The sequence below is a fragment of the Colias eurytheme genome, chromosome 15 (assembly GCF_061535395.1).
Source record: "Colias eurytheme isolate Ceu_HAF_F1 chromosome 15, ilColEury1 Martin Lab GWU primary, whole genome shotgun sequence".
Lineage (NCBI taxonomy): Eukaryota > Metazoa > Arthropoda > Insecta > Lepidoptera > Pieridae > Colias > Colias eurytheme.
The window spans coordinates 3,828,839-3,950,941 of record NC_142994.1 but is presented as its reverse complement, the minus strand read 5'-3'; the positions used below and the strand labels follow the sequence as shown (position 1 = coordinate 3,950,941).

Sequence of the window (122,103 nt, the reverse complement as noted above, 5' to 3'; positions counted from 1 at the left end):
CCAATATCCTACACAGAGGAGCTGATTTTTTTATATTTTAACTTTTGTCTTTTGTGACAAATGATATTCATGGAAAGAGCAGTTTATTTGATTGTTTTTATGGTGATACATAAAGGTGACAGTTTTGTAAAATTATATTGAAAATAAAGTGATGTCCAAAAGATAAATGGTTTTACTTTATCATATTTAACATAAGTAATTTACTTTTACTTTAATATTACTAATTCTAATAATGAAAGATTTGCTTTTAAAGTTTTTTGTATTGTTAATGTATATGAATTTACTCGTTTAGAATTTACAGGGGAGTTGAATTAGTGTCAATTGTTGGTGTAGGTTTTATATGAATAAACATACCAATATTGTTCCGAGGAATACTGTCAGGAGTAGTAATAAAATTAATTTTATTACAAACTAGCAAACCGGGCGAACTCCGTTTCGCCACCAAAGACACCTTTTCTTTGCTATAAACCTCACGGAGCCCGAGACCTTTCCAACAAATGCAAAACCGTGGAAATCAGTTCGTGCGTTGGGGAGTTATAGCGTCAGGAAGGAAAACCCGACTTATTTTTATATAGTAGAGAAGATTAGAAAAATACATAAGGTCTACTTATATCTATAAATGTTTGGACAAAAATGATACAAATGCATAAATGAAACTGTATATTCATTTTTAAAATTACCACACAAATTCATACACATCTAACACTCATTCTTTGTGAATCACACTCTGGCTTGTGTGTATTCCTTCGGGAATCTGAAGGAATGTTGGCCAATTGCTTGAATGTTAGGCAGGAGACCAGCGTTGGGGATGATGTTCCAAGAGAGTGTTAGTGTGACATTATTGTGACCCCTGGAAAATAAGGATAAATGTTATTTTAATTTTACATTTACACATCATAGTGGGATGTAACAGAAACAATAAAATATAAATGATAAAATTTTAAAGTATAGAAAATTTTTTTTATCACTAAGCTGGATTCAAACTCGTGTCTTATTGCCCAGCATCAATAACTTTACAAATACATATAACTTTACCATTTGAAAATATCAAAATTGTTTAGTTACTGTATTTACACTCAATAATAAGATGGAACTAATAAATTATTTAAATTCTACTTGTACATTATTTATGTTCAATCATAACCATAATTCTATATAATCTCAGTAAGTCAAATGTCTTATTCAAGAATAAATGTTCATAGAGATATTAATGGAATCATTTTTCTAATCATGACACTACTTACTTTAAACCATTTCCATCATCCCAGAAATAGTATTTAATGTTCATATTCTTAAAATCTAGTAGAGCGTTCTCTCCCCTTAGAATGATTTTATCCCACAGAACAACTTGATTTAGCTCATTTGATGGTGTTATGTACTCTGCAGTGAGATATAGAAACAACTGTTTAACATTCCAGTTAAATAAATTAGAGAGATCAGTCTTCAGATCAAATGTTAAATATCCCAAGTCATTCTTTTCTCTTGAGGCACCATAGTCTGGAACATTCTTTCTGCAACATTAAAAATAGATAAGATTTAACCATTAATATGATATGAGGCATAAGTTGTAGAGGAAAAATATCTAGTTAAAGAAAATGTGTATGTTGAAAAATTTGTGCCAAGTTTTTGGTTATAAAGAAATTGTAATCGTGAGTAGATTTCCAATATACTTGAACATAATACTTACACGACTACTTTAACTGTATTCATTTGAGCAGCGGTTCTATAATCCACTGTTAATGTGGATAGAAAACATAAGAAAGTTAAACATGCTAGCACGCTTAATGTATACGTTAAAATAGCGTTTCCCCTCGTCAACACAGAGTACATCTTAAGTGATAATTCGGCCCTTTTTTCACTAATTCACAAGGCTTACTTTATTTATAAAATTGAAAACAATTTCCTATTTTGTATTAGACCACGGCTTAGTAGCTGACGTATTGACATTGACAGTCCAACAATGACATTAAAGACACGTCATTGCTAAATTATATCCAAAGATTATATCAATGTCACACAGAGTATATAATAAAATAATTGCATCAATATTATTATTGTTTTATATCTTACTAGCAAACCCGGCGAACTCCGTTTCGCCACCAGAGACACCTTTTCTTTTCGTATAGGAGCTACCAACGTTGACAAGTGAGCATTTTAGTATAGTTGGTTCTTTGATATACTGTTCCTCTTGCTATTTCGGTTAGAGTCCGGGCTGTCTGGCTGGTCGCAGTGGTTGCGTTTTTTAGTGCGCATCTCATCTGCACAGGATAATTTCCTTAATTTAAAGTCATTTTTTAACGCGTAATTTTTAATATTTTACCTTTAGATAGATCCATTAGACATATTTTTTTTATTGCAAGACGTTTTTTTCGTTGTTAAATAGGTGCCAGACGCAATTTTTTATTTCGTTTTTATAAAAAATTAAAATTATTTTAGAATGTCTGTAAATTACATATTATGTTCTTCAAACATAATATAATCTAAAATTAATTAGCCAGACGCTAATTCGATTGTTAAGTATTAAATAATGTGTATAAATAAAAAAAAGTAATGAAGCATGCAGCTCATCAGCTAGTGTATTTTAACTATGCGACAGGAAATAATTGCAAGAATACAATATTATTTACACTTGTTCTTATAAATAAAAGCTAAAATGAAAAAAAATAAACATAAAAGTGAAAAATAAATTAAAGTTACCATACATTGAAAAGAATGGAATAAAAACTTTATCAATGAAGGTTAAACAATTACATTGTTAAATTTAAAAAGCCATCTTCATAATCATCATCATCATCATCTTTCCTCACACTGTCAGAATTATTTATGTTATCGTCTAAGGAATTGTTATTGTTTTCCAATATTCCATCATCTGTAAACAACTAGAAAGTTTGTTTCAATATTGATGTACACACATACACACACACCACACCACACACGACACACACACATGAACACACACACACTCGCATGTTTAAGTTTGTATTGAATTTAACTAAAGTAGTTAGCATGAATTTATATAGGTATACTAGCGGTCCGCCCCGGCTTCGCCCGTATGGTACCTACATGTATAAACTATCCTATCTCTCAAGTTGGATCGAACTGCACATGGTGTGCGAATTTTATTATAATCGGTTAAGTGGTTTAGGAGTCCATTGAGGACAAACATTATGACACGAGATTTATGTATATATATATTAAGAATTAAGATTAATGAATTAATATTGTTATCATCATCACTACATAGTATAAAACAAAGTCGCTTTCTCTGTCCCTATGTCTCTTTAAATCTTTGAAACTACGCAACGGATTTTGATGTGGTTTTTTTAAATAGATAGAGTGATTCAAGTGGGGGGTTTATATGTATAATAACATCCATTAAATAGTGGAGAAGTACTGTTATTTTTGAGGTTTCTAATGTGATTTCGTAAATAATTACATTTTTTCCACTTACAGTGCAAACGCAGGCACCCTACGAGTTTTATCAAAATAATGTACTAACTATAGTACACATTGAAAAGGTCTACAGAAAAGTCCGTGATGGTATATGTCTATCTCTTATGGATAACCCACAATAACTTTTTTGTCATTTACTTTTTACGACAAATAATGGCTAATTTTCGAAGCGATTTTAACCAATACAGATGAATCCTTAACCAATTAAAGACCTTGAATACATTGTTCATTTAATATAGATCTATATGGCCTTTTACACCGTATGATTTAAGTGAATATTTTCGAAGATATTACAGATTTAAAAATTGCGGGACGTAGCGTTTGCGGCGGTACCAGCCGGCCGCCCGGCTATATATTTTATACCCGTGCGAAGCCGGAGCGGGCCGCTATGTTTTTATATTCAACGTTCACAGTTTTTCTGTAGTGTATTTAGCGATTATTGCACCCGTGCGAAGCCAGGGCCGGGCGGGTCGCTAGTTAATATTAGATATATATTAGAAAATTTAACTTGTATTGGCAACACTGTATTTTGTTTGTGGTTCTTTTTCTTCTTGTACGCGGTGTGTAATGTGTGGTATTAGGCAATGTGCTATTGGGAACAATATACATAAGTTTATGTAATCGCTGTTTTCATTTAAACCCATAACTTAATAGATAAGTAATAAAAAAATTGTTTTGTATAGAAGATTGTTGATGTACCCTAATAGTTTATTTTTTAGCCTAAGGAATAAAATGTACCAATGGAAGGTACTTGTTCCCACAACACAGGGAATCCTAGAGCTGTAGGAACAATTCAATTTCTATGCATCTTAGGTATATTTTCGAAAAAAAGAAGTTATTTTTTATTGTTATTTAATTTTCGCGGCCGACCCTTTCTATCTCTCTTGCACTTTAAACTATCTCTCCATATACACAATCATCAAATTGTTATACTTACCTACTTTCACTACGTTTTTATTTGTACATATTTAATACTTAACAATCGAATTAGCGTCTGGCTAATTAATTTTAGATTATATTATGTTTGAAGAACATAATATGAAATTTACAGACATTCTAAAATAATTTGAATTTTTTATAAAAACGAAATTAAAAATTGCGTCTGGCACCTATTTAACAACGAAAAAAACGTCTTGCAATAAAAAAATTATGATTGATGGATCTATCTAAAGGCAAAAGTTTAAAAATTACGCGTTAAAAAATGACTTTAAATTAAGGGCTTGGTCTAGTAGTGCAAACAAATGCATCCTGTCATCCTATATGTAAATAATACAAATGTACTAAGGGAAAGTTGCTCCACTTAATTTTTAAAAATTAAATCATTCGTATAATTTAATATTCGTAATAAGTACCAAAAATGACAATTTGAAACAATTTTCGTGAAAATTACACCGGGTGATTTTTTCTATCAGTACACAAAATTTGCGAATACTTTCTATTGATATCTTCAACTTCATGTTTATATAACTGATCAACTTTTACAAAGAAATTTGGACGAAATATAAAAAAAATAAGCTTTCCATACAAAATGCATAACTCTATACATTTTTTTCGACCTAAGTTTCTTAGTGAAAGTTGTTCAGTTTAACTAATAAAGCGGATAAACAAATTTTGTATATAATAAAAAAAATGTAATGTTTGTGTTAAAAAATTATAAAATAGAAAAATACGCAAATGAAAACAAAAGATATTTATTTCTGACTAGCTTCCGCCCGCGACTCCGTCCGCGCGGATGTCAGTCTTCGCGTCTTCTACAGATTTATTATATTATGTATAATATATAGATTTATATTGATAAACCTAATAAATCTTTTGCTAGCATTCTGATGCTTTATCGGTTGCACTGGATTTATCTCTTTTTTTTCAATCGCTTGAATGATATAGGATGGGTCCTTGATGGGCATCGAATGCTGAAGTCTCGAATCAATCAATTCTGACAGTAGGTAATTTATGTAAAATCTTGATAATGGTCCATCATTTTATTTTGCCTAAACGTTACATACTTTTTTATATATTCTATTTTTAACGAATGATTCACTCCAGTCCAAACAGCAAATGAGCAGACTTCTGCTTCTGCAACGTTTAGTTGTCCCTGAATTTGGAAAAAATAGTCTTGATTCTTATCTATGACAAAAGTGTTATTTTTTTTCATTGTATTTCAAATATTAATTTTTTTTAACCGCATCTTCCGCATTGATGTCTTTTGCCGGAATTAGACATTTAACTTCTACTAGTCCCATTTTCCCTTTTTGATATGGGAGTGTATAAAGTAAATTTTTTAGATATTTCTCGTTATACTTTTAAAAAGTTATTATTGTCATTTTGCTCATTAGGTAAAGTAATTTCGATATCAGTTTTAAGTTTTTTGATACCTGCAATAAAAACGTCATAATCGCCTGCACATACTTATCGATTACACCCTGTATACAATCCACCATCCACATTCATAATGTTTTCCTGTCCTCCTCTCCTTTACGCTGTTCACCGATACATTTTAAATGAGTAAATCTGCTACTACTGAAGGATGTTTCATTGTGATCAGCAAATTTTCACCACTGTTGTCGATTATTTGTTTTTCATTTTTAATCAGCAATTGGGAATCATCAGTTTTGTTTTTTGCAGATTGGTGATGTACCCTAACAATACGTCGAAAAGGGAAAGCATCAACGAATTATCGTTTTCGTCCTCTTTTTTTATTCTTCGCGTCTCTGTTACTTCTGTTTGTTTAGTTCTCAACACCCACTGAATTTTCTATGTTATTGTGATCTTCCATTACATCTGAGTTTTGATGATGTGATGATAATCCATTCGTTTTAATATTGGTACTTAGAGTTGGTAGACTAAACTAGAAATGGCGGACTAAATTTGTCAGCGCGTCTGTAAGATCAGAATATAAAACCAACATCCTGTATTTAAGTTACAAAATTAATAATCAAACAACATGCCGCTACGTTGAAAATGACTAGAAGAAAAAATTAAAAAACCTCGGATCAATTTTGGAGTAAACAAATCATTTTCCCCGTATGGGGATTTCCTCGCATGAACTTGGGAAGTTCAAGTTCTCAATACAAGTTTATATTATATTTCGTATTTCTCAAACGAAAAATAAACATTTTTGGAACTTCAAAAAAATTATATTATAAGAAAATTTATGAGCTTACTTTAGTTTTAAAGAAATATACATCCCTTTACTGACACCCCGTAAAATAAAGAAATTGTTGCCAAAAAATTGTTACCTTTGCAATCTATTTGGTTTCATTAACTTTATGTTCGAAGATAATTTTTTTTCTAGTATGTAGTTACACGCGTATTTGTTTCGTTTATTTTCCATATCGAAATCAAATGTTTAAAAATACGAATATTTGCACAAAACTAAGATAAAAATAATCAATTAGCAAAAATATTAAATTTAATGAAGTAGAGCAACTTTCACTTCGGTATGAAGGAAAATCGAGCGTAGAGCACACGTCAGAACGCTCCGGCCCAAGGAGCGCGACTAAAGAAATTCGCTAGGATTTTTCCTAATTATTTTAAATATTTTTTTAATATTTAAAGAATTATCAAAATTCAAAAAAAAATTTTTTTAAAGGATTAATACTCATTGCTCTTCAACCAACTCGAATAAATTAATGGAAAAAATAAGTTTTAGCAGTATTTATCAATAGATTTTGTAAGGCAAAAAATGGGAAATTTAATGAATTTATAACGTTCTAATTAAGAAAATCATAAGTTTTTCGGCAATTGTATTCAGCAGTTTTTAATAACGACTATATAAGGATAATAATGTGCTGATCAGATTGTGTAAATTGTAATCGGTTGCAACGTAGTGAGTGCACAAACTTAGCTCGAAATGTCTTTGGGGGAAAGAGACTTATCTTGAAGGCCTGATTAAGGTAACATAAAGTAACTTTACAAATGTGAAAAAATTCACGCGCATTGCGTATATAACACTAATTGATAAACAAGAAAAAAAAATTCAGTTTATCATTTCATTAGCCGGGAAAAAATTGTCAAATAACTTGTTGAAAACGCAATTTTGCTAGACTGCAGCCTTAAGGATAATTTCCTGTGCAGATAAGATGCGCACTACTGAACGCAACCACTCCGGCCAGCCAGACTGCGCGGACTCTAACCGAAATAGCTAGAGGAACAATATATAAAAAAACCAGCTATACTAAAATGACTTCTTTTTCAACGTTAATAGCTCCCGTACCATTTGCTATAAACCTCACGGAGCCCGAGATCTTTCCAACGAATGCAAAACCGTGGAAATCGGTTCGTGCGTTCTGGAGTTATAGCGTCAGGACTCAGGAAGGAAAACCCGACTTATTTTTATATAGTAGATAAATCAATTAAAGCGTAACATCACGTAACATAGACTTAAAAAATAAGATATTGTTTAAACATTATATGTATATTCGGATTCTTTCCGAATCTTACCTTTAAAATTATGTTTCCAAGTTCCATAATCGCATATTATTTTTTTTGCCAATTGCTCTGCAAAGACGATATAAAAAGGAATAAGTAATGAATATTTTAATCGCACAACATATATTTTATTTCTCACACAAAATAAATAACAATAATATTATCTTTTGTAAATTGGAATAATAATGGTATCCGAAACATTTCGATTACGACAGTAGTTGCTGAATAAGGCAATAAAGTTAGTTTCATTTTATACTAGCGGCCCGCCCCGGCTTCGCCCATGGTACATATTTCGCAATAAAAGGTAGCCTATGTTCTTTCTCGGGGTCTAAAGATTATCTGTGCCAAATTTCATCAAAATCGGTCCAGTAGTTTATGCGTGAAAACCATACCTACATACATACATACATATAAACCTTTCCTCTTTATAATATTAGTATAGATATTCCTGTGGTGCGACATTATTCATAGTAAAATTTATGTTTCTACCTACTTTTTACCAGTTATCAGAACAAATAAAAGTATAAGTACCTATTGAAAAGATTTGTCCTACTTAGGTCCTACTTTTCATAAAACATTGTTAGGTATCACTCAGGTATCCTTCCTGTGACAAACTTTTCCATTTTCAGTGAAAACAAGTCTTGTTTATATGATAACTATAGAATGATGCCTAAATTATGAAACTTTAAATTATAAGTTTTACACTGGCATGACCATAATTAATAATTAGTACCTAACTCTCGTAAAAATAAACCTATTAAGTAAATAAAAAATTGAGAAATGAAAGGAAAAGTAATTATTTTTACACTTTTATTTACAGCAAAGTACTAAACCTAGATGAAATAAATGTAAATACAATAAAAATAAACGTAAAACTTGTTAACAAGTTAGTTTGTGTAATCGGAGCTTTGTTACACGGGACTCCTCCAGGGACAGACCGGCAGAAACACACGCGTGTGCTATAACTTCCAGATGTTTGTTCGAAACAACCGCTCGTGATTGCCGTGTCCATTGTATCCACTGCTCTGGTACACATATAGGTTGCGTTTTCAGCTGTAAAGGTTGCAGAGAAAATTTATTTTCTTGCTATGCACTTGTAACTTGTAAGAAATACTCTACATTCAGATTCTCTAGGTACTCTGTTTAGCTGTTCATTCTAATGTAACTTAAATTAAAATATAAAAGTGTCATCGACTTTTGTGCCCTCGTTGGTCTGTTTATACTTTATAACATCACAGCGATACTGCCGATTGAATCTAGAGTTACAAGTGTTTATGGACGGTGGTGACCACTTAATATCAGGTGGCCCACCTGCCCCTTGGCCCTTTGCTTGCTCTGACATAAAAAAAATATATTTTGTCACTATGAAAGATCGGAAATTAATATAGCTTTGAAAAGGAGAACTGGAAGGACTACCCAACATTAAAATATTTCTAGCAGTAGTGAGTTAGGATCGTTAAGATGTAACTTTCAGTAAGAGGAAGCAAATGTTTATTTGCTATTTATTTACCACTAAATTAAATTTGTAAAAGTCAATACATAAGCAAAGGAATTCAAAAATAATAGGTTTAAATAACACTTACGATGGCCATTAAAATAGAATGTATATTTGGCACAAACATCGTTTTGTGAAAGAGTGCATGTTGTATCTGCAAAGTGGTGGGTCCAAATGTAATCAATATCGGGCCACGTTCCGTCCTCTGAAAATAATTTTATATGGCGTTGATTACGAAAATACTATTTAAACCTCATAGGGGAATATTTAACTGCTATTTAAGGGTAGTTGCGTAATGCACATGCGTAGTGAAACGATTTTAATAAACTCTTAAAAACATGATGACGCTTACAGTCCAGACATTCAATTAGTGCCAATCTCGACATATTTGCATTTTTTTAAATATTTAACATTAACTTGGCTATTTTAAATATGGTAGCCATCAGACCGTAATGCTCCTTCATATTAATTTCTAGTAGGAATTTTAATTTTGAAATATGTATATCTTAGTTAAGTTACATAAGGTATTTTAATAAATCATCTTTGTTTTGTTATAATTGGCAAATTTACCTGATGTATCATGTATCCAACAACTTTTGATCTATAATCATAGATGCTAAGACGCGACATATATTTAACCGGATTTTCTTCTGCGGTTTCCTTAACACTTACCTGATACTACCAAGGGGTGGTGGCACGGTACACCATCAGCTAATTGCGTCGCATCGCTGCATGTTGCGTTCATAAAAACACTCTGGTTGTCATACCGGGGACCGAGCCAAGTGAATTGAAAACATCGAGTGTCGTTATGCGTTGTCTGTGCTATAACAGCAGCATCTGCCATTATCAATTTAATGAGTTGATTGTAAACTACTTTTTCTTTTCTTAATTAATGACTCTACCCAGATTGAAGACTATATTATAACATGCAAACCCCTACTTCTCTGCTAACATTATAAATGCGAAGAGACAGACTGACATACCGTGAATCTGTCTGTCTCTTCTTCATGGCTAAACCCCTGCACCGATTTTGAGGAAAATTTGGCACAACGATATTTACCTGAGAAGGAAGGTAGAGGCTAAAAATAATTATAAGTCTTTACCAACAGATTGCTTCTAATTCATAGCAAATTACTTTTCAGATACAAAAGATGTACTAAAGTCTACACCATTACCTATCGTACATTTATATGCTACAGGGGAATACCCATTCGTTAGTTGCATGCAAATGCTGCATCGGAACTAGCGGATTCAAAGTAAAATCGTTTATCCATAAATACTCTTTAGTAGTCTCCTGTGTCTTGAATACTAAGGGTAAGATTGGTGCAGCTACCGAAAAGTATTAATGTGGTCATTACGTTTGCACAGTGAAAAACGTTTTGTTGCGTTGTTTATAAGGGGAATTGAACTGCGGTATGTATAACAAACAAGAATATAATTGTTAACAAGTTTTATGAACAAAGGTACCTACTAATACTTTAAAAGAACAATTTATAAGAAGCGGTGATTATCGATATGAACATTATATCACATTTAAGTTTTAAGTTTTAAAATAAAGCTTGTTGGTACTTACAGAATATTGAACTTATAACAAATATCCACTTATATTTCCACATTGCACATTTATTTTTAAATTTATTTCATACGTACATTGTTTATTTTACATTTGAAATCAATTCTGATGATAATAATTTTATCATTAGCACATACGTAGTTAATCGAAATTATTCACTTCGTTTGAAGTTTTACTTATCTTTTACTTGTCGATATATTGAGTTCTGATTGCAGGGATTATGATAAGAAGATAAAATAATATGCATGTATCGTGAGTAATTATCCTTAAATAGAGCGTCATTCCTGTATGGGAAGACACAGTGTTGGTGTAGGCCACACTTGTTTCTAGTGAAACATTATGTCTCTACTTACTTTATAAATATAATATATGCTTATACCGTAAAACAGTAGAAAAAAAATTGTAGGTATCTAAATAATACCTAAGACATGGTATGGTTGTTGTTGTTGTTCATAGAACGAGGCTTTTCATTAACTGACTCACGGAAAAGAGGATTTGGGCATATAAGGGATTTTATAATATACATATTAGGAAATCTTCTATATGCAATACCAATTTTTGTAGACACGAATGAAAAACATTACTGCTTACTTTTCATACTTCACAAAAGCTCTCAAATATCCTACGTGCGTAAAAGCTTACGTGAAAATATGAAGTACGCCGAAAGAAGGGTTAGCAAAAAGTACATAGAGAATTTGCATGGCAGTGTATCGAGGGGCAAAGCTATATCGTAATGACATTGCTCCCCCCTCGGCATCGGCGGACGATAAGCCGATTTCGTCTAACCTCGTTCCATCAGTGAGTAGAGCACTCCCACTGCTCAGATTTATGACGTAGAGATATGTCGCTGTTTTAATACATACAGAATTTGTGGCGTAGGAGCTTACATTTTTACTGGTTCTCTCACTAGTGTATTTGCCTTCGATTATGTTACCCCATACACAGCAGATACATAGATTAACGTACTTTTGAATTAAAAACAATAATAATTGCTTCTGCAAGTTCAATTAGTTAAAAAGTGAAACGTCAAATCAAAAATCAAAAGAGATTATTTATTGTAAACTAGCTTTCCACCCGCGGCTTCGCCCGCGTTTTCAAGGAAAAACCCGTTCCCGTAGGATTTCCGGGATAAAACCTATCCTATGTCCTTTCTCGAGTATCAAAATATCTCTATACCAAATTTCATGCAAATTGGTTCAGTAGTTAAGGCGTGAAAGAGAAACAGACAGACAGACAGAGTTACTTTCGCATTTATAATATTAGTATGGATATGTAATTTGTAAAAGTGAACTCTCTTTCCTTTGGTATATTATGAAAGTATTATTCTTTTATGTAAATACTAGCGGTCCGCCCCGGCTTCGCCCGTGGTACATATGAAAAATAGATGTTGGCCGATTCTCAGACTTACCCGATATGCACAGAAAATTTCATGAGAATCGGTCCACCCGTTTCGGAGGAGTATGCAGACTAACATTGTGACACGAGAATTTTATATATAAGATAACTCGGCAAATATGTATTTTAAAAATATGAGAGTCTATAGTATCTTGTCTGTGTGAACTCTACTAACAACAGTGTTATTTTATTTATATAAGGATTGCAATGAAATATGTATTAAAAATTTAAATAAAACTGTGTTGTTGTTTATAATGATGCAGCTATAATTATTATTCTTCAGTCCATTGTTGGTTTAAATGAATTTTATTATAATTAATTAATAATTTACATGTAAATCTTGGAAAATAATTTTCTCTTGAATTGCATGAAACAATCGGGAATTTCACAATTCCGGTGTATGTATTGCATCTGTTTTACGTAAATAGTGAAGGAATATCCTGCAATTTGGTTGTAAATAGATTGTTTGACTGAAATATTGTTCATGAAGGTTCATTGTTTCGTATATTACCATTCTATATATGTACTAGCGGTCCGCCCCGGCTTCGCCCGTGGTACATATGAAAAATAGATGTTGGCCGATTCTCAGACTTACCCGATATGCACGGAAAATTTCATGAGAATCGGTCCACCCGTTTCGGAGGAGTATGCAGACTAACATTGTGACACGAGAATTTTATGTATAAGATGTATATATAATAAAATAAATAGTTATATATATCAATGTATATATATATATATATATATATATATATACATATATTGATATATATAACTATTTAGTAACGACTGTGACTTATATTATTCCTTCCATGTATTCAGTGAGGGGGTAAAACAAACTTCAATTCTTAATTAAATATTTATTTAATGCGATTGGCTTAGAACATGTATAAACAGTTACAAAGTAAATATTCAATATTGATTAAGTCTTAATTAAAAATTTTCTATATACAAAACATATAAAAGTATAAATAAAATATTTACAAAAAATTACAAAGGTACTAGGTATTTTAACGAGTATATTTTATATATACATAGCATGTACCTAAATAAAGCTCGATGTCAAAATTTTAAGCCCTTACATTTCATTTAAAAATCTTATTAAGTCGTAGCACACTTTAAATTATTGTTCGATTTTTACCTAAAATGCACGTAAACTTTTAACTTTTCTCACATCGCTTCACTTTATAATTGTTTTAAGAGTCATGTACTTAAACACTGATTTATCACAATAACTAATTTAAGGCACTGTTTCCTAATTAATTTACTAATTACTATTATCCCACGTATGGGAAAGGAGCAAATGGAGGTGGGAAGTACCCAGGAAAACCAGCAGCGCTAGCTTGAATTGGTACCGATGATGTCACATAAGATGTCAACACAGTTGGCACGACTGCCGTAGAGAACAAAGTGGTATATACTGTCTTAGCACCGAAAGTGAGTTTCAGAACTTGACTATTCGTAGCGGTGACTTCTGTGTTCAATACGACGGGTGTAGACGTGACCGTGAATTGTTGTTGAGGGAATAAGGGATTGAGAGGCAGTGCTGGGAGACTGCTAGTACCCACTTCGTACTCTGTCTTAGTTACTGTAGCAACTGGTCGCGAAATGGTACTGTGCACCGTGCTCTTACCATCAAATACGGGGATAACGTGAGATTCATAAATAGTCTCATATTTAAGTATGGGTTTCGATGTAGTCACTACGTTAGGAATTTGTGCTGCAGCTGCTGGGTTTAATAATCTCAATAAAGCAAGCTGTTGAGCCTGTTCGGGAGACAAAGCTGGTGTAGGTGGGTTGGGTGCTTCTGTTACATGATTGTTTTTATTTTGCCCGTGAGCTTTCTTTAGTCTCAAGTGATTATCCCTGTATTTATCAATTTCTGTTAGATCAAAATCTGATCCAATATTTGCAAGATCTAAGTCCGGAGGGAATACACGTCTAGGAACCCCATCTTCATCTTCGTTGCTATCACCAAAGTCTAATTCTAAATGTAATTCGGATCCTGCTTCATCAAGGCGGCTGTTGAATTCTTTGAGTGTTTTACTTGGGATGAACTGGAAGAAGTCCATGGGTGGTAATGTTTTTGTTGCAGTGACAAAGCGTGTCACTTCGTATGTTTGAATAAAAGTGAGGCTACTTGTTACGTTGACATCTCTTACTATCGGGAGTATATGTGTTTTTAGCAAGTGTTGAGTAGTACTGAACGTTTCAGTTACAGTTTCTAGAGGAGGCGTCTCCACATCAGAGGACAGTGTTATAGCTGGTAATGTAGCAATACTGGAATCTAAGAGATAATGATCTTTTCCGTAGGGCGAAGCTGTTGCTAATATATTTTCTGTCAACGGTTCGTTGAGAGAACTTTGCAAATTGTATGATGACGTTGGTTCTATTCGCTTTTCTATAGTCGTTGTAACTGTAATGATTCGAGTATTCTTGACCCGTCCAACCTGCACATAAAAAATAAATTATATTTGTTCTCAATACAAATAAGTATTGAAATTTCGAATTAAAAAGTATATCAAATATATATCGGAGCCTTGCTGGGCAAAACATGTTATGATTGATTCTAATTTAGAAGATTTTATTAAAAAAGTAACACTTCATCTAATGCATTCACTTCACTTTGCATTTATGATGAAAATAACGAAAAGGAGCTTGGATTGGAATGCATTAGACTAAATTACTCATGAAATGTATTAATAACAACTATACTGTCTTTGTAGAATGGGGTGGCGATAACCATCATGATGGTTCACAAACTGCTTAATCCCAATGAAGATAATAAGCGTTAATTAATATTATATTTATTTAAAATGATACCTGGAATGTATACGGAGATTTCAGTGTTGCAATTTCGTAATAGACATCTTGGAAATTGGCCGGTGTTGAAATTTCAACTTTTAAGGTTTCTACCGGCGGCGGCTTTTCAATGGAGTTATCTTCTGTGTCATTATCCAAGAGTGTGCCAGGACCAGTCTGTGATCCTGACAACTCAAGGTCGTTGTCGGATCGAGCTTGTGGCGTAACATCATTCGACTGGAAGTCGTCAAACAAAGGGTTTGTGTTCGGAGTGGTTTGAGGTTCGTCATCACCACTCATTTTTCGTATTGTTACCTTGGGTTTAGGGCTTGTTTTATATTGCCAGCGTCCTGACCCAGGCGCGCGGTTTAGTTTAAATTTATATACGCTGGTAGACGCAGAAGGCGTCACTTGTTCGACTGCTGTTGGCTGAATGCGTGGTTTAAATCCACGTCGTGATTGACTGTCATTATTGCTTTGAGGTGTTACAGTCGTTTTGTGCCCAGAATTTCGATTGCTCTTTCTCCTGTTAGAAAATGATGGAGCCGACGACTCACTGAAAACAGAGACGGTTGCCAGTTGAGGAGTATTTGTGGGACGGCCAAAGCGTGTACTGAAAATAGAGACAATAGTTGTGTGTAACAAACAGTGCAACAGTGATTTTATTTTAAAGCAGAAATTATATATTATTAAAAAAAAAGATACATAGAGACGGTGCCACTCTAAGTGCAAAGATATTAAAATGAAATATAAATAAATATATACAGTTTTATTGATACGATACCTTAAGGTTCGCTGGCTATTTGACGAATTTCTATTTTTAAACTTTTTAGATTGGTTAGTTGGTTCAATGCTGTCATTGTCATTATTTTGAGATCTATGTCTATTTTTAAAAGAGGTACCGCTATTTGCTTGCCTTCTTGTAGTTTTTGTGTTTATTTCTTCATCTCCACTGATTGAGGGTGTTGGTTCCAAGTTATGTCTATGATTTTTTGAAATAGCAGGAGCAGCAGTTTTTAAAATTCTATGTGTAGGACTTGGTGCAATTTTTCCTTTATGACCTGATGGTAAAACTTTGGAATTACTATTTAATACTTGAGCATATTTTCCAGATATATAGGTGCCTATGACACTAGTTTCGTGCACTGTCGTAAGACCATCTTTAACAATTGTTCCTCCAAGTGTAGTTACAAGTCCAAGTGGGTGTTCTTCGTCCTCTGGAGGTGGAGTTGGTGCATGAACGCGGTTTTTGTGATTTTTCGGTTTCTGAGCGTGGGCTTTGGATGGGCGTAGATTAATCACTCTATAAGTCTCCTCTACGAATTCAGATGGCTGTCTAGAGAGATAGTCATACTCAGGTTCTCCGATGTTATTATTTCTTACTAAGATTGCGGGTTCCTCGTCACTTTGGCTAGATTGTAATTCCACAACTTTGTTAACTTTGGAGTTAACGATTGATGCTGGTGCATTTTGTTTAACTTCCACTTTACTACTCACTATATTTGTAACTTTCGAAGAAGGATTTTTTGGTTTTTTATTAGATTGTGATGGTTGTTTATTTGACTTTGACGACGATGGCTTTGCTGATTTATTTTCAACAATTTTCGATGGGCCCGCAAAGACTTCTACTTTAGTAATAATTTGTTTTTGTTCTTTAATAATAGGTTTCGGAGGTTTGTTTTCTGATTTAGGAGTTGAACTTATTACAGAGACTGCACTGGAAGTTATAGCTGGAGGTGGTGCTTTGTTGGTTTTGTCTTTATCTGAGATCTTGCTTGGTTTTATGGTTTCTGGTTTGATACTGCTAATCGGAGGAGGCTTCGTTTCAATAACATTTTCTTGGACCGATTTTTCAGTTTTAGGTGGTTCTAAAATTTAAGAATAAAATTGTATGAAATATCCTTTAATGGAAAACAAATAATTATACTAAATACAATTCAAAATAAAGGCTCATAACGTTGTGACCTCCTTTCTACATACTGAAAATAGTATATTTTTTATTTATACTGTACAAAAAATTTTTTTGTATATTTTTTGTATAAAAAAATTTACATTTTTGTATACATTATATATTATTCAGTTACCTGGAGGTGGCGCAGATTGAGGTGAAAATACCATAACAGTGTTTCCGATCGTCGTTGTAAAATCTAAAAATCCGTAAACAGTTTGGGTCAGAAAGTTCGCTGGATTTGCTGTCACGCTGCCTGTAATTATAAAAACAATTCATTTATTACAAGTGATTAACAAGATTCAGCAACGGTTTGAATATTCGTTAAAAGAAAGTGAAACGATAAAAAGTCATTGAAAGTGTTACTTCAATATCATTGAATGGTTAATGGTCCGTATTAGTGCCATCGTGGGGCTTAAAAAAAGGGAATAGATACAAACAAAGTCATTCAAGACATGCGTATCGTTGAATTAATGATGTGTAATGTCGTTAGGCTGAAATATTTGTATTAAAAGGGAATTTATCTGTTTTTTTTACTTATATTGCTAAAATACATTGTTTACGTATGAGATATACTAATTCAAATATATATTTATATCCTGTAAAATACTTGATACCGATTGATACCATAATAGATGTTGCTTACATTCAATTCGAAAGTTCAGCATGAAATCATAAAATTGCTGCTTTATCGTGCATCGGTGCCAAAATCAAATTTATATTGCATTCTCGCATTGGAAAGTAGGTAACAAAATTCAGGCAGAGTCGTTTCTCTATATTCTTGTTACTTCCGCACAGTTTGCCAGCAAGTGAGCTGAGATAGTCCACCTTTGATAAGGATCCGGGCCGCCTTACAGTAATCTATGCTTTCAATTACACTTATACTTTTCTCGAAGCGTATTATACTGATAAATTACAAAAAGAGCAGTTCGCGTTTCAACTATTATGTTGTAACGAGATGGAAGATATACGATGAGGACAACAATATCTTTTTGTGCTTTTATATTAGCGTATATTTCTGAATTTCGTAAGATAACAGTAGGTTTATTGTGAAATATTTGAGCTTTTGTAAAACATAATAAGGCTCCTGATTTAAGGTTAGATCGTATGGATATTGTTTGCAGATTTTAATGAATGTTCAACCTTTTGATTTTCGAGTCACGGACAAGTAAACGTATTGCGCTGATAGCAGTATCATGATGCCTAAAATACTGCAGTAGAACTATGCGCAAATGTATTATTGAAATAATTTATTATTAACAAAGTAACAAACAGAATCATTATTAATTTTATATGTACAAGTACAGCTACAAGAAGTGTTTCATATTAAATTTAAATTTTTATAATAGAAGCGTAAGTGTAAGAGTTCATGCAATTTGTGTCTAAAAAATGTTTTTGTGTTTTTATTTTAAAGTGTAGGTATTTAAATAAATACGTACATAGTGAAGTAGAGACAGCTAATATGAGGAATATCCGTAAATCCATGATGCGCATTTTGGCAGTCTTTGATTTCTTAAATTAATAATAATGATCAGCTCTGGTTTTGATGTAATCTCATTTTGATAAACTGTGCAATTCGGCAAACGGGAATCTGGAACCAAAGAAAAGTAAACATTAGTTAAAATAATTAAACATAAATGTACCTATTTACTATTTGGACGTGGATATTAACTAACGTACTACATATTATACGAACGAAGGTGTACGTCTGATTAAATGTAAACTGAACGAATAAACTGTTATAAAACAAATGATTCCGTACAATACACGCATCGGTGGACAAAATAATCACTCAACATGCAAATGGTTCGAGCGGACTCGCCCTCTCATTTCATTGGTATACCAATTCATTGCACAAAACCAATATAGCTTTTAGCATAAACATGTTTGTTTGCTACACTTATTTACGCAACAATCGCTGTGTTTTGAGGTTTGGGGTGTCCTTTCGTTATGCCTTTTTAACTTAATGAACTGATGCAGAGGATGTCGTGATTGACTGATATTAATTACGAATAGTTTTCTGTGGACCGTGACATCTATAAGTTTCTTTCTCTATGTTTACATTAATTAGTATTAATTTTTCCAAATCTCTTTCAAATAAATATTTTCTTCAAACTTCAATAATTAGTGTACAAATGGAATTACGAGCTAATCCTTGTTACTTATGACGATCGGTGACCGATTACACTTGGTAATTCACGATCGGCATCCATTGTGGGGTTGCGGCATTTGAAGGCACGACTGAAGGATGTAAGGTCGGTGAGGTTAGCTCCGGTATTCGCAGTGCACTACGAAATGTCTTAAATAGGATCGATAGAGATACTCGTATTCGTATACCGAGATAATTAAATTCCGCTGGGACATGAACGAGCTGCTTGGAATATTTTAAGCATTTTCGGCAACTTTGTTTCCAAGTATTGAAGGCTGTTGGATAGTGTATTCGTATTACACACAACGGAATGACTGACTAAGAGATTGTTATTAGGATAACTTGAATACGTCACACAACATACGCATACCAGCAATTTCAACCATCCTTATTATTAGGTATTTTATATGCTGTATGAGAAAAATAAATAAATGATTGAACTAATAACATGTTTTATTTAGATCAATTATATACATGCAAGTTGTCTTAAACATGATGGTATCTACATTTATATACACATGTATATTAAAGTCCTATTGTAATATTTCTCCCAATAAACAGACCGTAAAGATAATTGGATGAGCAGTTCCGAAATATGCCAGCATGCTTACAGTGTCAGCATGGAGGCATCTGAACTGAATTCCTGTGTAAATTGGCATCTATTGTGCTCCACAGTCGGTCCAGCGGAGTCGACGGCGTTGAAGGCATTTGAATGCTTACTGAGTTCCAATCGTAAGCACCCGTTCGAACTGAATATAGCAATAGGGGCAAATGCTCGAACGTTTTGCCTTTCTATCATTTTAACATAAATGGTATCGGTTCAACGTAATGTCTCGTAAAATATAAATATTTTTGAATAATTTGTAATTTTAGCAAGAATTGCCATTTGGAGTGCTCTCGTTTTCTGGAATATTACAAGATTTCTAAACATCTCTATTTTTCTTGCATAATTTGAATACCACTGCAACGCGATATCGTTTGAAAACAACTATTTAAAGGCGAGATTTAATATTAAAAAGTACTTTAAAAGCGCAAAGAGACACTCGAAATATGTATGGCGTCAGGACGGCATCAAAGGTCTAAGGGTGGAGTGTTTGCTCGCAAGATGAGCGGTGGTGTTTGTGGCTCTTCCTGTCTCGAACTATTCATGCACTAGATGACGCGACTTTATGGTACGGATAGCAAAAAATGTAGTTAATTTATTAATAAGATTAAATTAAAAAAAATATATTTTTAATACTTTCATATTGAATAATTATCAAAAGCAATCGTCTTTCTTTGGTACGTTCATTACTTTGGTATTTGTTATATTTTATTTGATAGTCAGGTTCTTAAGACTTCTTTATGCTGATTATACCTTAAATTGTTCAGTAATAATATTGATTGCTGGATTTTTCAGATGAACCAGCTAGATATTAAAACTTACAAAGCTAAACGAGCGTTACACAATACACAGTCTGTAGAAACGCAATCTCTTGCAATACCCTCAAAATAAAATATTCAGTGCCCAAACAGTTTTCACTCAAAATATTATTAGTTTCAACACATTTATCTTAAAACATGTTCCTTTAGAAATTTAATCGCTTGTTTATTATTTAATACTGCAATTAAATATTATTTAACCAAATAATTGGTTCTCAAATCCGTTTACGTCTATTACGTGTTATTATTGTAATCGATAACAATTATATTCGTGAGTTATTACAGGAATATGAATACATTTTCGTAAGGAGAAGTCTTTATTATTAAACTAGGACGTTATTTGTTTGCAGTTAGTACATTTCATAGATGTGCATACATATTCTGACCGGTTATGTGATGTAGGGTTTATCCTCTATATAAACAAAATATAATGAGGCGTCCCTTTATGTGAACCTTTGCGTAGGGAATATCACCATGCGGTGAGCTATTGTACTTGAATATCATTTGAATGAAAAAAGTTGAGAAAATATGAGTTCTATATTCATCGTGGATGCATATAGAATCCGGATGATATAGTTTAGAGAATAAAAAATTTAAAATAGTTGGAATTATAATTACAGATATATTCAGTGTAATAACTATTAAATGTTTTTATATATTAAAAAAATACTATAAGACTCACAAACCTTCCCCCGTCGTCGATTTCAAGAGCCTGAATTATTATTCTGACAATATTTTCTATGAAAAGTGAAAACTCAGATGATAAAAACGAGCGTGTCAAAATTAAACGCCCTATAAATTAAGTCGAAACAAATTAAAATAGATAATCTTCGGCAATAATTTGAACCAAAAATTATTTATATATATACTATTAGAACGTTCTATCTATTTAAGCATTAAAAATATTGGTAGCGATGCAAAACTAGCGTTCAAGAATATTTTATGACATCGATTTCAATGGCTTAAGAGTAAGCTTTCATGAAGCGCCTCATAAGATCCTAATCCACGGCCTTCACGTATATTGAAGAATCATATTCCACTAGATATAGAGTTATGAGATAGTATCATATATTTTGATGACAAATTTTCTAGAAGCTTTTTTATGCTCCCTTGTTATGCCCCCTGTATCGGTAACATTTTACATGTAAACAAGAGTGTGTATCTTTAATATAGCATACCTATATTAAAGATACACACACACACACACAGATACATATTATATTATGTATTATAATAATAAAAGAAACATCAAAAGGTAATAAAAGACGCGCTAAAAGTTTTATGTTGACTGTTATTTCGAAGTAAATATTTGCCGATCGATTTGTGTAAATTCGAGACGACTGTTGTCCGATAATTTATGTTGGCAACCCTGTCTATTGTTGGACAAACAACTAAGCGGCTACTGGTCAAATTTATATTCTAAGTTTTGGGGCTCGAGGGATACCCATGCTCTAAATATATTTTATTTTTTGAAAGTGCTCAGTCTGTGTATGATGCTCTTCGATGTATTTTTCTTTTTATTGTAAGGTGCATTTGACTTAAGACAAGATAAGGTAATATTTTAAGTAAGTAACGTATAGATATTTTATTTTGTATAGGTACCATAAAATGCGAAAATAGGTTTTTATATTACAAAGTTTAAGGTTATTGCTTAGGTTCATTGCTAATTATAAACCTGTAGAGTAATCGTGATATACTCTGCGATTTTAATAATCTGATCTCGAATAATATTTGATATTTTCATTTATTAACGTTTGTATTTAAATGTGCTATATGTAAAATGTCATCTGATTAAGAGCGCCAAGGTGCGCGAAGACGGCTTGGCTGCAGCCCAAGCACGTTTTGCATTTTATTCAAAACGTTGACGTGAAGGATAAAGTTATATTATTTTACTACTTTGACGTGATCTGAATCTACTAGAATAAACTTAGTGCCAGTTGTGGAAATTGCCCAATTACAGAATTGTAAATGAAATTTTAATGTACTAATCTACAATTTAAACAATAGTTTATGTATCGTCTTAAATCCACAATTAATATAAGTAAAGAAAGGCAGAGAAAACATACATGGTGTGTTTAAATTAATAATTTCCACAACGAACAAAGTTAAACAATTGTGATCCAACTTATCCTAACATCCTAACATCCTGCGATACAAGTTGGGAACAAGAAATGATAAATAAGTTAACGTAAACTTAGTTTAATTTCATCAACAACCGCAAGTTAAGCTTTATAAATTAATACTTACGAAATGACGTCAATGTTAACGGATCAGATAGTGGAAGTTAGTTGATGAAGACATAATCCCTTTCAAACATTGTTTAAGTAGGTATGAGCTTGCTCAACAAACCCTCAGGTACTTCCTCGCTACGAATTTGCTGAAAGTGCTTACGTAATCTTCAAATGTTTCGCCCACACAATACTAAATATTCACACAACATAATACAGCTAAAAATATTTGGGTAATTTCATATGCCGTATGTGACCTATTTTAATCGGTACACGGAATGTTGAGTTGTTTACTTAGTCACGTAGAGTCGATCTACGAATACATAAGACGAAGGAATTAATATTTAAGACAAGTAAAATAACATCTTTGTATATCTAATAAGATCATGGATATAATTCCATTTGTATTTGATGTAGCTATAACTGAATTTTTGAACATTTCATTTAAATGAATTTAATCAATACCTATTACTACCACGATACGTTATTAATACATAATGCAACAATGGAAATAGATTTCATGTACACAGCTAAGTAAGGTTATAAGTTATAAGCTTTGATCAGCATCGCTATGAGTCAGTGGGGCGAAGCACGAAGCACAGATAATATAATACTTTACGAAGGGCGCACCAAATGAGCTTACCAACGATAACAAGCGATGGTAAATGCGATTCTCGTTCACGCCTACGTTAAATATTTGAATTTTGATTTGAATGGATTAATTGCGCACATCATAGCGCGTTTTGCGTCATAACAATTGTTATAGCCGTTTCGGGTATATTTTAGTAAGGTATATTTTAAGGCGTAGAGAAACATAAGTACGATATTGAATGTTCTTTTATTTATTCTGAGAGCAAAGTTTATCTTTTCATTCAATGAAACAAACAAAAATACTTTATTGTGCACAACAGAGAAAAGTACAAATAAAATATGAAAATATGTAACGACGGCCTTTGATTGTTCTCTTTTCTTGTTTTGAAACTATTTTAGGACATGTTTTCAAAATAAATTAATACCTTATTTTACGAAGCAAAGCGAGGGCGGGCCGCTTGTATATTTGAATAATATTATTCGCTAAATTTTCTCCATGACGCTTCGAAAGCTTTCTACTTGTATTGGCACGAAAGATTTTAATTTGAGATAGTTTGAGATTTACTTTCGTAATAATCCAGTATATTTTGGGGTACAATTTGTACGTAAAACCGGCTAAACCCGCAACATTTTGATGGAGATATTCTGAATTTAGATTATTATAACATTATTAAAGGATTTTCTGGCTTGTTGTTTAAGTTTTATATAGCCTGAAAGTTCAGATAACGTAATTAGCTTTTGTTATTTTTATTTAAGCTAAATTTCACTACATAGGTACATATGACACGAAATAGTGCTACCGATATAAACTTAAACTCATTGAATATATATAGGTATATTATAGCGAAATATGTCGTCAGCATTCTATGACTATTTGTTGAAAAGGAGATACAAGTAGCTCAGCATCAGTATTGTTGTGTCGGATCGATTCTCGGAGGTCAGACAAAGGCAAGGGAATATTGTTTGTCACAAAATTTATTATGGCGACAGAGTACGGTGCGGGCTTTCAACCAACATATCCAATATATCAGCTTAGATAACACTCTTACAAAGCGCAAACATATTTTTGTCTTGACATCTTTGCAGTGGCAAATGTTTATCGCGTTATCGTATTCGTTTGGTGCATGTAATATTCGTCCTGTCAGAATAACAACTAGGACGCAGAAAATTGTCTTTCTTTGATATGTGCGGCTGGAAATTGCCACTGACGAATGACGATGGATTTCAAAATTCAAAACTCATCAACCACTTTTACGAATTTGTTTCGAGACTGAAATAAAGTCAGAATATTCACCAGATAATTTGGAAAATCCAAAAGTGCACGCCTCATAATTTTTTTTTAATAAATATTTATTAATTATTATTTTTGTTTATTTAATAACAATTAAACCACATCGAATCAGACCCTGAAAAATGAAAGGGTTCTATTCCTGAGCATACTCAAGCGTAAGAGAAAAAAAAAGACTCGATTAGTAAAGTATTTCGGTCGCTATCGTGTTAACAAGAAAAAGGATCCGCACATACAGACACACGGACGTCCAAGACAGAACTTTTTTAAACTGTTTTTTAACTAGTTTAAATAACAAAAATGACATCAAAAATATCATGAACGTTAAAAGTAGTGTTTTTTCTTAATATGTGTGTGTATGTATTATCTTACAAGTGCAATGTATGATACATAAATGCATTTTAAGTTTGAAAAATCAGATGTTTTGCGCGAAGTGACAGTAGTACCCACCTCAACGCTTCGCTTATGAGGCGTGCAAAAAGATATTTCGATTGCCACTTCCACTTTTAAACCATTTTTAATATTCAAATAATTATAAACAAAATGTGTAAAAATTTCATTACTGAAATGAATATCTGTGTCGTACGTAAGAATACGTTTTTCTTTAAGATTCAGTATCCGAGAAAATAAAAAGAATCGCAAAAGCGTAGTCAGGAGCTAAGAATCTAATTGTATTGCGTCTCATCCGGCGCGCTAGACTACCGAGGCCTAATTCCTTTACTTCATCATTTCCCCGTTCTACTCTTATTTATTTTCAGCATCAATAACGCCTGCCATCAGATGACCTCATTCACTTCGTATCTTACAAAAAATATCGTATATTTTGTTGGGCATTGAAGCAAAACAAACAAAGGAGCAGAGGACAAGCCATTAATTTGCGTGGGTTACGGTCAAAGGCTTATGAGATTAGGATATTTTTTATCAAACTGTCACTCTTAAATCTTTAACCCAATTTAGTGAATATCTCTCTGAATTATATTTATTGATTTTACGGTAGCGATGTTACTTATTGAATAATTGTTTAGTGATTAAATAAAGAATGGGCGAATGATTTATAACCTCTTTGTTGTTGAATATTTTTAAGGGTAAATTAAATTATGAATTTTTAGATACAGAATATTACCTATATAGCGTATACAATATATATAATCATATAATCCCTGTTATATGTATAAAATTAAAAAATAATTGGTATAACTTTTTATTAGTATTCCAAATAAAATTAAAAGATTAAAGAATATGATTACATTAAAAGTAAAAAAAATCCAATCGTGCTCAAATCTCAACAGAAAAGTAAACAATGACTTTTTGGCTATCATTTAAATTTAGCTTAATCTGAACATTCAATAAGTTTCGGACTTAAAAAACTGGGAAGATAATCCGATCATTCACCTAAAGGGTTAAAAGTTTGTCGATAAATGCCGGTGGATTTGAATATCAATATAATAAATTACCTTTTATTAAATGAATTCTGAATAAAGTTTTTACTTTATAAGTGAACAATACTATATATATATATATATTACAGGTTATGAATTATTAAATATTATAACATGTTATTAGCACTTTATTATTTCCGCCGCAAATGTACAAGAATAGTTCGGCGCGCTTCTAGGAATGCGTAGCCAATTAAAGATTATGGACAAAGAAAAAAGTTGCTTTAACGACTATCACTTGGCAAGGATAATTTATTTATACGAACAACCAGTCAAACAGCTCTTTGTTCCTGTATCTTTGATTTCTAACGCAATGGAATCAATCTTAGTTTATCACTAAAAAGTAATTAATTATACGCTCCGAGATCTTTAAGGCTACGACGGTCGACGGAGGTTGGAATTCTTTCTACGTTAGCATTCTTTTACTGAATAATTCATGTGCATTTAATTGAATAACATTTAAATTCATTAGTACTGCTATTCTTTTCTGTATTTCATTTTCATTGGCAAGGAAAAGGAATACTCGATGTGGAGTGCGAAAATGTCAATGGTTTATAAGGGGCGATTATCATAAAATTTCATTTTAATGGGGTGCGGCAAAATATCATTCGCCATCGACTTTTAATGAGGATATTCTTTCCACTTATCTGTTTCAACAGGATTTTGAATTTCAGATTGGAAATTCTCATGTCCTGGTCGCTCCGAGCGAGGGCCGAGCCGGTAATGGACGTATAACAGCTGTAATGGAATCTTTGATGTCATACTCTACTTCCAACTCGGTTTCTATTTAAATATTTTAAACGTATTCTGCGTTTTTTTTGCAATGATTTTAAGATCGTATAATTAAAATTTAGTTATTTAAAAATTAATTTATATTCATTATTGGGATAACATTTTATAACACTATATTAATTAAGCTTATATTTCAACAGCATGTAGGGTATAACTAAGAATAATTCCGACTAAAATACAAGGGAAAAACCCTCTTCATGCGGGATTAAGTTACAGCGAGACGTATTCTCCTGGCAATGTCTGCAAACTAATATACGTGTATTAGTGCTCAATTTCGAAGGCCGGTGGAGGCTGCCCACTTTGTTCCTTGTCTGAATGTTAAATGTCCTGTTCTCGCTGTATTTGTTTACAGGAAATCCGAGGTAAGGAATAAGTCTCTTTGTGCGGAGGACTCGTGTACTGAATAAATTGTTTTCAATATCTTTCGCCACTTTCCCATATTTGTATCCGCACTATTTTATTGGTTGTCAACCGTGCAAAATGGAAATACACTTATTTATATTGTATTTTATAAAGAATATTCGAATTTAAGCATTTGTATTAATATTCACAATAACAACAGTGTGCGTTTATGAAATTCAGATAGAGAAGCCCAGAATAGTAGAAACAAAGACGTAATATCTTTGCTAGTAGGTACTGGGTTTTACGATAATGAGTTAACAACGCGTCATTTGTAATGATGTAGGGGGCATTTTGCGTATATTAAACTTTACGCATTAGCCTGGAGATTATAATAGTTGTACGCTAATGTGCATTAACCCTGGCGACCTTACATTGTTAGCCGCGGTACCTAATTGTTGTTAATAAACATAATTTTATGGCTACAACTTTAAATTGGTTGAACTTGATGTTAATCGCCCATTTATTACTGTTAATTCTTAGGTAGAAACATTTTCAGGGGTAAGTTTTAGCTAAGGGCTATTTGAGCTTTTGTTTGGGACTGGAACGTTTGTCTTAATAATTATTCTTAGTAATTAAGTTGCCAGAAGAGAAGTTAGTTTTAATTAGTATAGAATAGATATTTAAAATTCCTTATCCATCCTTGGAGGATATTTTTCTTTACTTATTCGTTCATCAAATACACTTAGCGTGATTTACGTATCTATAAATGTATTGACTCAATGAATTTACACTTATTATAACCTTAATAATATTTTATTGCATTCACTGATACTTCATGAGTAAATAAAGAAATATTAGGTAAGTGCTAAAATCAAAATGGAATTTAACGCCTACATTATTGTTGTTATACGAATATTTTTATGAACTCAACTATTATTAAGCCTAAAAAATTCACAGATAATAAAAATACATTTATACTTTACGCCCTCACTTATATTATTAAAGTTTCTTAAATACTGATATAATACTATGACTCAGTGGTAGTTTTTATTGTTTCCGATATATTTGCAGTCGGATGAACATAAACTAATTTTATTTTAGTTTACTTGACCTATAGCAATATACGATTTGTTAAATTACGTTTTACTTTTTTATTTGTTAACATACCAATAATCATTCAATAGGATAAAAATTGAGATTCGGTGAAAATTAAAAAAGAAAAAATTACGATGATATCACTGATACTTTACGCCCCCACACTTGAATTCAAAAGGATAGAACGATCCCAATGTAATTTCATTTATCTATTCAATTCAGATATTCCCTGTAGTATTTGCGGGCGTCGATAATGCACTCGTATCATTCCAATTGTATGTTTTTGCGTTCCAATAAAAGGGTAGATCGCAAACAGTATAAATGGTCGGTCCGTGAATTGATATCGGTAGCAGCATAAGCAGCCGCTTGTTATGGAGATTGCCTCAAGATTATAATAGAATGGAAACGTAAACAAACTTTTGGCGCCACGTGACGGGAATACAGAATGTTGGACGATTCTAATTTCACGGCGTGACGAAGAGGCCTTGTCATTTTCTTGACTGTTGCGGATATTTTCAATTTTCCCCGCGGCGCCTCCTTTTTATTAGTTGTTGTTTTGTCAGGAATACTAATTGGCATCTAATCGGTGAGAATTAAAATTCACGCAACAACTCTCCCTGCTAATCCGAAGCGATTCAATCGAACAATTACGAAACGCTATTCTTGCTCCTAATTTTAACAAAGAGTTTTTTATTTGGTTATGATATTATTTTTGCAAAGGCTCTACATGATATTACAAAATATTAATGCTATTATTATCTAGGTAATGTGCTGAAAAGGCATTGAAATGACCTTCCCGCGTTATGTCTTAAAATATTATGTAAGATATTTAGTATAATTACCACTCGAATTAAGTTTTTAATTAAGTACCCAAACTAAATGATAAAGACCTAAATAATTACAAGAATCACGTATGAATGAGAGAGTAAATCGTACAAATAAGGTATGTGAGCATAGTTATATATTGCACAGATGCAAAACATAAACGCTTATCTATAGTGAACTGTTTATTAATCCGTCGTCCGGATTTTAATTACGTCGGAAGTTATTAAGGGGAACGTCACAGGCTGTAATATCATTTCGCTATACCTATAGGACGATAGTGATTGCGCTTCGAGCTAACTTGTTTACACCTAATGAAAACGTTATCTCAAATTGAATTAACTTGTAATTATAAATACACATTTTACGTCTAATATTACGTCTTATAAGGTATGTTGAACTTGTATTTCATGAGCAAAAACATGTTTTCTTTTTATCATAGAGTTGGATTATACAAAGCTTTAAGCTTTGTATAATATACAGTGATGTAAGGTTCTTCTTATGTAATCGATTAGTTTAATTATTTGAGATTTAATTTTACTAGTATATTGACTAAGAGTCAAAAAGGATATTCACAGTATCGACATGCTTACTGTCGGAAAACATTTTAAGCTGTCATTTTCTTTATACTGTTGGAAGTACATTCAGGTGTTCAAAGTAATTTTAATTATGATGTTGATTAATATTTTAGTTTCAGTTTTCCGCTGATTCTTAAGAAAGGGAAATAAATTATTTAAATATTTTTTTGATTCGATATCATAGAGAAAAGAGGGTCTTTTTCGCCGTATAAAGCGCATCACACACGGTGAAGATACTATAATCCATCATCCGCCATCCTGTTACAAATGACCCGAAATTTTGGTGGAAATTTCGGGTCATTTGTAACAGGATGGCGGTTCTACAGGGGTGTTAGTACGCAATGACAAAAAGAAAAATGATGGTCAGAACGCTGATACCGGATACCTTAAGATACTGTAATACTTTATATTAGAGAATCTTAACATAATAATTATAGTATCTTCCCGTGTGTGATGCGCTTTATACGTATAACATGAACGTGAGCTTAAATATAAAGTTTATTGTTTGGACAAAATCAACACAGAATATTGTATATTTTACTAAATTTTGTCATTTAAAGTATAATATAGTCAGTCTCGCTTTAATGTTGATAAAGGAATATTGTCACTTGTGAAATTATTAAATTTTATATAACGGCATAAGCCAAAGAGAAAAGATGTAATGGTTAATGCCACAAGGATCTAAGGCTAAATATTGTAGCAAAATAGTAAGCCGAGTGGAACAGGGGCGGCGGCATAATTAAGCCAGAACTTAATCTCCTGTTACCGGGTCTCGGCTTAAGTCTTGCACGAGCTATGTTAATTGGATTTTTGATGCATTTAAGGAATTTTGTTAATGATTGCAAAATAGACTATTTGAAATTACCAATCAATTTATAATATTCTAAGAATAGATAGCGGTTTTGGTACATTTTACTTGGCCTTCAACCTTTATGTTCTGTGTTTGACAGCCACTAACTACTGCATGTTATTCTCTAATTAAAATTAATGCTGGCCAAATAATATTAATGTAATCTATTATGTATATACAAAAGCAAACATTCACAACATATGAATTGATCAATTGAATGTACAGATGTATATACCATAATGTTTACAATGGCCGTCAGTTAACGTGATGAATGGAATGAAATCAATAGTGTCGGTTGAGCGTTAAGCAAGTATTCACAGATCCTGAATTCAATATTAAATCGGCCGTGACTTCAATGGTATTCGTGTACAAAATAAGAATTTAATTTTTCACATCAGCAAGTAGGAGAGAAACACAATAGTTTAGGTCAATCGGTTGGAGCATCTCGTATAACCTTTAACCTAATATTTTCATTGAATCGATTTAATACAAGGCCGTTGTCATTGTTAAGCTTTTGTTATATTTAACCGGAGGTTGGAGGGCTCTTTCCGACACGAGAATATTATAATTGAAAATTGAAATGGTCGATTCAGTTTCAGCCATGAATTTAATTGCATACATTTCATTTCATTTCATTTATTTATTTCATTTCATTTCATTTATTTATTTCACCTTACCACCACCAATATAATATTACAATGTAACAATTTTAGTCTTTGAAATCACAGTATTAACAACATAGATTCGTAGATATAAAAGGCACGAGGTAAACTTTGTGACATACAAAATATGCTTGTTCTTAGAGTATAAATACTGAAGTTACATACAAAAAAATGCCATAAATTAATTAAATGCATAACTCATACATAATTAACTAAATACACTCTACTATAAAATTCTAAAAACTATCCACAACAATTTATTATTTAGTATATTTAGTATATTTATATTTATATATTTACCTCCAAACAATTTACATCAAACATCAATTAATCTATTTCAGTAAGACATAGTAATTATTACAAATAAACATAAATTACTTCCCTCCGTGCTAGTCGCTGACGCCACTGTGTTACAGTAGGGAAGTTTATTTTTATTTTATTTTTATTTATTTATTTTTTGCAAAGTTTACACTACGGCTTAAAGATATAAAACTTATGAGGATAAACAATAATTAAGTAACTTTAAGTAATAGGTACTAAAAGGCACTAGCCACAAACAGTTTTTCTGTCTCGTTGTAGTCGAGGCGAAGCAGGAATTTATCCAAAGATTTACTGCAAAGGTATCTACTCATTTCTTTTATTTTAATTTTATTGTTAATATAATTATACAAATAGGGAGCAATATAATATGCAAAATTTTTCGCAAAACGCGTTTTACAACCCGGCACACAGTAAATCTCTTCAATGCGGGTTTTTCTTTTTGTAACAACGGAAGAAGATGGAGGAACTGTGTGCTGCTCCAGGACTATTACTTTGATAAATAATTGCCTCAAAGTCAGAACGCGGCATTCGTTGTACAAGAGATTTGTTGGATATCTAAACGGCTTAAATTGCAGTACTTTTAAGATACATCTCTGTGTGCGTTCGAGCTTAAGAAGTGTTGTTTTGTTTGCGCCACCCCAAGCCGAGATACCATAAGTAATGAGCGATTGGCACAAAGACTGATAAACGATTTTGTTCGTGGTTTCATCCTTAAGGCGTCTTATTTTTTTAAAAATTGGTATAAGTTTACGTATTCTACTTTTTAAATCATCCATTTGCGGCTTCCAGTTTAAGTTTTTATCTATTGTTATCCCTAAGTATTTTATAGTATCGACAGGACAAAGAGTATAGCAATCGCAGTTTCCTACATTTAAGCACGTATGCGCCTTTATGGTAAAATTTTGGGGAGGTCTATTATTATTTTTAAGAGAAAAATTTATATATTTAGTTTTTGTAAAATTTAAAGTTAAAAGATTATGATTTAGCCAATTTATTACCAATCGCATGCCTGATTCAGCTGCCAAACGAGCAGATTCCCATGTCTCCCCTTGAAAAACAATAACAGTATCATCAGCAAAACTTATTAACTTCGCGTCAGGTATGTGTAGATTACATAGGTCATTTAGGTATATTAAAAAGAGCGTAGGGCCGAGTACCGATCCCTGAGGAACGCCAAAATTTATGGACCGCTTTTGACTCTGTACATCACCAATTTTAACAAATTGAGTCCTATTTGATAAATAATCTCTAAACAATTCTAGAGGGGTACCACGAATTCCCATTGATTCAAGCTTTGCCAGGAGCAGGGGGACAGAGACAGTATCGAACGCTTTCGCCAGATCCAAAAAAACACCCAAACATTTTATCTTCCTGTCTAAATTGTTAGCAATAAGGGACACAAGAGTATTGATAGCATCACTAGTCGATTTTTTTGCACGAAAGCCAAATTGATTAGTTGAAAGTATGCAATTCTTTTCCAAATAATTAACGAGACGCTTATTAATAAGCTTCTCCAGAACCTTTGATATGGTTGGCAAAAGTGAGATAGGGCGATAGTTGGTTATACTGTCTCTGTCTCCCGACTTGTAAATCGGCACAACTTGAGATTGCTTTAAACGATCAGGAAACACACCCGATGATAAGCATATATTGCATAATTGCGTGATCGGTGGGCCAAATATAGCAAGATTTTTCTTTAAGAAAATAGATGATATGCCATCATATCCTGAAGCATAAGTGTTTTTTAAAGCCAAAATTGTACTATTAACCTCCACTATATCTGTTTCCAATAAAACAAATGAATTTAGTGAAATGGTGCCTTGATTATTTTTAGATTTGAGCTGAATTTCTGATAAATTTAGTTGATTTAAAATATTTGATGCTAATTCATTACCTATATTAATAAAGAAATCATTTATAAATTCAATAGAATGAACTGGAGTGTTCTTAAGTTTTAATAAATTTAAAGCATTATCAGGGCTTTTTACTGAGTTACTGTTTATATGGCAAATGCGTTTAATAGTTTTCCATGACTTTTTAATATCTTTTCTGTTATTATTAAGCTCAATTTTATCATAGTTGTTTTTAGAAGTATGTAAAATATTACTGCAATGATTCCTATACCGTTTATATATTAGTTCAAGTTCCTTATTATTTGGATCGTTTTTGTTTCGGCGGTGTAAAATATCTCTGAAACGTATACATCGCAGCAAACCTGGTGTAATCCAGGGTTGTAAAATAGAATTTCTATTAGTTTTTTTAAATAGTCGGGAGCTATCGCTTATAATATTGCCAACGGTATCAAGTAATGAATTAGTTAGACTATTAGGATCATTTGTAGATAGTAGATTATGCCAATCTACCAATGACAGTAGTTTGGAAGCTTTTGAGTAATTTATATTGGTTGTAAAACATGTTGTCTTAGCTATACTAGATTTTTGTTTGTTAGAAAAAGTAAGAAATATTGCAGAATGATCCGTTATTGCAGACTCACATACAAAAGTAGCCACTTTTATATTAGATTTTACGAAACAGTGGTCAAGACAGCTTTTACCACGTGTAGGTAAAGAGTGACTTGGTAAGAATCCGTGACATGCAAGAAAATCTAGATATTCGTCAGATCTTTGATCAGTGTTCTCATTACTGATGTCAATATTTAAGTCGCCAATTATGTAGATATTAGGAATAAACCTTAAGTTACACAATATTAAGTCAAAAGAATGCAGGAATTTATCTATTGTCGCAAAAGAGGGAGATCGATAAATACAAACAAAAGCATATTGTTTTGCAATAGTTATAATTAGACCATCAGCATCATCCAAATTTGGTTCAACAACTTCGAAATCAGTAATATTATTACGTATGTACGCAGTAACCCCGCTGTTTTGGTTTATATGTCTTGTAGTGTTGCAACTATGATAGTTCTCTAGGGGTGGAACAAAGTCATAATTTTTTAGCCAGCATTCAGTAAGTATTATTAAATCGCACTCGAACGCACAACGTGACAGAAAAACCTTAAATTCCAAGAAGTTTTTATTAATACTACGAATATTTTGAGTAACAATTTTAAAAGAGGAATAAGAAGAAAAGCTGTTGTCGTTAAGAAGTTCCGGATTAGCAATTAAACAAGAATTACCCACTCCAATCTCACTATCAACTTGGTTCCCAAGTGTTTCCACATCGTTTCTATCCATTTTCCAATTTAAGAATGTATGGAAAGTATTTTTGACAGTTATTTCTGGGGATGAGTGAGTAATATTTAGTTTTTTTGGGTCTTCTTGATAATTTTAGGTACTCCATTGAAGTATTTTATACATAGTTCTTGTTCACCTTCTTCAATGCGACGATTCATCTCTTCTCTTACTGATAATAAATGGGATTTTTGCGCGGGCGTTTGGTCATAATACATAAAAATATTTTTAGGGAGTTTAGTTCTATTTCGCAGCAGAACTCGGGGAGTGTCATTCGAATTAAATATCACTTTTATCGGTCGACTTTTATTGGGAATGAATTTCCCCAACCGTATGCACTTTATTGGCTTCGGGCAATTATCGTATATAGTCGAGATAATTTGGAAAACTTTTTCATAGTCATATATGGTTCTAGAATTAAAATTTGTATCAATTTTTTCCGAAATACCGACCAAAATTACATTTTTTTCACGCTCATTACGCTCCTTCAATTCCGAAATTAAGGTTTCATCAATAACGCTTGTTATTTTTATTTTGTCGTGATCAGGTAATAATTTTATTTTTTGAAAGTTGTTTTCTAGGGTTGAAATTCTGTTTTCTGACGAGATTAGACTAGAACGAATTTTTTGAGAATCACATTTCAAGTCATTTATTTCTTGGGTAAGCGATTGCGTTACCGAGTATATGGCAGTTATATCTTCTTTAATGCATGATATCTGTTGGCTTAATTTAGTTAAATTTTCATTTTGATCTTTGGCGAATTCTTGGAAAAAATTCATGATTTCAATACGAAAATCCGCTAGGTCTTTTTTAAAATCTTGTTCATACGTGCGCTCCTTTCTTTTCCTTATGTTAATATTTGAATTCTGTGTTTCCTCCATGCCGTATCCACGCAGATTCGGTGTTGATCCGCCTCCGCTACCGCTGCCGCTTATAAATGTAATACTCGGCGGCGTGTGTTGCAAACTCATAGCGAAAACCTGTTTGTTATCGTAAATACTGCACGGGCGTTTAGTAATAACACTTCACTCTGTATCTATGAATGTACTTTTGTATAACGTAGAGCAGGCTCCAAGGAGATGTTCGTTTGCAAAAATCGCGGACCTAAATCTGACTTCTGATATATATTGTATAGATCCCAGACATCCTATAGACAGATGTTGCCAACCAGTTTTGTGGTCCCCCTGCCCGCACCCCGGTAATTAAATATGGCATACAAAGAAAAAAATAAAAATTTCCAAAACATGCCGTGTGGGGTATCAAATGAAAGAGCTAATTGAGTAGATCACGAATATATAGCATACTATATACATTTCTTACACTTTCTCTAAGATTTTTTAGAAAATTTATGAAAATGGTCCATTTTTGAGTTAACTTTAAACCACTATAGATTGAAAACTCATGAATATATTTTTTAAATTATTATTTTAAATAATTAACAATAGTCCATTGTTTATGATTCAATAGTTCGTAATATTATATAAGTGAGCTATGTGGTAGATTTGATGAAAATAACTATATACTATATGAACTTGAAAATATACTCGCCATCTTTGAATGCTCCCCCCACTCCCCCATGCAACTATTTCACTGTACGAAATATTGAATCGTAAACAATGGAATATTGTTAATTATTTAAAATAATAATTTAAAAAATATATTCATGAGTTTTCAATCTATAGTGGTTTAAAGTTAACTCAAAAATGGACCATTTTCGTAAATTTTCTAAAAAATCTTAGAGAAAGTGTAAGAAATGTATATAGTATGCTATATATTCGTGATCTACTCAATAAGTTCTTTCATTTGATACCCCACACGGCATGTTTTGGAAATTTTTATTTTTTTCTTTGTATGCCATATTTAATTACCGGGGTGCGGGCAGGGGGACCACAAAACTGGTTGGCAACATCTGTCTATAGGATGTCTGGGATCTATACAATATATATCAGAAGTCAGATTTAGGTCCGCGATTTTTGCAAACGAAACTCCACTGAGAGTCCGGTCTAACGTCAATGGCAGGTTCGATGTAGACTACGTATATGTTCATATAACGTTTTATTAATTAATATAGCTCAACACACGTTATTTCAATGTAGATAATATCCGTAGTTAATAGTATCGACGAGTTTATAGCGAGTCAGACCGTGTACAGGCGCCGATAACACGAGTGCATCGCGCTGCGGCCGTGCGTTAACTGAGACTGACATATGAATATAATGTTATGTAGCTCATTCTAAAACAGTCGTTCTAAAGGTTTTGAACATCAAATACCTTTAATTTTATATCAGGCCAAAACAAAGAGCAACACAATATATTATTTACAAGCTATACAATACATAAGCGGTTTAAATTCTTGGCCAAGCTTTTCACTCGAAACATCATAAAGTGCTTCATAAATTATTATTATACACCCCGATAAGAGATATTTCTTTCGTAAAATTGAATGTAGCATGCCTCGGGGAGTAGTCACGAAAGTCTTATCACAGTCGGAATTACAATGTCAAGAATGCTAAATAAATTATTTATGAAATTCTAAATTGTTACCTTCATTAAAATGTACATTAATTTTCGACCATTCTTGTTGTTTGGTAACTGAAGTTCCAAATATATTATTACCTTGTGTACGTGACCTATCGTGTAATAGCGACTTAGTGATTAATTTTTATTTAATCTAGATTGTAGCAAAAGTCTTATTAATTTTGTTTATGTTTTAGTAATTATGAAAATTACGTATTAAAGTTGAACAAGTTTAAATGATTGTTGTGCTCACACAAGCAGACCCTGGGTAAATACGATATCCAAGTTTTCATATTCCATTCTATATTATTGAGACAGTGTCGTGATATCCCCGACGCACAGATAGACAGAAAGGTCATCCTTGTTCAATTACATGGAACATAGAATAACAATGCCGTTCACTCACGTCTTAAAATTTAACGTGTCAAAATAGTATTAGATTTTGACGGGTGATCTCCTTATATGGCCGTCAAGTATTAAATGACTGATGATTAGTTGTTCATGATCCTCGAAACCTAGCGAAAATTGTACCTAGTATTCTAGATCTATATTTACAAAATAAGAACAAAGATAACACTTTTGATCAAAAAATAGTTGTATATTTCTCAAACTTGTTAAGCGTGAACGTGTTTATTCTATTCAATTATATTAATTCAATTTAAAACGCCTCTTAAGGCTTTATAATGTTTTGTTTACATGAAATATAATAGTTTGACTCACCATCGTAAACCTTGGCAATTTTTATCAATAAGTCAAGGCGTTATTCTATTGTCTTTTATAAAGTGTTAAGATGTTTATAAATAAACCGTCTTCATTTACGCGTAGCCGTGATCGATCATTTTGGTTTAATTGGTATATGAATGCCATAACAAAGCGTAGGTTAGTGTGGGCTTGCACGTTCATTATTCTATGAGGTCAAAAGTCAGCTATGATACGTGACGAATGTTTATTTGTTGCTAGCTTTACGCTGTCGGCTTTGCTTGCGTTGCGTTATAGTTCAAATTTCTTTTTTGTGGTTGATTGAAATAGTTTTAGCCCTTAATTTGAGAAGATCTTAAAATATAGAATGTAAGCAATCAGATATAGATAGTATTAATAACCTAATATTAAAATTATTAGTCTTGGGTTATCAATAAAGATTTTCCTGTAAATATTATTATAAGAAATTTCAGTATTATGTAACTTAGTTAAAATGATAGTGATAATGTCACTAACATAGTTAATTAACATTTTCTCTATTAATAAATATCTATTCTATTTCTCAATGAATTGTCTATCCAAATTAATATAAGAATAGTATCTTTTGATGAGGTTATTGAAGGATGAAAAGACAAAAGAATGTCTGGACTTTGCTATTTAATCAGTAGGGAAGCTTAATAGATTTTTTCAGTCGTAGAAATAATGGCTTAAAGAAATGATTTTTTGCTTGGTAATAATATGTACTAGAGTCAAAGGCAATGAATAAGTCTTTGAGTTTAAAATTAAGAACAAGTTGGAGAATTGCATTTTAATTAATGTTTTAATACTGATTTATTGAGCAGGTGTTAACGTTAAAGTTAATCAATTTCAATGAATAATTTAACATTATATTACAAAGTAGGTACAAGCATAATGAAAAGTTGTTAGATACATAGTGTATGTAATGCTATTACAGCTGTTTAGTAAGTCATTTTTCTAAGAAAATGGTAGAAGTTTCTAGTATATTAGTAACATAAAATATATGAGCGTGTTTCTCATACTAAGAGAGCTCGTTTCGTCACAGGTACCGACAAATATCCACTAGAACTAGTTTCATTATACTTTTTCTTTTTATTGCTTTGTTTACTCTGTATTACTTCGGGAGATTAGATGCTTGTGATTTATTGCAATTTATTTGTTTCCATTGAACTGTGAATACGATACTAAGACAAATACCAAAGTTTGTTCTTGTAAGATTCTCCTTCAGTAAATACATTCTGGCTGCGAATATATTTCAGCAATGTTATTTTTCGCATACTATGAACTTTGTGTGGAACTTGACAATAAATAGCAATAATTTTTTTAATGGAAACATTACTTATTTTTATTTTTGTAAAAATTTATTAAAGTTCATACCTCGCACCACCATTCTGTTGCAATGTTGCAAATTACATTTGGCACGTGAATTGCAATTAGAATTAATTATATTATAGAGAAAATAATCTCATTTTCAATGGAAGTTTCGTGATGAATCGATAATAAAAGCTTTTTTCACCGGCTTCACCACAATATTCCTTTTCTTATCGGGATAAATTGAATTCTTAGTCAATATTGACTTAAAAACTAATCTGAGGTAATAACTTCGTGAATATGTATATGACATAATTAGAAATGCATTATAATTATAAAAAATAATCACTAGGCGAATTTTAAAAGATCAAAAGATAAATTATTCAGTCACTGCAAAGTTTATTGTAAATTTTATTAGCTACGCAAGAATGAACAAATTGATGGACCGAATATTATGTATTTATCACACCAAAATAAGCTCTAACGCGATGTGCATTTAATTAGATATAGAATAGAATATAAGATAATATTAACAAGTTAGTTTTTCCTTGTTTCAACAGATTTTCACAGCAATATTAAATTACAAACCGATACTAATCCGATCCGAAAAATTGGTTTAGATTCGCCTCGACAACAATTTAGATACGGAAATTATTAGATAGTGGAATAAAATGTTTTCAATTTTAAAACAATGTTTCAACTCCAATTAATTCAAAATATATTAAATGTGCTCATATGTTTATTTCTCTCTAGGCATGTCACGAATGTTAGTTATTCTATACATTACAATTTCAAATACATTTACAATTTACAAAATCATTGTTATTAGGTATCTAATGTTTATGTAACTTCATTACTTTTAAATATATTTTTTAAGAACAAAATACAGTACAAACAGTACTAAGTAAAAACTAAGTTACTTCCCGTCGTATGTCTGTCTTACGTAGTAAAACTATGAAATTGAGTTTAGTCATTGAGTTGAGTTTAGTATAGTAAAACTATGCCAGTTTAGTCATAGATAAAACAAAAAATACATATCACAGAAATAAGCCAAAAATTACGTTTTCACATTTCTTCTGCATCGAATTTTATGACGATGCAATGTAGGAAGCAAAAAGTAACACGTAACAGTATCGACGGATGTTATTCCGAGATGCAGGAAGAGTTATTGCATGCGACCCTCTTCACCTGCTCGCTTTTCTCTGTTGGAATTTATAAGACACTATGTTTTTTGGGACCGAATCCAATATTTGTGTTATAAAATGTGTACCTATGGATTTTGGAAGTGAAGATTAATTTGTAGTTAAACTGAACCTTCCCTATTTATGCATCGACAATTTAATTGTTGGATATCTAAAACACAAACAAGATGCGCGGTAGCTACATATTATGACATAATAAGTAAATGTTAATATTCGCAATTTAGTCGCATTACAATACAAGATAACATTCTGAATTATATGGATTTTAACGCCATTTATATTTGACACGAGTTAAAAGTTACAAAATTCATAAAATATAATAATCGAGCCATACACTATAATAGGTATATACGAAGCGGAAAGCGGCTCATATGAATAGATTCTACGATCGTTACAATAATGTTGTCATCCTTTCAAGAATAATTTATTCCAATATAATTATTTTCGAGCTGTCGAAGTGTAATTGCAGTACTGCGGTCTGCGAAGGGATTTTCTTATAGGTACGGAAAACATGTAAATGGAGGGATCAATATAACGTCGGTTCTGAGACGACTTGCGACAATTGCGTTATTGTATTGTATATTTCACAACTATACAGATTTGTTTACACTTTACATGTTCATTTTGTATTACAATAATTAATATAAATATATTGTTGTTTTAATTGATGAAAAAGAATAATAACATAGTCGTAGCATAATTTTCATTGTATTCAATATATTTACTAGTTCATATATTGCTGATATTTAATGCCATACGGCATACGCCCTAAGGATTATAATTATAATATTTACTTACCCTCCGACCTTTATTTGATGTTGCTCTTACCTTCTGCCTTATGACTTATTAAATTGAAAAATTTATTATTGATTTTCAGAATGATTCTCAATATTAATGTTTAATTTATAAACATTAATATTGAGAATCATTCTGAAGACTTGTTGTTTGACTTAAATAAGTCAGCCATTTATTATATTTATTCAAGTCACCTTTTTAATGTTCTACTCGCGTGATGTAATATTTTATAAGGCTATTAAGACATTTGTAATTGTAAATAAATGAGTATAATCCAACTATTAATAGAGCTGCCTGAAATTTGGATTAACCTACTATTAAACATTCAAATAAAATTCAAAATTCAAGACAAATAAATATACAGTAGGCGCTTGCTAATCCGGCACCGGCAATTTTTCCTCTATGCCGGATTGTCGGAAATGCCGGATTAAAAATAAGTAAGCCATATTTAAAATAAGTAAGTACAGTTCAGTTTAAAATACGTAAGTTGAATTTATTATAAAAAAAATACATAAATTAATTAAAATATTAATTAAATAAGTATTAAAATTACATATTAGGTTCATCATTTGTGACGTTTTCGTTCAGTAATCCGGCGTTCAGCTATGTAAAATGCCGGATTATAGAGCGGGCTCTCTGAGTCCCGAAGTGCCGGACTACTGAGCGTGCCGGATTGGCGAGCGCCGGATTATCGCGCGCCTACTGTACATTGTAACTTTAACGACAGCGCTAGCATGTTACGCGCAAGTTAAAAGTTGAAATAAGAGCGCCCAGTAACAATATTTCGAGGCTCGTTTGCATCTAAATTGTTCCTTCTAAAATGCGAGGTGAAACTAAAACATACGTTTAGTGTGGTGCCTTAATTCATCGTCACGTGTGCTTCAGACGCGCCATCATTATTCGCAGACATGAAGCTTTGAAGAGCCCGTGTGTACATAATATACGTCCAATTTAAAGTTCAAAACGAAATAGTTTGAGGGATAAAATAACTAGCAATCTAGCAAAAACTAGCAAATCCATTGACTGGATTGCCAAAGTTTCAGATAAACGATGTTAAATCAAAATATTTTAATGGAATTTAATTTTATAACATTAGTAGGTACCTGCTCAGCAGTAATTATATAATACGAATATGAGTGGATATTGTACATTGAGACGAGGGCACTGTTGGAATATATATATATATTATATAACTAAATTAGTATTAATTCTATAAATCACAGGCTAAAGTGATCCCATTTTTGGGATTAATGGTTGCGCTCACACCTTGAAGGCCGTATCCCAGCTTCCGCTCTATTTGTGCTTAATTGATGTTCGATGATGTTTAAATACAGAGGTATAAGAGCGGATTATGGGATCTATTTCCAATGATTAATTGCCTAAATAGGTATATCAGTTACATATGTGGCATTATTTTCATTGATCTTTCCACTGTGAGAGAGTCTCCAATATTTTTTTGTTTGCAATATTTCGATTTTCGACCATAACAATATTTTGAATGAAACGTGTTAAATTTTTTAACGTTCACTCCTTTATCTATTTATACATATAATAAAATTGTAGAAATATTAACCATATCATTGAAAATATATATGTAAGGGGAAACGAAGCAAAAAGATTTTGCAAAATTCGATTACTAAAATTTTCACTTACTTTTCTGATAACAGCAACTTGACTACCTGAAAAACAATTGACATTTTTTTATTAATAAAAGCTTGTACAATTAACATATAATTTACTGATATATTTGAATTGAATTGTTGAAACCAGTTTGTTATTTTATTAAGCTCTGATTTATTTTTTCACAACGACTAATTTTGATGAACCTTAAGGCACTTAAGGTTAGGCCTCAGCCATAAATCAAACACCCATTATTTATGCAGCAGCCAACCAGTTCTTTAATGCAATTGCGTCACGCATTTGAATCCCGTGTCTAGTTCATTTTGCCGTCATTATTCTGCAGCACGTCGCCCGCGTCACTCCGCGTGACAGCGTGACTTGCTACGCATATATAGCACATTCCCTAAACATCCATTGCGTTTACAATTCGATGCCTAGGCAAATTGCACACCACGGTCTTTTAGAATTTGGCAAAAAAGTTCTTATATTGGACAGTTATTTTTTCTGCCTTTTTTGTTTCGTTTCTGTTTACTTGTACATTTTTAATGATATAAGTATAGATACAGGAGTAAACGATGAAATATTTAACAAATAAAAAAAATGCAAATATTATTTATTACTCAATATATCAAACCTAAAGCTAGGATTTATAAATCCCTAATATTTTAAATACACGTTATAATTATTATCTGAAAATAAAATACGGTAGCCGTGAAAGGTAGCCAAGTTTTCAAAAGCCTTCACTTAGAGCTCCATTAGGAAGCTTGAATAGTTTATAAGTTAGTGATAGCTTTTGTTTTTAATGAAAACTTTGCTGTTTTAAAATAAGGGTGTTATATTGAGTAAAGTGTTCTTCGATTTTTACTTAAAATTCTGAACATACTGGGCTAAATTCAGTTTGTGTAAATTGCATACATAATTTGTCATTTAAACTTCGCATTCCTCAGTGAATGCTTTGGAAGTGTTCTTCAATGGACTTATGATTATATTTTCCAACAGTATGCGTTATCGTTACACATTCGACACGCGTTGTTACTGTAAAGTTCTATTCACAAGGATTGTATAATAACTGTCTTCGCCGACTTTGATGACAAATGTTTTACTACATTTCACAATTTACATAATCTATATATTTAGAAGTACATAAAACTCCTAATTTTTACAGTAGAGATAATAACAGTTTGTTATAATATGTATATGTCTATTTTGATTTGAAAAAAAGTATAGTGTCAGTGTAGATATTTATAGCTCTGTGTTCTATCTATTTAGAAAATCTAAAAATGAACAGCTGGTATACTTCAGCATCAATCTTGATTAGATCTGTCCGAGGGTTATGAGCATCGGACTAAATTCTTTCTTAAATGGACTCCCATTTCAGTTTTAAATAAAATAAAATTCTCATTTCAGTAATTTGACATACGTAATTGGACATTTCAGACTGAATATTTTTACTATGGCTGGCTATTTTCGAATGAAAATATAAGACTGGGAGATTAAATCTTTTGTCTAATGCGGCGACTCGTTTCATACATTTATATAACCATAGTAAGTTTATACAGTATTACACAAGAATAGGTGGTTATTTCGTTACAAACAAAAATGTAATAAACCTGTTAGGTGACAAAGGATAGAGTAACATAAAGTTTTATTAGTCTGTTTACTCGAGTTACTTGAATAAGTTGAATATAAATGGCAAAAACTAACCCTAGCCGGTTGAATAGTGGAATCATCAAAATAATGTATATTCCTCACGGCCGTCGGTTTTCAAGCATCAAATTTATTTTTATGTATATTTTTATTGTTTGCGGTGAGGATTGTCGCCTCCTTAGGGGCTGTTTGTATGCCGACTGGAAAGAATTACGTGCGCGTTGGTGGAACCTTTTCAGGAATAGCGATAAAACAATTTGTTGTCTCAACGGTAGGTGAAGTACGATTATTGCCAAATCTACTTATGCTTCTATTCTATTTATAAGCTTGAATATATTATCCATGGATTATGGAGTGCACTATTCGACATTCAAAGACATTTCTTTGCTTGAAATAACATAATGTTAATGATGCGCATTTGAGTGTAGTTTTCCATTCTCAGTGTAAATCCTACTCTTTATAAACTCTGCATGTAAATAAATAAAAAATCTTATAATTTATACGTCATTATGAGGAGTATATCATTATATAGCATATTCAGTAGCGCTAGTGAACCTATGAAAGCTCTTGATTGTGCAATTTAATTAAGTTAATCCGATCCATAATTACACGGAGCCAATTTTCGATATCCCTCCTGTTAACTATGATCATTGGTTTAACAGAAATTTGTAATTTACGCATAGCGTTAGTCATATATACGTAACTATCGCTCATGATTCATGAATTATCCCTGATTAATAAGAATATCTATTCTAGTATTATAAATCTAAAACTTACTATTCGCCTACCGGTTATTTTGGTAGGTACAGTTCAGAGAAAATATAGACTTTTACTACATTTACTTATTTTGTATAAATATTTAGATATCTATCGTATAAATACAAACTTAAATATTAATTATGTATTAGTAGTAATGAGTTCGTCTTATGAAGGATCATTATCGACGGGTTAGACGTTAGCATGAAATATAACATGTTTATATTGTTTTCAGTATGAAATGAAGATATAGCGGAACATCGGTAGAACGTGAACGTCAACATTCAAATATAGTTACCGAATACGACGCAAACAGCACCAAATGTTATGAAAATGAAAACCGGGGACACTTGTATCGAAACTTCAATAACAAATTGCATTGTGCCGACGCAGCCGATATTCCTATGAAATTGGATTGCGCTATCTAATCATTCCGATCGTGATTCCATTGATGATGTTCGTGACGGGTTTGCCGCGTTGATGATCATTTTGTCAACTTTTCTCGTTGAGAAAACAGATCTATTGTTGATCATCGATTGATTGAATTGTTAGATGCAATGTGTAGAAATATACAGTGTTGTCATTGTAGTGTTGAAATGAATGCGCTTTGCAAATTGCTCAATGAATTATTACCTACATATATGAGATGTATGTAGAAAACAATAGTTGAATCTAACCTAAGTACTATAGAATAGCTGACGGGTCTGCGGACGCGGTTCTATCGAATACCCGCGGCCCCGTCAATACAGCGGCACGGCGGAACACAGTGGAGTTTAGTCGGTAGGTCCTATTTATCGGAGTCACCCTGCACTCTGCAGGGTGACTCCGATATAACCCAGGGCCCTTTCCCCGAGCGCTCTGGGTATGCCTAAATGCATTCTCCACTATAAAAAAAAAGTACTATAGAATATGAACGTATGTTTCTTTATACTATATGTATAAAATAAATATAGTTATAGTAACAATAGGTCTAATATTTTAGTCCAGATCTATTGTTACTGAACGGTAAATATACGAATAAAAAGATTCGTATCAATAGATTCTCTAATATTCGAACCCATCAAATAAAATATATCATCTAAATCGCCATTCATATATGTATTTACTAAAACGTGGATGATATCGCTTAGATTTTTTTTTATAAAATCGCTATATCGAATAAAATGTTCAGATAGATTTTATTTCTACTTTATTGAAACGTTCAATTTACATTAGCAGCTGAAGCTATCACATATTTCATAAATTATATTTGGTCTAAGTAGTTATATTGACTATCACACTCAAATGGTGAATGAAAAAATTGTTAGTTGAAATATATAGGTACTTACACTATACTGTACTGTACTAACTTCCACAACATAGCTTATATCAGTTATTATAATTCTTATTAATTTTACTTTTGCGATGTTTTATCTATAAATAGCGGGCAGATGCGTATTTTGATACGAATTGAGTCACGCGCTCTGCAGAATAATTACTGAGTAAATAAAATGCCAGTTTAATTGTTATAGGTATATTATTATAGCATTACGAAGAATGAGTCAGTGCGTAGAAACCCACATGCTTACTTTACTATACTCACATTGAGATACGAAATCCTCCGTAATATTAACGACACTTTTCATTTAAAATTAAATGCAATTATGAAAACTATCGTTAAATTTTCATTTATTTTATTATCCCATTCTCATTTACTTTTTATTTTCTCTAACATGATATAATTTTCTACACAAGAACTGTATGAAAACAACTGTTACGTAACTAATTACAACGTTATTTAAAGAAGCATTGTTTGGAAGATACATATTCATAAGGATTTATTTAAAAGCGTCCCAAATGCACGCCACCTCCAACCATGAATAAAATTAGCGTTCGTTAGAGACCGCAATGAGTTATTACGGATATTATAACTACGTGTGTACTTTTTTGGCATATATTTAATGTTAGTTGAATTATGGATATACAATTATCTTTTATAGCTAAATTACTGGTTAATACAGAAGGTGAAAGCCAAGTTTATTAAACGCTAGCTGTGCCCCGCGGTTTTACTCACATTGCTCTACTCAAAATAGTTTTTCTTTTGAGATTAGCGCATTCAAGCAAGCAAACAAACTCTTCAGCTATCTAATATTAGTATATATTAAATATATTCATTGTCAGAGTAGAATAAGCATATCTTAAAGTTTAAAGGATTGTATAAAATATTCTCCCCTACGGAACAAGGTCAAGATCTTTTAAATATAATGATCTTGACAAACAATAATTTTTAATAAAATTGTTATTACCGGTTATACAATACAATTACAAAACTAGCTTAAAATTTTTAATGTTATTTGTGTCTCTGATTTAGCAAGTACATGTGACTGACCTTGATTATTTTAGTATCTTGCGAGAATTTTAAATCCTGTGTTTATATTATTATGTTGTAAGAATAAATAAAAATATACATATTTATTGCGGAAATGACTAATATTGTCCTTTTAAAATAAGCAAAACGTTGACTAAGAATATTCAAAAGGGTTAGATGAGTAATTAAACATTGATACGACTGTTTCGGATGCATTAAGAGCAATATATTATTGCTCTATTATTTATAAATTAAGCCTAAATTAAATTTTTAGATTTTCCTCAATTTGAGCATACCTATCTTTCTAGTCATTTTCATTGGAACATAGATTTAAATTCACTTAAAAATAATTATAATTTCGGTAGTTGTCGTGATTCGTGAATATATAATATATGATTATATAAATTTATAAAAATAAAATAATGTTTTACATTAAAAAAAATACATTGATCGATGCAGTCATGTGCAGTGTGCAGTCATTATAAATGTATTTGTGTTGATATGACAACAATTGACAAATATAATTTTTCAGCCGTCACGGGAAATTGCTGTTAGCAATTTTAGTAACTATAGGAATTAGTATATTGTACCGAGTTTTGATATCAGTATGGGTATCGCATATTAATTTGTTTTGTTTGATACGAACCGAGTAATTTGATTGTGATACAAATGATGATTCAAAATAGAGCTATCTGCAGTTTTACCAAAATAAATTGTATGCATTATTTAGTAAAAAGATGAGAACAATACAAGGTTCAAAGGACAAAATGCTACATTTCTATAGTCTTTAATCTTTATAGTTTATTCTTTTATTAGAAATCTCGAGGAACTGTGTTAATGAAACCATAATGGTTGACCATTATCGTTCTAAAACAAAGGTTATTTACATTTTCACTTTTAAGTGAAATGCTATGAAAGTAGAATAGCAAATAATAAAATTAGATAGTGAAAAAACGTATTGTGTGTCAGATTAAAAAGACAAAACCAACATTATTAAAAAAGTAAAATAGTATTTATCTTTTACTTTAAGAAGAACAATTGAAAATACTAACTTTTCAATTGTTATTCTTAAAGTTAAACTTAATAAAGTCGTAGTTTTAATATCATTAGTATAATCGGATTATAAAAGAACTATACACAAAATCTAAGTCAATAGCAGTGACAATTCAAAGTGGCTAAAGCTTGGTTAGCTAATTATTATTGTCACGTGGGAAGCTCCCACGGCAAATGGCCTAGTGTGGCCCAATCAAGTGTACTTCATAGCGATAAGGCACTCGTGGTTGCGTATTGCAAATAAGTGCAATAAACAGCATTGTTTCTTTTCAAGCTAATCCATTTTATATCTGTATAATGTATACTGTGGTAAGCGTCACAAAGGATATAGTTTAGAGTTTATCTCATGGAGAATTATAATTATAGTGTATTGTGGTAGTGGGAATATAGAAGTGTTTTGTATCGAGCAAATTCTGTCTTTAATATAATTCTAACTAGTAAGTTACGAAATGGGTCGATTTACCTAATTCATTTTAGAATGTTAGTAAACTCAACTTAACGGAAGTGAATTTCCTGAACCTCGAAATACTAGGTTATATTTAAAACTGTAATGAAAAAATATTTAAACATTAACCCACCTCAAACATACGCATAAAATTGTATTCTCATGACGGAGCTAGTGTACGCAATGGCGCAAAGAATTACGGAACACAAAGTATGAGATAAGCACTCTGATGATACGCAGCCACGCTCTCTTTGATTTATCGAAACGCACAATCTCATTACAAATTATAAGGTCCTCTTTACATCATGTAATTGGCTCAGCTAGGCTGTGGAAAAATAGAAATCCGTTCTCAAGGCGTGCTCACTTTTACACCTGGTGCGCACAGATTTACGCACGATTATCACTAATTAATTCGTTTAGGAGGCTAATTTACTCAAACATTGTTTAGTAATTACGAACGGAGTGGAATTACAGCGCATGAATCTTGTATAAGTGGCATATAATAAGCTGGCTTTTTAATTAATAATTATACAGAGGAATTCCGTTGTAGTGATATATATTGGCAAAAATAGATAATGCTTTTGCTATGCGGCAAATTGTAGTTTTCATGTAAATAATATACTTTTTGAAAGTATGAAAACTGGTAACAATGCCGTAGTTACACTGGCTATTAAATTAATGTTAATGAACACACCTTCACGTCAAAATTAAATAAAAATTATTTAAATTTTTGTCACATTGACGCGTACTTACGTAATTATGTATAACCAAGACAATCAAGAACAACAATGTTATTGTGAAACTAGAGAATTTATTTTAAAACATAGTGTGTCAATGCTTACTAGCGGAATACGCTCATGTAGTTAACTTGTTTACCTCGTTATGTAATATACTGCATCTGTGTTGTAAACATAAACAAACAAGATAGTAAAATGTATGACCAATCTATTATACAAGTTCAAGACGAATAGCCTCTTTACGGTCATAACTAGAGACTAGTAATTATTTATAACACAGATCAAGGCAACGATAAACCAAGGTTACAAAAAGCTTAGAGATGATTATTCAACGCAAAAGCTAGATGGTTTATATAAATAAAATAACGATTAATTTTCTAAAGGAAGCGTTTTGTAGGGTAAGGATATTTTTTATGAGGTAACCTGCTACGTAGCTAGTTAGTACTAACTTATATGGGAGTACAGTACAATATGGGGGTCTTCAAGCGTAGAGTGAACTAGAGAACCTTCTAGGGAAGCGCAGACCACATCTCAGCTTAACATCAGGCGAGATTGTGGTCAAGCGCTTCCCTATTCCCAATAAAAAAAAACTTACATTTTCAAAATATTTAAAATAGGCTGGGCATATAAATTAGTTTATTAATTGGCAGACAAATTATTCGATACTTAACATAAGATAGTAATCAGTGTACAGACAAAACGTGGGTAGGATAAATATAAGGTATTTTGCTTCTATTATGTTAATTTGGAAGCAAAGCAAGTCTTCAGATTGAATAATTGGTGGTGGTTTCACAATGCTCGTAGACGACTGTACAAAATGTCCTTCGAAGTGTTATGATACAACTGATTATTTGGATCCATTCAAGGATAATATTAGTGTACAATGATAATTTGGGGTAGTTCATTAGGTTCAGTGCAATATTGTGTTGCTCAATACATTATTATTTAAAACTAGCGGTCCGCCCCGGCTTCGCCCGTGGTACATATTTACGTTTTCTCTACATAAAAACCATCCTCGTACTTCAAGGAATACAATAAAAAAAGAATTATCGAAATCGGGTCAGCCGTTCTCGAGTTATGCGCTTACCAACACATTTTGCGATTCATTTTTATATATAAGAAGATACATATAAAAAACGGGATGCGTTATTTCTTTTAGAATTTTCGTTAAAATTCGTAAATGGTGAAACATAATAATCGATATAATATTGCTATTTCGAAGTTTATCTAGAATAAGTCAAATTATTCAATTCGATATTGAATTTTAGCTTGCGCCTAATTTATTATTTCAAAATAGAACGTCATTAATCGTTTACTATCTAAATTATTATCTTCAAATTACATAGTACAGTCTCAATACATATTATTATTTCCTGTCGAAACTTAGCAAATACAGTGCGATACAATAACTTTGTAATTTACGTGCCTCGAATACTTTACATGACACTTGCAGATAACGAGCAGCTTGAATCTCTAACTTTGAACTGCGCCGCTCTGGGAAATCTTCTGAATCATGAGTTATATGCATCTGCTGGAACGAGTGTTATCAACATTATTAGTTCTGTAGTGGGACTGAGAGCCAATCTAATCTATCTTTCTATAGTCAAAAGGACTTTTTAAAAACAATTTATTGTAAATTTTAAATCTGAATTTTGAAAATGGCTAGAATGATTTTCATGAAATATAGAAAGATTATCCTGTTCATATAATTATATATGATTATATTTTAATTTGAAAATATTTAAGCTTCAGAATATTAGGCACGCGCATTGATGAGTCACTACGTCACAGCGATAACGTATACACACAGCGTATACACACAGTGTGCGTATACAAATACCACAGATTATATATACGTCATACAAAATAGCGTCCGCAGCTGTTTTGACTCTGTGATCCTTGATTAGATGACTTAGAGCCGACCCAAACATTTGTTAGAGTTGCGGTGTCGCATCTTGTGCAGCATTTCACAACTTTGTTGGCTTTTACTTCGTTGTTTCTACGATCGTCTATACAATCTTGGTGTATTTTAGTACGAATTGCCATGAACATTTCAGCGTTTATGATGCGTCAGTCAGAATTACAGCGTAATAAGACGACAATTTTTTATTATTTTTGCGTCTTTTGTACTATTTATAGATACTGCCACTGTTGTTTTAGATTTAATAATTAAATATATTGCAAAATAATTATCTTTCCATTACGAGAAACTTTTATTAAATTAACAAAATTCTAATCGCATAAGCATCAAACTTTCTATCTGAATGAATATTAATTACTCGGATATACCAAACAACAAAATGAACATTAAACATTTTAATTACAGCACCGTGTCCTCACCCTGTTATAATAATAATTAAATATTTATTAAATTAATTCCCGCCATAAAGTTCGGTTGAGCATCTTCGACAGCCGTTACAAATATAATTAATGGAATGCTGTAAAACGTCTTTTACATGTGACGACGATATTAATTGCTTGTGATGTTTGAAGAGCGGCTTCATAATGATGTTTGTAGATATTTCAATGAGTTTTCATCTTGAAAAACGAAAAATCTAGAAACCTGAGAAGAAAATTGCGAGGTAAATGAATGGGGTCATTTATACATTACTTGATTATACAATTGTTGAAATATTAAACAAGCTACCTTCAAATTTTATAAGAAGGGATACACTTACAATTGTACTATATTAATTATTATCAAACATTATAATAATAATAATAATAAGGGCGTAGGGATGTGACGACCCCATCGCCCACGGTTGGAATATCTATTGTCTACGTGACAATAGATATTCCACCCGTGCAATCAGTCAACCCGCAGGACACCTTGTGGCGGGGTGTCGGGGAGTAGCGACCCCGCGGGAACCGAGTGCTCCCGGGGGAGGCCCCTGTCTTCATCTCCGGCTCGCCTTCACCGGCCGGTCGGAGTGAAGCCTGACGAGGACAGGACCCCCACCTCTGGCTTGCCTTAACCGGCCGGCCAGAGTGGAGTCGCGAGAGCTTTTAGCTCGAAGGGTGGATGCGAAGCGTAAGTGGCGAGTGGGCACGTGATGCTGGACCCTCAGGGAGCGCGTGATCGTAGTTTAAAGCCCAGGGACGCCTCTCCACCCTTAGCTGCTCACAATATGTTGCCCCCTTGTCGCACTATTGCAGCGACTTATTTCGGGGGCCCATACAGTGAGAGGGCGAGTCACCACCTGCCAACATATTTTTACTTTCTTTTAGTAGAAAGGCAGGTGCCATAGTTTCCCATAGTCCTCAGTACCAGTCCATTTAGCATCCCATTCCATAGCTCAGTTTATTTTATTCCCTTATCTTGCAATAGTCCTACATCGGCCGCGGACTGCCCAGGGCTGTATCTCTATAGTGCAGTCATGGGCAGGCTGCGGCTGGTGTCCCACAACACAGTAAAGTTCTCTAAAGGGCCTCTGCGTGTTGGATCCGTGTCCCCACGTAAGCCTTCCAAAGGACCGGGTACCTTCCTTATGATGGTACCCGAGTATTATGGAATTGAGATACATAATAATAATAATAATCATTTATTTCAGATTCATCCTAAGATTACATCCATATAGTGTTAGTACAATTGCGAGCTTACATACTAGTGTTAGTAATAAAGAATGTTTTTTTTTTTTTTTTTTTAACCTAAAATAAACATAAAGTGGCAGGTCCGGGTGGACTTCCCGATGATGGCGGTAAATCACTAAACGACTGCGTGCAGCCGTATCCAGCGCGCCAGCATCGGAGAGTCCCACCGGTCCGCCAGCGCGCGCAGGATGGTGTTGGGACTGTCGCGCGTGCGGCGCATGATAGATGCGCACCGTTTACGCATGATGGCCGCAAAGCCGTCTGTGTCAGCCGCCGCGAACATCGCGGAGGCGCTGCAGTGGCGCGGCAGCCCCATCAGCACCCGGAACGCGTTATTGTATTGAACGCGCAGATCGCTGTATGTCCGCTGTGTATAGTTAACCCACAGGCTGCAGGTGTAAAAGGACTGACAGTACGCTTTAAAAAGTGCAACTTTGACAGTCCCCGTGCACCGTGAAAACCTGCGGGCCAACATGTTGCATCGGACAGACAGCGCTCTGCGCTCCCTTTCAATGTCCACACTATCCTTAAGGTCTTCGGTGACCCAGTGGCCCAAATACTTAAATTGCTCGACTTTGTTTAGAGCTGTACCACTCAGAGTGAAATTCGGAACAAATGTGTATCGCTTGTTGTCCGGCCTGAAAATCATTATTTCACTCTTTTTCGCGTTGTATTTGAGCCCATGAGCCACTGCGTAGGATTCACAAATTTTTAAGAGCTTTCGTAAGGCACCAATCGACGGGCTCAGCAGCACCATATCGTCTGCGTAGCTGATGTTATTCATGCAGACTCCATCTATATGACACCCTATGCCGGTGCTGCTGAGCTCATCGATCAGTCGGTTGACGTACAGGCTGAAAAGCATGGGGGAGGTCAACCCCCCCTGCCTCACCCCGCATTCCAGCCCATACTCCCCCGAAAGAGAGCCTGCCCATCTTACAAAATTCTTTTGATTGTTATACCAATGCATAAACAATTTCACAATTTCCCTAGGTAGACAAGTTTCATTCCTTAATTTACCCCATAGAATATCGTACGATACAAGATCGAATGCTTTGGATAAATCGAGGTAACATGCATAGACTGGAGTCTTTCTACTCGTGTAATACTGTACAGTCTGCTTGAGACACAGGATAGCACTCTCGGTGGAAAGCCCGGGCCTGAAACCAAACTGAGCGTCGTTTAACGAGACGTGTTTATCCAGGTGCTGACCAAGCAGACTGTCCAGTACTTTGGCGACCACTGTAGCTAGTGAGATCGGTCTATAGTTGTTTACATCCGATGTATCACCAGTTTTATTTTTGATGATTGGTACAACTATAGTACGCATTAGATTATCGGGCAGATGGGAGTGGCCTAAACACAGGGTAAAAAACATAGCAAGCACTCTGGGTAGGTGTACACCTGCGTGCTGCAGGTGCTCGATGCTAAGGCTGTCGTGACCCGGGGATTTACCCCTCACCATGCCTTTGATCACCGCACGCACTTCCTTCGTAGTAAAATAAACACTACGCTCACCACCTTCCTCAGCATCGGGCCCCTGCCGCGCTGGCCCCAGAGGCGAGTCCACCCTGAAATGGTGGGAGAACAAGGTGGCAATCTCACTTGGCTCGTGCACTCCCGCCACGCTGACGGGGAGGCCCGGCTTATGATTCATTTTATTGGTGTTTTTCCAGAACTGACCAAATTTCTTGTTTGAGTGAAGTTCAGCAATAATATCCATTTTTATTTGTTGTTGGTTATTCTGACACCACTTTAATTTTGATTTAAAAGTGCGCCTTGTTTCACACATATCATCATAAAGACGGCCGGCCCCGGGCTTACCCCCATACAACCAAGCCTGAAAACATAGCCGAGCCTTCTCGTGAGCGCCGCGGACGTGCCTATTCCACCCGGTAATGTATTTACATCTACGCTTTTCGGTAACATTATAACTACTAATAGCGGCCTCCGACAGAATAGAAATAACCTCGTCATACATGTTATCTAATAGGATTTTATGATTTTGGTTACGACACATATCATCTGAGCAGCTTCTTAATTCTGAAGGAAAATTAATCTCACGAAGTCTAGAGTGACATAATAATAATACATGGAACATAAATAATATAACATAGTCTTGGTAAATATTTCTCAATTTTTTATAAAAATCTCTAACCGTTACATTTATTATCTAAAAAACAAAGACCTGAAAATCCTTTAAAGAAAATTTTCCCCTTACAACACTCCTGGCTACCGCAAACTTTTACCCCATTCCTTTGCGCTATCTGATACCGTTCTGTAACAGCTGTAAGCAAAAATGTCGAACTTTAAAAAGTACAGAAAGGCACAAATACGTTGATTAATTAAGCTGACAAAATCGAAGTTCATAAACTTATTATCAAGAGCGGTAACAGTCAGCCGCTGGGTGTCACGACAGAGCTGAATAATGACGCCGGGTGACATTTAATTTCGGATACAAAAGGCTCTTTATGCTGTTTACCCTAATCCATTTATCCTCGAACTCCGGATAATATTGACGGGGGCCTTTAAACTTTCCGATACTTAATTAGATATTAACATAACTCTTCAGCTATTGTTTGGAAATTGTACAAACGTTCGATGGCCCTTGATATATTGAAATTGGAAATGAAATAGTTCTGAATTTCGCGTGATGTTATTGCCTTTAACTTTAGTTTAATTTTGTTCTATTTTAGACGCTGGAAATAAAGTTATTTATATCGTATATAGCCCAATAAACGAAGAAAATTCATGACATATTTTATTCAAGGTAAACTAACGTACAGTTAGTGCTGTAATCCTTTTTCATAAATGTACCAGGATAAATATAGAGAAATACAAATATGAACAATTGTGAAAGGCTTTTTTCATGCACGTGTCAAAGAAATTCACGTATTAAATAAAACATTACAATGCAGTGCTATTTGCTTTAAAATGTACATAACTTTTTATTCTTTCTACGTATATGAAATCTACTGAAAGTGTTGAATTTTACTAAATTTGTTTGCAGAAAACGTTACAAGTTTAATAAATAGTAAAAACAAAAAGTCCTCAACAAAAATAGATTCAGTCAATACATTTTATTAGACGCCAAGTCCTTCACGAACACCTGAGTCATGACAGTACAATCCAATTATACAATTAATAAGCGCGAAGGCGTTAATATTATCTGTATCTAGCATCTAGAAATTGTATTCGATTTATTAAATTATATTTTCAATCTCTCTATGTTATTCTTAGACAATAGTAATCTCGAAGTCAAAAGTCAAAGTTGAAGAAGAAAAATACTGTTATACTACTTAAATGTTATCAATTATATATATAATAATTAATCAATTATGTATATTATAATAATTGTTATAATACTTAAATGTTATCAATTTACGGACAAATTACTGAAATTTATTTTTAATTATAAAGCGATACTGTGTCGCTATTTTAATAAAATGATACATAAAACCCATAATCCGTATAATCCGATTGGGACTAATAAACATTAACATACTTATTACAACGCCTCATTAAGTAATAAGTTAAACCGTGGATGCATTTTTAATCAATATTAAGCGTTTAATTAAAGTTGGTCGGTGGGCTTTTACATTGAAAGAGATTATAGTTGCCGGTGTATTCAGTAATTGCTTTTATATACCTATCACAACCGTAACGAAGTTAAATATTTGTACAGCAATAAAGGAACTGTGTTGTGTTTGAGTATGATTGTAAATGATTTTTATGATCAAAAGTTTTTGTATTTATAATATTGAACATATGAATTATTTTTGTATTCAAATACGGAACATGATTTTTATAAATCGTGAATGGATCTGTAGTTTTGTTGCAGTGGCAGTTTTAGATGTATATAATATTATGTAGGTACTTACTTATTTTTTTGTAGAGAGCGTACTTAAATAAAATTAGAGTTTTAGTTTCGATCAAAGTTTGAGTTAAAAATTAAAAAATTCATAATAGCAAAGTAAGTTTATTAACTCCTTCATACTTTTATATCATTAAAATTGTATATTTAAGAAAGCAGCATTCCTAAGTACTATTCTGAACTAAAATAAAAAAGCATAACTTACGTTTCTGAGTGGCACTTTTGCTCTTGAAGACGGCTCTCACGAACTTAGACGGTCTGTAAAAACAAAAAATTCGTTTGAGTAAAATTGCTGATAGAAAAATTATTTATTCACTAAGCAAATGTACTTTTCTAAATTAATGTTTTGATTTATGACGTTACATTTGAACGGGCCAAGAAATTTTAATGGATTTTTTATGACTATGTATTTTTCGCTAAAGGGTCTATGTATTTTTCGCTGAATAAGTCCAAGGACGGAAGTTTTTTTTACTAAGAAACTTTACCCTTTCATCGGAAGTCGCTCCAACGTCAACTTGTTTCTGGTATATTTACAAAAAAAGTAAAGGGCTTTATGCGAAATTTGAGATGAAGAAATTAGAGACAAATTCTGTAAAATTTTCCTTTGCCATATTTTATTACACTCAACAAATCCACAGAGAACTGAAAAACAGAACGCGAAAGTTCCCTATCCTACAAACATTAAAATGCATTTCTCTGTTTTGTTGTATTCGATTACATTCATTGACATTACACTCGGCAGATCCGGCGGTCCACCGGGGCTGAATCGATGTTGTCACAACTCACAACGACGAATAATTCATGAGACGCGAGAGGGCGGCTGCGAGGTGTTCGATGTTTTGTAATAGCTACAAGCTTGTACGAATCGATCCATTGTACTATTATTATGCAAAACTCGCTGACGCGCAAAATGCTCGCGCTCTAAAGGTTGGCGGAATGTAGGACAGTGCAAGTGTTCAAGGTTGGATCGCGAAATTGTTTATGGGGAAAATTATGTTAACCGTTCCAAATTTTACGCTCACTGAGAGCAGAGTGCTAAGAAATTAACAGACCCAGCTTGATTTCATTTTTGTACTGAATTTATACAAAACATATCCTATGTAATGATTGATGTTAGAAGCTAACACGAAGAATAAAAACAAAAAATAAATGACTATATGCATGCTAGTATTTATATTTTTGTTCTAATATCACTTTAATAAAGTTGTTAATTAGGCTTTAAGTTGTCTTTATTATGGACTACCACTTTATTTTGACTGACAGATGAAGCCAAATTATTGCTGCTAAGAAGATCTGCCAATCATCTTCATCTACTACTGCATAGACTATGATTAGATCGATTGGACTTAATATTTAAACATACTATATAGAAAGTGTCTTCTTTAGCAGCATTTGAAATATGTGATTATATTTAACTATATTACAGTTTCACAAGTTACGCATGTTACATTTCGAAATAGGTCACGCTCGCATCTGTGTTGTTACCGCACTCTCTAAGAAAATCATTATGGTTAGTACATAGCATATACTATATGTATTCACAAGGCTTAAGATAGTTTCTGGTTTTGATTCTGCACATCGACGAAATTTTTGTAAACTAATTTTACCATCCATTCGCAAAAAGGCAGAACATCCTTTGGAGATTTCCCATTTCCTACCTAAGTGCTTTTAAAATATCCTTATATAACTTGAATTACTATTCAAGTTCAAGCGTCTCATCCAGATTCTATATGCCTTTGTATATAAATAAAATTTGAAGATTTCCGTGAAGCAGCAATACAGATTGGTTTATTTTATTACAGCCTTTTTTCTCCCCTTCTTTTCCTATTGTAAACTGTGTCATTTCCAACGGACGATACTCAATCAATCAATCAATCAACGTTTTTATTGCATTGATATAATAAAATTTACTTTTAAGTTGGATTTACTTTTTCTATGTTTTTTACTTTTATTTATGTTTACACTGAGAGAAAGTCCTTAATGAACTTTATTGTTACCAACGGTTTGGCAATATTTTATGTAAAATGGAAGACAGCGAATGTTGGTCATACAAATTATTAAAGTACCTACTCTTAATTATACTGTAACATAAAATAAAAAGTTATGTAACAAAACACCATATTAATTACTTTGTTTCTAGTTCAAATAAATTTTTATCTGTCTGCTTTATATCCCATGACATCATTTCGTAATGAAAAAGGCTCATCTGCAATAAGCGATACTATCTTATCACTCAAAACCCATGACCCAAATCACTAATTACTCAAATCTCTAGTTTACTTGACATTGAAGAGAAGTCCATTAAGAATTTCCTAACGAATGAGTCCAAAACGGATGTCTCGTAACTCTTTCAATTGTTTTATGTTAATAGTATTGTCTTTTATTTAATTACTAGCGACCCGCCCCGGCTTCGCACGGGTGCAATGCTGATACTAAATACACTACAGAAAAATTGTGAACGTTGTATAGGTACATATAAAAATATAGCGGCCCGCTCCGGCCTCCGGCATCGCACGGGTATAAAATACATAGCCGGGCGGCCGCACGCTACGTCCTGCAATTTTTAAATCTGTAATATCTTCGAAAATATTCACTTAAATCATACGGTGTAAAGGGCCATATAGATCTATATTAAATGAACAATGTATCCATGGTATTTAATTGGTTAAGGATTAATGCTGTATTGGTTAAAATCGCTTCGAAAATTAGCCATTATTTGTCGTAAAAAGTAAATGACAAAAAAAAGTTATTGTGGGTTATCCATAAGAGATAGACATATACCATCGCGGACTTTTCTGTAGACCTTTTCAATGTATATAATACTTAGTACATTATTTTTATAAAACTCTTAGGGTTCAGCCTGCGTTTGCAATGTAAGCGGAATAAATGTAATTTTTTACGACATCACATTAGAAACCTCAAAAATAACAGTACTTCTCCACTACTTAATGGATCTTATTATACATATAAACCTTCCTCTTGAATCACTCTATCTATTAAAAAAAACCGCATCAAAATCCGTTGCGTAGTTTCAAAGATTTAAGCGTACAAAGGGACATAGGGACATAGGGACATAGGGACAGGGAAAGCGACTTTGTTTTATACTATGTAGTGATTCTGTAAATATTCTCACCTTAGCGTTCCCAAAGTCATTAATTACATGTCAGGTTAATCGGTTAATCAAATTTGAGATGGATTGAAACAAACAAAATTCATTATATATTAATTTATTGTTTTTCTTTTTATATGTAATTTGTAATTTGATTTAATTTTATTTTATTTTTTGTAATATAATTTATGTAATTTTTTATAATTAATGTAATTGGTGCAATACCGTTTTAATAAATAAAAATAAATAAAATAAAGGTTGATGAATTTTTTAAGTAAACATCGTGGGCGTTTTTGTAACTGATTCATTACGTGGATGAAAGATAATTGACAGAGTTGTAAATGGATATACATAAATAAATAATATTGGAATAGAAGTTTCTTCACCACTCGTACTGGACAAATTATTATCAAATCTTTATTTTAAAGATATTTATTAATGTTTGTATACATATATACTACATATATACAAACAGTATTTTTTTTAATTTTTAATTTTATCCTGATTGTTCTTTACTTTAAAAGTTGATAATTTTGAAATATCACTTGTATGAATATTTTCTGGCCGGTTATTGTTATAAAAATTAAAAATGTAACGATAATGGGTTTCATCAGTATTACAAAAAGGTTTCCTCATTTACGAGTTACGATTTTATCAACCTCGTAATAACAACAAAATGGACCACTTGACAGAATGCCGATAAATTTTAAGAGCATTTATTTGATAAGTCCACTACACCGGTGTCCAAAATCTGTCACTCAAAGTTTAGGGTCGCTGAGAGCTTCACTCCCGTTCATTAGATAGCTGAGTTATGTGAAAATGTATGTGTATTAATGTGATAACAATAATGAAGGATTAGTTTACCCGTAGCTGCCACAAGATCAGTTATCGCGTATGTAAATTGAGATATCTTCTATTAATTAAGTTCAACGTTACACATGTTCATGTCTATTTATCGAGAGGAAACATTAATAATGGCGCTTCTGTTATCTGTTTGGTTACATATATTGATGACGATCGTTATTGTATGTATTCACCATGAATTTTAGGTTCATATGATGTTCATTTGTATCTGCAATACAATAATTATGCAAAGTTGATGTTTGTCGAATCGTTATAACAAATTTGTTATTGTTCAATACATTACTCTTTTCTTTCTTCAAAAGAGAATCACAAGTTAGGATTCTGTATGAATTTTATTATGTAGATACCTACTTAATTTAACGAAAAGTTTTATAACATACATATTACAATTTACATTTCAGTTTATCTGTGCATTAAAATATTATTTATTATAAGCTTATTTTTAAAAAGAGTGGTAGTATAGTTTTATAACACTGCTAGTGACACTATTTCACTATCAATTACAACTAAACAACGATGAGAATGTTCAGACAGAGTAGCTTCATAAAAAACTGCTTTCAACATTAACTGTTTAAAACGTCAAAAAGTTCAATATTCATGTTATTAAAGGCGCTATTAAATGCAGAAGGGAAGCGCCCCAATCACGCGGCAAGTCGATACAAATTAATATTGATGTTTATCGCAAGCCGGCGACAAAATGCCCGTGTTCCATCATCCCACCCCCATCAGATGTCACGAATTTTTCATCCGTTAAATCGGGCAAGCTCGTCAAATTGATATATATTACAATGATTGAATACATTAATTGATGCGTTATTAAATTGCAGATAGAACTGGGCTATCCGGTAGTTTCTATCGTAATAGTTGAAACATTAACTTACATTTCATATCCTATAATAAACTGACTTTCATAACGTTTGCAAGTAGGTACGCTTATAACAACGTTAACATAAATATGACTACTTCGATTGACTATAAATTTATAGTTAACAATATACCTACGAATGTAAAGAATGTATTGGCATATCTTTATACAGTTACCGACTACCGTCTACAGACTTACAGTCTCCTACTTATACGGATTCACATACGGATATTTGATGAATTGCATAATTAAAATTTTTCAATCATTAACTCAATTCAGCAACATGCAAATACATAATACAAGAAAATCTCATTTAATATGATTAGTAACTCTAAATCTCACCCGTTACGTCACATCTGTACAAAGCCAAAACAACATGATTACTCCCACATTACTCCACCAAACAAATGACGTACTTAGCACAAATGCATCAGCAGAAAATATTGAGGTGCGCCAACTCATTTACCTCGAGCTTTCACGCGAAACGCTCCACGAAAAGGCCTTTAAGTCACATTAATTACTCAATATATTTCTGTTACCATTATTTACTATAATTAATGTCTGCACTGAGCTTAGGAATGTTTGTAATGAACAATGCGCGACGCTCGAACCTTCACTTATTTCGCTGTCAAGGCAATGTCAAATGTCATATTATAATTGCTGTAATGGCTGTGTCTAAAATATGGGTTTCCTCTCACCATTTACTGCGAGATTCTTATCTGTTAATATTAATAGAAATGTAAATCGTTACCTCATTCGCCCACAATAAACACGTTACACGTTTATTTATATCCACCAAGTACTACTTAGTTTAGTGAGTTTCTTAGTTTTTTGTGCGCAGTGACGAAATTTTTGATTCATTGATCGTTTAATAAAGTATGTATTTATGAATATGAAAAACGAATTCATAAATAGATTTTAGGTGTTTGTAACGATAGAGCTAAAATAATGTTAATGCTAAAGTAATGTTAATTTAGTTGGGTCAAGCTAAAGCTTATTAAACTTTCAGAAAATTTAGAATCCTAAAAGAATTTCATCGTAAAATGGATGAAGTAGCAGTAACTATTATTTAATAAACAGCTGAAGTATGTATTATTATTATAATTGACCTAAATACTTTTAAAACAAACACTCTTTTGAGGGTCATTTACTGACAATGAACTCAAAATGTCCAATACAATGCACTATAAATGGGCTGTTGATAGAATGTCGATCGATCAATTGTTTTATATTACAATCATATCGGGTCGGCGTCCCATTGTTCAAACTTGATTGATTTGAGACAAGCAAATTTAAAGATCAATGTCTTTGGAATAGGCTTACTCCTGATAATACTAATGTTAATTTGAAGCTTTGCGCTACTGGGTTTCGAATGATGGCGATTATGATTAGATAAATAACGATTTGAGATTATACATCATCCATCGAACTTTAAATGTCCAAACATTTAAGGTTCAGTGCCACCTATTTAGGTACTAGGCGGGTGGTCTGTGTTTCTGATCGACTTCTTCTCGGTCACTGTTTGGATATAACTATAAAGCAATAAACATACTTATATAAAGATTTCTATTAAAAACCATAGAAATAAATATTCATGTGATTTACTTGAATCTCTTAATAAGCAGTAATTATTTACTGGTGAGAAAATAAGACCAGACGACCATCGTTTCTCAAGGTGATGTACTGTGACATTTGAATCGTGTATACAGAATACTGAATAAATATTTCAATAAGCATAATGTTATCCTTTGTTCTATTCCTATTTAAAGACTTGTATAAGGTTAAGATATTATCGAACAATGTGCAAATCAATATAGCATGAAATTCCTTTAGAATTGCTTTTAAAATGGCCACTCAGGTAGGTCTTTTGAACAATTTGCCCTGTCTTGAGCCGAGTCACGAACCTGACCGGGCTTATTGTGAAAAATGTACGCAATTCTATTGCAGAGTATATTCGAAACTATTTACGGATTTAAACAAAACTTACGGCAAAGCGTGCATTATTTTTTAAAGCATGTGTGGAAAGTATATGTCGCAAATTATTTCTATCTGTTGTATCACTTTGCCTAAGTTGAATATAAATAGACTATTTGTGATTTAGACAAAAGGAATAAAGTGCGAATTGCGAAGCTGAAATATTTTAGTATTCATTTTCGTTACAATGTCAATTATTATATTAAGTAGGCGAGTGCAGTCAAAATTGATATTTAATTACTAAGCAAATGAGATATTAGAATGGCAATTACTTATATCGGAGTAATTTATCAGATCAATGACAGCGATATGCAAATTACAATAATAATTGTTTTACTTATTGCACACTTAGCCATTGTGTGAGTTATCAATCAAGAGAGAATGCCGAATTTAATGGTCGGCGCTTGCGCTGCAGTAGTTTCGGTCACGAGTTGGTATATATATAATATATACTTACCTATAGAAAATATTATATTAGTACATAATTTATGTTATAATTTATTAAAAGTACGTATCACGGTAGATTTTTTCAAAATATAAATCTTCCAAAAACACTAGGCTGCATTAAATAATTAAAATTGCCTTCACTATACTCTTCGAATTTCATTTTTTCATTGCTCATTACATTTACGATTAAATTTTGTTCCCAGTCATTTGTATGCCTAGGTCTGGAATTTACAGGCTTGAAGTGTTCTGAGCACTTCAAAATTGTATCTGAATTTCCGCGTCATCCACTCAGACTTATAGAGTAGTATTTTAAACGATATTTAGTTCGCAAAATACCGCTCCGAGCTACAAAATGATAATATATTTAGTATTTTGATGCTCTTGAAAGTTAACGATTCAAAATATAAACGGTGACAATTTCTTCATTGAAAATATTCGTGAATTCACTACCAAGTATCAATTATAGTAGCGAAATGATAAAATTATGTAACAAAAGACCTTGAAACTTGACCGTAGTCGTGACTCGGGCCGTCCGGTCAGAATGTGTGTGCCAAGTGACAGGCGTTTGCGAATGGATAATTAATATTGTCGTGACTTATGGTATAAGGTCACAAACATACCATTCATATTGTAAACATTAAAACATCAACGATTAAAATTCCATGTTGTTGGATCTTAGATTGGCTACTAATTTCCTATTGGAATGTGAAATAAACAAATTGAACTGAATAAGCATCGACTGTAATACAACGATTTTAGGATGTTGCTCACAAGATATATTTTTCTTTAATTTAATAAAATTCGAGGTAATGCTTATTTGGTGTCAAAATGTCAATTGTTAAATTTCATCTTTTATGCAATCAATAAACATATTTATCATATTCAATGCTTTACATAGAGACAGAGCGAAAAGATTATCACGTTTGTACATATTTTAAATAATACATGTTAAGTATAAAATATTAAAATAAATAACGATTAATTTAAAGTTTAAAATATAATCCCGAGATACTATCAAACTAGAAATATCGATATATTCAATGTATAACCGCTGTTGTCTATAACTTTCACCATACAATTAAAGTCGTGAATAGCTCTGATAGACGCTTTGAGTCACAACTTCATTTTTACGACCATATTTACGACCACTGGAAACCGTGACTGACTGAAAACGCTACGAAGGGCGACAAATGGCCAAAACACACCTTATTATATTATTATTATATTCCTCACTGACTCATATTAATAACTTATTGTATAGGGCTCCTATTAATGCAACTAGTTTCGAATTGAATAGTATCTCTTACAGTGACAAATGATAGATTAGATGTATATTGAATTTTAACTGCACAATTTATCAAATATGACAATTTTCACCTTTAAAGTCGAATGGATAAAGAATTAGTAGCTCAATGTACCTGTAATATCAAGTTAGAAAGCATTTAGTTTACGAGTAAATATAAGTTCTGTAATATTTCAACATATAACATTTATTTTTGTATATTTTTAGCATATTTGCACACAATTTGATTAATTAATGAGTAACTTATAATTCATTAAATTCGTGGTAAAGTAGTCATTACCAATTGCGTTGTTTCCTTTAGTTTTTGTGTTATGTGTTGCTTTGTTTTTGTTATCGATATAAACAATAAAGGATCATGGTATTGGAATGTAGTGTATGGCATCATGGACTAAGATTAAAGATACGCGTAGTAGATGTTGATTTCATAAAAAACTTGCCAGTTTTCCAAGAAAAAATAGCACAATGGGCACTTCGCCCAAAGGATCTCCAATAATCTTTGTTATGATATCATACCTAATGATGATTATGATCAAATAATTACAACTTATAACCTTCAGATCATTTAAAACAACATCATTTATCTTTATATTTTTAGAAATAAAAAGGATATGCATCGATTTAGATTTTTTGTTAAGTTTGTGCTTTTTTATTTTGAACCCTTTTTTGTTAAAGTACAAAAATCGAAATGAGTAATCAGGATGTTAAAAAGTACAAAACATAAAGTTGTTAATAGACACATTGTTATTCTTGCATTTATTTAGCACTTTTTGTAGCTCAAATCGTTGCAAAAAGTGTCACTTACATTACGCATGACTAAGTTCAGAGTTCTTGGTAGTGTTTCAATTAATATAAAGCAATTTAACTGCTTAAAAATTCACATCAATTAATCCGAATGCGTACTTAAATATCTAAGTCAATTATTTAAATGAGAAAAATGGTATTGTAACGTAAAATGAATTGATGTTAAATTGTCACAAACAATGTTATTGATTGCAAGTTGTTTATGAACTTCATATAGAAATAATTCTATTTATTCCAGAATAATCTGCAGAAGGTTGAGCTCTGCCTACACGCCTATAAATGAAGCTCTAACACTTGTAAGAGGCTTCGTTATATGAACATCGGAAGCGTGTTAACATCGTATTGAGCCTCCGTCGCTCGAGCGAAACTAATTCAATTACATACTAGGTGTATGGATTTATTTTCATTTGGATTATTGTTGTATTTAAGTGCTATTTTTTACTATCCATACTAATATTATAAATGCGAAAGTAACTCTGTCTGTCTGTCTGTTACTCAATCACGCCTGAACTACTGAACCAATTTGCATGAAATTTGGTATTTGGTGGAACGGGTTTTTCTCTGAAAACGCGGGCGAAGCCGCGGGCGGAAAGCTAGTTTACTATATATTGCAATTGTTGTCAACCTATAATCATGTAATAATTCTTTGATATAATTAGAGCCAGGTAATTTTAAAGAATATTTAGTTATGCCTATCTTGATAATAGTTTGATTGAATTGAATGAGAGACCGAAATATTATATGAATGCTATTGTAGAATTGCTTACCTATACGAGATTTTGGTTGGCCAAAAAATTAGCGAATATTAATTGTAGGTCAATATTTTAATCCTAAGCTACAAACATTTAAATAGGCTTGTTATATTATCTAAAACTAAGAAAAAATGTGTATAATTCTTAAAAACTGTTGTTTTTCGGAATTTGATTCACCGAATACAACTATGTATCTAATGTATACGATAACTACTTGATCATATTATTATACAGGGTGTCCCACTGTTGGTATACTAAGCCCAAAGGAGGTTATAGTTTTGCATACGCTAAGTACGTAAAAATACTTATAAAATTCCAAACGCATTTTTTTTTCAAGTAGATGAATTCTTAAAACTCTTATGTGTACACCCATAACAGGCAACCCGCCCAACTTTGTCACCAGCACATGAGCTATCGTTTAAGATTATGTTTTCATAGACAAAATGCTCACATTAGAGAAGCGGTATATGCCGGCTGCGCGAATCTAGAGAAGAAAACATGGATTTTCAGGAAAAATTTAGCAAAAAACTTTTGACGTCATTTTGTTGCTTAAGTATTTTTTACGTGATCAGTGTATGCAAAACTACAAGTCCCTTCGCGCTTAGTATACCAATAGTGGGACACCCTGTATACACTTCTTTGTTATATTTGTCCGATTAATATTTTTAATACATAAATGTATCTAACAATTATTTATATTTTTTATTGTGTTTAATTTTTAACTTCGAGAAGTAGAAAGTAGGAAGAGGAAAGTAACCGGTTTTTACTAAATCGGTTCGTGCGAGCATAGGATATGTTATGATATCACTGCGCTTTTATTTATAAGGATAAACAATACTTATGAAAGCTGTTATAAATTAAAGAAATGCCTATATCGTGCCTTGTAAAAAGTTCGCGATATTCTTTTCCTTTGGTTAATTTGATAGTTTTTATTGAATATAGAGCTCAGAGCTAAATGTGTTTTTTTTTGATATTAGGTTATCGAGATGACAATTTATCATTTTAACTGAATGTTAGTTTCGTATTATTGTATTTATTAATATTGTACAAATAAATATAACATTTATGTAACTTTCCCGGGATTTGTCTCTAAATAGGTAATAAATATCTAACAAATTTAATTTATAAATTTTGTAAATGAGATGGTCTTTAACTCTCTTAAGTTTCAGCCTATATTTGAGCCTATTTTCTACATCTATACGTACATAGATCATCATCCCAGTAACAGTTGGAAGTGATGAATAATTACGACGGTTAAAACTGAGTACTCAAATTATATCACGCCGTTCGCTGCTAACGACATCCATTCAAGTAAATGCTACGGATGATATTTTAAATATCGGATATTAATTCAAGTTTAATCTCCGCTATATGTAATGAAATTTATATTCGTTTAACTGGTATATCCGCAATTTATTCGTCCGTGCAAACAACATGTATCACACATTTGGTTTTAAAGTTGTTTCCTTTTCGTGTGAGAGTTTTGATTAATTAGCTATTATGATGTACGGAAATCCGTGGATATAATATAATTTTTTTTATCATAATTATCACGCCAACTTTCTAATAATTATATTTATTGGAAAAGATAACGCGAACTCTTCAAACCTATCAAAATAAACTTTTTACCTCATAGCAGAATCTATTAGACTTGTTTGTTTGCAGTAATAAAAATATAATTGATATCTACTTTTAAGTAACAAATCATTTTTATTACTTCCAGATAATTACTTTCTTATGGAATTTTACAACAAAACGGAAAAAGTCGCATTAGCAGTGTTTTTGCGAAAGTTGCGCGCGATGCGTAAAGATAACTTTCAAAACTTCCATTTTTTGTTTGTATTATAGTAACTGTTGTCTCTAAACTATTCAACAAATCACTTTCCATGGTCTTTCTAGTAACCTTATTACTGTACTGTTAAGATTGGACTTGGCCGTGACTCGGAATGCATCGGAAAGTTATTGACTTTTGATAATGAAACCAGTTTGCGCCAAGCTGACCGAGAGTACGTGGCCCCGTTCAATACCAGTCGAGCCTGTCTTGTAATTGTCGCCTTTCCTACCTTATCTATTACACAAGTGTACATTGCGTCTTTCATTCACTTTCATTCCGCACGCTCCTATCCAAACGCGAAATGTACGAGGCCATAGAGCGCTGTGCGATGCAGTCGCGTTCCTTTTTAAAATCACTTCGTAACTTAATGCGAGTCAGGCTTACGGTCAACGATAGCTCTTAAGTCGTCGTTAAGTAACCGGCAAATAAGATTGCTTTTTACACGTTCTGAAAAAGAAGAGTTTCCACAGTAAATTGTATTTTAAAAGTGCTTTTACTGGTAAACAATTTAATAATAGAAACTCGTTGAAAGTTTATTAGACTAAGTATCGATTGTAGAAAGTTACGTGGTTTTTATTGCTAATTATACTTTGGTCTCTGCAGCATCACGTACATTGAGATAAAATTGATAATAATAAGCAGTTAGGGAGGTATCTAATAAATGGCTTGACGCGGAAAACCTGTGGCTTTTGATCACGAAAAGTTTCGCAAAGGTACCACTTGTCTCTGACAACAGATCAGATTTGTTTTGCAAGATGTCTAGAAACTATTTTCTACATTTGTTAAGTGTTGTTTTCCCTTGTCCTTGTGCCAATCATTTCGAAATAGACAACAACTTAGCAATTTGCTGTTATTATTGAAGTTTTAGAAACATGTCAACTAATAAAATGTGCTGAAAATTTGTATAATTTTTGGAATAACAGGCAGTGTTTGGAATAGCAAGAGTAGTCGTAGAACTAATTCTGTTAATATTAATACTATCAATATTAGTATACTTAAGCCAATATTATTATTGACGGTAGCCTCCGATGTGGCAAATTGAAGACAAATTCCTTGTAGCGACTATATAATATTCTTTGTAACATAATCTATTGATGGAATGTATACTGTACTCCTACGATGTAGTTACATAAGGATATGTTTGCCCAATATGGATATTTATTTAATCGAAAGCGTAATGTTGTTACCGGAATAGCATATCAAGTTTTGGAAACGTATCACGATTTCCAGCTAAGATATTTTCTAAACAATTCACACTAATTGCAAGGCCGATTTAATCAGCTCGAAGTAATGTCTTAATATCATTTGAATCCAACTTGAGTTTAGTTTCAGTATAATTTTCCGTAACAACTTGAAAATAATCTAGCACTCGAAACGGGGAATGCAAGCGCAATTTCCGTACAGCAATAAACTGTTTCTTGTTTAACGTCGAGAAAATGAGAGGACGTGGGTAGTGGGCAAAGAGTGAAGGTAGTTTACTTAAAGCTGGTTTGGACGTCTTCGGCGTGCATTAATAAAGAGACCTGTTCCTCGGGCGGGCAATCTCGTGCCCGGGACTCCCTATCTACGTAGGAGATCTTTGAGCGATGGTTCACACCGGTTTGTTTTTAATTTGAAACTAAAAAGCTTTTATTAAAGTTTAGAAGAATCTGTGTTCTATTTATTATTATAGTTAATAACATTGGAATAAGTAGCATAGAAGTTCATTCATTGATAATTATTTCAAAATATTATATCCGAAATAGACCATAGCATCATAGGTTTAAAGTTATTAAATATGTATGTACAATGTACATACTAAAAACTAATTAGTGTAAAATATTAACAACTCAATGTATTATGGTACAAGAACACCTTTATTTAAAATGAATTATTGTGATCATTTAGAATTAAGTGGTCAGTGCAAACCATTTGCATAAACTTAATTAGTTCATATCTTTGTTTGATAACGAATGGAATAACTTATAAATGAAAATTAATTTATTACATTATATACCGATTTACAAACACGAAGAAAAAGCTCAGTAAAGATCAAAAATATTGTAATTTGTATCGCATAATGTCTATAACAGAGTAATAATAATAATTGGGAGTTGTTATACTTCCGACATGAAACTGTCACAGTCTAACATTTGCCTCGACGATAATTTGATTGATTTGAACAAATTGTTGAATATTTTTTGTACAAGTTAGTCATGTTTTACATCAATCTTTTTGTGTTAACTAAAAACAGCCATGATTAATTAGTTGTATACGTACGAATGGCAAAAAACTGTATCTTAAATCATTCGATATTTAATTGGAGCTGTTTTTTCTAATTCAATTGTTTACGGTTCATTAAAATTGTTATTATTAAGTACATTATAGTTTAAATTGTTTTTATTATAGGTTTTTTATTCCAACAAAATTGAATACCTAGTAATTAAACTCATAGAAAAAAGCGTATAGTGTGGTCGGATCCTCGTCCCATACATTTCGCCCACTGCAGAGACGCTTAGTACAAAACGGGACAAACTCTTGTATTAAAGAGCGGCTAGGTTTAAGCACGCTGCTAAGAGGACAAATAGATTTCGTGTTCACATTGTTAGGAAAGGACTATTGTTTCATTTAACTTCATGTTTATTTACAAATCATTTTATTAGCTTGCACAAATTGCAAAATACAATTTAGAATAAAAGTCTATTGACTTTTTAAATAGAGAACATATTTTTACAATCTATTCAGTAATTTAGCAAAAAGTGTTAGCATTGTAGAACACCTATAATTAGGCTATTTTTATGACCGACCATTGTGTTTCAATATTATAGTGCCTAGAAATTGCAGCAGGCTAGGAGATACTTATTCATCCATGACTTATTAACGAAATTACTACCATTATTATACTTATAACCTCGATATCATTACGAACACTTAAAATATATACAATAGCCGACAGTATTTTGTTTACTACGCTCTCGTTCTGCTTGCTATGAAATTTCGAAATTTCTAAAGGTTTATTGCAGTTATTACTTTATATGAACGTATAAACGAGCTTTATAGCTCTATACGTATACTAAAAGGTACATACTGTAATGAAATAACGTTTTAGTATTCAATGATGTAGGTGTTATTGTCGAAGAGAGTCTCTTTGTAAATATAAATTGGACTATTCATGAATTATGAAATTTCGAAAGACGGCGTACGTAACAACTCTTCAATTTCCTTTTCATCCTGAATCCATTCAGGATGCGAAAGCATTTCACTTCAACCCGAACACCCAATCGGAACTCTCAAAATAAAATATAATATTACAAATAGGCGCTCTTAATAGCGAACGAGGTGAATATTAAAATGCCCTTCCATTGTCCAAAATCAGGCATTCATGCTTGATTTTTTCAGGAAAGTCAATAATATCTTATGCGTTAAATTCATGACACGAACTCTGAACGAAATATGATTTATGAGTGCGTACGTTATAAATAAAATATGAAAATGGCCCGGTTATATTTTTGGGGTAATTTTTTCATGTCACTGTAAATTCACGTTATAAATGATTACAGTGTGAATTAGCGTCGAGCTTGGCTTATGGTGAATTAATACATATTAGTAGCTGATTACAACGAATAAAGTTATTGCATTTGTATGTATTATGCTCGGAAACATGATTACCTAGCCTTTCAACTTAGTACATGACATCATTGGCTCCTTTTAAAGATGCGACCTCATCGACGATTTGCTAAGGTTTCTCTCAGTACATAATATAATCATTGTACGAGACAATACTTATTTGGATCTTATTGTATTAAATAAAACATTTTTTTTGCTTGAGCAAAAAAAGATATGAAACAAACAAAAGATTCGCTTTAAGTTGTTTTTTTTTTTAATTTCATTGACTGATATAAATCGATTTATGCTTTGATTTATGATTTCACGTCAACAAAAAGAGCATGTACGTAACGATCATAATACATTTTCCATACTATTTGCATTACTAACAATTATTTTTATTTATTTATTTATTTATTTAGAATTTCCAACAAAGGATACAGATTACATTTATTACATCTAATTATTTAAGTACATGGTCTTCTGCACCTTTAATTATAGGATTATAATTAAAAAATTATTTTATAAGGTAATCGATGCTTTTCAAAGGTGAGCTCGTGCGATTTATGATTTGTAGTGTACTATCTAATGACCATAATAAGAGCATAATCTGACGCCTTGAACAGAACCTGCTATTTCTAACACCACTTCCTTTTCCTGAGTGCTTTAATCGCAGCTAAATGCCGATTTTAATATCTGCTTTGTCGACCGTGAAGGTCCACTTTTCTACTTGTAAGGTTACGTAGGCGCTTTTCATTAATTTTACAATAACTTAATTATTAGTTTGAAATGTTATTAGTACATATAGTGTTATGATTGCGGTGTATTTAGTAACGACAGATATAATAGATAGTTACGATTGAATGCGCAGTGATTATTAAAGCTAATTTGCTTTTTATGCACTGCAATTCGCTTTGCAAAGTTCCGTTCTTATTTTTTTATTAGTGTGGGATTATTTATAGCAAATTACTATTGTCGTAGTATTTAGCATAAAATGATAGATCATACAATATTTTAAATATTCTTTGTAAAAAGATATCCATTAACGTTTAGGTATATGCTTCTTCTAAAGAAGAAAGCAAACAATTATTTTGTAAAGGAACCTGTGGCTTTTCAACGCGTGTATTCTGTTACTGATTGCGCTCAAATGCTCACGCATGTTGTGTAATAATATCATACATTAATGATGCATGTCAGCTAGTTTCGTAAGTGACACTTTTACTTTTGATGATATTAACGTGAGCCCGAATACCGACGAGAGAAAGCCGCGACGCGTCGTACGAAGACATCATTTGCATTGCCAAATTGCTTATGGTTTTACTGGTATTTTAATCCGTACAGATATTAAGATGTTGGTATTACTGTATAAGGTAATTAAGGTATATTTATGTGATTAAATCATTGTTTATTCATAATCATAATTAAGACATTTTTATTTGATTAAATCATTGTTCATTAGCATAATGAACAAAAAAATAAATAAACGATCACGGTCGATTTATAGCGACGAAATTTTGAAGTGTTTTCGTCATAAGTTTATCGATAGAGGAGATTACTAAAGCAACAATCCGCGTGAAACTTGTAAATAGTTTAGTAGAATGTTTTTCAAGGCGATCTTCGGTCACACTCCACTTACTAATAAAACTATGCGGTGTGTTAAACGCGTTACTTGTTGCATGACAACCACTTATTGTATCTATTTTTACTTGCTCTTACACTATTTAAACCTTTAAATTATTTTTAGGCTTCTAACAAATAGTTTTTTGTTGAGAGAGATACTTCATGAGAATGGAGAGTTAAACTATGGTTATAATTCCTAACCGCTAATTTTGGAACAGGATGTTTAGAATACAAATCTCTGTCTTGAGTTTTTTAAATTATATGAATATCTGTTGAATAACTAATAATTAATTGTTATTATTATTACAAGTGGCGAAGAGTCTATCAAATTTTAAGTAGAACACTTTAGATCTAGAGATAATTCTTGGTACATTGAGTTTTATTTTCGAATCTGTATTCTAAACTAAATGAAACCAAGATAGTTCAAGGACTTGATTAAAACTTTCACGGTAACAATTAACACTTCCGTCCAGTTTTGATGATATTTTGTAAGCCACAACTGTTCGTAATGCTATTTTCGGGCCATAAAAATGATAAACGATTGAAGTTGTTCTGAGCCAAACTCGCCACCGTCACATTTCATTTACTGGATGTAATGCTTTAGAAACCATTTCTTTTCAACCAGTATTTATGATACAATAAGCGGCGGTATTTAAATTTCTAATCGTAAAAACATTGCGTATCTTTGTAACTGTGCAATAAACTTGTTACTCGATGAAACTGTTAAATTAAATCGTAATGTTTTGTAATGATTGTAAACGTACACTTAACAATGCGTATTTGGTATAATGTGTATATTTTAAAATATTATACATTTGTATTATGAATGGATATTTATGTTAAACTTATTCCCATTTTGTCGATATTAATTAGGATGTTAAAACATTCTGCACTTGACTCGATGTTTTACTTTTCTGCGAATATAGACCCAGTTCAGTATATTTGAACATAAAGAAGTTTTAATATATCGGAAAAGTAGTTGAGAAATATCTTTATGTGCCTTTTGGTATTCGTTATCAAGACCATCTCATCTTATCTTCAAACATTTAGTAATTTTTTTGTTTCTAGACAAAATTGTATTCTTCTTAATGTTGGTATTTCCACACAGTTTTAGGCATAGTTTACGATCCGTTTTAAGGCAAACCTAACATTTACGATTTCACAGAACTTTAAATGGCTACCAGTATTTCGTAGCTGCATGTTAAAATGTAATAAAGTTATAAATCCAAGGTTAGCTAAATATAATGTTAAATTACTAAATATGAAACTAACACGCGCTGCTGAATATTATTACATTATTAATCAGATATACACTTTCATAAGCCTTAAAAAAAATATAAGGCTTGATATTAATAGCAGCATTATAAACATTATACATAACTTATTTTCTATACTTAGACACCTAAAAATATGTGTATAGTGCAAATACTCGTATATATTGCAAAAAATATTTGCGAATACTAATTCGTATATCCTATGAAAAATCGAGATAGATAAAGCCAGCGATCCAATTTAAAGCAGATCGCTTGTTCTGTCAGCCGTGAAGTTAATAAAGATAGAAATATCGTAATCCCAAAAACTGACGACGCATTGAATTTGATATAAATTCCGATGTCACCGAGACGTGGTCACTCGCGTCCGGCTAATTTCCCGGGAGACGTCTGCCTTCTGTGCGCGGACAAATCGAAATGTTACTTTTATGTCTCGGTTCACGTGTTTCTAAACATTGTTTATGGAAAGATTAGTGTTGTAACTGGAATCAGGATTGTTTTTTAGTAGTGTGACAATTTTTACACGTGCAACAATGCAAGGTGCTTTATTATTTGATAATGAGATTAATTATTATAGAGTATTTATTACCTATATAAAATTAATAGAATCTTATAAAGCAAATCAAGTTGTACATTTTAAACATTTGCTCTACATATTCATTTATTTCAGATTAATATGACATTTTTAACATATTATTAACCTTTTTCTTGATTCAATTACCTTTCCTTAATTTCCTTTCAAAGAATTTCATATTACATACGATAATCTATGTCAATTGAGATTTCTTGGAAATTTGTCGTAATATGAACGCTTTCAACATGAAAGGGGAAATATTTCCTCCGATAGGTTATATTTAAGCGTTTTAATGTACTTATTTTTTATTAAATCATCGTGTGTAAGTAAGAGGGTTGCTTACCCACGGGCTATTCATTAAAAATATCGAGGTTATTAAACTTATCATAATATTTTCGAAATAATGAAAGTCATGAATATATTTTACATTAAGAATATTCTTAGATTACTGTAAAATTTTAATCTATGTCTTTATACATTTTAAAATTTATATTTAGAAATGTCATTTAGCATTTAACTTTTTAATACTTAAATATGCATAAAGTATGTACTTTTATGTACCGCTTCAAGCAGTCTAAACGGCTTCAAATTCGGCAATGAAGCGAAAATTTGATGAGAGTCACGTATGCAACGAGATTAGACGAAATTTCAAATTGACAGAATAAATATGGAATTCAATTTCTCTTAAGCCCTCATTCGTGATTTACATGAGCACGGCAAATTTAATAAAGCATCGAGTGAGTATTAAAAATTTGAGCGAAACCAATGGCTTAAATGTTAGAACACGTGTCGTGCTTAACAGAAATCCGTTATCGGAAACGACTCTCAAAGGATTTAATTTCCTGCCAACGAAATGAAAATCGATTAGTTTGATTTCCGACGGAGACCAGCGCTGGAGGGTCGATAGTTTCCGATGTGGTCGGCGCTCAGCTTAATAAGACATGCGAACTTATGTAGCCACACTCTATAGTCTATGCTTTTGCGTCCCGTCCACAGATACGAAATTTGCGGTGTGTTCTATATAGACTAGTTGGGGCTATGCCGTTCTAATTGATTAGGAAAGTTGATGTATTCCATAAGTTTTGTTGAATGAATTAAAATATTACTAATTTACAGATGTAAATACGTGTATACATAAATTTTATAGGTGTAGTATCTTAGTTAAGTAAAGGAACATTTTGATGAATGTTGTAATATTTTTTTGATTGAAATATTAGACTACTCACCACTAACAGCACACGTTCAAGTATTCGAGCGAAGTCTGTAAAAGAAAATGTAATTGTAAAAATCGATACATAAATGAGTGTATACAAAATTCTTAAATTTTAATGCAAAATAAAAACAATAAATTTTATTATTAGTTGATATCGTAGAATACTTTTACCTAATATTGATATTATGAATGAAAAGATGCACTTAAAATTACTCTATTCATATAGAATTTTTAACGTAAAACCTTCATGGTATCAGCTAAGTGTTTCACTAGAAGCAATCATGTTTACAGCAATTTAGTATTATCTGCATGGCAGACACGCAAACGCCTTGTTACGGATCAAGTTAAGTCGTTATCAAAATAACATAATTCTCATATTATAAAGTCTTGTTTTTATGCATACTGATAATTAAAAACTGTTTAATTAATATTTTTTGAATATGCATTTTTGTTGGATTTTTTTATTACATCATATCGCTGAATGATGTAAGATTGTGATTAATTATAAAATAAAATTTAATACAATTTTCGTCATCTGATTTAAAAAATTATTAAAGTCTCTATAATGTATTATTTAGTTTCGTTATTCGTCTTATATTAGTTTTTAAGTGAAAAAATAAATAAGGCAATTTGAAATTACTAAATTATTTGATCACACAATTATTCCTTACAGTAAGTACCTTAATATTTTTTTAATAAAAAACACAAACAGCATAAACACGTAACTAAGAACAACGTTTACGTTACGTTACTATTTTTATTCAACCAGCTTTTGGTTGCTAATTTCATGGGCAGAGCTTCATTACAGGAAAGTAATTTGTATTTTGAAGAAGATTCGAGTTTTTTATATCTCAATGCTTCGCTTAAGTCTTTGGTCATCGTTATCAAACAAAAATCTAGTTTCTCAATATCCATTGAGTCTATAAAGTGAATTTTAACTCGAAGTATTCGTGCTTTGTTTATAAATGATTTGTTTAACATTTTCATCGCTTGACTCATAGCAAAGTTCTTTGTTAGTGTTGAAATCGAAAATGTAAAATAAAATACAAAGATCCTCTTTTTTAAGATAAACATAAATCACGTTAAAAAATAAGAAAGTTGAAATAAATTTGAATATTTATAAGATTTTATTCATTCGATTCAGTGTGCGTTATTGATTTTATGTTTGAGCTGCATTTAATATGTTTCAAAAATATACATTTTTATTACATGTAGGATAATATTAAATCTAAATGGTTAATTCAAAAGATGCAAGATAAAAAACAATATCGTTATCGATGTATAAAGTAATTATAGAATGAGCCACTCTATAATACTTCTAACGGCGATAAAAGGCTTCGATCGCTCTTCGGGCAAGTAGTCAAAGATTAAACGCTTTTAAAGGCCGGACATTTTATGAAGTGTCATTATGAGTTTTACTCGTGTATATTGCAAAAAGTGGCACAAGCAAATTATGAATGAATATTTTTCATTGTACACCATATAGGAAACAATTTTAAAACTTAATAACATATTTACTATGAAAAATAGATGTTGGCCGATTCTCAGACTTACCCGATATGCACAGAAAATTTCATGAGAATCGGTCCACCCGTTTCGGAGGAGTATGCAGACTAACATTGTGACACGAGAATTTTATATATAAGATGTATTTAAAATTATATATGTATGTTTATCAGCCATCTGGTTTCCATAATACAAGCGAAAGCTTAGTATGGGATCAGATCGTGCCGTGAGTGAAAATTGTCCTGAATTATTTATTTATTTATTTACCAATGTACAGAGGGCGGCCTTATCGCTGACAGCGATCTCTGCCTGGCAACCCAGATGACAAGGAAACATTCTTAGTATGGCAAATACTTATTTCATAAACGATACTTCGTCTTTAATACAGCATATCGGTTTGCTTTCTTATTGCAGATGCGTATCAAAGTTCTAGATAGACCACAGTAATTGTCAGTGATAACAATTGTGGTTTCGCCGATTTATTATTATGAAACGTAACCCACTTTTAAATTAGATTAGCGCTAGATTGGTTATTAAAAAGCTGTTTTTATATTTTACTTTTATATTGATAAATGTTTGTTACTATCGTTGCACATTAGTCAATTCTTTTAATCATCAAAATATTATTATTTACCTACTATATAATATACAGTTATTACTTTATATAAACATAGGTTAAGATGAAGTTAATTTACTTAAGTACAGATAAATAATTTTAATATAATATTGAAAAATTCTCACCTCCAAGCTATGATCATACATCGATAGGTTAGAATTTAAGTGCATATAATTTTCCTGTCCTATAATGAAACGTCTGACACTGTCATAAGGTTTAATAATGCTAATTATATTATAATATCATATATCATAATCAAAGTTTGATAAATATATTCTTTAAAGTTAATTTTCCTGTTAACTTGTTGACAAATATTTAATAACTCTAACACAAAATTATAAAATCATGTTAAAGTTCCTAGCAGTTTAGCATTTAACTGAGTTATCCATTCTATTGTTTATCTGTGGCAACAAAATTATATTGCCCTTAGATCACTCACAACTCGCTCCGCATTACGCAAAATGTCAAAAATTTGCCGCACCTAGAGCCTGTACTCTACTGAACTAAAACTAATAGAGTTTGACCTAAGTGTAGTGTTTCACCATACTAATGTTGCATTATCATGAGGCCACAGCTCACACCGGTAACCGCAACATATCGTTCCAGTTTCCAATTATCCGCTGGTTTTGGTTGTATATATAATCGATTTTTTAGTAATACCATCGATGACCGCAAATTGTATTAACGTATCGTTCACAAATGGAATCCACTTTCAGTTTATGGTTTGATGCATAATTTGATTTACTAGAGCTTATTGCTATTAATCACTTTGCGGTATAGTGTACAAACCTTTAGAGTATACATAAGCTAGCTTGCTTATGTATACTGTTAGGTACAAACCTATTTAATATGAACCTTTTCTTGTATTATAGACAGGTAAATTAGAAATAAGCTAGATGAAGGGCTACGGAATATAAGCTACGACGATTTACGCAACATTTATCTTTAAAAGCTACTTTTATGCTATTGTTGCAACATCTTCCATTGATGTTTACCTACTATTGGTTGTTATGTGTTGTTATAAGCCCTCTTCCTCAAAAAATCTTCAATAATTTTTAGTAATAGTTGTTGTTGTTTTTTCGTTTGTTTTTTAGTAGTTCTTGAGATAAGCTCAAGCAAACTCTACCGTTATAATAATATTACAAAAGCTCTTGGATCGAATAAGGAAATAAAACATTGAGCATGACAATATTCGTGTTTATATCTAAACGTAACCAAATAGTTGGGTAAACAAAAAATGTGCGTTGTTTGTGATCCATCAATATTGGTCAATATTTGTCTATTGGTAGTTTAAGCGCTCGCGGGCGAGAAATAGTTTTTCTGATTTGAATATCCTGTTGTGTTGTTTATTGCTAAAATTCCTGTGATTGATTTTAAAACGCAAAAGAAAGCAAGGAAAATAGTGTTTAAATAATAATCTATGTTTATTTGTGTGTAACAAGGTGGCTACAAGTACCAGTACGGTTTAAAAATAATGATTTTTATTACTTATAATTAATAGTTTAAGAGAAAATCATAACACAAATGGCAGGCAAAAAAATAATAACATATATGTATTAGCATTAAGCCACCTACAACTTTACAAGCAATGTAAGATCACGTCTATTGTGAACAATAAATGAATAGAGTTATTATCAACAATATGGCATCTATTGAATAACGTGAAAGCATATATATCGACTGTTCCCTTGCCCTGGAGGCATCGAATGTTCTAGATAGGTTTGTAGGAAGAAGGGTTAGGGATTCATGCCCGAGGCCACATCGCTCCCTGTTAAATATAATACTGTTGAAATTGTTTGTGACGTTCTATCTTGTTGCAAACGGAATTTTAGAATTGAACACAACTGATTTTGTAAACATAAGTAAGACATTATAAAATAAAAATAAGACATATTTATCTGAGTTTGTTGTTTCTTCGCTACAAATGTTGATCGTAAAGAAAAGCCTCGTTTTGAATTGAATTAAAACAATGTAATACATACTACAAAAGCAATAATTTAGCTTTATGAAAGTTACATGAATATTAAAACTTTAATGTATGGGTCTCATAACCTTAAGGAATAAATACGTCAGGTTAACGGAAGAAAAATAAAATTATAATGTTATTCAGTACAAAAGTGCTGTTTCTCGTAATAGTTATGTAAGCGACGGGTTAAAGGTTAAGAGAGAGTGTTATATATTATGGTTTTTGTTTATCTCCAACACTGTTACATCAAGTTACGTTAATAATATTTTTTTATAACGAATCTCCATTATCATTTGACCTTTTCTATGAGAGAGAGATTTGACTATGACCGCCATATTAAAACGTAATAATGATTCTTGATGATGTCTTTAGATTAAGTAATTTAAATTGATTAGGCAACTTTGAAATAAATTAACTGTTTTCAATGAAGTTTCTGGATACTCTTAACAAAGTTATATTTTAGGTTAACAAATTTCAGGTGACGTCATATCTTGATGAAATGAAATTATTTTCTAATCGGGTCGATTTGAAATTCACAAAGTCAGGACAAGAAAGTTTAGTGTTAATTAAAGTTGTTTCATTCAACGAAACTGAGAATGAGTTTTGGAAATTAATCAGTGAGGTCTATTCAACAGAAACTTTTAAATGAAGAGCCGGGATGGAATTAAATTTTATTCGGATTCAGTCAAGGTGATTACCATAAGTCAAGATAGAGTACTCCTCACCTGACAATCACAATGCGCCCTTTATAATAGATAATCAGCCCTTTATGTCCCGATACAACCTCTTAAACCCAATATTTCGTATTTTGTACGTACTACTTACTAGAGTATGAATAAATGTTTTATACAAGAAAGAAAAGGAAAATATTTAATCACTCGTTGAAATTTCTGTTGTAATTTATTTGATTATTATTATTAAATTCGACAATGAAAATGAAAATATTCATCTTATTTTGAAATTTTTCGTAAATAGAATATAAGCATTATTATAATTATGCTGCAACGAAATCCAGTTTCCTAGAGAAATTCGAGCATATAAGGTAAATACATAGCTAAGATATATGATACCACACATATCTTTCACTGACTTCCTTACAATCCCTTCCTGCTTCTTAGTAAGGCGTGGTTGTGTTACACTAAGAATTATGTTTTCATATCATTGTCGTAATCATCTAAGATTAACTATCATAATGATAGTTAATGCTGATCCAACGTTGTTTTAATTTAGTCTATCTTGTAATTATTACTTTATTGTTATGTACAGAAATACAAAACATAGGGAAGTAAATTTATAATATTGTAAGACGTAAGTACGTAGTAAAATACAACATACAATTAAGTTCATTTACATGATATACTTGTTAATTTTATATGAAACAACGATACAATAAAAACAAATGAGACCTTATTTAATATTACAACAACGTAATAATAAAAAAATAAACACCTTTTTATTACCGAACCATATAAAACCATGTTAGCAATGTCGTTTAAATCACCATTTAATTTATAATTAATTGTTTTCTTTTTTGGGTTTGAGTTAACGACGGTTTAAAGTTTTACCATTTGGGTGGTACAGATTGAAGTTATTACCTGGTGAACCGGACCGGACCTCGGTGCAAATGGCCAAACTCCAGAATTTATTTCTCTGGCCATCTGTCGGTTACAATCGTTATGACAAAGGGTTTCCGCATAACTTTTAACATACTTTAGCTCAGTTTAAATAGCGGTTTATTTTGAAACGATTCATGGGAAATGGAGGTAAATTGGGGCAATAAAATTAAATAGATTAGTTCACGACTGAGAAATATAATAGGACCATGGTGTATTGAATATTCCTCTCCTTTTTCTTTGTTTACAAATCCATTGTTTATGTTTATCATACTACCAATATCCATTCCAATATATCGATAAAACTGCAGTAGTAAAATAAGAATGAAGCTCGGCAAACAAACACATAAATGAGGTAAACACAAATAAAAATGTCCACACGTTTAAATTTATTCCCATGCGTAATTGTGTATTCTGCGGAAAATAAAAATACTAAGCCATGACTAATATGCAGTTTTGTCGCATTATAAAGGAAGAATTAACCTTGCTGATTTTCATTGAACAAAAATTATATTATGATGTCATACACATAAGGTATAAGGAAGCTAGACAACGTTGTCACGACTGAAATAGAGGTGTTAGCTAATGCAAGCGTGACATGACGTGACCTCACGATTTTGTTTTTTTAATCCTATTATATTACATTTTTCTCATTCAGTTAATTATGAGGTTTAATGCATAATGTTTTGTCAAGGAAAATTAAGAGTAACTCACGGTAGCTGTCACTATAAGGGCATTTTATTAGATGCCTTTTAAGGTTGTTTTTGCAGCCGCTTGCTCTTGGTAAGTTTTGAAATACTAGCACAAGGTTATAGCGTCATACACGCATAGATAGATTTTGTATTATATTACTTATTAATTGCGATGTTACGTGTGAAGGATTATGTCATGAATGCATTTTATTATTATTAAAACGTGGGCTAATATTACAATATTCAATTAACAGTGTTGCTTAAAATAAAAACAAATAAACAATTTGTTTTCATTTAACGATCAAATTTATTGCAATTATGTCATATGCGTGACGATTTTATTAATTAATAAATTTATTGTCAGCCGTTACACCTTATTTTAATTGAGTACCTAATGAATAACATTTCAAGCCAATGTTGACATAGTATGTTTGATTGAATTGAATTTCAATTTCTTCTTTTGTCTTTACACCATGACGACAGAGGAGCTATTAAAAGTTTAAAGTGAGATACAATCAGGTTCCGTGTAAGAAAGTTGACAAGTTGTTGTGTCAAGAGAGAGCCTTAAGATTAATATCTCGATGTATTCATGTCTCGTCGATGACGCGATTAATCTTAATGTTCAACATTGTTAGAAGATATTATATTTCTATGAAAGATAATTATCTATTATGCAAGATTGTTTTCTTCTTACAGATTTGATGAGAAAATTGATTTCATTTGAAATTTGTTGAACCCGAAGATATATTTCTATTGTCGATGTTTATGATTTTAATTTTCAGTAATAATTATTGTCTTGATTAATAGTAAAATTTACACTAAATTTGCTTTATTTAAAATTAATTTATTAAATTAACTTACTCCACGAAACATTTTAAATTTGCTTAGAAAAATAACTGCAAAATATGAATTATATCAAATTCAATAGATACGCTTATACGCTTTGATTACGTTATACAAATTTCTATCAACCCTAATATACAATTATGTAATTTAATTATAATTTAAACAGTATGAAACACCGAGATGAGATGCTCGTAGCGTATGCTACGAAGCGTGCGTTGAACTCTTTACAAATGTAAGAGAAGCATCGCCTCGCTCGCCGCTACCAAGTCGAACCCGCAAGGCGACAGTTACGCAAGTGTCATTGCCGTGATTTTATCAGTACTGAGTAATCGGCCCGCAACAATTATTGTATAACCCCAAGGAAAATCGACTAGCAATGCCTTTGAGCCCGGACACGTAACGATAATGACACCAATCATTAAAGCCATAAACCAAGATGCGGTACTCTATGCCGTTCAAAGGATAACTATTCGGGTCAAGGAGCGCTATGTGAGCAGTCATTATTTTTAATATACATACACTTTACTCGCGTCTCGTAAATACATAATAGAACGGAACGTTTCTCATTTTTAATGATTAAGTACACTTTTACACGCAGTATTTTAAGTAGGCATTTACATAGGCACGCATAGAGCGCATGGAAATTAACATTCATAATGTACGACTTATTCAGACTGGATATTGATTGCTGGAACCAGAATTTGCCCAGAATTATTCAACAAATTGCATTTTATGGTAATGAAGCATGAATCAACTTTGTATAGAAGAGTAATTAAATAAATAATTGAATTTCACAAAACGTTATAGCCGACGAGTTAATCCAATAATTCATTAGTATTTTTCTTATACTTTTGAAGTCATAAGTCTCAAAGCTATTATATTCCACGACCTACGTTCGAACTTACTCATTGAATCAATGAATATTCAATTAACAAGCAACAGTTATTAAAGAGCTAATAAAGCTGATTCAAGTAAATCAAGTGTATGACTCAATTTCCACATATCCAGTTTGATAGGAATGAGTGCAGGGTGTTAAGGAGTTTGTTCACATAAGGGGTCCAGTTGGTTTTAATCAAGTCGGTTAGGGGCTAACTGTATGTTTGCCCCCAAGAGAACGTCGGGCGTCTAGAGCACTTAACTCTTTAGTGTCGCTTGATTACGCCTGGCTACGTACAATACCCATTCTTCGCTAGCCTTAGTAACTATTAGATGGGGAAGCCCAGACGTAAAATGCGTTTATTGGCTTTTAATGGCCGTGAATGGTGTGATAAATACGTATTGTCTGGTCACATGTTGTACTGTGTTTATCCTGTAATTAAATGAACGAATGAAGCATTTATCTATTTCAACGTGTATCATTTTCAAAACATGGTTACATAAATTCACGAAAACATTCAAGGGTACTATTTACTGTACATAAATGCTCAGTTTCTTTGATCGCATCTAAAGTTAATCGAATCTGAGACCTGAGGCGAACAGTTTCAATTACTGACAAAGAAATTATCTAGGTAAGTTATTTATAGTCCATAATAATTTTTAGAAATTGAGATAGAAAAACGTCGTGGATAGATTTTTTAATCTGTTACTATAATACCAATGGTTAATAGGTTTAAATGCTCGTTAAGTATTTACAATTTTGAGAATCAATCTTTTTATTAGGTGATTTTAATTTTTGCCTATACATATTAAGGGCCGATTTTTCAATGCTTGGATAAAACTTATTCGTCGAATAATGTATAAAACTACCATTTTTAAAACGTATTCTAATTGCCCGTATTTGAAAGTTTACGTGACATTTTAATATTATCGTGTAATACTTTATTGGACGGATAAGTTTTATCCAAGCATTGAAAAATCGGCCCTAAAAATATTAAGTTGTCAGTTTTAATCATAATATATTTAGCTATCCATGTATGGTGCTGTGGTTCAGTCAACCAAGATTCAAACAAACTTCACTATTATTTAACTAGCGAATCACGAAGTTTAACTAATTCCAATAATTGGCGGAGAACCATTGGGTTTTCCAATGCAAAGTTTTGCTAAAAGTTTGTGTATGTTCTAAGTAGTAGAATATACAACAGGCGAGTTGAATGATTTATTATTCAAACATCTAAGTATACACAGTTCAGCTTTTAACTATATATCTAAACATCTATATATTTACGGTACATCTTCTATACGTTTATATTTTGCGGCAGCTTTTATTAATCCTGGATAACTATTATTTATAATTAATATAATGTTACCGTTGGTTATTAAATTAATATTTTATTGTATTTGATTTTTTAACAAAAATAATAATCATAATACATATTAAAGCATGCTTTTATTTTTATACAATCTTTTATGTTTAGTGTCAAGTTTGTGTTTCTATTTATAACTTATAATTTTGTATTTGTAAACATTCAACAATACAATAAAAAGTGAAGTTGATTCATAGATTTTTTCGGTTCACGGATTAAAATACTTTCAATTTTAGTTGAACTGTTATTAACAAAAACTGCTGTTTGGCCTCCGTTACTTCTTTGCCTCACAATACAGAATTTATTTATAGTGAGCAGTTGTGTTGAGTAATATTTTTTATTTTAGACGGAAATCAAATCTGTATAAAGGAATAGACAGTTTACTGTCTTAGGAATTTATTCCTTGATCACCAATAACTTACACAATTTAAAGATTATAATAGAATAAGAATATACCTGGATTACAAAAGACCTATTACTTTTAATAACCCATTCATAACGATTACTCGAAAACAATGCTCAATCGAAAGTGTAACCTGTAAGGATACATTATAACTATTAATATTCAAATGTACATAAAGGTATGCAAACAAGTGCATTACGAACGACTAGAACCAGTTAGCAGTATTGCATGAACGCAGTCGTAGTCGTCTATTCGTTGATTGTAATCTGATCTTTAAAGAATTAGACTTCCGATTAAATGTTTTAAAGTATAAAAAAGAGCCTGTGCGCCGAGCACACACGTCAGAAGTGGCTTTCTTTAGCAAGATTCAAATACCAAAACGTCGCCTTATTCCATGACGTGACGGTATTGCCATGACGTGACCTTGAAATTTAATTCTCAACGCGCCTAAAGAAGTTTCACTTCAAAAAAGATATTAATATGATATTTAAAACATTGTGTAATCTTTCGCTAGAAATAAAGATGCCGCAATTAGAGATTATAATGAGGACTTACAGAGCTATTCCAATTCCATTATCATCATCTTATAATTATACCTAAGTTTAATTTTTCTACTACATAAAATAACATAAAAAAGACGGGTTGCACTCCGGGAGTGCCGGCAGAAGTGAAAACTTGATTATTAACGTTGAGCATGTTTGATATCCATCCGTCTTACGCTTTTTCGATCAGGTCACGTGTCCTGACGCGAGTTTAAGATTTTATACCCAACGCCGCTAAAGAAGTTTTCACTTCAAAAAATAAACCCAACAAATAAAACATTATTGTATCTTTACGAGAAACAAAACTTTTTTATTTATCGTATGAAAACAATATTAAATTAATAACACTTCAAAATTGATGGTTACATAATATCTATTAATGCTAATCGAATTAATTATAACATATACGTATACAATTATATTTGCTAACATATTATTATTACCTACATTGTATTTATATGTGTACGCCATCATTAAGTATTAAGTTGTAATATGGGATTATTATATATGGAATGTAATGTCTGTTTAATGGACGGCAGATCTTATAAATAAGTTTATAATTTATATGCGAAATATATTATACAATGAGTGATGTGAGGATGTGATCATTTTGAAAAGTTTCTTTACATATTCTCCTTTAAATATATTATGCTCTATAATATTATTATTTTCATTTAAAATGGGTCATAATTTGCAATAAATATAAAATAATTAACTCCGTAAAAATAGACCGATATTTATACATTCATAAATACCTTATAAAAACACGCGACATCACGCAAGCCATGTAAAAGAAAATGAGCTGAACATTAATATGCAACATGCGATGCCTTGTTTTACCTATTAAATCGAGTAAAACAAAGATCATTTGAAAAAAATCATAGCGCACTCTCAATGGTTACACAAGCTCACGTAATAATGAATTGAGAGCACAAAACAAAACGCGTCGCTTTCATTCGAAAATCGAAAGTCGACGTCCGGAACTCGCCACACCGACACATAACTCACAACTTTTTGCTATATTGCACATTTCACTCGACGCATCTCAATCGTAGCTGGCCGTAAGAAATATATTGTTACAAGCTGCTTAATTGTATGTGTAAGCGTCTGCATTCTGTTATTATTGTTTTTAATCTATTGATATGCATGCCCGAATATCTATTAATATTGTTCTAAACAATACAGGCTATTTAATTAAATATAATATGAGTAACATCTATATTAATAATAGATTTTTACATGCAATTTCATTAACGATTACCATTAATCATAGATGCTCTTATAATATATTCATGTCTCGTTAACCACGTGCATTATTCAAAGACGATCAAATTCTTAATAGCTGCTTATCATAAACATAATTATTTATCAAAATCAATCATCTGTTCAATTTAAATAGACCCATAATAACATCCTTATAAGATCATTATGACCATTAATATCAATATCTTTAACAGCAATATTGATGAGAACCCCATTAATTACAAAATTCACTGAAGTACATTTTAATTTAGTTGTTAATGTTATTATGTTATTTATTTGAAAGGTTTGTTCAAATTCAATTATAAGTGGAATATTCCTCTATATATACCAATTTTGTTCCTAACGTTGTATCCTAGCATTTGAATATTTCATTGAGTTAATAGAGAAGGCCTAAGATGTTGGACTACTTTGAAACCAGTTCAATATTTCTTGTTGCAAACGTATTTATTGGCGACCCAACTAGTCTTTGCTCTATATCTGCATCTATTCTGTATACGTACGTATATGTATACTATTATTTGCCAAGCAGCGTTATGAACATTTTGAGATTAGATTCACAATAAAGGAGAATGGGCAAATTGGGCCTGAAACTTGGGCTAAGACCAATACACACGAAATATTGTTTTTGTGATAGATCATTACACATACCTAACGAAAAAAATAAAATAAAAAAATAAATCGACCGGGTTCTTGTACAGTCAAGGCAAAAAGTTTAATTTATTTTGCGCACAATAACGGTGTTTTTAATTCGAGTGAAGTAAATATAAACCTAAATGTCACTGGAGTGTCTGAGTTTAACCATAAAAAAACGTCTAACTACGTTGAATTATAATAAACACGGTATAGGTACCTGTGACAAAACATAATATTAGTGTATTTTGGTTATTAGAAGGCTTCAGATTAGTACGTATTTGTAAGTGAAAGTGAATAGGAGTAACATAAAGATATTGTCATTGTCTTGCAACAGTTATTAATTGCAAAAAATATTATACACAAAGTAATAAAACTTGATGTGACTGTACAAAACCCGGTTGATTATTTTTTTATATATATATTTTCCCGTTATGTATGTGTTATGATCTATTATAAAATCAATATCTCATGTGTATTGGTCCAACTCAAGTGTTCAGGCCCAACTTCCATAGTAAAATGCCCATTCTCCAAATATGGTACAACAAAGAGCTCGAAAGCTTTCATTGGAGTACAATTATAAAGATTAGTAAATTTGATTGCTCAGGTGTTCGACCGCTCACAATCAATGCGAGATAAAATTGCTCACTTTGTATCTTCAGAGTTATCAAAAGTATAATCGAATAACTGACGTAATCCGGAACTTTATGCTTTAAAAAATATGTTTCGTAATCAAAGGTTACATTTTATGGGCACGCTTAATTAACTATTGTTTCACAATGTATTTTATTAGAAAAATGCTTCGCTATAAACCGGCTGAGATAACACTATTATAATCATAATAAAAATTAAAGAGGAAAAATTAAATTTTCAACAGCACATAGCCGTAAAACTAAACGCTGCAACGCGCAATAAAACGCGGAAGAATTTTCTCAGTATTAAAGAATTAAATTAGCCGTTCTTATTGTTCGAAAGTTATAGTGCTACTTTGAACTCATCTTCTGCTTCAGGGAGTTAAAAATAAAACTGCATGCGAGCAGCCGGGCAAACTACCTAAGTAATAGAATGGATCTGCAAAATGGACCGACTACAAGACCCAAGTAATCTCAACTAAGATTAAGTCGCAAACTTACTGTATCGACTGCTGGAAGTGCATTATTTTGTATCAGCTCCGTATCGCGTCCGAACTTTGTAAAGGCAACTTATTCTCGTATTAGCCAAGTTAAAACAATGCGGACCTTACCCTAATTCAGGACGATATTACGACTCGTGTTTTTAAAAGTTAGATTAGATTTGGGTGCGCGTCTTTGAATGAAATTAGTATGCGTATCTGCACACCGAGTTAATAGAATTATTTAAAATCGAAGTTTTATAGGAACTCCATTATTGTATATTTCGGAACGGATAACACTGGCTGAATACAAATTATGGTCAAATGTCATGACCTGCCTATTTAATAACTTCTTAACTATTTAATATTATTTAGTGTTATTATTATGTAAGACTATTAAAATTTCAGTATATTTTAAAATGAGTGATGTCCCATATTGCATTTGAATATGAGAGTAAAATAAGCTAGGAACGTCTGTTTGGTTTTGCTCTAGAATGACTTTGTTCATAGAGCCGTAAAATTTATAGAATAAATATTTACTATTCTCGTTGGTTTTAAAGTTTGTTTTTCGTACGTCTGTGAAGTTGTGTAAGCGTTTCGCATCCATTATTAATACGTTAAAACTTTGGACGCCGTCTTCAAATTCATTACTTTCTTTTTCAATTCTTTACGTATTATCAATTTTGTAGGTCAGCGGTGTTTGGCATCCGTAAATAAACATAGACTGAGTAACAAACGTGTTCAAAGCCTCCTTGATCTTGACATAGATTCTGTGCAAAATAAATCCTTCTGTAGAAAACCAGTTTGTAGAAGCGTTTGTTTGAAATTTATCTAAATGTAAATCTATTACAAGGGGTTGTTATTATCGTAATACCAGAAACGTAAGTTATGTAAAAACTTTTTTAACGATATAAACCTGTTCTGCTATATAAGAAACGTTTGAGCTATAACATACAAACTACAGTTAAATATTACTACGAAACATGAGAATATAAAAGAGGGAATGGAAAGGACGGGATGAATAATGGCCATTCTCATCTTATCTTGTTTGGGCACAGACAAAATGTCTTTGTGCGTAATGTTAAAGTAACTTTTGAGTAATATGAACTGGAAAAACTAGTTCAATATTACATTCGTAAAGGTGTAATGTAAATGACATTTATCTAGAAAATATCATATAACTTAGTACCTACGTGAGACCGCTGATAAAAAATTGTTATTGACCGTAAAATATTGTGCATAAAATGATGAGGGTTTTACAAACAGAAAATAGGTTGTTAAATATTTAATAAATATTATTTATGGAGTTAATGAAAATTTTAATTACTTTGTTTTGAGTCCATATTTTGATGGTTTTAAAAACGTAAATCATTTTATATAGATGCCTATTTAGAATATTTATAAGGTACATATAATTTCGTATATAAATTACAATTGTAAATTAATTAACAGTAGGTTGATGCCGTTGATGCTGACGTCACTGTAGAAAGTATTATTTAAATATATTAATAAAATATAAATTAATTTTTATCATATTGTACGAAAATACCGAACTATCGAACTGTTTAAATATAAACTCTTGAATAAATTAATGTTTAATTATTAAAAGCATAACTTTCTTACTATAAATAAATATCCATATTTTGAATAGAACTAATTTTTTATAAACATTTTCAGATTTTGATATAATTATCAATAATATCACAGTCATTTCAATATGCTAAAGGATTTCCTCATGTGCAATCAAAAATATTATATCAAAAATATAAAAATCGGATTAAATAATTAACAAAATCTAAAAACAAAGCCATTATGCATAGACATATCACGATTGTGATAAAATTGTTTTTATTAAAACTTCTCTCTTAATAAAATAATGCGTAGTTGCTAAATGAATTTAAGTATCACGTTTATATGATCTGGAATATGATTTTTATATTTTGAAAAATTATTATTTAAATAAAATAAATGTAATTAACTAGTGTATTAAATACGATTTTGTTATCTTTCGGAAGTAACTTTTCATAATCGGATGTTGCGAAATGTTACGTTGCGTTAAAATACTTTTCAAGTTATGATAATTTAACATTCTCTTTATCAAACATACCTATTAGATTTAGATTATTTATTTAAACGATTTTTTTAATTTAAAGGCAAATGAGATATTGTTTTCAACCTGATCTGAGTTGTCTTTATGAAAGTATAAAGCAAAGGTTGCAATAGGTTTTAAAAAAATATCATTTAACTGCTTCTGGTTTACGTACATAAATAGTAAGCTTGTCCATATTTGTTCCTCGCACTAAATCGGGAGCTCTTATCCATATCGCTAGTAAAATATAGTACTTAATTATTCATTCTTGTCATTTATGTGCTGTCACCGAAGCATATCACGTTACCTTATATAACAGTAGTTAAACTGCGTTTAATGTCAAGAGCAATGAAGGAACATCCGTCGACTTGACCGACTTCAAGTTGTTTCTTCTCCGTATAAACTTTAGCCTTTGCCTTACAAGTGCAGGAATGATATAACTCTCTTAGTACAACGAAATTTCATATACCTGTTTGCGCTAAATGACTTTTAATGTTCTCGAAAGTTCTGCCTTTGCTTCTTTAGCATAAATATGGAATTTATGGAATGCCAGTTTACCATGTAGGCAAGATACGGAGGCTTTATGTTTATTCATATTTCTAATTTGTAGCCGCTCACATTTTATTGGATTAATATGGGACGTTTGAAAAACAAAGGTTAAGTTATACAAAGAAGAAGAAAATAAAAACTGTGAACATATCATGTAATGATAGTTTAATTCAATAAGTCTTTGTTTTGGCTTATGATCAACCGTGTTTTACTATAATTATTTCTTTTAGAGAAGAAATTATGCAGAGGAGAATTAAAATACTACCATTAAATAAATAAAGGTGTTGACAGTTCAATCGAAGATATATTTCGAGTTTAAACCCGCTGTACCTGACTTGGTATTCAGGACACAAGAAACACGGGAGGATCACTGAACCCAAGTACATTGACCACGACTTCTTCACAATGTATAATGTGCTCAAAAACTTCCCGTAATCGCTATCAGATTGCATCTTCTCGGAATGTATCTCTTTGCTGATAGTATTTTTCGGTTCAGTTACTTTTCAAGGAATCCTTTAAAACATTTTCTAAAGCTCTCAATTTAACCGTAACGTGAAAGAAGATGCCATCCCGTATATGTATACAATCCTAAACTCATCTCGCGTAATAAATCTTTATCTCGGTAAAATTCTTCGTAAACATTTGTGAACACTTTATAATTTAACGTGTTGTTATTTCGAGCCATGTTAGTGTGTGATACCTACTCATAATACTTTATTAAAAATTCTAGGAAGATCTTTGATTTGCTATGTTATACCTAATGAAGTTTTTTTAGAAATTGGTATTATTTATTTGCATATAAATGCTTCAAAATAACGAACGATTTATAGACTGTAGTAAATTGAATGACTATAGAAGTCGTGACATGTAGATTTGATTAACTTAGATTCTCTTCCAATTATTTGTATTATTAGTTTTTTGTATTGTAAAATAATAAATATTAAAAATGGCATAATTCACATACTGCAATTAATTTTATGAAGACATGAGAATTCAATATATATTTTAACACATGCCGCTATCTTCTAAAATTTTTAATTATGAATTTTTATTGGGTATTTGAATTTAATGGGTATGATGAGTATTAAAACTTAGAAGTTTAATTATCCAAATACCGTGTAAATAACATATCTACTTGTTTTTTCCTAGGAATTAATTATCATTATTTTATCACCATCAAAAAGGAATTCGCTTCATGTATATGTAACAGGTAACCTATGTACTGTGATTTAACATGAACATTTCAGTTTTCTGTAGATACCTACAGGTCTTGAATGCATTTCTCCGAAACCATAGGTAATATGCATATAGTGGTTAAACTTATGTACAACTATGGCTGCTAATGATTTCTAGTCATTAATTTACGATTATAGAGCCAGAAGAAGTAAACTTTCATGGAAATTATCGATATTTTATTCGGGATTTAATACTTTTCGTATAGTATGTAAGTCAGTGACACAATGTAGATGGTTACGTCAGAAACCGCTACGTGTGTCCCCTGCTTGCCATCTATAGATATGGTCGCATAACGTGCGCAGAATAACTTACACGGCGACTTTCACAAGCGAATCTTTAACTGCTTTGAGAATGCTTTAGTGGATAAAGAAATATCTGCAAATAACAGTTCCGATTATCAAAGAGTGTATTTTAATATATGGCTTCTTTATAGTACATGTAAATACCTGATTGTAGATGTTGGTTTTAAAAACAGCGTAAAATAACGATTTCAATAATTATTATCAAAGACTTTATATAGATTTATAATTTTTAAGTTGTTATGCTAGGTCATAGGTGATTCGATCGCTAAACGTATTTAAAATTATGATGCTCAATATTTGCTCAGACTGGACAAAGTGTATTTATTGAATAATGTTTATCTTTCTCAGGTTTAATTGTCACTGTGTATGTATTTTGTAGCCTTGTTGTCACTTAATATGCTCATAGGGAAAATAAATAGTTAATCTGAAAGAAATATACAAAATTATATTCATCAAAAATGTTGAAGTTTTTCTCAAATATAGCAGTATAAGTATATAAAAGGTACAAAGTGTAAAATTAAATATAAGCAATGTATTTTGAATAATCGGTTCTTTGCATCTAATATTATATTATTTGGCCACATTCAGATCGATTTTTTGTGGTTAAACGAACTCGTTTTATTTGTTGTATCTTAAGAGAACTTGATTTAAAGGGAGAATACCTATTTATCAATGATGTAGCATTATATTTTTTGTGATAAGTATGATGTAAGCAGAGATGATTCAAAATGTTGTTTGTTTACAAAATATATACCAGGATAAAATATTTAATGTATGTATTTATATTAATATCTAATATTATGAACATATTATGGCCTTTATAGGTGATAGGTCCGAAAATGTGTTGTTTAATTCCCTTCGTAATTATATCGACGGATAGATACTCTGTGGAAATAATTTGAAACGTTAGTTATGCAATATGTCAATTAAGTCTAGGCCATGCTTGAATAATTCACTGTGGTCTAATTTAAAATACTATAATATTCTGTTTGATTTTAATAATAATTACTATTCACATCAAAGGCCTAAACAAAAATTTGCAATCGGTTTCAAAGCACGTGAATTTTGTGTAAATACCTACCTTTATAAATGTATTTCGTTCAAGTAGGTAATATTACCCAACTGTTAAAATTTTAAAATTAATATAATTCAATTGTTTTTGGGTCAATTCAATTAAAAAGAAAAATATTGACCAGTAATTTGTTTCAACATAGTAATATCGTATCATTCGATAAGTATGTACGTATAAGTATAATAATTTATTATTCTAAAAGGTATAAAAAGGAGATATAAATAAACTGAAATGATACGGTTTTGTTTAATTAAGTACCGATTTATTAACAGTGCAAGTTTGCAATGCCGATGCAATTATAGAAGTGTGAGAACATTTGTCACTGGCATTCATGATTTATTTGCTCTTATGTAATCTGGAATTTGCTATAAAATGTATTGAAACGTTAAAAGTTCAATGATTATTGCCTTTTTAGTTTTAATGAATATTTGTAATTGAAATTTGAAATATTGGCAGTTTCGCAGTTCGCGCAAAACTGGCAGTAGCCACATTATATTTTTTAATTAAACAAAGTACTATTTTTAACCGACTTCAAAAAAAAGGAGGAGGTTATCAATTCGGCCGGTATGTTTTTTTTTTTTTTTTTTTATGTATGTACACCGATTACTCCGTGGTTTCTGAACCGATTTACGTGATTCTTTTTTTGTTCGATGCGGGATGGTGTCGAATTGGTCCCATAAAAATTTTATTCGGATAGGCCCAGTAGTTTTTATTTTATGAACATTTTTGTCTGTATTTGTAAATGTTGCAAGTGCAAGTTTGAAGTCGGTTGTTTTTAACGCAGTTATTGACTTGTAATTATTATTAAATAGATTGCATAAGGTGCGAATATTATATTTAAACCCAATTGTATGTAACAGAACTTACAGACTATTATTAAAAAATCTATGATCATACGTCACTATACCTATATTTAAAAACTCTGAAGGTCAGTTTTTTGATCCGTGAAAAAATATTTACATAAGTGATATTAATTGTTACAAGCTTTGTTTAGCAAATCGTTATATTTTGACGGTGATTGCAAATATGCATAATTACAAAAAATTGTTACCTTCATTGTTAGCCTTTACGCCTAGTAACTTGTGAATATTTATGAGAATAATTAAATATTTTCGCAAAACCGTTCTGTTTATTAGACAAATTATGTTACCTTTGTTGAACAAAACATGCGTTTGGTCCAAAATTTTACCAACGAAATGTCGATCATAATACTCCGTATTAAACTTTCGTATTTTTTTATTTTTCCTTTTAGAAGAAGGATTATACTTAATCAAATATTTAAAAATTACTTTTAAAAATATTCGCGGCATTTCCCCGCTAAATTAACCAAAATTGATTTACTTACAGCGTACCTACCTATTAAATGTTGTGGGAAATTTATATAATTTTTGAACTTTTATTACAGGGGCATTCTCCATTGAACACGCACCAATTAGCGCATAATATCTTGATTTATCACACAAATTAGTTCGGAAGTGACCGCGTTAATTTTATGCTAATAAATAATCTATAATGGCGCGAAACGATTTTAATAATCTGTGGAATCGACCGCACAGAGTATCAATAAATTACATTATGCAATTAATACTTTTAATTTTTTAATTAAATTATTATTAAAATTATTATTTGATTAAAAGTGTATTTTTTTCCAATTCAAAAGTAATATAGCAACTTGTTTATAACTTCTGTATAGTTGGTCATGTGACAGTGAGAGTGGTTTTGTAGGTCACGATGATCATTCAGATAAACTAGTGTGAGATCGGATGGGAGAAAACTTTAATTGGCATAGTTTAAACAGCAAAACAACGCGCAGTTAAAATCAAAATAGTTTTTTTTTATTACTTATGGTATATTTAAAATCGTAATATTTTTTTACTATCTGGTTTGTGAGTAGGAATTTCGTGCAATATTTATGTAGTATTAAATTGATAATTTTTTTTGGTTTCATTTACGAACCACAATGTGGTAAAGGGTTAAATATGATCCTTTAAAATTGAAAATATTATGAATATCATTGAAATAAAAAGTCGTCATTAAAACCATAAATGATTTACGTAATTAAGTTGTATGTAGGTACTACAAGTTATTTTCCCGAAAAAATAACTTTATAGATAAATAAAACAAACAATATAAATCTATTGATAAAGTTTGTTATCATGAAGACAGATACCGCATTGGTTAAAAAGGCGCTAATTCTATGCAACCGCTGACCCAGTATTGTAATATACTTATGAACCGAATCGTTGCGAAAAACAAAAAATTCATCGAACAATTGCTTTTTAAACGCTAATTGTCGAGTTTCCACACTCTTTTAGTTCTCGAGATATTGCTTAAAAAATAAAAAGCTTTGGTTATTATTTAAATTTATATTCAAAATCAATGAATGATGTATGTTTATAATAGGTATATTAGTTGTCTAAATTATTAAATAATGACATTATCTTTGAATATTATTATACTATTATGAATATTTGTACTTTATAAATATAATAATTACTCACAATCCATAACGACACTTTAGAGGAACAAAAAACGCTTTAAAACATATTGCACACTTCGTTATTACACTACTAGGATACATATTGAATAGTCATGAATGGAATCCGGTTATAATTGCAACAATCACAGCACATGTAAAATAATATCATATGAATTTAATAATAAAATTTTAAAATACACAGGTCACAATTTTGTTGACATATTATTGCCGATTATCATATTTTAATTCAAGTCTAGACAGGTGTCACTAATTATTATTTATTGACGTCCCTCAAATTAATTACTGCGACGTGTTATTAATAAAATAATAATCGAACATTAAAAATAAAATATCATTAAAGCTCTTTAAATAAACGCATGATGCAGTTTGATTTAACGCTTCAATCATTATTTATATAAGCTGTTTTTATTTGTGAGCTTATTATCATAATATACTATTAATGGTATTTTCGAATTAGCATTATAATGCTTAGGTATAAAGTCACGATTATCAAACATAGGCCATCCATAAAGCACACTAATTGGCATGTTTAGCATCTTAGATATCAAGAATGAGAAGAACGGACAACTATGTGAAATTATACGCTTTCTTAACAGGAGAGAGTATCCGCGAATATTATCAACGAAAGTGTTCGGCGACTTACCTATGATTTAAATACAAAACACAATCACATAAATCACAGAGTTCGTTCACAGTTCACGATTCGACGACAATGGAACTTCTAAGTTCGGTCTGCGCTAGTGTCAAAGTAACACTGAGCGGTAAACGGAAGAAATGCGTGTGCGCGCCCGCTCAGGCCACTAACACAGAAACCACGAGCGTTCGCCGTACAAGCTTCAATCGGAAAGATATCGCAGCCGATCTAACACCCCACACAATACCTTTATTAAGGTTAAGGATAGTAATCGTAGCAAAAAATGAACATATTTTTCGGTAAGTGATTTGTTGCGAGGTAAACGCTAATTGTGTCGAAAGAAACAATGGGAACGTGTGAGTTTGAACTTTCTGTTAGCGAGTTTGGAGAAATGTGTCTATAAATCGATCAATGTTGTGAAGCAAATTGAACGTAGCTCGTAACAAGTGTGTAAATTTTTTAAAATCTAAATCCCATTACCGCACATTACTGTGAAATTAATAATTAATATTCATTAAATTAAATTAACTCATTTTTTAAATCTTTCATAAGTATTTATTATAAACGTTAAAATAACAATCATAAAAGCTGAAAGAACATAAAAATATTTGTACAATGCATAAATGAAAATGCTCAAAGTAAATCTTATTCTTAACATTTAATTTCCTTTAGCTCTAGACTAGTTTGCTAATATTTATACGCGCTAGTTCTTAGGTACTCCAAGATCATACTGGTTTTCTTAGAAAGCTATCGTCTCTTTATATAATACGTCGTATACTTGGACATCGGTAAAGTATACAAGGCACATATATACGAACAGTTCGAATAAATATGTTACTATTATTCAAGGAACTAACGATGACGTATGTTCAATGAAACTTAGCCTTTTCTATGGCCATTTAATAATAGTATTCAAGTTTGCTTTTGTTATTATGTTTTCTTTAGACATGACGTGTTGTTTTAATTGTAAAAATTCTTAGATTATGTTACTTTTCAGGAAACTTAACGTTCTTCAAGACCTTTAGATCGTCGTAAAAAATAGATACCAATTTTTCTGACCGATTAGACATTAAATATGTACTAATATTAAGAAGATATTAACCTACTGGCTAATGGTTATAATATAACACATACTAATATGAAAATAATTATAAATATTGCATCGTTTATTACATATAATACGTAGTATAATTAAATAGATTTCAATAAATATTAAAGAGTAGGAAAAGCAAAATTGGTTGTATTTTTTTTGTTGTAAATATTATTTAATTACATTAATTACTCTAATTGATAATTACGTATAGAGAGTTAAAACATTCTACGGATAACTCTTTAATTTCCTCTTTATAATTAAAAAATATATTGTTATCTAATTACTCGTATTAGGTCGTATTACTGTTTATGTCATACGATTTTTTTTATCTGTGGAAATATTTTTCATCACATTTTTAAGCAAAGAGGTGGTATTTTATCACGTACACTTTTTGCAACAAATTGGTATCGAACTATGCCTATAATTGCTCTACATTTCACCCGCCAACACTAAGGGCTGGTTTTGTTTTAAGAGCAGAATACGTATCAACTTCGCACGTTCGATCCATGGATGGACGCTAAAAACAATTCGTCCCTCGATGCTTTTAATAACACAATTAAAATATCGAGTTTCGGGAATGTTATGACAGACGTACGGGTTTCATTTTCACAGTGCATTGAATGGCACGGTTATCAAAGCGTTTTGAATTTTTATCACTATTTTTATTGCCGTACGTGACATCGGAATCATATCGGCCAAAGTAAAAATTTTTGCTGATACCCTGAAAAACATTTTTCATGCAAAGTATCGTCCGATCTGCTTTGCATCGAAAATATTCCTGTTATTTGTGAAATTGTTTTTAATTTTCCGGCTTATTTTTTACTACATTGAATATTTCCGATAGCTTTGTAATTGATATTGGAAATGCTGATCTGTTCTAAAAGTGATAAATTTAACAACGTAAGTTTTATTCGTTGTTTCTCTAATAGGTTTTTAAAGGTATATGTTTGACTTATTTTTCTGAGTACATTTGTTACGGACAAAGGAAGTGTCGGGTAAACTTTTAGATTTGTATTATCAAAATAAATGAGTAAAGTTTGGACAGTTGGACAGCTATGTCCTTCGCGCTCGAAGAAAGGCTTGGAGCGACATTGTCATCGCGTAAACAATTAACACTGAATAGAATAAGTCCTTTGAAACAGTTTAGATAACAGAATTGAATGCAAGGAGTGAACTTTGACAAGGCCTTCCACTTTTGTTCTTGTTATTGAATATTATTTAACATTTAGAATATTCTGAACAGTTGGTATTAAAGTGATTTATTATAGTAATTGATGGGGATAAGTAATTAGGACGAAGGTTTTTGTATATCACGTAACAAAAATAAATTGAAATGGAATGGAAATGAAATTCACTTCACATTTGTTAGGTATCCATAAACATTTTTAATAAATTTACCGAGAAAACAAGTGAAAATTTGCTGAGAAAGTTAAAAACATTGTGGTCATTATTCAAGCGTGCAGTTATTGTTCCAAACATTTTCTAAAGAATTTTATTTTATAAAGTACGTGCAGACAAATACGATAGTTTTTTTCTATTCCATGTCCCCCAAAAGATTCACATATTTCTCCATCAACAAAAGGCAATTTCGCGGTTCGTGGAAACCGTGAAAACGATTTATGCAACTGAAAATGTTTACCTGCTTTGAATTCTAAATGAAACTAACACAACAAATACTTGAATGGTTTGTTTGACGCTTCTTTTGGTTATATAAATTTAACAGAATTCTGCTATGACACGGATATTTGTACGTTTTAATTACATGTGTAAATAAGTATCTAGGTTTATGGGCGCCATTCTCACATAATCTTTTCTTGTCTTCTACGGATTTTAAACATTGTCCTAAACCTAAGGGATCCAATTTGTAACTTATAAGTTACCTATGTTTTATAGCATTGATATTTATATCTTAAAATTTAGATAAGTTAGCGAATTTATTAGATTGGTTAAGTACTATTTTTAGTTTTTAATCTTATTTTGAAATGAATTCAATTTCTATCGAATAAACAGAGATATGCAATAACGAAAACACAAATATGCACTACAGCGTTTACAAGAAACAGCTGAATAAGATCAGCAAAAGGTATAAATATCCAGTCGTTATTTAAATAGACCAAACTCGCAGACCACGTCAGAGTCCAAGTAATTATTTGTTGGGATTGATACGTACATACAATTTACATTTGCAGTTGCGAACTGTTAGCAGAACTTTGTACTTTATTGGTGTTGCTGGCTTCGCAGATTGCATGATTATGTTTGTTAATGTATGTGGTACATTGATCTTGGATATAACGGGTGCATTATTTATTTGGTGGCAGCTAATTTAAATCGGCTTGTTCGGTACTGGATTTCGTGTGGGTTGAATGCAGGAAGTATTTCTTAAAACTTATCAATAAAATATTACTGTATTAGCTGTTCATGATGAACCAAAAGTATATGCAGTTGATAATTAATATGTATGACAAAAAAGTATTAGGTAATTATTTTTAAGTATTACAGGTTAGAAGTCAAATATTCAAGGATTTTTTTTTTAGAATTGAATTCATTAATACTTGGAATACCCAGGTATGTTTTTAGTGTATGATTCATGATTTTAAGTGGGTAGGTATTATACAGTAAAAAAATAAGGACATATGTTTCATGGTAAATAAAATCTATGGTTTGTTAATTATGTTTTTCGTTCGGCTCACAGTGATTGAGGGCATTTAAAATCTATTAGAAAATCTTTTATTTCAAAAAGAATACCCATGCATTTCTGCTCATAAACCTCACTAGGCGTTGAATGCTTGAAGAATATTAAATTAAAATAAATGGTTCATGCGATTTGAGATTTTAGCTTTACGTACAGAAATAAATTGACGGTGATTTCATAAAGTTTTAAGTTGAAAACACATGTCACATATAATTAATTAAATATTGAACTATACCTATTATCTAAGTACTATAATAAGTTCTTAGAACGTTGTGTCATTCTATGTAGTGCTAGACAGCGCAGCAGTGTCTCAATTAGCTAACAAGTTTACAAGAAAATTATTCTGACTCACGGCTCTGGCTATTGGTGATCATTTGTATTTAAAATGTCGCATTTTATTAAGATTCGTAATGTCTTTTTCAATAAGCTATTGGAAGTTTTCCAAGCTTGTAAATTATATAAAACACAAGATCTTAAATAAATAAATAATAAATAAATAAATAAATATATATTATAGGACATTATTACACAAATCGACCTAGTCCCACAGTAAGCTCAATTAAGGCTTGTGTTGTGGGTACTAGGCGACGATAAATATAATATTTAATAAATACATATATAGATAATAACACCCAGACCCAAGAACAAATAATTGAGTTCATCACACAAATATTTGCCCTGACCGGGGATCGAACCCGGGACCGTCGGCTCAGTAGGCAGTTACATTACCACTGCGCCAACCGCGTCGCTTAAATACACTATTTCTTTTATCTACAAAGCAACAGAATAAAAACTATTTATCTTTCGATCACGACATTGTTGGTATTATTGTATAATGGGATTTATTGATCCTAAAAAAACCCTTTTGCTGTCAAACGGCACAATAATAATCTTGTTAACAGTTCATATGGAATGTCGAGTGATTTATTAAAACAACTATCATTCATTTACAAAGAAAACGTTTTTATAAAAATCATTAGATGTAGAATAATTTATAATTACTAGAATGTATGTGCATAATTCTAATTTCCTTATATGGTGTAGAAGTGCAAAATGCATTAATTTCTTGGGAAAATGTTGTAATATAATAAGGACATAATAGGACTAACTTATGACAATTATGTTGATGTTAGATTACATTCTTTGTGTTTATATTAATTAAAATTTTCCGGTATTAGTTGAGCATAGTCATATATATTCGTAAAAAATAATTAATGGCCTTATTTTGCCGTGATTTTTTTTATTCAAAGACTGACTAAACTGAGATTCTGTTCCATAGTTTTCCATATAGAAACCATTACTTACCTATCGCTTTAAGTGTTTGTAGAGCCGGGATGGGATATAAGATATTTTTTTCTCTGAATTTCAAAGGAAATCTAAAAAGGTAATAAGCGTTTGCGTAAAATATACCTACTTATATGCATTCTATTTAAACTATAGAGGAGGGAAAAACAGGAGTAAGAACCCTAAACCGGCACATTCCATGATAATCACAAAAACTTACTGCACATATATTGTCTGTAAGCGGTTTATTTATTTATGTAACCATTTTTATTTTCAATCTGTGAGGGTGTGATAACTTATTCGCATCTTTTTGAATTATATTAAAGTCCCACTTCAAAATCATATCAATTTGTTGCTATTCATTTTATGCTAATTTTATTGCGAACTAAATAAATTTTATCCAGGTGTAAAGGTGTATGAAACCATAAAAGAAACACTGTATATAAATTGTGATGCTGCTTATTTTGTATCCAAAACTTTTCTCGAACCCTACATAATGTATTTCTTATTTAAAATTTTGAAACTTTTATAAATAGACACATATTACGTACTTATTTGAACAAACAAGTAAAGTGCAGTAAGTAATTATTAAGTAATTATTAGTTCTGTTATTAACTTGCAATAATTAATCTATTTTTGAGGACCTGTAATAAAATTTTTGGTTAAGGGTCGAATAAATAAATCTATTTTTTCGATTTTTTTACAGCTCAAGATAAAAAAATATCTTCATAGCAAGAATTATACTTTTTTTTAAATATATTTTGTAACTTTTGAAGTTTCTGCAGTGTTCATTGAAACAAATTTAAATTAAATTTATTACTTTAAGTGCATGAGCTATTTTACAGAATTATGGATTCGACCTTAACATGCTTTAATAATTAACGGTACACAAATTTCTAAATCATGAAGATAAAATGCAATAACTGCCAAATAATTTTGTAAAAAATTCACACCGTCATATTTATTATACACTCAAGATAAATAATTTTGTAATTTCAGAAAGAATGTTATTGATTTGTTATGAACTATTTAGCTCTAAACTATCACTAAAACTTTAAAGCTTGTAGAAAATATTTGTAAACACCTTATCTGAATAAACACATAAATACAATAAAATAAAGCACAACTAACCCAACCGTTTAACAGCCTGTTTTAGTATTATTTCTCAACAGATAATATTTAAGGAGAATTTATTATCACTTTACACATCTAGTCAGCCAAGTGTAAATATACTAGCACAGATAATTAATATACAGTTCGATTCAAACTTAATGGCGGTTCGGAAGTTAGGTGCAGGTGCGAGTGCGCACAGGTCCCTTAACGTCCAGCTAATATCTAAAATTGTTTTCTGGGCATCGTACGATGTTCCGAGCCGTCATTAAGTTTGAATCGTACAATACTAGTGAATCGTGGACGCAGTGTGTGACAGTAAGACATCATTAGCTCGCATCCTTCTAAGGCCAATTAAAACAATTTCGGTACAATAGTTGCGTTTCCGGTTCACAGTGACATTAGCTGTAAGATCACATTTCTGCACACGAGACGTGTGTTGTTGTTACAGTGTCTATGAACTCTACAGGTTAATGTTATGTCTTTGCAACTATGTATTAATTGGTAAATAACAAGGATCGTATAAAATGATTTATTTTAATTTTTACCTATGCTAATATTATGAAGAGGAAAGTTTTAACATTTCATTCGATTCGTTTCGATATTGGATATATTTAAAAAACATAAAAAAATAAATATTAATTAGTTATATTCTTATATTCTTAAAACAGCAGAACATCGATTACGAAATATGAATGTTTACAAATGCACAAATGTATACGCGTTTTCTTTTTCTACCATAGTAGTCGTAGAAGTGAAAATCATATTGGTAAAATTGCACTTTGTGGTACTACACCATTACACTATTGTTTTTTGGTTGGAAAAAGTTATTGTTTTCTTTCACAAAACCACAGACAGCTAATGGCGTGCAGTTTGTTTAGAGAAAGTATTGAAAAAGTTTACGATTTTTAATCCATGGATTAATTAAATACATGAATGGAGACTTATGAGTTGTAAGAATAACGTTACGTGCAAATCTGACGTTATTAAAAACTTTAATCAATTGTATTATGACTAAAAGCGTAATTCTCAGTTTTAATTACAACGAAATGGATCTTACACAATGTTCACTGTCATTACCAATTACAAAAGATCAATAACCCGCACGAACCCGACCAGGTCCAATTGTAAATTGTATTAATATACGAAAAATAATTGTCGAGAGTAAAGGTGTCCTAACTATGAAATTATGTAAATCGCGATACGGTTTCGCAGCAACTATTTCACATGTGAATTTCACAATAGTTTAACCTTCTCTACGGGTTCGTACGTGACGTTATTTGTCGTGTTTTAATTAGGCTCTTATGATCTTAAGTTTTGCCAAACGTAGTCGTTAACGCTTTATAAGTTACAATTTCTGTGTGACAAAATTTAGGTCTTGTAATTAAAAGCCCGTAATGAAATTTCACTGCTAAAGTTATGCTAGTCGAAAGCTGCGTAATTTGCTTTGTGGCTTTGGTATTCTGTTCGCTAATGTATGCTTATTGCTTACATAGTTTCCTTGTTTTAAATGTGTTGTTAAAAGTTAATAAAGTCGAATAAAGACTTTGAAAACACATTATAGACTCATTTTACCTTCCATTTACCTTCCATTCAATTCGTGAAGCCTTAAAAATTACTCGAATTCTTAAGTTGCCAAAGAATGCATGTCCGTATTTGCTTTAAAATAATAACAATATTTTTAAAGTTCACTGTAAATTAGAAAAGCTTCTGTTAAAAACATACATTGAAAGTCTGGTCTGGTACAAAGTAAAATGTTATTGCACTGCCAGCAAAATAAAGTCAAAAGAAAACAATGGATACAAAGATTGAATGCTATTTGCGCTTGGCTTATTTTAACGTTTACTACACACGTTTTAGAGCGCTTTGTAAAAAGTTCCTTATTCCGAATTTATAACTTTCGTACGTTTAAAATTTTACATATTTTTGATAAACATAAAACCGACGTTCACGTTTATGTAGGCAGAAAAGTTATATGTTTTGGTAAAATATTGCATTCCCAAATTTAAATTGTGTTAATAGCAGGCTCCAAGGAGATGTTCGTTTGCAAAAATCGCGGACCTAAATCTGACTTCTGATATTTATTTATTTATTTATTTATTTATTTATATAAGGCACAGTTACAGGATATAATCCAAGAACATTTACATCAACTTACTAAATTAAACAATATTAAGATTACGACCCAATTAAAACTGCACACAACATTTAAATCATTACAATAACATAAAAAAGTGAATACAGTAACTACATACCATCATTAATTATTATCAAGTCAAATGTTTTATCAATATATCAGTACTCATTAATTAAAATAACAAAAATAATTTAAATTAATTATAAGTGTTAACTTGAATTTTATTCATCATTTAAATTAATATCTATTTTATTTCTAAATTGATACAAATTATATAGGAAAATATCATTATTGGCACAAATCTCATTATAAAGCCTACACATTCGGATCAAAGGGCTGTTCTGAGAGACCATGTTTTTTGTAGTTGGCAAGGCAAATAATTTATAGGACCTTTTGGACCGACTTGGAACATTAATATTTATTTCATCTAATAAATTCTCATGCAGGGCACCATTGACAATCCTGTGAATATAACAAAGATCGGAGTTAATCCTCCGATTCTTTAAACTTTTCATGTTAAATTTTAAAAGTCTGTCATCATACTCCTTAATACTATTTCTTAAACCTAATCTAATACACAATGATCTTACAAATCGTCGCTGGATTGCCTCAATTCTATCAATATGTATATTATATATTGGTGACCATACCGACGAACAGTATTCAAGGATGCTTCTTACAAGAGAGTTATAAAGAATAATCCAAGAAGATGGACATTGAAATGGTTTGGCAACTCTGAGTATAAAGCCCAGAGCTCTGTTTGCTTTGCTACAAATGTGGTCATAATGGTTTCTAAAGGACAATACCGAATCAAATATTACTCCTAAATCTGATACCTGATCAACTCTTTATACTTACTCATATATTGTATAGATCCCAGACATCCTATAGACAGATGTTGCCAACCAGTTTTGTGGTCCCCCTGCCCGCACCCCGGTAATTAAATATGGCATACAAAGAAAAAAATAAAAATTTCCAAAACATGCCGTGTGGGGTATCAAATGAAAGAGCTTATTGAGTAGATCACGAATATATAGCATACTATATACATTTCTTACACTTTCTCTAAGATTTTTTAGAAAATTTACGAAAATGGTCCATTTTTGAGTTAACTTTAAACCACTATAGATTGAAAACTCATGAATATATTTTTTAAATTATTATTTTAAATAATTAACAATAGTCCATTGTTTATGATTCAATAGTTCGTAATATAATATAAGTGAGCTATGTGGTGGATTTGATGAAAATAACTATATACTATATGAACTTGAAAATATACTCGCCATCTTTGAATGCTCCCCCCACTCCCCCATGCAACTATTTCACTGTACGAAATATTGAATCGTAAACAATGGACTATTGTTAATTATTTAAAATAATAATTTAAAAAATATATTCATGAGTTTTCAATCTATAGTGGTTTAAAGTTAACTCAAAAATGGACCATTTTTGTAAATTTTCTAAAAAATCTTAGAGAAAGTGTAAGAAATGTATATAGTATTCTATATATTCGTGATCTACTCAATAAGCTCTTTCATTTGATACCCCACACGGCATGTTTTGGAAATTTTTATTTTTTTCTTTGTATGCCATATTTAATTACCGGGGTGCGGGCAGGGGACCACAAAACTGGTTGGCAACATCTGTCTATAGGATGTCTGGGATCTATACAATATATATCAGAAGTCAGATTTAGGTCCGCGATTTTTGCAAACGAAACTCCACTGAGAGTCCGGTCTATAAAATGAGCACATAATAAATCTAGCTGTACACTTTTTTTGTCAATTTTTATTTTTCGAATAAGTATTAGTACGGATGCCTCATGACTCACGGTGCAGCAGTACACTATAAAAGAAAAACAAATGCAACGAAGAAATGCAATCGACCGAAGAAGCTATATTTAGAACTAAAATGGAATATTTTGAACCCTGCCTGGGATATCACAGTTCACTATCGTGCAAAGAGCCTTTTAAATGTTGCAAAGCCCAACCTTTTTGGTCTTTTTGCATTTTTAGACATTTTTCTTTTTCTCGTTAGCGTAACCTTGGTTTAAATTATTTTAAACGCAGTTATGATATATATCTGTCTAATTGTATCCTTATCCGGTGATGGTATTGCAAAATGGCTTTTAGTGCATATTCAAATAATGTTAACAAGATGATACACGTGTAGATAAACTATAATGAATTAAAAACCTACGCAACTTTTCAGAGAAATCTCATAAACTAGCTGATGTATCTAATATGTATGACTTATACGTTTTTGGTATATATTATGTTATTTTTTTCTCAAAACCGGAGTTAAGTAATATAAAGGAGTGGGTGTTGTGATTACTTCGCCTGATTTTGCAGTGGTGTATAATTACTAATTCACTGTCAAATCGGGAAACGAGAATGAAGAAAGAGAGAATGCACTTTATTTTTGCGTGCATATAGGTATCCTTCCTTAGCTAGTGTCCGTCGAGTTGGGATATATTGGTACAAAAATGTATGTAGTTTATTAGGTAGTTATTATAGGATATTATGTGTACGAATTCTTGAAAGTAAAATAACATGCCATATCGATGTGCTTTCAAAAGAGGGAAAATATTGGTTGCAAAAATATTAAAATACTAATTAAATATAATATGAATAATAATGGATCAGTGCATTTGTAATAAGATTGATAAAAATATTTTCTATCGCAATCTCCTTACATTCTCTCTTCAGTCAATAATCTCCTCAGATCTTGATTGATTGAATAATGAATTATCGTTTTCATAGAATACCTACATAGTGTAAACAGTAATGTATCTTAAGACCACGAATTTGCTATTAAGAGAAGGACAATAGTTACATAAATAAACACACGTTAACTTGATAGACCATTTTATTTTATACAAACAATTTATTTTTCAATATATATACCGCTTTAAATCAATATAAACGAGCAGAATCGGCATTGACCGCTCAAATTCAATTGATATCGGTTTCATTGACGATTTTATTCAAATATTCAAATTATTTATATGCAAATATTAATAACTCTTTATATTCTATTGAAACGAATGCCTTTTAGGTAGGTATAGATTTGAAACATTGTATGTGATGCATATTTCTGGATAGGTACTATTTTTAACATAAATGTGACCATCTATCTATCTATAATGTAAACTGCAAAGGATGGTAAGATAAATTTTGCTACGGGTTATATCATTTGACACAGGTCAGTTTTTGTCCAGGTAAGAGCGGGTAGAACCGCGTGCACAAGTTAGTGTAATTATATGTACACTGAACAACATGGTTTCACATAATTTGGATTATACTTACATGCAATGGAGAGGTCAACGCATCTTAACAGTAAATCAGTGTTTCGTAAAAGTACGGTATCCTTACATACGACTTTTTTTTATAAATTCAAATTTTATTTCAAAATTGATGCGAAAGGCTATAAATTTTGTTTAATTTCAAAGTTTTTCATTATCAATTCTATTTCTATTAACCGTTAATGTTTTTTTTAAATACTTGCTTTTTCTGTACTACTATTATTTTTCTTCTTCGACGATTTATTTTCGAATAAGGAAAATTTATGCAATACTTACGACACTGAACATCTTAGTAAGTAGTAAATGATAGTAAATTATTTCCTTAAAATTACGAGTGTATGTAATGGTATTTTAATATGCTAATAATTATACGATAAGAATGCATTTTTCTCGTTGAAAAATATATAAAAATAATATTTAAGTGCATTTTCTTAAAGTAGGCCACAGTTCCTTGTTGAACATGGGGGCGGTGAAAAGTTTCATAATTTTATGTTTTTGTTTGTTGGCTGTGCAAGGTAAATAAATATTTAGTAGTACTAAAAATATTTAGGAATAAGTATTTCTTAAATATGCGTGCTGTTTCTGTCTTGCTAAAGTGTATCTCTGCATGAAGGGTTTTGTGTGCGTGTTAACAGACGATATAAAAACAATATTGCATTAAAATACGTTTTGTTTTGTATACATGCATAAAATAAATAATTGAAATATTATTGTATTGCAATTATTTTTAAATTTCCCTACATAATCTCTGCAATTTAGATATGTACATATAATTTTATTATTACATATTATGTAAACAAAACTACAATGTTTTATAACTTCAAATCAATTACAGATGCATTATGCCGACGACAGGTACGTCTCAGTCACCACGGGAAGATAGTTGGCGGCTACAACACGACAATCGAGAACTTTCCATACCAAGTATACTTGTTACTAAGAAAAGGTACAGATTACTTCCAATGTGGAGGATCCATACTCAACGATCAGAATATTCTGACAGCCGCTCATTGCTTGGCGGGGTTTGTATGAATAGTCCATTTTCTTAGCTCTTAAATTGTTGGAATTTTTCCCTCAACTCATCGTGATGAATTTCAATTTTAAATTCCTTTTCAATGAAAGTTTCAGATGTTATTTTAAGCCTTATTTACTCTTCCTAGAAGTTTACATTCAAAATGTTCCTTGAATGGAAAATGATCAACCCAGTTCTTTTATGCGTTTAAATAAAATGATGCAACATTTTCAATATTCATGACTCTACCGTATTACCTTTAGTAAAAATCCCTATAAGATTCTTTTACGACTACTAACTCCGATTGCGGCTTCGCTTGCGTTGTCTTAAACTTAACAAATTACATTCTTAAACCTTCCTTGAGAACCACGCTATCCTTTAGTGAAAACAGAATGAAATACGAGTTTTTGAGTTTATCGCGAACAGACGCGGCTTTTATAATATTATGTACAAACATATTCTTTTGCAATAAGTATATATGTATTAGCACAACTAATACTATACTGAACATTTCAGAATGCAAGAAGTCTTCGTTAGAGCGGGTAGCACAAATTCTGACGAGGGTGGAACAATGTATTCCACAACCAGTTTCTCCCAGCATCCACGGTATAACGCAAGGACCAGTGACTATGACGTCGGTGTGGTGACGCTTCGTCAGCGGATCCCATTGGATGGTACTAATATGAAAGCTGTGACGCTTGTGTCTAGAGGGGCTAGTGTTCCTGCAGGAGATAATGTTACTGTATCGGGGTGGGGAGCTACTTCTGTAAGTATGATACTGCAAATTCTTAATATCCTTATAGATATGCGTATATATGTATGTGGGGTGCATAATATGTGCGCGATAAAATGAATAATATGTAGAGAAGGGAGAATGTATAAATTATCGTATAATATTATCAAATTTTGGAAGGTTTCTGTTTAAACAATGTCGTTAGAAAGGACACTTCTTGTTGTTTTTTCAAGTTTCAATAAACAATCATTACTTACTTGATAATAATGTTTTGATTAATTCTGTTTTTGCTATATCTACCTACGGATATCATTAAAGAGATAGATAAAGAAAAATAATTCATAAATAATATGCTAAAAAATCGATCCCTACATATTCATAGTGTAAATATAAATTTCGTTTTTCTACCTCTAGTCTATATGTATTCATTCTTACAGGAAAACGGTCAAACAAGCAAGAATTTGATGGCTGTACAAGTGCCGGTCGTGTCCAATACTGACTGCAAAACAACGTATGGGAACAGCATTACGTCTAGAATGTTCTGTGCCGGTGTTCCGGAGGGCGGCAAAGATTCCTGTCAGGTAACTAAAAGTTGATAATAATAGTGTAAGGTATTTTTACTGTTTCGTGATTGTGAGAAATGCTATTTATTACTTTGTACATATATTTATGCATTCGTAGCAAGTCCTTTTTTCTTCATCAAAAGAAAACATAATAAATCTTAATATATATAAATCTCGTGTCACAATGTTTGTCCTCAATGGACTCCTAAACCACTTAACCGATTATAATAAAATTCGCACACCATGTGCAGTTCGATCCAACTTGAGAGATAGGATAGTTTAAACATGAAGGTACCACGGGCGAAGCCGGGGCGGACCGCTAGTAATATTATAAACCAGGGTATAAATGTATCGCATGTTGTAATGTTCAATGTTAAAGCAGTAATATCTTCTACTCTAGGGACCATAAATTAACTTTTCTCGCGTTCTTTTAAAGGCAAGTTTTTTCGATTTTACGGGTGAACTGCTAAACTGATTTGTACAAATTTTATTCGGAGCTTAAACAGCGGAAAGCTACTTTGAAGTGAGAGAAGCAAAAGCAAAATCGGAGTCCGTTCAAATACAAACTTTGTCTGGACTCTGGACGTCGCGAACTTCATTGAAACTCTTTTATACGGTGTTCATACAGTGATAATTGCGCTCCTCGCCATACTCTTGTATTAAGCTTCCCAAACATGGTCGCCGCCTTGCCGATACGAATATCGATCTCCGAATTAAGTGAGAGATTGTTCGACACGGTGGACCCTAGATAGCAAAATCTGTCGATTTCTACCAGTGGCATGCCATTCAGAGATATCGTTGACCCCGCAGGAGCTCCTTGTGATAATATAACTGTCTTGTTGGTATGTCCTTGTGATAATATAACTGTCTTGTCTTGTGGTTGTCTTGTTGAAGCAAACATCTTACTATTAAAACTAAGATGATAGTTTTCCAAGCTTCCATCTTGAGCATTCTTTTGTATGGGGCTGAAACCTGGACGTCGTATGCAAAACAAGAGCGTCGATTGAACTCCTTCTACATGCGCTGCTTACGCAAGATCTTAGGCATAACGTGGCAAAATAAGATTACCCACGAGAAGGTTCTTGAAATCGCACAGCTACCTAGCCTGACTACGATACTCAAACAGAGACGCCTTCGTTGGCTAGGGCATGTGTACAGGATGGAGCCTTCTCGATTGCCAAGACGCGTTATGCTGGGTGCAGTCGCCGATGCAAAGAGAGACATCGGGAGACCCCTGCTCCGCTTCAAGGACTGTGCAAAACGCGACATGGCTTCTTTCAATATTGATTATAAAAACTGGGAGAAACTCGCTAATGATCGATCTGATTGGCGCAAACTTGTTTCCGAGGGCTGCAGATTCTGTGACGAAGCGTGGTTCAGAGTACTCGCAAGCAAAAGGATGAAACGTCACCAAGCCGAAAACGAACCTGTTCCAGCAAACTTCCCCTGTCCGACCTGCGGAAAAGTATGTCGATCTCGCATCGGATTGTTTGGACACCAAAAGCATTGCTCAGGCATAGCACCATAAACCGTCTGTAATAGACGTATAGGCCAATGAATGAATGAATGAATTGCGCTCCTAATTATACCAGTAGCTTCTTAAATATCTTTAGCTATATGTTGACTAAAGTTACTCTGTCTAGATATTTTATGAGGCGTTTTCCTAATTCACTAAGTCAGAGATTTCTTCGAAGCAAAATTGTCGGAAAGAATATTTTTCTTTTTGTAATACTTTCTAATTGTTTAATTTATTATTATTCGTTGAAATTATGTGTTTAAAAGTGATTTGAAAGTTCTTCCACTAAAGCTTTATTCCGTTAGGTTTAACTATCCGTGAAAAGCTTTTTATATTCTTCATATTTAATTGAAATATTCCCTTATATTTAAACTTTTAAAATTTACAGGGAGATTCAGGAGGACCAGTTGTATTTTCATCATCAGAAAAACAAGCTGGTGTCGTCTCCTTTGGGATTGGTTGTGCTCGAGAGGGCACACCGGGTGTCTATAGTAACTTAGCTAACTCCGCCATCCGTACATGGATAAAACTACGTACTGGAGTTTAATTCGTAGTAATAGTACATTGAGATAATTGTAAATGAAGGGTAAAATCAAATTTGTGATTTCAACTTTTAATTGTGAGGATCGTTTAGATATTATAGTATGAACTAAAAGTGTTGATCATTATAACATTCATATTTATTATAACAAGCATACGTTATAATTTTAGACTATTGGTATATCCCGCCATTCGCAATTATCCTAAAGTACAAATACACGAATATAGACAAATTATACGTCCTGGCACATGACCTCGGCATTTAGGTAAATTAGGCACTTGTTATGGCACTGTTTACTCATTGCACGTTTGTTTTATGAAATAAATGTTACGTTGAATATATGTGATTTTATTTAAAGCCTGACCTTGGTACGTAAAAGTGTTATTATTGAAGGGCGGTGTGGTAAGCGGAAGAAATAGTTTTCCTAGTATTATAAAATAATTGAGTGTTTAGTGTAAAATTGAAAGGTGCAAAATGTTAAAAAAAACTCTACATTCAGACCTCCGCTTATGCAACATGATAGACACTTGGGCACTTGGAGATTAATATAAATGTAAAATTTCATATAGAATCAAAACATCGTTTTTGCATGAAAGAGGAAAAAATACACATTTTTATCAAATTTTCACATTATTGTTAATTATAAAATAAGATATTTAAATTGAATAACGTTTTAGTGTGGTATAAAAATGTATTGGCAATTAGAAAAATTTAACTGTAATTCCCGTTTCAACTCTACATAAATACGGTACGACCATAGAAATCTAAATTGTTATGTAGGTTTCTATGGGTACGACAAGATACGTGACAATAGTAGGTACTATATTTAGCATATAATACATTTTAGAATGTTATTCCATTCTCATGCCTCGATTGCACTTGCACTTAGAATTCATTTTCTGATATTGATCCGTGGGTAATTGTCCGACTTATATTAAGTGAACAGTAAATGGGTTGGAGTAAAGCCTTCATGCAATCTTAAATCTTAATGCTCTATTAGAATAAGTAATTTAATGTTATCATTTAAGTACAACGTTTTACTAATTTGACTGCAATTTAGTTGTTACTGCCTCAGTTAGGCTGGGCGTATCATAATTACTCTACGAATTCCTTATTTTAAATTGCATAAGAAAAGTCAAAGTCATAGTCTGTATATTTTTTCATGATAAAAAGTGTATATGAGCGCAAAAACGTGAGCCATTTTAGCATGACAATGGAACATACATACAATATACAGATTTTCCGATAATAATATAAAATCCGTAATATTTAAATAAGGATTCTATGACTTATTTTTGTTATTCAAAATATAAAGCAGTAATTGTCAAGGCTTTCTAAGAGTTTCTATGGAGAATTATTAATCTTCTTATTTTCTCATCTATGATGAACTGTTTTCATTCAAGGATTAAGGATTATGGATCTTTTGGATAATATTTATCTTTTCTAGGAAAGAAAGTAGATAAATAAAGTATAGAAAGTATATTTTATTTACAATTAAGTCTTGTAATTGCCTAAGGAGTCTGTTATTTATGTTGTTTATAAATATTGAAAATGCGTTTAGCTCTCCACAAGGTTCACACAAATCTAATGCAATCATAAATAACTTATAATTTATATTCAACCTACCTATTCTAATCTAAACTATATTTTCAATATTAAAATGTCAAATCCATGACCAGTTTTGCTAAGCTATTGGCTTAACTAGTGGGACGAATGATATCTTTCTTCAAAGGATTGGCATTTTAAATGCTACTGCATATAATCGATAACTGGTTCATATCATTACCGATTATTAAAATTTTAAAACGTTGCTCAACTACAGGTTACATTGCAAAATTACACAAATAAAAAAAAAAAACTGTTAATCCACGTGGAACTCCCCTCACTGAAATGAACTTTTGAACGCGATTGACAAAACTCAGAACAAATACTAACACGGAATCAGTTAGAATTTAAATGAACGCGATCTACAAAGTTCCGTTACTGAAAACTTTTTTAATTTCGTCGAAAAGAGCCAGGTGCTCACGTCACTTTCAATTCGACAGACAATATCCCGCCTGACAGTCCGCGATAAGACGTGGATTCCACCCTCCACGGAAATAGTAATCGCCTTTTTAATTGAGATTCCGTTGATTACATTTTCTTTCTGATTTATTATGCTTAATAATTGTAACAGGTATTAGAATGGGCACCTGGACACAAATTACGGTTTGATTAATGGCATTTTTTAATTAAAAAAACAGCGTGATTAAGCGTCCTGTAATACCTTATAATGGTTGTTGTTGTTGACGCAATTTGTAACATTGCCCCAAAAATGTTGTAACACATTTGAATGATAAATACATATGTGTCCTATTTATGTATAGTTATGGGCCTCATTTATTCAATTCAATAATTGCGTTTTCAACTTGCATATCAGCAAATTTAACAACGTGTCTTATATTTAATTAAATGAAGGGCTCACAGTACATGCCAACCTTACAGAACACATAGATAACCTTTTAACTCCTGTCAGTACACTTTGAATGCATTGAAGTGCTAACAACCTACAGGTTTACGTCGTGGGTTGTCTGCTTCTAACAAAATGACAAAACAAGCACTCCTTGCATTGACAGATGATGAAATATGAGACAACGTGAGTTACTTGCACAGTTACTTGCAAGGATTTAGATATATATCAAGTATATTAAGTGCAATTCAGTGATAACAAATACTGAAGTAAACTTTCGTGCATGTAATAAGAAATATCTAATTAACTCTGTATGCGCCAGTCTTTATGAACATTGAACACATAGCCCTAGGAATAAACGTCAAGCAAAAAAAATTTTTATAATTAGAGCTCTCAATAAAATTAATAATATTTTATTTCATTAACAAACATGAACATTTACTGAATAAAAAAAGAATATAGATTTTAAGAATTTATGAACATCACAATTCTTATTTCAATAATATATTAATAAAACAGGGTTCATTACAGAGCAATCTGTGTTGTGTAGATAAACACTGATTCAGTGGAAAGGCAAGATAAATGAAAACGTAATTAAGCAACAGGGAAACTTTTTAAGGGGCGCTAAAGTTATTCACGAGCATTATTTATTTCTTCCATTGGATAATCTCGTGATTTGTCTATACCTCTAAAAGTGAAAGTAATCAAGGTGAGTCGTAATTGGAAAGATACTTCAACTAGAAAATTCGAGAAAATTGTAAAGTTGTCCGGTGCCGACGTTACGAACCCTTTTTTGCCGCCTATTTAGCTAAACAACTAAACAAACCAATTTATATTCCTCGCTCATTTTGTAGAAAAAGTGAGTGTTTAAGTGCTCTATAAATCTCTCTTACTAAATACTCATTCTATTTCAAAGTTTATGCTGAAAATAAAAACGCCTTAAAACGTTTTATACAAAACGTAAACTCAAGAATTCTTCTTTATTAGGCCATAATGATTATCGTATTGACGTGGTGTTGAATAAATTTAATGTTCATTCATTAATAGTGAAGCAATATTCAGAAAGTAGATTCATTAAACGTGCCCTAAGAAGTCGCGGCTTTGAAATATCACTTTTCTTTCATTTTGCGCCGTAATTACCATGAGAGGAGTTATGCAAGGGTGTTCCACGCTCCACGTTGAAATTCTTTCATCCAATTTATATTTTTTCGAATGCACGTTTCGAGATCCCTTAGTGAATTTACCGCGACTTAATGGCTACTTGGTTGTACCGAATAAAAATGAATAATGCTGTTGTAAGCTTTTTTCATTTCGCTAACAACTTCGTATTGTACTTGAAATTGCGCGGAAAGCAGCTTGAAATAATGTGTTAGATAAAGACGGTGAAACAAGTTTTTGTATAAAGATAAGTTTATATTAAGGTAGGATTTTCCGCAAGCAAGCTATTTAAAGCTGCAGAGATATTACGTTTTATTATTTCTTTAGTTTTTACACTTTTAAATTGTATACTTCTGATTTTGTTTTTTTAAACACAACCTTACCAACATAGATAAGTCTTAAATTATAAATTTTCGTGAGCATTGTTTTTTATTTTGTATTTTTGGTATGGGATATAGGTGAAATGAATGAACGGCTTTTTTGTGACGAGAATGTTGAAAATATATGCAATTCAAAATTCAAATTCATTCAAAAGAATTTATTTATTTATTGCATTCGCTAATTATCGAACAAGAATTTCCAAAAAAATAATCTATGTTAAAAAAAGCATCATGACATTGAAACGGGTCCCGCACATTGTGCACATGTTTCACGAATAATCCACGCTATTAGAGCACCTACAAAATAGATGCACCTAAAATGCATGTACGTACTATTTGGAAAATTCTAACATAGAATTCCGAATGAACAACGCATACCGAACATTATTTCAACGTGAACGTAGTTTTATATCGAAAAACAAAATGGCTGTTCAATTTAAAAACCCGCGACGAAATAGACGAGGGATTTTATCAGGGCGATGAGATAAGGGATATAATTTCCTTTTCTAGACGGAATGATGACATTTTTTTATGAAATTAAAAGATATTTCTACCAAGCCTATTTCGTCATCGTGAAAAGGACGATTTGTAGATAATTTTGTGAAAGAAAGCATCGTGGACAATGATTTTATATCTCAGATCTTGTGATTATTTTCTTTATTGTTACAGTAAGTATTTGTTTATATTTAAAGTATGTAAGTTAAGTATATGGTCGCCCAGTTGTCGAATTAAAGGCATTACTACAGTACTAACTCTAACGATTCACACCTGCGTTCCACTGCACTTATTGTAATGAAATATGTAAATTAGATTTGGCGAACATTGTACTTCGAAAACAACAATATATTACGAATCATCGTGAGACTTGGAGGGATTGCTATAAAGAAATTACGTTCATATTGACTGGATATATCATATAACTATGATTATACCTATAGATTTGTACTTGAAAATAATAAAATATACATGTAGCACACGTTTCGTGTAATTTATGAATAACATTAGTCAAAACATAAGTTTTCATACATAAATTTAAGGGATGGAAAAAACGTCCAACATAAACGGATCAAAATTCTATCATTACTTTCCCAGAAATAATTTACTTGGTTTAAATAAAATTTATTTCTTTAAGATCTATATTCAAGTTTATTAATGAGCGCATATAAATTCTCCATAATATAACAGAAATAGATCAGATACGTTTATAAAGCGCGCTCTGAAAGGACCCCAGACTCTGTTTGGCACAAAGGGATGCAATTTGCATTACAATAAATCTATATTGAAGCCTTAAGAGTTCCCGATCGGTTTGAAAGCAGCGTTTTGAAACGCAATATATTTGAATGAAGTTTTCAATAATAATGCGTAAATCGTATATGTATTTTTGAAGAGATATTACAATTCAATATTCCCTGTATAACGTGATTTTCTTATCTTGTACGTGGAAGTTTACAAAATGCAATAAAGAAATATGGAATTGAAAATTTACTTTTCTTCGACTTGTCTTTACCTACTACTGCTTTTCTTAGAAATTGCGATCTCACATTCCTATTACCTCAAGTAAATTCAGTGGCATTAAGTCTAGTGAAACTTGAGACATAATTCACACCGATTCCGCAGTCCACACTCCATAAAGTAGCGCACTTCTATTAGTATATCGGCACTCAATTCGCAAGCTGGCATTTATGAATGACCAACTCGAAGCGTTTCCTAAGTCACATTACGAATGAAAAACCGCGGGATTGCCGTAATTGAAAATTCCCTGTGTAATATACGACTTGCAATTTCAGCCCACCCCTATAGGGCTGCTACATTTTTCTAACGATATTATTTAGCGCCACAAATTTTACCATTTTTCTTACAACCCTCAGTAACGCGAGCAATTTCATTATGATAATCTTATTTTACCCCGCATCACCTAAAGAGAATGTGCCTAAATTGGTACTTCAAATGAATAATAATACTCATTTCGATTACTGTCAGGTAAGTGTTTTGTGCGATAAGATAAAATGCGATATACTGGTTGTCGGCTTTTAATTAAATTAATATTTAGTCGATTCATATTTCAATATTTAACAGACTGAATAAATCGTAATTTCAAGTAAATTTTAGAGACACAACATAGCTAATGTTGAACAACACTTGAGGTTGTACATGTACAAAGTGTAATATGCGTGTGTGCATTGTTTTTTAATGATTTGGTTAATTCTGCAGTTCGTCGGCACATTTTTGAATAAACGATGAGTCTGCCCAATGGTAAAAAGTGTTGTAAACGAAGCTTGGCTTTTGCTTCATGTATTAAGATTCTCTTGAAATGACAGTATTTTTATCAATATTGTAAAAAGAACTCGATAACATAATATAAAACTACAGTTTTAACGTCGGCGTTACCTAGAGCTAGAGTAGTAATCAAAACATTATTACAGAAATATTAAAATCGAGCAGTAGCAGTTAAAATTCAATGGATTTAAAAGTTATTATTTCAGTACAATACAGTGTAATTAAATTTGAAGAAGTACAATAATTACCTAGATTATTTATCTCTGGTATAAGTTGAACTAATTAAGAAGGAGCTTAAGCTCGGGGAATTTGAATCCAGTTAAGCGAGTTTTAATAGGAAAGGCTTATTATGA

General features: G+C 31.8%; 3 protein-coding genes across 8 annotated transcripts; 1 reads left to right on the top strand and 2 right to left on the bottom strand.

Moving 5' to 3' along the window:
- Positions 1-647: 647 nt before the first annotated feature.
- On the bottom strand, positions 648-11,054 carry Spase22-23 (Signal peptidase complex subunit Spase22-23). Its single transcript, XM_090109842.1, has 7 exons — positions 10,950-11,054; positions 10,049-10,213; positions 9,465-9,581; positions 8,832-8,934; positions 1,688-1,858; positions 1,245-1,511; positions 648-850 (listed from the first exon to the last, which is right to left on the bottom strand). The coding sequence occupies exons 1-7, from the start codon at positions 10,990-10,992 to the stop codon at positions 721-723; spliced, it is 996 nt and encodes a 331-aa protein (XP_089965968.1). The 5' UTR covers positions 10,993-11,054; the 3' UTR covers positions 648-720.
- A 2,135-nt stretch (positions 11,055-13,189) lies between these two features.
- LOC149902189 (uncharacterized) lies at positions 13,190-99,708 on the bottom strand. Of its 5 annotated transcripts, none has more exons than XM_090110411.1 (9): positions 99,508-99,708; positions 77,699-77,733; positions 57,679-57,731; positions 43,057-43,082; positions 18,534-18,685; positions 17,231-17,350; positions 15,931-17,014; positions 15,168-15,759; positions 13,190-14,794 (listed from the first exon to the last, which is right to left on the bottom strand). In XM_090110411.1, the coding sequence occupies exons 5-9, from the start codon at positions 18,586-18,588 to the stop codon at positions 13,622-13,624; spliced, it is 3,024 nt and encodes a 1,007-aa protein (XP_089966537.1). In that variant the 5' UTR covers positions 18,589-18,685; positions 43,057-43,082; positions 57,679-57,731; positions 77,699-77,733; positions 99,508-99,708; the 3' UTR covers positions 13,190-13,621. The 5 variants fall into 5 exon arrangements, with proteins under 5 accessions (XP_089966537.1, XP_089966541.1, XP_089966538.1 ...); XM_090110415.1 differs by having other exon boundaries at positions 15,168-15,702; XM_090110412.1 differs by lacking the exon at positions 43,057-43,082.
- On the top strand, positions 99,680-115,805 carry LOC149902188 (uncharacterized). 2 transcript variants are annotated; one of them, XM_090110416.1, is made up of 5 exons: positions 99,680-99,797; positions 111,957-112,143; positions 112,650-112,899; positions 113,304-113,447; positions 115,334-115,805. In XM_090110416.1, the coding sequence occupies exons 1-5, from the start codon at positions 99,782-99,784 to the stop codon at positions 115,490-115,492; spliced, it is 756 nt and encodes a 251-aa protein (XP_089966542.1). In that variant the 5' UTR covers positions 99,680-99,781; the 3' UTR covers positions 115,493-115,805. The 2 variants fall into 2 exon arrangements, with proteins under 2 accessions (XP_089966542.1, XP_089966543.1); XM_090110417.1 differs by lacking the exon at positions 99,680-99,797 and adding an exon at positions 111,582-111,636.
- Positions 115,806-122,103: the final 6,298 nt, after the last annotated feature.

What these genes read in the sequence shown, in the direction of transcription:
- Spase22-23 (XM_090109842.1), bottom strand. Translation starts at nt 10,992, where the DNA reads ATGTGGAAATATAAGTGGATATTTGTTATAAGTTCAATATTCT. An exon ending in TGTTATAAGTTCAATATTCT is followed by an intron (nt 10,214 to 10,949) that starts GTAAGTACCAAC and finishes TGATAATGGCAG; the next exon opens with ATGCTGCTGTTATAGCACAG. An exon ending in CCACCCCTTGGTAGTATCAG is followed by an intron (nt 9,582 to 10,048) that starts GTAAGTGTTAAG and finishes AATTATTTTCAG; the next exon opens with AGGACGGAACGTGGCCCGAT.
- LOC149902189 (XM_090110411.1), bottom strand. Translation starts at nt 18,588, where the DNA reads ATGCGCATCATGGATTTACGGATATTCCTCATATTAGCTGTCTCTACT. An exon ending in AATAGCCAGCGAACCTTAAG is followed by an intron (nt 15,760 to 15,930) that starts GTATCGTATCAA and finishes CTCTATTTTCAG; the next exon opens with TACACGCTTTGGCCGTCCCA. An exon ending in AATCTCCGTATACATTCCAG is followed by an intron (nt 14,795 to 15,167) that starts GTATCATTTTAA and finishes TTTTATGTGCAG; the next exon opens with GTTGGACGGGTCAAGAATAC.
- LOC149902188 (XM_090110417.1), top strand. Translation starts at nt 111,582, where the DNA reads ATGGGGGCGGTGAAAAGTTTCATAATTTTATGTTTTTGTTTGTTGGCT. An exon ending in TTGTTTGTTGGCTGTGCAAG is followed by an intron (nt 111,637 to 111,956) that starts GTAAATAAATAT and finishes AATCAATTACAG; the next exon opens with ATGCATTATGCCGACGACAG. An exon ending in GCGGCAAAGATTCCTGTCAG is followed by an intron (nt 113,448 to 115,333) that starts GTAACTAAAAGT and finishes TAAAATTTACAG; the next exon opens with GGAGATTCAGGAGGACCAGT.